The 144,179-nt window shown below is 40.2% G+C and overlaps 5 protein-coding genes and 3 long non-coding RNA genes across 11 annotated transcripts in view; 6 read left to right on the top strand and 2 right to left on the bottom strand.

Annotated features, from left to right (window-relative positions):
* Positions 1 to 1,605, bottom strand: part of LOC134859234 (uncharacterized) — a 5,622-nt gene extending 4,017 nt beyond the window's left edge. The window contains exons 1-2 of one of the 2 annotated variants that reach the window (XR_010165061.1): positions 814 to 1,605; positions 411 to 589 (exon numbers count right to left, since the gene is read on the bottom strand). This is a non-coding gene — a long non-coding RNA (uncharacterized LOC134859234). The remainder of the gene's footprint in view (positions 1 to 410; positions 590 to 813) is intronic. The other variant, XR_010165062.1, reaches the window with a different exon arrangement.
* ogfrl1 (opioid growth factor receptor-like 1) overlaps positions 1 to 1,835 on the top strand; it is a 4,459-nt gene extending 2,624 nt beyond the window's left edge. The window contains exons 5-7 of the mRNA XM_063875614.1: positions 215 to 281; positions 452 to 597; positions 836 to 1,835. Of these exons, the coding sequence (XP_063731684.1) occupies positions 215 to 281; positions 452 to 597; positions 836 to 1,376 (754 nt within the window). The 3' untranslated portion in view covers positions 1,377 to 1,835. The remainder of the gene's footprint in view (positions 1 to 214; positions 282 to 451; positions 598 to 835) is intronic.
* A 28,533-nt stretch (positions 1,836 to 30,368) lies between these two features.
* On the bottom strand, positions 30,369 to 40,883 carry asrgl1 (asparaginase and isoaspartyl peptidase 1). 2 transcript variants are annotated; one of them, XM_063874165.1, is made up of 7 exons: positions 40,845 to 40,883; positions 39,862 to 40,062; positions 38,991 to 39,133; positions 36,336 to 36,490; positions 34,825 to 34,946; positions 32,506 to 32,616; positions 30,369 to 31,485 (listed from the first exon to the last, which is right to left on the bottom strand). In XM_063874165.1, exons 2-7 carry the CDS (start codon positions 40,046 to 40,048, stop codon positions 31,271 to 31,273), a joined length of 933 nt encoding a protein of 310 aa, XP_063730235.1. In that variant the 5' UTR covers positions 40,049 to 40,062; positions 40,845 to 40,883; the 3' UTR covers positions 30,369 to 31,270. The 2 variants fall into 2 exon arrangements, with proteins under 2 accessions (XP_063730235.1, XP_063730236.1); XM_063874166.1 differs by lacking the exon at positions 40,845 to 40,883 and adding an exon at positions 40,802 to 40,816.
* Positions 40,884 to 43,042: 2,159 nt separating this feature from the next.
* Positions 43,043 to 70,619, top strand: LOC134859170 (regulating synaptic membrane exocytosis protein 1-like). The gene is made up of 4 exons (XM_063875511.1): positions 43,043 to 43,799; positions 47,027 to 47,101; positions 69,832 to 70,042; positions 70,599 to 70,619. Exons 1-4 carry the CDS (start codon positions 43,639 to 43,641, stop codon positions 70,617 to 70,619), a joined length of 468 nt encoding a protein of 155 aa, XP_063731581.1. The 5' UTR covers positions 43,043 to 43,638.
* Positions 70,620 to 82,333: 11,714 nt separating this feature from the next.
* On the top strand, positions 82,334 to 83,678 carry LOC134858665 (uncharacterized). Its single transcript, XR_010164989.1, has 3 exons — positions 82,334 to 82,604; positions 82,836 to 83,010; positions 83,265 to 83,678. It is a non-coding gene; the product is annotated as an uncharacterized LOC134858665 (long non-coding RNA).
* A 449-nt stretch (positions 83,679 to 84,127) lies between these two features.
* LOC134858666 (uncharacterized) lies at positions 84,128 to 86,356 on the top strand. The gene is made up of 2 exons (XR_010164990.1): positions 84,128 to 84,475; positions 85,604 to 86,356. It is a non-coding gene; the product is annotated as an uncharacterized LOC134858666 (long non-coding RNA).
* Positions 86,357 to 90,821: 4,465 nt separating this feature from the next.
* LOC134858664 (regulating synaptic membrane exocytosis protein 1-like) lies at positions 90,822 to 131,669 on the top strand. The gene is made up of 30 exons (XM_063874664.1): positions 90,822 to 90,932; positions 92,375 to 93,069; positions 98,836 to 98,876; positions 100,043 to 100,156; positions 100,598 to 100,697; positions 101,418 to 101,541; positions 102,744 to 102,761; positions 104,137 to 104,183; positions 104,811 to 104,926; positions 105,015 to 105,145; positions 105,317 to 105,488; positions 105,837 to 105,984; positions 107,379 to 107,435; positions 108,803 to 108,965; positions 110,226 to 110,330; positions 110,946 to 111,005; positions 114,382 to 114,471; positions 115,998 to 116,081; positions 117,813 to 117,869; positions 118,148 to 118,213; positions 120,321 to 120,430; positions 121,550 to 121,668; positions 122,985 to 123,145; positions 123,593 to 123,804; positions 125,147 to 125,179; positions 126,418 to 126,577; positions 127,090 to 127,202; positions 127,311 to 127,412; positions 127,693 to 127,832; positions 129,357 to 131,669. The coding sequence occupies exons 2-30, from the start codon at positions 92,451 to 92,453 to the stop codon at positions 129,573 to 129,575; spliced, it is 3,681 nt and encodes a 1,226-aa protein (XP_063730734.1). The 5' UTR covers positions 90,822 to 90,932; positions 92,375 to 92,450; the 3' UTR covers positions 129,576 to 131,669.
* A 12,101-nt stretch (positions 131,670 to 143,770) lies between these two features.
* The window catches only part of bcl11aa (BCL11 transcription factor A a), a 50,104-nt gene continuing 49,695 nt past the window's right edge, over positions 143,771 to 144,179 (top strand). For both annotated transcript variants that reach the window (XM_063875190.1, XM_063875189.1), the window contains exon 1: positions 143,771 to 144,107. In XM_063875190.1, the coding sequence (XP_063731260.1) occupies positions 144,053 to 144,107 (55 nt within the window). In that variant the 5' untranslated portion in view covers positions 143,771 to 144,052. The remainder of the gene's footprint in view (positions 144,108 to 144,179) is intronic.

The following is a 144,179-nucleotide window of genomic DNA, read 5'->3' as shown; positions in this document are numbered from 1 at the left end:
GATTTTTCTTTTGGAATTGAAATATTTGAGATACTAACATTTTTTATGATACTTACTCTCTTTGTTCAGGAGTAAATCCCGACTATTATTTTTTGCTGATTAGCAATATATTTTCCCTTTTAGCAGTTATTATTCAATATATAATGTAAATGTGTGTTTTTATCACTTCCAGAAATCTTTTTAGAATTTTTGTATTCCCTTTTGCTTGTGGCAGGCTGTTTCCATTGAGAGAACTAGGGCTGAACTTCTACGCACATGAACTGACTCAGGATGAGATCAAAGTAAGAGATGAAGAACAGTACTGTATAAAAACAGAGCTGTTATCCATATTAATGGAAGCAATATCTTCCATTCATCCAATACATTGTAAACATTTTAACAATAGGGATTGGACAGCTGTGATATTGTACCTGTGTGCTAGTCTCTGATCCGCTGTGTTTAATCCTGACAGGAGTTCCAAAGCACTCGGGAAGCCAAGCGGAGGTTCTTGGCAGCATATTCCCTCATGCTAGACTTCTACGGCATCAAACTGCTGGATAAGAGTGGGAATGTTGCTCGGGCTTCCAACTGGCAGGAGCGCTTCCAGCACCTTAATGAGTAAGGACACTAATATTAAAAACATACTGTGCATTTACACAGCTTTGCATTGCCATCAGAATGTGTGTGAACCTCCCATTGCTTCATGATGAGAGGGGAGACACGGTTTATATCTAATTTCCTCCTTCCTTGTAATATTATGTCTGATGTAAAATGTCATCTAATGCTTATAAAAGGTTACATTGTAATGGGAATTAAACCTAAGAGACACTTCACCTCCTCCTGCTTTGTTTTTCAGGTCCCAGCACAACTACCTTCGGATCACTCGCATCCTGAAGTCGCTGGGCGAGCTGGGCTACGAAGCGTTAAAGGCCCCCCTAGTCCACCTGTTCCTGGAGGAGTCGCTGAGCCACACCACTCTTCCCAACATGCAACACAGCGTCCTGGAGTACTTCGTCTACACCATCCGTCTGCCGGCCACCCGCAGGCGCCTGCTGCGCTATGCGCGCAAGCACTATCGGCCCGCCCACGCATTCCTGTGGGGGCCGCTGCCTAAAAAGCGAGGTGGGGGCGGGGGAGGGAGCACAGGTGCGGGGAGCAGCGGGATCAGAGCGCCCGCTCCGACGCCGGAGCAACAGAGGAGGGGGGAGGAGATGTCCCCATCAGCAGGGAGCAGGATTATTGTGTCTTCCCATGATGCCGTGCTGTACCAGGACGTGGCAGGAGGGGCTAAAGGCAGCACGGGACTCACCTCTAACATCTCCGGACTGGAGGGGGCGCTGATGATTGTGGGGGTCAGAGGGGAGAGGAACGAGTACAATGACATATTTCCTCTGTAGGTCTGATTGGTTTCCTGCAGAAAACATTAACAGCTGTCCTAAAAATGGACCGGCTAAGTTGTTAGGTAAGAGAATTTCATTTGTAATGCCAGAATGTTATTAGCAGTAGTTCTTACGCTTCGCGACTCAAAATGAAGACAGTAATTGTAAACACAGAGAGGTGTTATTGGAATAAATTCAGGTTAAGGGCTTACCATACACAATTGTCATGTCTTCACAGATGCATCTATTTAAGTGTTCTAAATATGGTGGGGGGGGGGGGGGGGACTGAGGTGTTAGTTGAGGGGAAAGTCATAAAACAATCCCAAAACCATCCAAACCATTAGAGCGGCACGATTTCAAAAAAAGGGCTAATTGTGATGATTTGAACTGAACGGTTTTTAATGGATCGGTATCTAACAATGATTTTGTAGAATACCGGTTCTGCAGCTCCATAATAAATTCAGATATTTTCACATATTTTACCTTAATTGTGTGTTTTGTTACAATTTTTTTTAATTGTACATCCTTGGTAGACACCAACATGACTGTCATGAGGCTTTTCCTAACCAGGGCTGGGATTACATTACAACCCAGAGAGAATATTGCCTTATTGCGATGGTTTTGGGTAGTCCTCAAACTCCTCCTCAAACACTGTAGCTAGAGCTCCATAGCAACAAATTGGATTGAGCTGACTGTACAGGTGCTGGGAAGGAACAATTATAATGTGAGATTTAAAGGAGATAGCAATACTTTAAAAAACATCAATTTTGGATTTGAAACCCACACTTTGTTGTTGATAATATCAGGCACAATTTTATATTTATCTAGCCCAACACTTTATTATACTCTCACCAATGAAAGGTAGCCCACTACTGAAAGTTGTACATAACTACAGATCAACAGACGACTTGTTAGAGGAAACAGATAAAAAGAGAGAGGCTTTTTATTGACATCACTGCTCTGTGACGAGCACCATGGAGGTTTCCTGCAAATAAAGGCTAATATATAGAGATAAAAATATGTCAAATTCAGCTGTTACAAATTAAAGGGAGCAGTGTTAATAGAAAGTCGATTTTTCTGTAATCCATATGAGGATAAACAATACAAATGTTTAATTTAACTGCTAGCAGAAATGTTTTCAAAAGGGAATCAGGAAGGAAAAGGCAGAAGTACTTTACAAAACTTTTACATGATAGCAGGAACCGTCCAAAATAGCTGCTGTCACTTTAAGAGCTCTTTATTTCAACTGCAGCAGATGCTCTGATCATACAGGTCATGTGATCTTACAGGTCATGTGATCTTACAGGTATTGGGTGGTGTGTTGCACTTTTTTGACAATCTGTGTCTTCCTATTGAAAGGGTTTCTGTAGACGGTTGATTTATGTGTAACGGTCAGGAACTTGCCACGTTATGAATATGACTGATTGTTCTCATATTGACTCACCTCACAATAATTAGGCAGTAATCCTTAGTTTTTTAATATATAAAGATATGATGTGGTTCTGCGGTTGACTTTATCCCTGTGAATTTGACTTTGATTAGTACATCTGCTACAAAATGTCCCACAAAATTAGTATTTCCTTTAAGTATATGAAGGTGCAGGAAAGGAAAGACACTACAAGTCAGTAGGTTTTAGACTTGAACTATTATAATAACTATTATGAAAATGACCCAGTTAATTACTTACATTAAGACAATTATTTTGTATTAAAATGTTCTTGTGATGATATGTTTAAATGTACAAACTAATCATTTTGATGCTAAATTTAGGAGAATTTAGGAAAAATCTACAAAAAACAAAAAACTAGTGATATTATCTAAATCTAAATTCACTATAGAAAATCCTAATAATTTAATATTTATTTTATAATTATTAACAGCTGTTCAAATAGTGATGCAGCAGAATTGACACCCCCCAAGATGTTGCTAAGATACATATCACCACCTCCATCATGTGAGGTGACAGCAGGTCTAATTTTAAACAGACTTCCTGATAACTCAGAAATGAAAAAGCCATGCGAGGTGTTAGATCGTGGTTCAAACGCTCCTCGTTCTTCCTGCAGGCTGAGCCTTCATCATCATCATCATCATCATCTGCTCAGAAGGTCTAACATTGCTCCAGCCAAGAGTATCTGATATAATTGTAAAAACAAATTCAGGTGTATTGTGGGAAAACATGGGCTCAAGTGTCTGGATTTTTAGTGTGTGTGTGTGTGTGTGTGTGTGTGTGTGTGTGTGTGTGTGTGTGTGTGTGTGTGTGTGTGTGTATGTGTGTGTGTGTGTGTGTGTGTGTGTGTGTGTGTGTGTGTGTTTGTGTGTGTGTGTGTGTGTGTGTGTGTGTGTGTGTGTGTGTGTGTGTGTGTGTGTGTGTGTGTGTGTGTGTGTGTGTGTGTGTGTGTGTGTGTGTGTGTGTGTGTGTGTGTGTCTGATATTCTTAAGTGCCTATTTTGTATTTTTTATGTTTTATGCAGTGTCTTTCCCAACTGATTTCCTGTACATCCTGTTTTTTGTACAGCATTTTGATATTTACATTATTGTTTGCATCATATACAGTATGAATATTGATGTACAGTAGCAGCAGGAACACATCTAAGAATTGGAATAGAGCAGAGGTTAATAGTATATGATACTTGAAATGATTTTGTAACTCGCCTATTGATGAAAATGTGATTGTTCTATACATGAATATTCTCTGCTTGCTGGACGTAACTGGACATTTGCCCGAAAATGTGAAATTGCCACACCTACTCAAATAAAAATGGGGATGTGAAATAAGAATTTTGTCAGCTGTAATTGTTTAAAGAAGGTGAGCACTATATGTATCACTGTACATTTTATTATAACGTTGAAAAGTGCACATCTGTCAGATGCAGAGTGGTTCTGAAAGCAGGAATAATCCCTATGGTATATTAAAACATGTTTATTAGACATGCACAATTACTTTCAAATAATTTACATAACTATGATTATTTATTATTGACTTATGAAGCTTCACCACTAGAACCTCTACTGAAAGTAATGCACTGTTAAAGAGGACATATTTTCAGGTTAACATCTGTATTTTGTGTCTGTACATGTCTCCAAAAAGCTCTTTATTTTTCTCATACTGTCTGTGCTGCAGCACCTCTTTTCACCCTCCGTCTGAAACCAGAGCCCAGTCTGCTCTGATTGGTTAGCTGCTCGGCTCTGTTGTGATTGGTCAACCGCTTAGAGATGTCCCGCCCATTAAGCACTTGCGTACTGGGTGTTGTGGGTGCTAGCTAATAGAAATGTGAGTATTACAAAAAAGCCTTCAAAACTCATCTTTTCACTCTTGCCTTCAACTCCTAAACTCCTCTAACCCCTCCCCCCTATTCCACCGAGCTTAGCACTTTTTACTTGTTGTTATTTTTCTTTACTTGCATGTAAAGCGATTTGAGCACCATGGAAAAGCACTATATAAATCACATGTATTATTGTTATTATTATTATTATTATTGTTGTTATTGTTATTATTATTATTATTGTTGTTGTTATTGTTATTATTTTTATATTATTATTATTATTCACTAACTTATGGAAGTAAACAAAAGAATCCAATGGAGGCGTTTCAGGCACAAAAACCTATATAACACACTACAGGAAAGAGAGAACCCCAGAGAGCATAATAAGGCCCCTCTAATATGCTTTTCAATTTCACACACTGTACAATATCACTACAAAACAGAGGAATAAAGGCTCTGTAAAAAAAAATAAAAGAAAACGTATAACAGATAAATGGTAGGTTTCTGAGATCTTGCATACAGTATCTATGTATTGCAAGATGTTGGCGTACTGTTTAATGAATGCTGATACACAAATAATTTGTTGCCTTTGGTTTAATATCTAAATTATAGTAAATCACGAAATGTACAATCGATAGGACAAAAATGCACGGTAAAGACAACATAAAGGGAAATGGTTCCAGTGTAAATTGTGTTTAACAATCGGTAAGAAGCAATGTTAGCTGGAGTGGCGTCTTCCGGAGGGAACTGAGTCAGAGGTGATTCCATGTACCTCACTCTGTGTTGTCCTTCAGTGACAAGTCTGTAAAGTACAGTATAACATAGCTGATAGTCCCACAAGCTTTTTTAATGCTGTGTACAATCAAAAGACAAGCTACACTCTTTATAGAAGTCTTTATAAACCAACTGAAATCAAACTTCTTTGCATAGGTAAAGAACTGCCTGTTATGGAAAGCAGCCGAAGAGCAGGTTGCTAACAAGTGTGTTCCTGTTATAACACGGAATATCTCAAGGTATGTGTAAAACATTTTTGACACCATAACAGATGCTCATAAGTGAAAGAGCGGTGCCTCTGAATTGCTCTAGGTTTTAAAGTGCATTAGCAATTTTGTGTTTCTTTGCAACTTTTAAATGCTGACATGTCTTTCAAACAATATTGGTGTTCAATAATATGCTCTGAAAACACATCAACTGTAAGCTTCAACAGGATTTAAAGGAAAACAGCATGATATTAAACCATGGCCTACACAGCTACACATGATGCAAGCATGGTATTGTGCATCATGTAAATCCAAAGTGCACGCTCACCTGATTCAGACTGACAGAATGAGGAGGCCTTCAGTGTTTGCTGGAGCAGAAGGAGTAAGAGAGTGTGTTGGGATGATGTAGGGATACTTGGTGTTGGCAGCTGACTATAAGAGAAAACCACCCTGCTCTTTAACAGTGGTGGAATGTACGGTAAGTATATGTATACTCTTGAGCTAAAACATTTAAATGTAATACTAATGGTTGACATGTTACCATTTTAAAGACATGGCAGCTCAAGTTCCCATCTTCAGAATGCATTGAGCCTGATTTTCCAACATTATGTTCTTCATACTCAACGTCCTGCTCCTGACACTAAATTATGGAAGCAGGTGGCAACAAATGGCTGTGTGTATGTGTGTGTGTGTGTGTGTGTGTGTGTGTGTGTGTGTGTGTGTGTGTGTGTGTGTGTGTGTGTGTGTGTGTGTGTGTCTGTGTGTGTGTGTGTGTGTGTGTGTGTGTGTCATACATCTTTAAACATCCTTAACAGTCTGCAGTAGCTCTGGAGCATTAGGGTCACCTTTGCCTGGAGCAAGATGCTAACTTTAGCATGCTAGCATGTCCACCATGGCAGTGGTAAAACTGATGTTCAGCGAAGAGCTAAAGTCCAGCTGAGACTGAAGCAAGTGTCAGAGCCTTCCAGGTGATAAATAAAAATGAAACATTATTCTGACGGGGCTGCCCAGTTTATGAGCAGGAATGAGTCCTTAAACCTGGAAATAAGTCAGCATTCTGGTTCCCTCGTCTCAAATCCAATATATTTTCAACCGTGTTTTTGGCTTGAGGCCTAAAATAAGGTATGTGGTTAACACAGGCTTCAGAGTTTTTTCCATATAAAGTTCCATGGTTGTTCTATTTAAAATAAAATGAGCTATAGATTCATTAAAAAAATAGAATAAAACTATTTATATAAAGATAAGAAGTAAGAATGTGCTATAAAAAGATAAAATAAAATGTTCAATCAAGGAGAAAATAAAATAAAGATATTTAAATAAAAATAAGTAATTAAAATAAAATGTCCAATAAAAGAGAAAATAAAATAAAGATATTTAATTGAAAATAAGTAGTTAAAGTAAAATGTCCAATAAATGATAAATGTTAAGTAAAAATGTGAAATGTACTACAGTATGTAACATGTTTATTCTGACATTTTTTAAATATATAATGTTGAACTTCATTGATATATGTCTGCCTGTTCTTATACAGCAGTTCTGCAGCTTCCTTTAGAATGTTGTAGAACCTTCATCCCACTGTTCATACTGTCTGTGTTGCACTCTGTTTTTGTTGCTGCATTATTGCCCAACAACAGATGGTGTCTCCATGTGCTTCCTGTCCTCTCGTCCTCCATTTCTTCCCAGCATGTTGAGCAGCACGCCGCTGAGCCTTTAAAGAAATATTACACAATATGATCCTCTCCCATCCCTGAGAGGAGATGATGAGACTTTCAGACCCTGCTGGAGCCTGGTAATCACCAACACTCACTTAGTTCTCATCAGTCTGAATGCCTGTGACACAGCAGGGAGCTCAGCACTGCTGCTTTCTGTTTTCAACTCTTATAAAAGAGGGAATAAATATCACTGAGATGTTTTTTACTTTAGTGTAAAATGTCACATTAGAAAAGAAGAAATTGAGATATTTAGGATGAAAAATGTGTCCTCTGCTCAGAGATTTTATTTATAGGAAAACCTGCCTTTCATTAAGCATATTGAGGTAGTACACCAACAATGAAGCTAGTTACCTGTACTTGAGTAAAAGTAGAAGTACCAGAGTGAAGGAATACTAGTTACAAGTAAAAGTCCTGCAATCAAAACATTACTCAAGTAAAAGTAGAAAAGTATTTGCATCAAAATCTACTTAAAGTACCGATAGTAAAAGTAATCATTATCCTCTTAAACAGTAGGCCTATTTTTCAGGCCTCAGGCACGAAAATCACATGCCTGGGTTTAAGAGATTGCCCGATTTCAGAGTAATATATCTGATATGTTTTATAATATTGATCATTAAAGTGTTATCAAAGCTTGTAAAGGTGCAGCTAGTTTTAATGACTATGTATACTGCAGGGTAGCTTGTGGATTTACTCCAGGTGGAACTAAAGTCTGATTTAACCTATTGATACATCAGCTATGCATACCCCTTCTTCAAAAATGACCCATGTGTGCCAAGTGCAATACAAATGAAAAAAATACCTACTTTAATAATCATTTTGTTAAAAATAATTGATTGAGCAGTGATTTGGACCAAGAACCTTAGATTTGTAAATGTTTACTGTTGACTGTTTTTCACAAGCATAGCTCAGAATGGGGATTCAGTGGCAACATGACCACGGTGAGCTATGTGGGAAGGGGAAGGCTGTTCCTGAGCACAATGCATGATTACAGAGCCGTGATGACAACAACAGTGTGAAGAAGAAACCAGAAGTGATCCAGTACTATCACAAAATGACCATCTCAGTGCACACATGCCTCACGAATGGCAATCATTTGCCCTCCATGTGTCTTTTCACATGTGGCATGGTAAGCTCTTTGCCCAGCTCCTTGATGAACACTCAATGCTTCATGGCTGCATTGCACATAATTTATCCCTCAGACTGGTTTGGAAAATCAGTTTAATAGCTAATCCAATTCTGCCTTTCTGAAAGGCTACCATAGTGGCAGATCTGCATCAGTGTAAGCATTATCCAGCTGTGTCAGTGGTTGTGTCTTCCACGGTGGGTAACATCCAGCACATTGGGCCACCTCTGTGGTCTCCGTTTACATGTGTAGGTGTGCGAACCATCTGATCCATTGTGTCTACTCCTGATTTTTTTCATCGATGAATTGTTTAAGTACTGGATCACTTCTGGTTTCTTCTTCACACTGTTGGCATCCACTGCTCAGGAGGACAGTAGCCTCCCCTTCTTTGACACATAGAGTAGGTCACGTTGCCACTGAATCCACATTCTGAGCTATACTTATCCCTCAATTTGGAGGGTCAAGAAAGATCAAGTAATCTTCAAATATTAAGTACAGTTATCTTTCATAAGATATTAAATAGTTTCTTAGGTAAAATAAGTGTACAATAAGACTTATATGAATCAGATGTGCAAAAGCATCCTGTTGAGTTGTGACATGGCATGAAACTCAAAGTAGTCCACAGTTAACATGTTCCTAACTGCAAACATTTACAAATCAAAAGTTATTGGTCTCTCACACGGACACGCTGTTATGTATGAGCATCCTGACTGCGGCGCTGCATCAGTCTCTATGACGGCTGAAACTCTGCTCAGGTTTAGTTTCGGGGCGTTTTGTCTTGTGGTAGAAACTTGAGCTGAGGCAGGCCCCACTTCTGCTTTCTGCTGTACACCAAACAGAACATCACTCTATTTTCATCAGCTATTACTGGCCCTGTTTCTGACTGAGGAATGAGAGTAGTCAGATATAGACATCTGTTGAGGTCTGGACTCCAGAAACTGTGTACGCAAAAATCAGTGCAGACACAATTTTTTTTTGTCATAATTCATTTTATTCAATCATCAGCCAATCATAATAACATCTTACAATTTAAAAAAAACACTTCAGACATGCTCAAAAACTCACATCATTATTTTTAAATAAATAAGAAAATAAAATAGGGGGAAATAATCGTCATACATATATATTATTATAGGGGAAAAAATGTATATCTAATTTAATTGAAAGACTTCATCATACAATTTGAGTTTTTGGGTTTGATAAATATTTAAAAGGTCCCCTATTATGCTTTTCCGGTTATAACCCGTCCTTTCGTGTGTTATGTAGCTTTTTCTGTATGTAAATGGTCTGCAAAGTCACAAACCCTCAAAGTACACCCTGTAGCGAGTAAAACTCTAAAGCAGAAAAGACGTGTCTATGCTGCCCTTCCACGCCTGTTGTAGATTTTTCTTTTTCCATTTTTTTCTTCCGTGGGCTATTGACGTCACTAAATCTAAACTAAATGGAGACCAATTGGCAAGTTGGCACGCCCATAGCTATAGACCAACAGGCATACCCTCTGCCAACCGACCAGGAGCTCCGACAAGGTGTTAGGACAGAGAGTGAATAGAGATACTATACAGAGGTGCTGTATGAGAAAACCAATGTGATTTTGGAACATTGAACAATGTAAAGCTATTCTAGTACACCTCAACAATGGAATTATGATCAGTAAAAAAAGGCCACAATATGGGACCTTTAAGTGTAGTAGCATCAATATATTATTTTAACTTGCATTATATTCTATTATATTTAACACATTTGGGTTGTTATTTGACATTTTTGTGTGTAAAAATGAACCATTTATATTCAGCACCTTAACAGTAATTTCATTTTTACATGTGTCATGATCAAAATGTGTACTTACACTGTTACATTCATCATAATGGTTTGTATTGCTTTGCAGTGCAGATGTGTATTACTGTAAACGGTGTTACAGTGGCGCTCTGGCTCAACCATGTGGCAGGAGGATGAACTGCAGCCGTTTTCTGCAAATTCAAAATAAAAAAATAAGAGTAAATCAAACCTGGTCATTTTCTATATAATAGATACTTTATGTGCAAAGGCCAAGTAAGCACAACACGTCATAGAATACAGAAGAAAACAATTAAAGAACACATTAATATAAACGTTTATGTATCTGCAACATGCAAATCATATTCATTTTTAGTACCAACATTTTTTCGGGTTAAAACATTAAAATAGTCCAAATCTTATCTTAAGGTTTATTTTTATACATGTTGTAGAACTTTCAACCACCTGTCATGGCTTGTCTTAGCAGAAAGAGTTGTTTTTATGGGTGCACTGGAAGACGAGTTGATTTGGAAAAAAATGTGTCTACACTCAAATATTCCAGGAAATACAAAGAACTTATTATTAAGCATAATTCATTAAAGTAAAAAAAAACAAAAAAAGTTTGATAAATCATTGCAATAAATAGAGAATAAACTGTAATTATGACCCAATTGTGACACAATGGGCCCCTGGACACACGATTACGCACACACACGATATAAAAGGCCCCCGTCTCTTCTAAAGGGTATCTTAATATGACTTAATAGGTATTAATATATAGCAGGGCGGGTATGACCTCTAGTGTTCACAAACGGAAATCACATCCTTTCAATTCCAAGCTAAAGCACTGGACAAACATTCCCCTTCAGCAGCCACATCCTCCCTTCCTATGTATGTGTTACACATTGTATATTTTTAGTTCTAGAAAAGCAGACTTGCAAGTGCACACGGACAACACCCACTGATTCTGCTTCCTCTGTACGTCTTTCCTCCTATCGCCACTTAACATGCCAAACCAAACGTACACATGCATAAACACATAACATATAATAGGACTATCAATTTCCTGTTTATTACTCTTATCCCTTGAAATAATTGATGTTAGTTTCTGTTTTTGCGATAAGGTACAACATGACCACGTTTAAATTCACATTTGCGTAGTTGTTAAGAGGTTTTAGAAATATTAAAACACTTAAAATTCCTTGTTTTTATGATCTCGGACTAATAAGTCACATACTCTGAAGTGTGTGTTTTTGTGTGTCCTTGCCCCGGTGGGACAGCCGTGACCGAGGTTGCTGGGTCAGGGAAACGGGCCAATCAGAGATCTGCCGCTCCCCATTTCCTGTCCCGAATGACAAGCATTCCCCAGCAGTCCGACCGAGGATGTCAGCGCAACTGCAAATCCTTCAGTTGATACTCTAATTAGCTCTATGTATTTATACAGGCTGCTGGACACTCACATCAAGTTGAATTGAACACTGTTGATCTCCCTTTTTATTGATGATACGTGCAAATGGAAACTGTGACAATGAACAGTAAATCTGTCTGATTTTATCTAAAGCTCCAAAACTAGCAACAGTTATACTGACGTTCCATAATAGCAAACATTTGAAAGGAGAAATCGAAGTGACTTCGGCGTTACGTTGTTCAGTTTGTGTATCAAAAGTCTTGAAGCAAATTTTTGAAATTCCAAAGTTTATTGCCTCAGTTGCGCAGGATCGTTGGGTTTATTACGTTTCCCACTGAATAGAGCATGGTCTTCAATGAGACACTCACTGAATCCTTACATCTGAAGGAGTTTTGTGTCTTTCACCGTGGATTTTACGGAGTAGTTTTGATGTTCTGCCCTTCTTTAACATTCTTCCACAGCGGGGAGTTGGGTTCCTGAGCCAGGCAGAATAAACATTCCCACTCACGGCCACCAGGGGGAGACGCCGAGAGTGTAGGATGTTTACACTTCCTTAAATCAGAGGTCAAACGGCAATTTTACACAGTGTATGAACTTAGTTGATACCTTTAGGAAAAGATCCTGGTTTGGGTTTAAATAAGTACGTGTGTCGTAGAACTCAATTGAAGTACGTTACATGGGTAAACGTACGTATTCAAGTAAAAAAAAACATGTTTTAGTTTCAAAGAGAGATGATTTATTTGTGTCGGTCGTCCTGAAGGATGGCATCACAGGAGATCCCTCAACAAAGAACCAATGGGCTTTTTCCATTAGCGTTTAGATAATAGCAGAAAATAACATCTGTGCCAAACAATCATTTATTTCAACACTACATTTTGGATGCATATATACATCGGCAAAAGTAAAAAGCTAGAGTTTAGCAAACAAAGGAACTACATTACGAGTGCAGCAAGCCCCCAGGAAGTTCTCCGGACTTTGAGAAAATATTCGTAGTGGCCAAACAGCGGGTACTGCAACTTCCGTATCAGTCCTTGACGTCACCCCGGCCAAGAAATACTTTTCCCCATTAACTTACATTGGGGAAGTACGACGGAGTATTAGGGCCACATACAGTGCCGCCGCTCCCATAACGCGCATTACGCGCTGTGCATAGGGCACCAAGTGTCGAGGGGGCACCACCAAAAATAGCCTAATGAAAAATCGTCATAATAATTATAAGGCCGAAATTATTTCAGTAGACTATAGAAATATGAGGCACTTTTTAGGCATACTACTCAAAGGTACCGATGGTGCCCCCCTCTCCCCTCCCCTCCCCACTCACTCATCACAACTCATAATGTTTTTTTATTGGGGGGGGGGGGGGGGGGGGGGAGGGCATCATGAAGGAATTATGCTTAGGGCACCAAAATGGCTAGCAGCGGCACTGGCCACATATGAAGAAAAAAAATATTTTTGCGACTTTAAAGTCGACACGGCGACTTTAAAGTCAACATGTCGACATTAAACTCGAAATGTCGAGAATAAAGTTGAAATGTCATGTCGACTTTAAAGTCGACGTGTCGAGATTAAACTCGAAATGTCGAGAATATAGTTGAAATTAGTTGGGAGACATAGCAACCGCTCCCACAGGTCCTGCACTGAATCCGAAATGGCTTGTGTAGATCATTTGGTGAAATTATACTTCCGAATTGGATTTAACAATAAAGAGATCCTCGCTGTTTTAGCGCAGAACCACAGTGTGGTGATTAGTGTAAGAACCATGCGTGACTCAAACTGCACCGGTGGAGCGGTTGCTTTCTCTCTGAATAGTTTTCAGTGTCAATTGACATAAAGTCGAGATTATTCTCGACATGTCGAGATTAAACTCGACATAATATTTCAACTTTATTCTCGACATTTCGAGTTTAATGTCGACATGTTGACTTTAAAGTCGCCGTGTCGACTTTAATCTCGTCACGGCAAAAATATTTTTTTTCTTCATATGTGGCCCTAATACTCCGTCGTAGGGAAGAGACGTCTGTAAATCGGTGGATATTTTTTTTAACTAAATAAACTACCCAGTATGGACCTTTTTATAGCCCTTTATGAAAACATTGGGTCCTTAAAGTTGTAAAATGCGCAAAAAGCTGAATCCAGATGTATTATCTCTCTCCATTCATTCTAGTGAGCCGAGATCAGGGGCGGGGCTAAAGGGGAAACTCAACTGCGCTTGTTCTATACTCTCGACAGCCAGGCATGATGGATAATTAGTTTTGCTCTCGAAAATCTCAGGCCATTTTCTAATTTCAACTATATTCTCGACATTTCGAGTTTTATCTCGACACGTCGAGATTAAAGTCGACATAATATTTCAACTTTATTCTCGATATTTCGAGTTTAATCTCGACATGTCGAGATTAAACTCGACATGACATTTCAACTTTATTCTCGACATTTCGAGTTTAATGTCGACATGTTGACTTTAAAGTCGCCGTGTCGACTTTAAAGTCGCCGTGTCGACTTTAATCTCGTCACGGCAAAAATATTTTTTTTTCTTCATATGTGGCCCTAATACTCCGTCGTACCATTTTGCCTTCATGCGCCAATGAGCAGCTCTCATAACGAGGTCCCGCCTCCAACGCTGTATCCAGTTCTTATTATACATCCCTAACCCCCACTCCCCTTTTCCCCTCCCTATTTGTAAAGCGACCTTGGGTACCATGAAAGGCGCTATATAAGTGTAAGTTATTATTATTATTATTATTATCCATGGGTTGCAGGACTTCACGTCCATACAGCTAAGCTAAAGGCGGCTAATGTTCGGCGTGATGACGTCTCAGTCACTACACAGCTATTTCTGAGACGTGAAAAAGCTTCAGACATTCACCAGTGGGGTATTTTACGTTGTAGAACAAACAAGAAAATCACACTCCCTATTTTAAGCATCTAACCAAAAACCTGTTCAAAAAACCATTGACTTTAAGAAAAAGGAGCCGCAGTGCCAAAATGCTAACTCATTTCCGGGTTTTAAGACCCATTCCTGCACCACTCTATATGACCCATCAATAAACCACAAACTCCTCCCTGTGCTGACCTTGTCCCTCTTTATACCATGTCACCTGACTTCTTAATTTGCCCCGCCTAACAATCTTGAACCTTACTGCATTCCATCCATGATCCAGCTTACCAAAAAGGCTTCCTGAGCCAATCAGAAGGAAGATGCTACCGATGAGAACTGTAAACGACCATTTGATGGGCGGATAACATTGAAGGAAGGGACATTCCTGCCCGGACTTGCATGAAAAATGACATTTAGATAAAGCGCTAAATGTTTTTTTTAATACTGACACAGATTTAACAGGAAATGCTGGATTATAACTTTTTTGAATAAACTGATAAGGGGATTGTTTTACTACCAAATACTGTAGCAGCAACAAAATACTGCTGCATTATTATCTGCCTCTTTCAGTGTCGAGGAGCTTTTGAAAGCTGAACCCTATTTCCGGGGTTTTTCCAGCACCACGGAAGGAAACGCTCAGGCTGTTTGGACAGAAACTGCAAGAGGCACAGCATGTTTTCATTCATGTTATGATGGATGGGGGGGCGGGGGAGTTTGTAATATTAGAATGCTTCCTTCCTTCCCTGTCTGTGGTCCTGTAGTGTATGTTACACCCACATCCCTTCAGCTCTAACTGATGAAGGGGGAGAAAATCCAGACCTAACCCATTCAAGAATGACCATTGTTGTCTTATCTCCCATCTCTTCTTCAAACTCGCTGCATCTCCCTCACTTATTCTCCTCGTTCCCATTCTGCTGCTCTTTCCGTTTATCCTTTGCCTTCCATTCCTTTCCACTCGTCCCCTGAGAGGATGAAGCCGCTCCCCTCCTCTGGGAACTGAATGGCCTGAATGGAGACAACTATCTCTGAATTACATTCCTTATCCTCTCTGCATCCTCATGGAGGTATGTATTTTAGGACTGATTGCGTAACTGAATGTCACTCTGAATTGTCAAAAGCTGAACAAAAGATTTCAATTATAATTAAGTCATAGCACTATACATGAAAAGCTATGTAAAGCTATTAGTGTTAAGAGCCAGTGTAAGCTATTGAGTTTAGCCTACTAAGAAACTTAACAGCCCCTTATGCTTGTACAAATATTTTGTGAATTATTTTATAATAATCTCAGAATTCCAAGAAAAAACTAATATTTTTGTAGAAAAGTAACTTTTACTTTGCTACAAAAATGTTTTTTTTTTTCAGTTTGGACCAATCGTATCAAATTATTACAGCAGCCGACTGATCATTGTTTTTATCATATTTAAACAACCCCAGGGTTTGTCTAAACCGGCTAACAGGGAGCCCCCTTACTGTCGGTGTGTGCCCGTTTGTCAAAAACTGTAAAGACACTCCAAAAATATGAAAATTGTGTAAAATAGACCGTCAGACGGCAGGGAGAGCTTTGTTTTTATGGAGAATAAATAGGGGATGGTTGTCCGGTTGGTCTGCCGGTGGACGAGAGACAGGCAGCAGGCTAACATTGAAACTGTGATTTCTGATATATTTCTTTTACTCTCCTTTTTTCTGGAGGAAGTAAAGACACAGCAACTCTGGATTTATTTGTGGTTTGAGGTGCAATATATGACTCAGCAGCTTTAAGACACGAACAAACTGTTATTTACCGCACGCCCTAATGCATTATTTTTGCGGGAAAGTGACATTAGCACCCTCATATTATAATATATAATTAATAAGTACTGTTTTAGTTGGTAACCAAAGTCTGGGTATACAACTTGAATATGTGTCCATGACCGTAACTATTCATACAGGCATATAAAATGTAGTATGGCTAAAATGTCCCCATCTCTTTCTCGAAGCACTGTTGTAGTCATTGTTTAATTAAGTACAGTAAGTCAACAACAACAAAAAAAGAGAGATTTTGGAACATAAGTATTTCTCAAACTAAATGTGAGTCCTATCTTCTATCGTTATAAATAAAGGCACAAATATGATTACCTTGTGTTTATCATTTTCCTTTAACCCATATACCCTTTACGTCTTACCGTGTTTTGATTTCTCCCGTAACAATCCTGTGAATCAGCTATACTCACAGTGGTGTTATTGACCACAGTGCTGGTCAGACACGTTACGGGACGTTTACAGCAGGTGGAGCGTGGTGATGGTACTAGCAGTTGGCTGCTGCAAACATCCGACTGAAAGCCCAAGAACCAAACACCAGCTTCCAGTCAAGGATGTTTACAGTAGCCCTGACTGCCAACTGGCCCGGAGAGGATTCAGCCCCTATTAACACACACATACACACGCATACACACACACGCCACGGAACTTTAAGAAGGAGTGAGATTAGATTTTGGAATTCTCTGGACTGTTTCTAGGGTCTCCCTGAAAGGAACTGCCTGAAGGAGCTCCCCGCGAACATCAGACTCAAGGACATTTTTTACTGTTTGCATTCGCATCGCCAATAATAAATTGCTAAAACCAGAGTTTGGTTGATGAGTAACTATTTGACCTTGTAGCACATATGCTAAGTAAAGTCTGGCTGCATTAGCTCGTGTGTTTGACCGGTCGAGGTTCCTTTTGATATAAATTAGAACTAACCCTGAACTTGGAGTTTAAAAAGACCCACAAAACAGCTTTCTAAGAACTGCCATTGTTTCTAGTTCTTACACCGTAGACACCATAACAATAAAAGGAGGGTTTTTAGATCTATGAAAAAAGTTGCTCTGTTGAAAACAATGCCCTATAAACCAAATCCCAGACTGGGAATTCCTTTCATCTTTATTAGGAAAAAAGTAGAACTGCAAATGCTCCAGACAATTCTGCTGATTTACTTAGCAGGGTTTGGCTTGTTTGAACCTTATGAACTTGTCTGTGTTTTCATTGTTCATTGCATACAGTATATTGGTTAAAAGTGGCAGCTTAATTAGATGTAATGTTATTCAAAACATCACAGCCATTTTGTGGCTTTTCCTCAGACAGACAACTTCTCATGGCTGTTTGAATTTGTTGTGAAGTCAGTGAATTACCCAAAGTTTTAATGTTGAAAAATACCTTTTTCCGGGAAAGTGATCAGAAGTCAACAAACCCCTCTGAACTTTGGGTTTTCATTTCCCATTGATAATAAATTGGCTTCACAGGAAGGAAATCCTGCAACAGCAGCAACTACTCACAGAGAGGAGAGGAGGTAAAGCGTTGCGCCATGAAATACTTTAACGTTTTGTTAGATTGCCTCTGTCTGTGTTCTAACCCTCGAAAGGACAATCTTGAGATTTTTCCAACATTATTAAATATGACATAGTATGCTCATTTTGTGTCTCTACTGGGACATGTCTCCATGCTTTAATGTTCAAAAAGCTCTTTATTTTTCTCATACTGTCTGTGCTGCAGCATCTCTTTTCACCCTCTGTCTGAAACCAGAGCCCAGTCTGCTCTGATTGGTTAGCTGGCCGGCTCTGAGATTCGTCAAACCCTTAGACATGTCCCTCCCCTTAGCCTATCATGTACAATGTGTTAACCCCCTAAAACATAATAGGGCCACTTAAAAGAATGAATCTGATCTGCCTACAGAACTAAGTCAGATAGCCTAAAAAAACAGTTGTTATGTTGTTGGATGATGGACCAATGACAGTCAATAGATCGGACATCTGACAATGTTCCATCTCGAAAAGAAAGGTATTCTGTCTGCTATATCATCTAATGGCAATACGCACACACACTAGCATAATATATATCACCAGCAGACTATCTGCAATGCAAGAATGGATACCCACACACTCACATGAGAGAACACAGTTACATAACTCTCTTGGAAAAATCCAGCTTTCTGTCCCACTGCCAACTTGGTGACTTTCCTCCACAGAGGACACTTCCTGTGTGTGTCACTTTCTGCTGTTCTTGTTCCAAAACTCGCAGCAATGAATCATTCATTATCATAAAAAAGTGCTTTAAATGAATGTCCTTTAGCATTTGTTTTACTTTCCTTCATAAACACAACACACTTGCACACACACACACACACACACACACACACACACACACACACACACACACACACACACACACACACACACACACACACACACACACACACACACACACACACACACACACACACACACACACACACACACACACACACACACACACACACACACAGTGGTGCAGACTGAGTGCTGAGTGACCAGCAGAGTTAATGGTTTCCATGTTTTCTTTCCCTGGCTTTGTTGTCCAGTAAGCATTCTATCAGCATGTGACATTCCTCAACCTTAGCTCCCGACCCACACACACACACACATACATATTTACCATGTAAACACAACTCGGCCTTTCTGTTTAGCCATCATACACACTCCCACGGCTCAGCACACACGCACACGCACACACACACACACACACACCTAATTACTTCTTCATGCGCAAATGAATATGGAGGACTCCTATCTGACCTTGCTCCCCTAACCCAAATGCTTACTTCCTGTTTCTTCCTCCCTCTGCCCTCATGCGCACACATGTACTAATGCACACACACACAAGTGATATAGTAACGCAGTATCCTTTTACAATACAGTCTTTTTTAAACATCTTTTGACTGCCATACCATGCTTAAAAGATGGAATGGACCCCACAAGATGCACATGATAACTTTGTGCGTGTGTGTGTGTGTGTGTGTGTGTGTGTGTGTGTGTGTGTGTGTGTGTGTGTGTGTGTGTGTGTGTGCATGTGTGTATGTGTGTATGTGTGTGTGTGTGTCACAGCACAGTGCATGTCTAAACCTTTGCTGGTAAGCATGAGCATGAATGTTCCTTTGTGTGTGTGTGTGTGTGTGTATTAAAGAGGACAACGAGTGTGTGTCCTGTATGTGTGTGACAGAGTGAAAGAGCAAGAGAGCATGTAATCACATGTGTGTCCTGTGCTGAGATAAAGACAGGAATGCCATTTCTCCCCCGTTCCCTCCCTCTCCTTCGCTAACAAAGGACTAAAGTGTCAGGCTAGTGTAAAGCAAGCAGCGCTTTATAACCATTGTGTGATAAACTGATTAAATGTGTGTCTCGCAAAGCAACTTGTAGCTCCTCACACTTGCTTCTACACAGGAATTGATGTAATTGTTTTATTTTAGCTGACTTATTTTCTAGCCTGTGTGTGTGATACGGTGGCCCTGAAGTGCAAGTCGAAAAAAAAAATCACGAAACACTACAACATTTGGTAAAACACAACGACATTTCAAAAAATGCTACAGCATTTCATAAAACACCATGACATTTCAAAAAACACCACGACATTTCAAAGATTACGGAAAGGGTATTCGTTTAGGGAGAACACTCCTTGTTTGTGATTGGACAGAGCTAGCCAGACAAACACTGCTGTGATTGGTTGTTTGACAGCGCCACGTCTTTCCTGTGAACAAATTACCAATCTCTTTTAACTATGCTTTCAGGGTTCTGAGGGACAGGTTGATGTCGTGAAGGGTTGACAGCATGTCGAGGAACTTCATATGCATATCCTTTGTTAAAATATTCCCTTAACATTTCCTTCTCTTCCTCTATTCTTTCCAACTCAGTTTAAAATGTGTGCAGACACAGCTGAGTAGTACCAAACAGGAAGACGTAGTGCTGTCAAACAACCAATCACAGCAGTGTTTCTCTGGCTAGCTCTGTCCAATCTCAAACAAGGAGTGTTCTCCCTAAAGGAATACCCTTTCCGTAATCTTTGAAATGTCGTACTGTTTTATGAAATGTTGTTTTGATTTGCACTTCAGGTCCACTGTAGGGTGAGCCTCTAGAGCAGACTGCTTAGTAGCAGTTAGCGGTTCTGTGAGACCGTAGTTATAGTTCTAAGTGAGGGCTACGCTTCAATCAGAATGTATCTCCGAAATCTGGACTAGTCAAGTTATCTGTGTTCTTATGTCCAGTGTTTGTGCTAAGCTAAGCTAAGGTAAGCCAACAGGCCTTTAAGCTCATCGTGCACACACACATAAACAGCAGTTTCACATAGCCAGCTCTTAGAGTAGTGCAGAAATGAGTCCTGAAACCTGGAAATGACTTAGCATTTTGTCATTTCCGGTTCCCTCAATACTTTTTTGCATGTGTTTGTGGTTAGCTTACTGAAATAAAGTCTGTGGTTGACACAAACTTAAGAGATATTTTCGTTTTGTTCTATCACATTAAAAAAAATCAGTAAATACCCCACTTGTATGTCCGAAGCTTAGATGTGTCTAAAGCTTCTACAATAAGTGACTAAAATGGGCTACTAAGCATCATCACGCCAAACATTAGCCGTCTTTAGCTTAGCGGTGCTGATATCATGTGACTCTGTAGTGTTTATAGTTTAGCATGAGCTTTTTACTTTTGACAATTGTATTTACGCTTAAAGAAATGACAAAGTGATGTTAATATGTGGAGATTATCCTGCTGGGCAAAACGTGGCAAGTATCATAAATGTGTTTTTGCCAGAGAGCTTATTTTCTACAATATACACAAATGTTGACGAAGGAGCCCACAAAACCCATCATCACTCCGGCAAGCTGCAAATACCATTGCTTGTGCCTTGGTTTGATCAAGCCTTAGCAAAAGGCAACTCTGTTGTATTCTAAGAATTACTTCACTTTTGTGAGACTCAAATTCAGAGTTGAAAGGCTACAATGACAAATCTCTATTATGTTTCTTGAAGCCTTGAGAGCTCTTGACTCGTGTTTCTGTATCGTATGAATTCTTTCACTCCAGGCAGTCTCGTGTAAATACGCTTAATGGATAGACTGACAATCCAAAGAAAAGATAAGTCTTGAGGAATTCCACTTATTCAACAGTACATGTTAGTAAGCTTTACAGTATATCTCAGTTACTGTCGGTGTGTACACACCGTTTGTAACGAGATGCTCATGTGAAAATATGGAATGTATGTGTGTGAGGACTTATGGGTACTCTCTCTCTCTCTCTCGCTCTCTCACTTGCTCTCTCACTCGCTCTCTCACTCAGGTCATTTGGGGAACAAAGCAAACTTTATCAGAACATTGCAATCCCGCATTCCCCAGATTCTTAGCACTTGGCAACCGGCTAACACACAGAGTGATCAGAGAGAGAGAGAAGGAAAAGAGAGGCATAGTAAGACAGAGAAAAGACGAGGAAGGTGGGAGAAATAAAACCAGGTCCACGCTGAGGTCGGAATCTATAGTATTGCTTAAAGAGGACATATTATGCTCATTTTCAGTTTCATATTTGTATTTTGTGCTTCTACTGTGCATCACTAAGAAGGACCTTTTCACTTCGGCTTTCATGCAATCCAGACAGAAGTTCCTATTTTATTAAAATCTCAACCCTTGACATCCCCCACTACCAATACCAACATGCCACCTGGGTTTGGACAAGGAGGGTTCTCTTAAAAAGCTGAGAGCAGGACTAACAAGGCTGTATTTGTGAACAAAGCTTAGCATGAAATTCAGCATGACAGCGTTTAAACTGATATTTTAGACGTGAAGAGTACAAGCAAGGGTAAACAGCTGGCTCATGTCTTTACAAAATGTAAGAATACACTGAATTACCACATTGCAGTTCACTAAGCATCTCCGGCTGTAGCATGATTCCTCAAAACACAAAATTGAGATTGAATATTTCAGTTTTATTCTGGATCGTTGAAAAACAAGACCCTCAGAGTTGCTGGGAAGCAACAGTGTTAAGGAAATTTAGATTTGGAAAAACACTAGCATAACTACTGGCAATGATGCAAGGTAAAGGCTATCATGGTCTGATCTGTGTACAGTAAATATGCCAAGGTGCCAATGGTGATTTATTGGTGTTTGAAACTGCTACAGAGGAAACCTTTAAAGTATGGCAGGCACCGTGTTTGTGTGTTCTTTCATCCACTCAAGAAGCACTTGTATACACTGCCACAATGAGAGCCACAGTGTGCCAGGTTAAGTACCATTAAAGCTGCAGTACATCAAGGACACTTCAGATGACCTCTGTCTGTGCCAAGGTGAGCCATTAGAGTCCCTTTCTTTCATCCCCTGAGAGTTTAAAGTACAATGTATTCCGTCAGCCATTATTCATTGCTGATTTTTGTATTACAAAAAGGTAAACCACTTCACTTTCTTTGCACTTTAGAACTTTTCCCTGAATACAAGAGTCTTTATAAACTATGTAACACTTTCTGTTCCATCACTTTTTTGGAGAAAAAAAACACTAAACTCTTCAAAGGTTCAAAACAGAGCTGATGTCTTTGTTACTTCATAGAAACATTTAGAAAATAAAGATACACCCAACTGCTCTCAGTGTTCTTTAAACTAGACAGGAAGTTAGTGATTATCTAACTCTTTCTTCTGCCGGAATGAATGACCATGTTTAAAACTTGAAACAATTTCATCAACTCATTCCCAAGCTGACTTTAAACTGAAGTGTAATTGGTGACTCAGTACCTGGGTTCCTTGGGTATCGAGCTAAACCTCAACTCGGCTAGTTACTGCTCATCGAAGTGGATTTTACATTTACACGTTCTCAAACAACAAAAGCACTTCCCTTCAACAACCAGCCTCCTTAAATCTCTTGACTTAAACTGGGTTCTTGATTTCTTAATTAGCTTACTTTTAATCTTTACTAACAGCAATCCAAAGAGAGTTCGACCTTTATGCGTTAACGTGTATGTGTGTGTGTGTGTGTGTGTGTGTGTGTGTGTGTGTGTGTGTGTGTGTGTGTGTGTGTGTGTAGATGAAGTTTTTCTACAAATTTCCATTCTTTATCTGATAGCCCAGATCCTGCCCCTTCCCTTCATCCTGCCTTCAGCTCCCTCTCCGACCTTGTATATCAGTCTCTGTCAGCAGTTTAACGGACCAGTGGATATTCCAATCAGGGTCCTGATCACTAACTGAGCTGGTGGCCCGTAAAACCAGAACTTTGATTATTAACACTGTTGACTGCTAAAGGACGAAAAAAAAACCTGCAGGTTGATGTCCCTCGACACCCTAAGGTGCAGAGTACCAGGGGGAAGCAGGAAACTATGTTTAGCAATGATGTTGGAGAAGTTGATAATAAACCCAGGGTCTTTGTCCATCAATGCCCACTAACATGTAGATTATCCTTTGCACACGGTTCACAGGCAACATGGGCTCATGCATTTCTGCTTAGTTCATATTACTTTGATGTCAGTTGTTTAAGGTTTAAAGAAGTTGTTCAACATTTGTAAAAATAGTTATTTTCAGTAGATGTAATAACATAATATACCACCCAGATGTCTGTAAATAAAGTAAAGAAGGAGCTGAGATAGCGTGGCTAGGAACTCCAGGCAGGGAAAGAGGCTAGCATTGCTAGCTTAGCAGGTAAGAACCCTGAAAACCACAACAAAACATATCTGTTTGTAAACAAATCAAACAATTGGTATATTGTTTGTTGAGCTTAATATGGGTCAGTAGTTAGTATGTTAGACTGTTTCTTTTTATTTTGGAGGGAAACAGATTACCCCCATTTTTAAGCTAAACTACGCAAACCATATCCAGTTATTCACTCATCAAATATATTATTTGATTAGTGTGCCTTGAAAGGATAACAAAGGAAACTCATGATTCAAATGAAGTTTTGACACTGAGCATTGCCTTCAATCCCTAAACTCACTGCTCTTTGTTGCGTTATTTTTTTATACTACTTTAAAATTCCACAAGAAATAGAATTGTTTTCGCCTTCCTGCCACAGACTGTATGCTTCTTCCCCAACCTACACTCCCGTTTTCAGTTTGATTTAAGATCCCTGCCCTGTAATGTCTTGCGGGATGGGCCGAGAATTAAGGAAGTCCAACAGGTTGTCTCCATGGAAACCCTGAGGTCAGCCATGCGAGGCCGGAGACCCCTCCTCAAACACAAAGAGCTCAGAGGCCTGTATCAACACAAACAACCCGGCACACACACACAATTCAAATAACTTGAGGACTTCCTGTGTAGCCCCTACAGCGCATTTTCATTATGCAACGTAAAACCTACAGTAAGTTACTGGTGAACTGGTGGAGCAATGGATTTCAAGAATGGCTTTTGTACATTCAGATTAAAAGTCTACATCAAGTGTTCAGAATCACACACCGATGGCACAACCATACACATTTTAGAAGATCATTGGCCTGCTGCTACATGCTATAACATAACACCAAGTACCACAGGATTAGTACCCTCTTAGCTTTTAAGGAAAATCAAGACAACACAAGTAGTTGCGATTTTTCTAAAATATGAAAGATATACTGCACTAATAAAAATTTTAAAAAGTGATTGTGAAGTGCAACCGAAGCATTTAACAGCAAACATGCACAGAGTTTAAGAGATTTCCTGAATGACTTTTGCAACCATATACTCCCCATTTAAGGTACAACACAAGGATGTTGTTTTTGAAGTTCTCTTCCTTGTACTGCTAGAGATTTACTTACAATTTTCCTACTGTTTTCCTAAGATGTTCCCTCAGTCTTCCACACACTCTTTCTGCCTGGGAACCAAACCGACCATCATCCCAAGGGAGGAAGGAGACGGATGAATAAACTGGGCCGAGAGGGTCACTGTGATATGCAACCCACTACTGATTACTGATTAGCTCCTTTAATTGAACTTTTAGATGTTGACTATTCAGTGACCTGGTGGCAAATAAAGACACGGTTGAAAAGGACTCCCAAGTTAAGAAAAATAAAGAAAATCATCAGTATTAAGCAGAAACTATCCCCTCCTATTGATCTACTGATTCCTTTATTCAAGGATAACTTATATCTTAGATTTAAAGACACGATTCATCAGTGTATGACCTGATTTCTTTACATCAGTGTGACTTTGTGCAATTGCTATGGTGCTGGATTTGCAAATGTCTGGGTAAATATGTAAATAATTAGAGTAAGTATTGGCGCAATTTGATTCCATCATTTCTTCACCTAAGCGTGGCAAGTAAAACATTTTAAATTGAAATGCTCTTTTCTGTTTAATTAGTCAGGAATCCGTTTATTTATATAAAAGCAGAATGTTTAGTGAAAGTAAAATGTAAGTTTAGACACTGGGCTGATGATATGCCTTTATTTGAATGTGATTGTGCCATTAATTACAGACTTGAATTAATGTTATCTGAAAGCACTTTGTATACTTTTTGCCAAAAAGGGCTGAGCACTATAGTTTCTTCTAATACCGTTATCTTTAAGATAAAAGATTGGCAAAACAAAACAGATCAACTTAAAGTTAGTTTTCATCAACATTACAAACTATTTTAATATTAAATTAATGCCAGATTGTGGATGTATATGTTTTAGTAGTTACATTCTCTTCGACTTTCCTATAATGTAAGTAATGTGCTTAAAGCCCTGCTAACTCCATCTTCACTGATGGGAGTTGGGCAAGAGAGCGGAAACAGTCCGGAGGTAAGTGAACTCACCATGAAAACGTGTAGACAGCGGGTCATCTCTGCAGCTTTATATACTTCAGGAGGGTTTTAAATAGCAGCCACCATCCCTCGCAAACTTACATAACTGAAAAATAAAATTAAAAGGAGTGTGTTAGCTCTTCTTTCGATGCTGGCCGTTCATTTGTCCTCAGCGACTCCACGAATAGGAGGCGAACTTGACGATGATGACTAACACTTAAAAGTTCTGGATAAAGAGTTCACACATTTATTGTTAATTTAACTTTATTAAGCCTATGGTTCCTCTGTCCCAGTTAACACTGTCCGTTTTAAACTCCGGAGGTTTTTGTAGGAAGAAAGCTTGAACAGAGTCCGGCCCCCTTTTCAGTGACCGGTGTAAAGAATCGGAACGCAACAAGATTCCATTTCCGGTCATTCTTTTCACAATAAAAGCAGAATTCATAAAATAATATAAACAATACATAGAAAGTTGATTATGACATGTTATAAAGATACACTGTTTCCCTATCCACTTCATGCCACTCTTTTAACATGAAATAGTGTCACTTTTGCAGAAGAAATAACGCTTTTATTACGTAATACTTCCGCTATTATGTCATCTTCTTATGTCTAACTTGACTCAGCCGGGAAGCTGTAGGACTGCGGGGCAAACTCTCACATTGCAGAATCACAGGTTAACAGCCACATATACAGATGTTGCCCAGCTAACCTTTTAAGAAATTTCTCTCACCTTGCAAACTGTGCATCAGCCTCCTCCCTGTTGAGTGTTGGGAGGTCAGCTGTGTGCTGATGTCCTTTTCATTCCGCACGGATCAGCTGGGAATGTTTCAATAGCACGTCTCCTTTTATGTGCAGACATTCTCTGGCTTGTAGCGTTGGTTATGTAAAAGGGCACACCTCTCCCTCTCAAGAGCCTCACTTGACCTCTACTCCTAACCAAAACTCTGACCTCCAATTAAAAGATGTTGAACTAATACACCTGCAATTAAACATTCCTACATAACATTTCATTTAGCTGCCGCTTTTATCCAAAGTGACTTACAATAAGTGCAATAGAAATAGAGAATCAAACTCCGAACAACAAGGAAAGTGCAAATATATTCACTTCAAGCAAGTGAACCGGCCTTTTATCTAGCACTACCATAATGCTTCGTCCATTTGAATTTGAAACATGGTTAAAACATTTGAATTAAAGCAGCTCGCACTGATTTACATTTATCACAGTTGGGGTCCAGCTTTGTGTAAATTCGTGTTAATTTGGCTTTTGTAAAGTGTATGATGCACAATTTCATTGTATGAGCACATTGACGTGTCCTAATTTGTGGACCTGAACTTACATGTGCTGTTTTGAGTGCACAAGTGGGTAGCCTACCAATGTATGGCGAAAAAGAAGTGTACTATGAGTACTCAAATTATGCACTCAGCTTTTTAAAAGTTATTTGGAACACTGGAAACTTGTGATAGTCATTGCCATCTTGGCTATATACAAGTTGTGCGGTTTCTGCGGTAGGCTAAGGACAACACTATACAGTAAAAAGTTAAACATGTGTTTTTCTTCTTCAATATTTAATAATCGTACCGCTATACCAGTGTTGGATTGAAGCTATTGTTAATTTTATTGGGATTTTGCACCCAGATTTGGTACTGTGAGATAACGTTGATAGAGCTAGCTAGCTAGCTAGCTAGCTGACTGGGCGTTTGTCTCACCGAAGGACTCAGAGTATTACATCTGGGATTATCCACTTTTATCTGTGTTGTCAGACTGCGGTAGTTAGAGGTGTGTGTGGAAAACAGTTATATTGTTTCTTTACACAATTAATGAATTGTAAATATCAAAGTAATTGAAAGTTTGTACTTGGTCTAAGACCTTGACCATAAACAACAACCCTGGTCCAAATCCAGCTGGACCTTTGATGAATTTCATTGCAAGTCCCTTTTTTCTCCTATATGCTAACATCTCTGTCTCATAACACAATCTAATAAAGAAATAAACTGGTCAAGAACAATTATTAAAATACACCAGCAAGCATTTAAATATCATAAAAGAAGTATTTACATACTTAAATGTAGCTACACAACACTATTGGTAAAATAACCTGGTGTAGATGTGAGGCATAATTAGGCCACACATGTTAGACACAATGAAGTAAGTAAATCCAGAATAAACTGTTGCTTCTGATCTAAGTTAACAAATGCCATGTTGTCAGCGGTCCACTTTGAGCCTTCAGGGTTGGAGAGCTTTTGTCCGCGCGCTGCGTGCTGTCTGGGTTACCCCGAGCAATCACAAACTAACCCTGAGCTGGCCCCTTGAAGGAGGCAGAGCCGACCCAAATGTCCTCACTTCACAAACATTTCCTCAGTCTCAGGGGTGTGAAAAGTCAAATGACTACTCTCACATATACACTCTTTCTATATTATTGACAAGAATGCACACACACTCATTCTTTCAAACTGAAAAGAGAGAACACTTTCATGCTGTTGGCTTTTTCCACAACCCTCATTATTGCTTTGTTTAGGGTACACAGAGGAAGAGAAACCTGCTGGTATAAGGATCTAGATGCAGATTAAATGTCTGTAAAAAAAGTGTTTATACTCAAAGCACCATAAGGATGTGGGGTTAGGTTAGGTTAAAACAGTTGACACTAAAACCAGCGGTGGGGGTGTGTGACCTACAGGGGATCTCCCTCTCACAGTTTATACTTTTACTGTTGGAGCACATCTGATCAAAAGTTGATGGCATCATGTCCAACTATTGGTCATGGCTGAGTAATGTATATGCAGTAATGTCATGAAACCTTTGTGTTTTAGGTATTTTATTGTTTTTTATTTACTAAAACATTGGATCAAGTTATTATTAACTGGCAAGGCAATACGCAGCATTTTACTGAAGACACCATGCGCAATAGAAAGGTAGTGTTTGTGTGTGTAAGCAAATGTGTGTTTCGTATACATGAGAATGCAAACACGGCAGCGGAGAGACAAAGGGAGGGAGGAGAGGAGAGGAGCGCTGTGGGTCAAATTTCACTGATCTGTCAGAAGTGTCAGAGAACAGATGAGAGCTCAGAATGTGTTGAGGTGTTACACTCCAGACGAGAAGAGGAAACTTCATGTTGGAAAACAGGAGCAGATTTTGATTATGATCTCAGGGGTCAACTGAGTGCAGCAAGTAAAGTAATTAGGTGTAAATCAAGTGAAAGTAGCTAATACAAAAATGTTATCAATCGTTTCCGTTGTTTTAAAAAATAAGCACTTGGCATGTCTCTTTGATCGATACTTATACTTAATACTTTGTAATTTATTGTATAAGTGTTTATTTGTGATTCATTTGTGAATGCCTTTAACATGACATTGTCATCACTATGTTATTCCCTCTTCTATTGGCTAGTGCTTCAACACATTGTATTGTATTGTAGGACACAGGGTGGGACATCTCTTAAGGGTTGACCTGTAGAGCTGGCCAGCTAACCAATCAGAGCAGACTGGGTTCTGGTTTCAGACAGAAGGTGGAAAAAGGTGCTTCAGCACAGGCAGTATGATAAAAATAAAGACCTTTCTGAACATTAAAGCATGGAGACATTTCACAGAAGGGGCAACAAATACAAATATGAGCAAATATGAGCACAATGTCCAGCAGTGGCTCAGTCAGTAGGGTATTGGACTGGGAATCGTAGGGTCGCCGGTTCAAGTCCCCAAACAGACTTGAAATATGGAAAGTGGACTGCTACTTGGAGAGGTCCCAGTTCACCTCCTAGGCCCTGCTGTGGTGTCCTTGAGCAAGGCACCGGACACCTCCAATCCCCCCTCCCCATTGCTCCCCGGGTGCTGCACAATAGCTCCCCACTGCTCCTAGTACTTGGATTGGTTGAATGCAGAGGACCAATTTCACTGTGTGTGCTCTGCTGTGTGCATGTATGTGACAATAAAGAGGGTTTCATCCTCCGATTCCATCTATCTACAATAGGGCCCCTTTCATTAACATTTTTTACAAACTGTAGGCATCAGTTTTGCATTTAAAAAAAAAAGTGTTTTATTGTTGAGGAACCGGTGAAACAGGTTTTTCATTGCTTCACAATTACACTGCAGTTCTGTACATGATTTCCATTTTCAACTATAGTCCCTCAACAATAGCTTTCTGAGGGTTCCAGCTCAAGGACATAATTTAAATAGCAACACGTTTATTTATACAATTGCTTGGCAAAGATGAACTGAAATGATCATGTGAAGCGTAAAATCAGTCAGAAATGCAAGTGTGAGTGTTTCAGAGTTGACTTGTATTTCAACAGCACCACCGAGTGGATCAAGGGGGGAAACACACACACAGACTAAGCTTAACACACGAGTGCATCCTAACACACAGACTCAATGGGTAAATGAAGCATGAAACTCACAATGGTCAGGGATTAAAGGCATTTATTCTCAAAACTGTGTTTTCCTAACACAAAGCTCCAGCATTGAATATCACAAACACTGGCTCTGGTTCAAACACTGGAGTGATAGCAGCGATTCACATTACAGTACTACAAAATCATCACATTGAATCTCTGTTGTTAAAAGACATGATATCCTTAGGCACAGTCATTTAGAAGTCTTTCGTTATACCATATAGAGACAAGGTAAGAAACACGTTCAATTACAAAAAGGCATATTTCCATCAAAAGCCCGTCTGGAAACAGATTTGTTATAAGACTCCAATAACACCACGATTGCATACCACTGTCATTAGCACCATGTGGTTGTATGCCAACCAGCCAAATGGCAGTTTACATTATTTGTCAAAAATGTCATCACTTGATAGTTTCCTAATATAAGTCATTTGTGTGACATTCTAATATTAAATGTATTAATTTGTGATTCTTGTTATCGCCAAAAATCCGTTTTGTCAGGCCACAGTTAGCTTGAGATTTGACCCCCACATTCTAATCAGTTAATCCTTGAGTCCAGTGGACATTTGTGTCAAGTTTGAAGAAATTCTCTCGAGGCAAAATGGGATATTTTGATGAGCAACTTTTCACAGTTAATGTTTGAGTGCAATTGGACGGTGTGCAAAAGTTATATGAAAACGATTCTCATCTCGCAGCCATTGGATGAACTGCTATTTTTGTCACTAGTGCATGGGCGAAGGATTCCATTTAAAGAGAAATTGATTTCGATGATCTACACCAAATTTAGCTTTCTATCTTCACTGAGTTGATCACAAAATAAAAGATTAACAATGTATATCAAAACTATTAGTCAATACTGAAATATACTATTATTTGTATCACGTAAAGTTAAAATACTGTTGTTTCAGTGAATTCAGAGTGGCTTCTCGAGGCTCTGGGTGAAGTGCTCCCCAGCGTACAGGCCGTAGTGCAGGGTCTCAGTCTGCGCTGCAGCCCAGGACATCTGCTGACTGGAGAAGCGAGCGGCCCAGCGGCCCTGAGGGTCCACCGACACCACGCCCCCCAGACCACTGACTCTGGACTTCATGTAGGCCAGGCCTAAATCACTGGCAGCCTCCACGGACTGACCTGAGAGCAGAGGAGAGAGGCAATAAGGTACTGAATCAGGAAGAAGTGTTCATGAAGAGGTCAGGGGTCAACTATTGTTCAAACATTGGTGAAGAACAAATCACTTTCTCTGTGAGTGGAGATCAAAACACCTAAGAGAGATATGATTTTGTTGTATTGCACTTTTGTAATGAAAGTGCAATACAAACATATGTTTCCTGTTGGAGTGACAACAATTGTGGACATCAGTCGACATTTTTAAACAACAGTTAAAAACACATCTTTTAAAATGAGCAACACCCCGCATTTAAATGGTCTTTTTGTCTTTATTATTTGGTTATTTTTATATTGTTTAATTTATTTTATAGGTTTCATAGGTTTTGACTTTTTATTAGCAACATTCCCTTTTAAGTTGGTGTTTTAATCATCATCCTTTATAACTCCTATTAATTATTTATTATTATTGTCTTATTTGGGTTTTATTTTAATTTTATTTATATAATAGGTATTTACATTTTATCCTATTCATTGATTTTGTCTTCCTTTATTTTGCAGAGGGATCGCCATGTCATTGTGTTTTATGTTTTATTTTAACATTTACTGCTGCGTCTTAAAGTGTTAGACGGTTATATCAGCTGCACCTGATGAATGAAAAGTGCTATACAAATACTACTTATTATTATAATTTATTTGTATTAATAATAACTGATAAAGAATGTCTTAGAGCCTAACCACATTATATTTATTTTTTTTAATTACATTTCAATTAAATTACATAAATAAAGCTGTTTCCGCCATGAATTGGTGCATAAAACTAATCAACAAACAGCAAATGAAGAGTTCAACCCTGAATATTTCCCAGTGAAGAAGCAGAATGTGTCCCTCTCAATGTTAAAACTAAACCAAATTCCCTTTTTTTAAACATACATTTTAAAATCACTGATGAGAGCAGTAATTCAAGCCATACACTTATTCAATTATTCGCAAAAATCGCCTGGTTTGAGGCACTTTATGTCACTGCAGAAATAACGACTGTGTTACCTTGCTCTATGTAAAAGAGGATGAGTCTGGCCAGAGTAACCTTCATGATGGTTTCTCCGTGGCCTGTGGTCGACACTGCCCCAAACAGGTTATCAGCGTAACCTCCACTCCCTGCAGGGACAAATCAAGCAAAAAAAAAAAAAGAAGAAAAATCAGTGACATTCTCTTTTTTAAATATTTTCTATATTTCGTCTCATTACCTTTTCTGATTCTGGCTGTGACGGTATTGTAAGCTATACATTGTAACAAGCTGCGGCAAAAGGGGGTCATAGGACTATAATTTAAAGTTTCATTTTGCAACATATTTCTTTTCTCCAGGAAATTAGACTTCTGCTGACGTTGTGAGAAAGTACAAACAACTTCTAGCAAAGGATTACAGAGCAGCAGTTTATATAGCAGGTATCAGGATGCAATTACACATCAATCTCACTAGGTGGCTGATGTTGAGCTGCTTTTATTTTGGAATGTACTAAAGTGGTGTTTAAAACTTTAGCAAACTTTGGCACTTTATTGACCATCTGGTAGTTGTTATTATTTAATCTTGCCCCTTTATTCTCCTTTGATGCAAGCTGTTTGGGAGAAGTACTCAGATCATGTACTTGAGTAAAAGTAGAAGTACCAGAGTGTAGGAATACTATGTTACAAGTAAAAGTCCTGCAATGACTCAAGTAAAAGTACAAAAGTATTAGCATCAAAATATACTTAAAGTACCAAAGGTAAAAGTACTTATTCTGCAGATTGGTCCATTTCAGAATAATATCTCTGATATGTTTTATAATGATTGATCATTAAAGTGTTCTTAAAGCTGGTAAAGGCGCAGCTAGTTTGAATGACTCTGTATACTGCAGGGTAGCTGCTGAATTTACTCCAGGTGAACTAAAGTCTGATTTAAGGGCTGATTATATTTCACATCATTAATCCAAATCTGCAAAGTAACCAAAGGTGTTAAATAAATGAAGCGGAATAAAAGTACACAATTTACCTCTGAATTGTAGTGGAGTAGAAGTTCAAGTACCACAAAACTGTACTTAAGTACAGTACCTGAGTCAAGGTACTTTTTTTACTTTACAACACTGCTTTTTATCTAACCTAGTTTGATGCCCCTTTTCGCAGATAGCTTTTGTTGGTATAGACGTGTTTTTCAGAGTGAGACTATAACTCGGACCCAAAACAGTCCGATCAATCATTTATTCAGAGTGACACATTAGATGTCCTGAAGGTTCCAAAGTCCCTGTGAAGCTGTTGATTAAACCTAAGAATCAAACACCTCTGAGAGTCCGTCTCCCTGATGTAATCTCATTTTGTTGCAAGAGGCCTTATTCAGCTTTTTGGAGTTTCTCTCCTGTAGTGTGTTCTATAGGTTTCTGTGCATGTAACTGGTCTGCAAAGGCTAAAAGCACAAAGTTACATAGAGGGAGTTTCTCTCCCACACACTCACCTCCTGCCTGAAACGCCTCCATCGGATTCCTTTGTTGACTTCACTTACATAGTGACGTCACTATGTAACACTTACACTTCTATTGGCTAGTGCTCTAACACATTATACGTGATAATATGTTTTGTAGATCTTTTTTAACTCTACTGCCATTGACTTGTGAAGCACCTTGAGATGACGTTGTTAAAGTGTGCTACACAAATGAAATGTATTATTATTATTATTATTATTATTATTATTATTATTATTATTATAAGCTAAGGGGACAGACATTTGCGATACATCTCTAAGCAGTTGAACAATCACAGCGGAGCCGGCCAGCTAACCAATCAAAGCAGACTGGGCTCTGGTTTCAAACAGAGGGTGAAAACAGGTGCTGCACAGCAGGCAGTATGAGAACAATAAAGAGCTTTTTGAACATTAAAGCATGGGGACATGTCCCAGTAGAGGCACAAAATACAAATATGAACCTGAACAATGTCCTCTTACAAAAAACCCACATAATTCAATCAATGCAGATATTTATACTTTTTTTGCCAAGAACATAATCTGAAACCATTCTTGATACTTTTGTGGCAATGTAAAGAAATAAAACCGTATCCTGACAGAAAATAATTGAGCAACTACAGAGTAATACCAATGCAACACCTATCTGTAGTATTGGACAATAAGTTGTTAGCAGACACAACACTCAGAGTCAATAGTTAACCAAGCAGACATTGTTCACTAACTAACAAACAACTTCTGCGGGTCAAAGGTCAGCTGCTGGAAAACGATGAGTCTTAAAAAACACCTTCCAATGTTTTGGTGTGATATTGACCTCAATAGACCTCCTGCTCACTCTTAAAGGCGCATAATTCAAAATGGTTGGTGTGAGGACTGACCTATGCAGGGTGTGTCGCCCACCCGGCCCTCCATCTTGTTTAACATCCCCCCAGTGGAGGTGGCGCAGGCGATGTTTCCCTCAGAATCCACCGCCACTGCTCCAACCGTGCCCATCTTCCCCCTGCACGGAACAGCGAAAAATCTCCTTTTTAAAACAATTATATTGATAAAACGTTTATAAATCAGGACACAGAAGAAACAAAAAATAGAATTGGGATAAACATACCACAATTATAACATCAATATACATGATAATGAATTCAATATAAGTTCCTGAGTTTGAGAGGCCTCATATATACTGATTCACATGAAAAAATCCAGTTAAAAATGAGGGAACATTTTTATTTCTAAATTCTTTTTACATTTAGGTATTTAAAATGAGCCATACATAATCAATAACTTTAAAAATAATTCAATGTAATATTGATCATGTTCAAAATGTACAACGGCATTTTCACTCTGATATTAACATTAGTTTAGTTAGACAATATATAACCATATATTCGAGTCCAAGAAGTAACTAAATGTATTCAATGGTATAAATGCATTACAGAAATGATAGGTTATCTTTGCAAAAATTACATTTATTTTTTAAATCTTAGAATTGTGTATGAGTATTAGATCCTCACTTTGCTCAGTGGGAAACGTTTGGAACTTGCTCTTTTGTTGAAATTGCAGTTAAAGCAATAACAATGAATTCCAACAGTGACCCTGTGTCATGATCCTGGTTTCGTGTCTGTCATGTCTTTGTGTTGTGTGTTTTATTTTGAAAGGTTTTCCCCTCTTGTGTCACGTTAAGTTTCACTTCCCCTTTTGTCTCTTGTTCGTTCGTCATAGTTTCCTACCTGATCCTGTAAATGTTACCTGCCTGTTCCTGTCCACCGTCTGTCTGCTCCTGTTCCCAGTGTCCCTGTATCCCCTGGTTAGTGTTGGTGTGGTTATTTTTTCTTTGAAAGTACAGATTTAATTTAAATACAGCTCGCCGTTTGTTTGGACCCATACCTGCCTCCCGTTCATTTTACTGCACTTGGGTCCTGTTTCCCCAAACCCTGAGTCTCAGTAAAAACACCTGAACAAACATCCAGAGGAGCTTCCCCAACTGCTCCTGCTGAATGTCCTAACATTGTTGATTCGTCTGCTCAGCAGGTTTAGGGAGTAACGGATTGCAAGTATACGCCTACTGCCTGAATCTGCTTCATGCTTTTCACTTTCTTTGGTTCATTTGTTCTGTTTTTAATTCAGCAGATGAACCTCTATGTTCATAAAATAGTGTATTGAACTCAACTGTGTGTATGAAACTAAAACAGAGCCTTTTCTGTTAGCTCAGATTTTATTTCTGCGTTTAACAGAGCATTTTCAAAATGTTATAACCATTTTTTAAACGACTACAGTACTTCTCCCCCAGTATGCAGTCTCAGCAGGATTCAGATCTTGTTCCTCTGTTACCTTCCTGATGGATCGGAGTATTTTTAGAACAAATGCTAATAAGCTTAAAGAAGTGGTGACTCACATTTGGCTCTCCACAGGGTTGGCATCAGGCGCCAGGTTCTTTACCCAGCGCATGCGGGAGTACTCAGTGATGAGGGACTCAGGAGACACCTCGGGGACCCCCATGGAACGGGCGAACTGATTGGCCCCCTCTGCTGTCAGAAAGGAGTGACTCGTCTGAAATCAATCAATCAAAGGTCACATCCTTAAAGACGCACTATTCAGCTTTTTGGGGTTTTGCCTTTCCCGTAGTGTGTTTTTGTGCATGTAAATGGTCTGCAAAGGCTAAAATCACAAAGTTCCCTACAGAAAGAGTTTCTCTCACACACACTCCCCCCTGCCTGAAACAACTCCATCGGACTCCTTTGTTTACTTACACCAACAAAGTGACATCACTATGTAACACTCAGGATTCTTTTGGCTAGTGCTCCAACACATTTAACGTGATATGCTAAGGGGGGGGTGGGAGCTCTAAGCAGTAGACCAATCACAACAGAGCCGGCCAGCTCACCAATCAGAGCAGAATGGGCTCTGGTTTCAGACATCGGGCGAAATAGGTCGCTGCAGCACAGCCAGTATGAGAAAAATAAAGAGCTTGTTGAACATTAAAGCATGGAAGCGTGAACCACACCTGAGAGAAGCTCTGAGAGTGGGCAAACATCACAAGGACACTCATAGACAATGATCTCCAGTTTATCACAGACATTGTAAAGCAACAGAGGAGCTTTGCCATGAGGTAAACAAAAACTTGATGGTTCAGTGACTGTCAGCCATTTTACCCCTCCTCCGGACAGTTTTATCACAGACATTGTAAAGCGACAGAGAAACTTTGCCATTATGTAAACACAGACTTGAGCCTTCAGTGACTGTCAGCAATTGTATCCCTTCCCCCAGACTTCCGGTTTGTGGGGGAAATTTCAAACAAAGGAATGCAAGCTGGATGCTGATATATGGTTAACTTCCAAAGGAACACAGATTTGAAGTTACTTTAACGTGTAATCTTTTATTCCATAAATCCTTGTTTTGCAGGTATTCACCTATGAATTTTGATGTATGAGAATTGCATGATTTCATGTTGGTGATTTAACTGTTATTTGGTTAAAATCGAGTTACTTTGTAACTACTGTAATTTTCATTCGATCTGTATTGTGTTTAGTCTTTCTTAACAGCTAAAACATTGCAGATGTCAGATGTGGGAGAGTTAGACATTTAAAACATGTCTTTCATATCAAGAAAGTTCATTCTTAAGGAAACTCACTTAGATCAGTTTGATGACTTGGGAAGAGTATGACGTAAAACCACCCCAGATTCAAACGTTCAAACGCTCTCGTTACGATCTCTTGTTACGCTCTTATTCTTGCTACTCCTATACCTCTTAATGATGGGAGCCACATCACCTCGGGTCACAGACCCTGTGACGCCCCAAGGACCCCCAGGGAGACTCCTTTTGTCTCACCTCCTTTATTCTTCTTAAGTTCTTAGTATAAGTTACATTCTTAATACTTTACCTCAACGGACTCTCGTCTTTGCAACTAAAGTTGACTACAGAAGATGCGCTTAAAGACTTTGAATGAACCCAGCTGTTCTATGCCATGTGCCATCTTGGAGGCCGAAGACAACAGCGCCGACGCATCGCCAGTTTCCAGACATGCCGACCCGCAATTGAGAATTGCTGCACTGTGGTCGCGAGATGCAAAGTCCACAGCCACACGACACAACCGGCCTCAAACTGTGCCGCCACGAGGGAGGAAGTCCAGGCCCAAACAGGGCTGCATCTGAACGCATGCCGCTGGCTAAACCCAGCCACCATCACCAGGCCCCCGTTCGCCCGCTGTCTACATCAACCTCCAGCACGGCAACCACACTGTCATCCATCAGTAAGGCAACACGGATTCCTTACACTTGGGTTGTGCTCATTTCTAGCTATTAAGTTCAGGTTAGATTAGGGTATAAACTCCCCAAATAGTTTCCTGCATATTTCAGCTGTTAAGAGTTTCAACTATACTTTCCGTATTTGCACAAACCATCTGATACACTGTCCATTTATATTGTCTAACCTTCCTTTCCTACATTAGCTATTTATATTATTCTATGATACTTATGTTTTCTTTAGTGTTGTATAATCTAAGTTAGTTAATAAATGTTTCATTTATAAAGAACCTGTTAAGTGTTTTTGTGTGAGAGGTAAACCAGCCGCTGTTCACAGAGTGAACTCCGACTTTCAGAATTTGAGACTGATATAAAGTAATAAAGCTATCTATTTTCACTCTTTTTAGAGAGAGGTGCCCCGACCTTATTAACACGTTATATAAACGTATTTTCTTAAAGGTATATTTCGAGTTAATAGCTTATGTAAAGTGCTTGTCACACTACGTAAATAATTACAGATAATTATTTAAACTACACGAGCCATAAAATTAGCACAATAGGCCCCTTTAAGGTAATATTGTTCTGTTGTATTTGTTTGTATATTTGTTTTTTCATTAATTTATTAGCGTTGAAATAATCCAAAAATAACGGAAAGTAATCTTCAGGTTACATAACTTTAATTTTGTGACACTTAGATTAGGTTACTAATTATATTTTTTCACAGCTAACAAGTAATTATAATGTGATACATTTTTAATGCAACCTTCGCAAACCCTGTTACTTCTTTCAGGTTTAAAATGGTACACACCTTGTCCATGACCAGTCTTGCTAGCTGGATGGGGTTGGCGATGTTGCGTACAGCAGACACAGCACCGCTACCCAGAGTTTTCCCGTCCATCACAATGGCATCCATCTCCACCTCTCCTTTGATGTTCAGCACTGACCCACACCCTGGAACATCATTTGAAAATGTTTGGATAGAGGTATGCCTTTGTGGAAAAATAATCTTTAATAATATTTTATGTAAATAATCCTGGGAGTATATACAGTATGTGATCAATATAATTAAGAGCATTTTGTCCATAGGAGTAACACATATTTCTACAAGTGCAAAGTGGTTGTGGTGCTAGTTAGGGGCAGTAATTACCATTGGCCCTTTAAAGTTTTACAGTTACACCCCGAATAAAAAATGTATTGCATTTTTATCAACACCACTTTTTAAAGTATTAAATAAGTCAAGTTAGCTTTAATTAAAAAAGCTGATCAACAATAAGAATTGCATTTATGGTCATTTCTTTGTGTAGATATGTACAGATGTGTACTGTAAGTATGAATACATGTGTTCATACAGTGTATTTCTACTTTGCTATTATGGTTATTATATACATTTAATGGAACAGTATTACATGTTCATGTACCAAAACAAATATGGACAAATAGATTTCACATTTAAGGTATAGAACATGTACAAAACCAACTTAACTCAAATAATAAATGCAGTGACAGTTGTGTTTTTTTTTTTACAGATTAGTATTTGTAAGGTATACAGATTAGGATATGTAGATTACTTGATGTAAACATCATCAATTAGAAAAACAATGCAGTATGTGTAAGAAGGAGGCCATTCTGCTGCATAAGCATAATAGCCTCTCGCTCCTCGAGTAGTGATTTAACATTACCTGCATTATAACATGGGTTATTCTCCAGGACACTCACAGCCTCCACTACAGCGTCCATGCTGCTGCCCCCTCCGCAGAGGATGGTGTACCCGGCTCGGGCGGCAGAGCACACCCCCGCAGTGGACATCTCTGTCCGATCCTTTGGGATTTGACCCGCCCCCCCATGTACCACCACTACTGGCAACATGTCCTTCACTTGGGCTGGAAGAGTGAAAAGATAACACAGATCATTAAATGCTGAAGGAGCTACATGTAACATAAAGGACAATAGTAATATGGTGTGAATTTAGTGACCTGCAAAACTGACTTGGTTTCACTCTAATAACTTGTGTTGCTTCACTAAATTGTAGTCTAGTAGATCAAATATATTGGAGAAAATAAAATCATAAAGGTCTTTTATCTGACCTTTGCTCTCAGATAAACCGCTTTGACAACACACAATTCGAGCTGCACCCAATTGTAAAACTATTTAATTTAACGGGTTTTTTAAAATAACAACCACCCAGTCAAAAAATAAATAAATAAAGACATGGTGAATTATTTTGAAAATGCATCATTTCGGACTCGAACTAACTTTGTTGTCGCGTGAAAATGTGTCTGCTGTTAAATTGGAGCACGTGTATTATGCATTTACATGATAAACAAACACATTTAAGGTAAACAAGCATACACTGTTTTTTTCAGGTATAATGGAGGTATATGCTAACTGTCATTAAATAACAAAGGCACATGGCTACTGTTTAAACTCCACTAGTAACTAGGTCGTCGCGTTGTTCAGTCAAGCCAGAGCCAAAGTAACCTCACGCACCTAAAGCATAGCCTGTTTGCTTGCAGTTTAACGGGTTGCTAACATGACGCTTTACACTTTTAGCTATCAAGCTATGAGAATAACATTTAAATGCAACACCAAAACCAGCATGCACAACATTTGAAATTACACCGTGAATACAAGTCGGAGAACAGGCAAGGTGCACCACTCTTACCAAAATATCGCTGAGGAGTCCTAAAGCTCAGGAAAAGCAATATCATTTCCGGGATATGGAAATCACACCTTCAAAATAAAATACCACCAACACGCAGCATTCAACTTTAAGTATTTTTAATGAAATTAATTAGACATTAAGGAAATGTTTTTGTTATATCTTTGTGATAATGCCTAGTTTCCTCTTTTAACCTGTTTTTTGTGAGTCAAAATAATGTCCTTTTTCTATTTGTCGATGTTTGCTTCAACGAATGTCAATCCAATACACATAATAAACCTCATTATAAACATAAAAAACATGACAAACAAGCAATACGTTGAATGTGAGTTGTAAAACATCTGGCAATATGTAACTGCTGTGTAATTCCAAATATGTTGTGGTGTAATACCAAGGGTACTCCTATCAAACAACCCTTTACTAAAGGCTTCGTTACATCTGGACATATCAAAACTTGTCTTGGCATGCACAAAAAGATAACTCCCTTCATCATTGCTATTTTTTCTAATGATTTATTTTTGCGATTACTGGACTGAAAAGGAACCGTCCTCTGGTTGAAAGCTGTTGAGCAATCCAATCAAGTAGTGCATGCCTTCTGTAATCGTTTGCATGGCGTCAAATGAAGATGATTATATGTTTGGTTGTCTTTTTAAAGTCTTTACTCTCATGGTCAGCTCAGGAGCTCAGGAGCTGACCATGGTGCTGAAATACAAATCCAGCTGATTTTACTATGCCCACAGTGTGTATGACCCTTCAGGTTTCAGAAAAATAAGGAATAATCCAATGTCTTTCAGTTAACTGTATGACATTTTCAATGTCGACTTTCTAGCTCTGGAGAGATATTTCAGATATCAGCTGTTTACCAAATGTGTTTCTAAAAATACTCCAATAAAGGAAATGTGTTACTAATTTTAGATGAGTGTGACACAATTAATTATTTTTGTCTCTACAGCTTATGTTGTCAATGCTTTGTCATATACACATTTTTAGGTAAACCTCTTCACACAGCCTATGATTCAAATGGTATTCACTGACATACTGTAAATGTCACCCTACAGCCATGCATGTATGTGGCAAACCTCGGGCTCCATTCTGATTGTTTTTCAGTGTGTGTGTGTGTGTGTGTGTGTGTGTGTGTGTGTGTGTGTGTGTGTGTGTGTGTGTGTGTGTGTGTGTGTGTGTGTGTGTCTGTGTGTTGTGGGAGCTGGGAAATGCTGGAAGGATGGATAAAAAGAAAGGACAGAAGGAAGAGGTGGGGGAAAGAGAGGGAGGGAGGGAGGGTGAGGAAGGAGAAAAAAAGGGGATGCGCGTCATTCTCACACGCAATGAGTGGTGGGAGGGGGGAGTAAGATGAAGAAGAGGGTGCAAACACTCTTGCTGTGAATGGTTTCATATACACTACTGGAAAATGGCTCTTTAGACTTTTACTTTTTACATTTTGTCTATTGCTCATTGACTTACTGAAATAATGGGTAAGCTAAACACTATTAAATTGATTGCATTATTTTCTTATATTACAATTCCATTCATATCCCTATGTAATTGTCGCTCCTAAATATTAGTGTAGAAATGTGTAATGAAAGTTAAAGGTGATGGCTCAATGTATGCCATTGCTTAATTGAGATTTAAGGGTGAGTCATTGTAAACTGGATCTCAATTTTTTTATTTTACTCTTTAAAAGCTAATAAAGGCATAAACCCACATTATCATATGTTATTCTGTTATAACATTTTCGAGTGAACGTATATAGTTCAAACTTAATTGAAAAAGCAAGGATTTAGATGAAGTTATTAAACATGAAAGATCCATTCCCATACAATATATCGAAGTGTAGGATTTTCAATTAAAGTAATCTCATTTAAATAAATGTCTGTTAAGTCATTTAATTAACATAAACTAGGTTTAAAATAAGATGTTAAGTCAGCAGACTTTGAAGTGTTATACCACATTAAGAGAGCAAACAATACTGTAGGCATAATATTACCTTTTAGTTATAACCTATTTGTTTAGCAAATATTTTCTAAATGAAAGATGCTTCATTCGAAGTGAGTATCATGGTCCTACAACACCCACAATGCACCCTTGATGAACCATTTATTTTCTAAGTGTGCTATAGGTTGGCGTGAGCGCGCATCTGAATGGTGAGTGGAGCCCCCCATTCTCAAATGAGAGCTGCGCGCTCCCGCCGCAGGAGAAGTGAACGCGCTTGAGGGGCTGCGGTCCCATTGACGGTTCCGTCTCCCTGACAGCAGCATCAGCATCAGCGGCGGCTGCACAACCAGAAGAGTCCGCCTCGCCCCGCAGCCAGCAGCAGACACAGCCGGGGTCCCCCCCTCTCTGCCCGGCTTGAAGGAAGGAAACGACATCCCACTCCCGTGTGCCATCATACCGACCGACCGCTGGAGATATGGACTCCCCGTGAAACGGAGGTGGTGGAGGCGAGAGGCGGGCGGGCGGGCGGCGGGAGGGGGGTGGGGGGCGAAGACAGCGGAGTAGCGAGAGGGAGAAGGAGAGGTTGAAAACCGGGAACTGAAGCGCTACAACCACCGTCACCGCTGCTACTACTACGACCGAAACTAGCACCGATACATTGCTGCTCCCGCCGCCGCCCTGGGTGCCCCCCGCCGCCGCCATGGGAACTCCGCATCAGTCGCTCCAACCGCCGCTTTGTCCGTGGGCCATGTCGTGATCCGTGGGCTCCGCAAGCGGGTTTTCTCTCCGTGATCCCGACCGAGGCGAGAAGGCGAAAGGGAGGAAGAGGAGGAGGAAAGAGGGGAGGAAGGTGCTGGTGGGAAAGATGTTCGCCTCGGTGGGGCCTCGGGGCGCCCCGCGCCCACCCGTCGCCCCGGCCATCCCGGAACCGGACCTGAGCCATTTGACGGAGGACGAGAGGAAGATCATCATGGCTGTGCTGGCTCGGCAACGGGAGGAGGAGGCGAAGGAGGATGCCATGTTAAAGTAAGATAGAGAAGGGGGGGGGGGCGGGGGGGGGGGGAGAGAGAGAGAGAGAGAGAGAGAGAGAGAGAGAGAAAGTGGGCCTGATGGGCTATATAGGCTCCGAAGAACTCCATCAACCTCCGTCCGCTCTCATGGATGAAACGCTTTAGCATCACTACTCTGTATCTGACCATGCCTGCATGCATGCCTGTGTGTGTGTGTGTGTGTGTGTGTGTGTGTGTGTGTGTGTGTGTGTGTGTCCACATCATGCAGGTCCCTCCACTCTCTCACTACAGGCACAGGTACAGCTTTGTGCAGAGGGACCATGCAGGGTCCAGATCCTCTCTGCTCCAGTGTGATGCTCACACTGACTGTGGTGCTGGGTCAGGTGTAACTTTGCTCAGGAGGGGGGAAGAAGAGGTTGGTGGGAGGATGAAGGGGTGTGTCACCACGTCATCATCATCAGCATCATGCTCCACTCAGATGAAAAAAAAAACAAGATCTTATTTCTCCTGAGAACTTGTCTCCTTTACATCAAGTGGCTGATTGACTTTTATTTCAATTATAGATGCAGCAGGAAATGGCAGAAGCCTCCCTGGCGTTGAGTGTAGTAAAAGTAAAAACCTCTCTCTGTTGGTTTTCTCTGTGAGCATCCATCTCAACAGCTGCTGTTCCCAGCTCTGGGGTGCGGTTGAGCCTTTCCCAGCCTTATGCACTGTATGTAGGCCAGTGCTCTTGCAACACACACATTGCGGCTGTTATAGAACCAGTAGGCCTATAACAGCGGGAGGAAAGGTGCCTGTGTAATGTCATTTTGAATCAGGAGTGACTTACTGTATATTCACTGTGTGCACCCACCTCCTCCCCCTCCTACTCCTCCTTCTCCTTATTCTATACCATCATACATACATGCAGGGTGAAAAGTCTCCTCTGTATTTATTCGTCACTGCATCTGTGTAGAAATCCACCCCCCTTTTCTTCCAGGAGCGGAATATGCATCAAGTTAAAATGTTTCTTTTTCTCACGTTTTCTGCATGGTCTGCATGAAGCTGCACGAGAAAGATAGACCGACCCACCTAAGCGAGGCGCTCCTCAAGCTTTACGTCCCTGTTCTATTTTAAGCCCTCTGTGCGGACTGATAGCCCAGCACTGGAACGGAAGATCGATTCATTGCATCTAAAGAAGGAAATGTCCAATACATGGCTCCGGCTATATATCCCGGCTAAGTGGCTATGCATCATTTTCAGTAGTGTATTAGCCGCTGTGAATTCACTCATATCAGCGGCTGCTCATAAGGCAGGCTGTCAGCACATACATGTCTTAACCTATATTTGCTTCAGCATCGTTTCCCCTCATCACTGCTTGGATTGAGATCGCTGTAGCAGAGCAGTGTGTGTGTGTGTGTGTGTGTGTGTGTGTGTGTGTGTGTGTGTGTGTGTGTGTGTGTGTGTGTGTGTGTGTGTGTGTGTGTGTGTGCGCCTTTACGATCTGCACTGAAAAGCTTTGCACTGGTTGACTAATACATTCATGGTGAGTGTACTAGCAGTAGGGCAGTGTGGGTTGTAATGCAGAGAGGCAGGGAATAAACTACTCTTATGAGAATTTTAAAATACACTTACCGTCAGATGCGTTGCTTTTAAAGCATAGGATTACAGCAGATAGCCATAGCCACAATGATGTAATGGTAAATAAATCTTAGGTAAACAATGATGTCCTGTCAGTAAGAGATAAATGACGGTTAGCCTTCTCTACAATCCTTCTTTAAAAGCATAAATTCAGGTTAAATGAAGGGAAAGCACTGGAATATAGTACAATAAAGGAACACCCTACAGTATTATATCAATGATCATCAAGAAACACAATTATTATTAGACCAATTTTCCTTTAAGTCTTGCTTTTTTACCAATACAATCAAGCAGACGTAATCCAACTTGACAGTGTAGAAGGTATGGCGGGCCTTCTTACTTTACTGATCAAGCCATTAGCTCGATGGAAGTGAATTCTGGCATTGCATTAAAATCACTTGATGTCAGCATTAGCCTTAATAACTCAAATGTATAATTTATTTTGATTTCACAGTGATAGTAAATGTCAGCACCCTCATCTTGAAGGTAATACCATGTGCTGAATGTGTCTCGGTCTGTGATAAATACACAGGAAACAAATTGATATCCATTGTTAAAGCTTAAGGGGATGTTAAATGTAATTGTGCAATTTCACTCCCTGTATTTACTATATTTAAGATCTTTTAGCTAGTCTACCAATGCATTACATGGATTCAACAATATTGTTTTGGAAAATGTAGAAAGAAGTAGTTAAATAACAGTATGCTGGAAAAACGCTCAGCTGGGCTATCTATACATCTTTGTCTGATTGGGTTATTTTTATATTTAAGGTAACAGCAGCCATGGCAGACCCTTACCCTAACCTGACGTGAATGACTGGGACTGATCATGGAAACACGATTTTAGTATTTTTAGCATAAAACATGCTTGGTTCATTGAGGCCAGTATTGGTGCTGTTTGCAATCTGCAGAATAAATGGTTCATCTATAGTCATTAGAATCACTGCTAATCGTTTGGTCAACCATGCTGTAGTATTTAAGAAATTTCAATGTATTTTTCCTCTATTGGCTTCCATTCATTTTTATTCAATATCAAATCTATGAATGCAATCATATTCTAAAAAGTGAATGAAAACCAATGGATCCTTAAAATGTTGGAATACGAAATATGCATTGGAAAATTCAGGCAGTGTACTTTCCCAGATTAATCCGAGGACGTCACATCTACCTCAATCACTACTTATTTTTAAATAGCATAACAATGAAGTGGGGGGGTTAGAATCCTTAAGGAGCGAAGAGATATCACCGGTCCTGTTGCGCATAAAGTGTCTCACAATCAGAGGGGCACCCACAGTGTTGACGATGAAAAGACATGTATGCTTTAGAAAGCGTGGGTGTTGGCGGGGATTTTTCTCTCGAGTTTCCTCTGTGATCTGACGGATCAGAGAACACTGTTCATGTTTATGGATGAGATGGTTTGGAATCACATCGTGAATGTGTGAGCGGACATATTGAAAGCGTGTCATTGTTGTCAAAGGCTGGTCATGGACGCCTTTAGGTATCTTTGACACTGCAATAGAGGGTTTGCTTTTTTTTATGTTTTCATTAGGAATGACAACATAATCAGAACGTCCGAAGTGGAATTGTGTATTTTATATTAATGTCCTCATTTCCTGTGTTTCAGAGAAGAGAAGCCTATCCAAGCAAGAACGGTGAACCTGGTTGGGCAGAAGAAACCTCCGCAACAAAATGATGTCCGGTGAGTGGCAACAAAAAATGTTCAACCAATTCTGTATGACCTTGTTTACTTGGAATTTGAAAAGAAATTTAAATAGGTGTCACAAGTTGCTTTTGCATCACTTTAACGTCATTCTGCCTTAGTGGTACAAAAACAACAACCTACAATCAGGAGCTGGCAGTCTGTTTCTTTTTTTGCCTCACATTCATATTTTGTTGTGAGAGCTATTTTACACCTTGGATGAGTCAACGGTATAAAAGACAAACTGTTGTTCTGAGGCTTTCTTATGCAATCGTGAGTTCAACCATTACGATGGAATTTGAAATGTCGTTGAATGGCATTATAAAGGCACCTCACTTAGCCTTCCGATTTATATTTGCTATCTTTTTTGCCCTAGTTTGTTCATACCTGAACACAAAAAAAGATCTTGTGTAGGTTTAAAATTGAGAATTGGGATTAAGGCAAATATATAGTTAATATACTAGTTTTAGATTAGTACAAAAAGTGGCAAGTGTGACTTTGTGACGCATCACATAAGGCTGCTCCCCAATGGGGAAAAAAACAAACCTTTTTGGAGCCCTAACCCTAACCCTAATCTTTCACAATTGCTCTTCAATGTAGTTAGCTGGCTGTTGGCTTAATTGGTCGCTTACTGGACAAAGAAGCTTGTTCAAGAGACGTTTCTGTTTATTTATTAGTCTATAATCTAGAATAGCACGGTTATAGAAATAGATGATGCTTGTTAAGCTTTAATTGCTCCCTCAGGTCAGCAAGGTAGGCAATTGGTCAATGGCATGAGTCCGGTTAAGCTGAACTGATAATGAGCGGAAAAGTTTAGCTGTTTGAGTGCTGTTGTGACAATGCCTATATTCTGTTTTAATCACTCCATAGATGAGCGACAGCACGAGAGCATCTCAAGCTAACTAATTGTTTTCATGGTATGATCAAAGAAAATATGCTTACTAGCAAAGTCCCATCCCTTTTTCTTCCCTTTCATCAAATTATAATCTATAACAACAGTTGTGAAAAGATAGTGTAAAGGGACAAGCTGTAGGAAAGTTTCGAGCATGAAGGGTCACAAGTTAAATCCAAACAGGATGGATAAAAAACCTAAGGTTAGCGCTAAGTTAGTGCAGTAATCTAGCTCTTATTACACAAGGTAACATGGGGTATTGTAAGCAGTTGTTACAACAAACCAATCTGAATCTGCTAATCCTCAAAATTTTAGCAATACTATTTTAACTATGGCTGCCAAGACTCATGAGTACTGTAGTACTGTGACTTCTCAGAAACCTTAATTAAACTATAGCCATAAGATCGATAAAGCATCATGGGGTTATAAAAGACCATCCCGTGATGTGGACTGACATTGAGGTTGTCATAAAAAAGTATGCTTTAATTTGCAAGTTCACATTTGGAGATATACTTTCAGCTTCAGTGATGCCAACCTCTTTACTCCTGTAAGCATTCAAATCGTGGAGCACTTCTTTTGAATCCTTCCAACTAGCATCATACTGAGAATGCAGGTGGTTGGTGGTTAGCTCACACTGAAATATTGCCTCCCACCTTGTCTCAAAATAGTGGGAGATTGGATGCTTGATGTGTTAATCTGGAGCCTTTTAATAGCTCAGCTTGGTGATTGTCTTTCCTTCATCGCTGTGTATAAAGCCTGGTTATTTGATTGGTGTTTTTTGAATTGGAATCCTTCTTTGAACAAGACGTCTCTTTTCCTCTTGGAGGTTATGGGAGCATCCCTGTCCCCACTGCTTTATTTGCACGTGAAAATGTGAGTTTCCGCGCGTTTATGCTCTAAGTGACCTCTGCAGCCAGTAATGTCTTTTTTTCTGCCGCACAATGATCAAAGGATGAAGCTTGTTTATGTCCGCACTTAATGTATGTTGGTGTGTGAGTGTGTGTGTGTGTGTGTGTGTGTGTGTGTGTGTGTGTGTGTGTGTGTGTGTGTGTGTGTGTGTGTGTGTGTGTGTGTGTGTGTGTGTGTGTGTGTGTGTGTGTGTGTTGTTGGATCAGAGTAGAGTGAGGTGGGATTACAGAGTAAGTCAGCTGGAGCACATCTGCTTCTCTGAGGAATCCCACAATATGGCTCTTGTTTATAACATTATGTGCCTTTCTGGTCAGTATTCCCCACATTATTCACAGTCAGTATTTCATTAGTGTTCCTTCTGCAGGGTCCATTCACAATATCGACAGATTTTTAAATGCAAACCACAACAAAACAGGAGAACTGTTTAAGCTATCTTGTGATTTCTAATGTTTTCGTTTTCGACCAAAAACTATGGTGTGGGAAAAACTGCTAGCTTGTGTTTTAACTGGAACCTTCTTCATTGGTTACCCCACATTGCTAAAGCTACGATCTGTTTTTAAAACATGACCATTCTTGTTTTGAACAAGTACCCTTGGTTTTGTCAGGACTCCAGACCAACCGGCTTCCCATCATCCAATAGAAAAGGGCCACAGTTAACTCACTATCAACTCTTCCACACCCTATTTGTTCCTGCTAATTTTACATTGGAACAACAATTCCGATTTGAAATCGGCAGGAGAGCTAATTAACGTTAGCTGTTGGCAGCCAATAAAAAGAGGTTATTTAGTGTTAGGGTTAGGGTTAGGGTCAAGGGGGTCAGATTTGAACTAAGGAATCATTTATTGTACATGACATCACATTATGTAGCTGGTGCTTTTATCCAAAGCGACCTACATACACTTCAATACCGTATACATGTGTACTGGAGCAATTTGGGGACACTCCAACATGTTGACTGCAAGGGGTTAGACCGGACCACTGACCCTCAAATCAATAGATCGGCGCATAAAGCCTCCGTTTTGGTAAAAATACAGAAATATTGCGTTATTGCAAAATGTTGTTTTGGGCAATAAAGATGAATAAATACAGGTTTAAAGAGGTGTTTTCACCCAAATGTAAAATAGAAAACAGAGAGGGAATTGTGACCTGTTTATTGCTCTAACAAGAACCAGAACGCAAACAATAATACAAGAGAGTGTGTTCAATTACATGGGAATTATTGATATTGATTTGTGAAATTTCATTGGAATTTGTGTTGATGTCTCAATTAATTTGACTTATTGTAAGGCAATTTGGATAAAAGTGTCAACTCAACCAAATGTAATGTATATTTCTGGTATTGTGACATCCTGACCCTGAATACGACTTCATAACGTTGGTTCAGAGTTCTCTTATAAAACTGTATCTTCCATTCTCTCAGTCTGTTTGTCACACATGAGCACACAGTATAATCAGTGAGTGAAAGGAACACAATTACCCTTTTTCATTATTTAAAAAGATAAACTTTTGAAATTTGTCAGGAAGTTGAAGCTGGAAGTAAGCTGGAAAGCTAACAGCCCGATAAATTCAAATGTGATTCAAGTGCAATTTCTTACTTTTAAACTACAGATCTAAGATAATTTGGCATCCGTGCATCCATTGTAACATATCTACGGGGTCATCTTATGCATGGTTATAATTCATAGCTGGGAATTAATCAACCCAATCCACATTTCTTAACCTCACTGTTCAATCCTAAATTAATTTTAGTAAGTAAAATAGAACAAAGCGAGGGAAACCATGGAAGGCAGACATGAGATGATCGTGTGTTTCTCAAGGCATAATATTTATTCACAGACGTCTGTAGGAAATAAAGTGGGCAGGGAGAGCTGGCAGGTGATGGTCACTTCCTGCTGAGTGTTTGCCAGGTTGTTCGGCAGAATGGACTTCTGGTGAGCTGTCAATGGAGCTGCTGGCAATGTAAAGGAGAGAAAACGTCTTGTTCTAAACTTGACCCTCTGTACTTTTGAGTTCATCACCCGAAGGTTTTAAATAAGCCCAATACTTGTAGATGTTTCTGAGCCTGTAGGGGAACATGTACTCCTTTAGCTGTAGTTAATCACTATATGCAAGGCTTTCAAATGACAATATCACTGTGTTATTCTCGACCTTGCGTACCTGAATGTACTCTTGTATGTTCTCTTGAAGGTCCGCCATTGAATATACCAGTGTGAAATGGAGTTTAATCAACTCATTTAGTCCCCAGTGATTCAACCGTTACTATTTTTTGGGGGGGAAACTAACCAATGACTTACTGGATGACATAAATGTAGCAGTAGCAGGGTTTTTTCTTTTTGGAACAAATTGGTGCAGGTCAATAACCCTAACCCTGACCCCTTGGACAAATCAAAGAAATATTCAGTGTTCAGGCTTAACATAATTGATAGGCAGGCTAGAGAATAACATCTTCAAGGCATGTAGATTTCGAAGCAGCTGCTACAAATCCAATCTACTTTACAGACCTACTTTTTTTTATTGAACACATTAATGGTTGTCTTCTGGGTGTCTTTTTAAAGATGTTTTAAAACAAGCTACCACAGTACAAGAAGTAACTGAATGACCTGCTAATGAGTGTATTTGCCACCAACTGTTGGATGAAAGTAATGCGGACCATTCGCTATTCGTGAATTGGAATAGTCTTCAAATAAGCTAAACGGGATGTTATGACTTCAGGGATTTAAATGTTTGAATGATTTTCCATTTAAAAAAATATTGTAAACTGTAGTCATCTGATAACAGAAACCAAGCAGAAACAGAATCCCTGAATCAATAATCGCTCTAGATTTGCTTGCCCTTTGCACCGCAACACCTGACTGGTAGGGTCTGGTCACATTTTGTGTCCTTACGTTATACATGCGCAAGTTTTGGTTCTGTCCCTCCCTCAAACCCCACCATGTCTGTACAGTGAACCCCATGCTCATGTACAGGCAGCAGAGATGTACAGCAGTGTAAAGGTGTTTACACTTCACTTCACTAAATGTGATCGGCCAGGTGTCTCCTGAGAGCAGGGTTCCATGGCGATGGCCCAGAAGCCCCGTAGTAACCTCAGTGACCCCTGGGATTGGCAAGTAGTCACTTCCTTATTTCCTTCAGGGATTGGCTGTTATCCTGGTCCTCCATTGAGTCGCTACTCCAGCGGGGATCAGGGGAGGGACTTGACACACTCTCGCTTACATTTCTGTATGCTTGAGAGAGTTATGTGTAACGTGTTTTATGATCACACTTCGGAGTGTACAGCATGGATGTATAAGGAAAACTGGATAAAGTGTTGGGGGCGGGGCTACTATCATTTCTTTTAAAGTTGTTGGCGGTGCATGAAGCCAAAAAAGGAGCGACTGTAGATTCATGAAGTTCCTGGATCTTTTGGGACCTGGGCCAAAAGAGCATGCGCTCTTGTGTTCCCTAAGCCCCGCCTCCGATCTGCTGGTCACCGCTCAGTCAAATTAATAGAAAGGGAAAATAACTCTGGATTCTGCTTTTCGTGAATCTTACAGTTTTAGACCCTAATGATTTAAATTAGGGCTATGAAAGTGTTAGTTTTGTGTAGTTGATTTAGCAAAAAATAAATTTTCAGATTTAAAGAAAAAGCCTTTTTGGACCCACTGATGTCATGGACGTAAACCTCCGTGGTATATACTGTATCTCCCCAAATGTACAAATCTGTAGTCAAGCAACACAACCGCTCCTCTTCCATTACCTGTTGGAAATACATTGAGTCACTGCAGCTTCTAAAGTTAGTCTCTGCTGCAACAACAACAACAACAACAACAACAAGCAAGCAACTGACATATATTTGGCCACACTCAACAATTTTTCCAGTAAATTTCACAATTCAAAAATAAAAAAGGGCGAAACCATTTTCACATTGGATATTTTTGGCGTGGCAGAATCACCAACTATTTTGAGAATCGATTTAATAGCTAAGGGGAATTTTTCATTCAAAACATTTTACATACCCAATGATTCATCCAGAAGACAGTCAGCAGATAAATGGATAATGAAAACAATTGTTCGAGGCAACCCCATCGGATCAAGCTTTGTGTATGTATATGTACATAGCAATGCTACATGTACTTATTTGTGTCGAGGAATATTCGGGTATCTGCATATACATGCTGTGTATGTCAGTGTATGTACATCCTGTGTATAGGTTTGTTGTGCTGCCTGGCTGTGTATGGCGTTGCCAGGCCATATGGAGCACTGTCTGGGGAGCACACTACCCACTTAGCTCTGCTGTTGGCTCTGGTGCTCTCTCCATCTGTCCCTCCTCTCTCTCTCATCCCGCCCTCCATCCCACCCTCTGTCTATCTCTTCCCCGGTTTTTCTTGTATATATTGTTCTAGTTATCTTTATTCTGTTATTTCTTAGGAGCTTGTTTTTTTGTGTTTTATTTCTGTACGTCTCTCCTTCAGTCTTCTGAACTGTGTGGTTAACCCTTCCTTATTAGTCCAAAAGAATGGTGTGTGTTTGTTTGTTAATGAGTGGGTTTGTGTGACAGTTCAGTGTCTATTTAAGCACTCTTCTTGTCACATTTTATTTCATTTGGAGGAAAATGCTATGGTCCTGCTCTGCTCTTGAACATTCCCTCGGGTAAGAATGGTGATGAGGTTCAGAGCTTATGATTGTCACTGGTCTATTTATCCAAATGCCAGGTTGGGACTTAATTAATCAATAAAATGACAGGTGGGTTGAGGGGGTCTGTTGTTGTCGGCTCATTGACAGCAAGTGGTAACACAGCTCATGTTACGAAATCCTCCCTAATATACCCCATTCTTACCACACATTGAAAAGTCCAGAGACCTCATTAAAAGTAAAACAATTATTGTATTTCTTGCTTCATTATTATTTTGTAATTAGTTGGAAGTAGTCTTTATAAGACATCAGGCATGCAGTAGCACATGGTGTGCCCATTACATTTACCTGAAGTGCATCGGGATCAATTATAAGCGAATTATAAGCACAGAGTTTGTGGTAAACTATGAGCTGGTGACCCCCATACTGTAGGGCCAACATGAATAAAACACTGGAGGTCTGATATTACCTATTAACCCTCTAGGACATTGTGAAGTACCTAAAGGCACTCTGAGAACTCACTTGTGATTCGCTGGCCCCTATTAATCGTGCTATTAGTATTTCCATAATCCTGCTAACAAACAGAACAAACAAACCGACAAACGGTACCGCCAACATTACTTTCTTGTTGGAGGTAAACACAGCACTTTAAGTTATACATGTGTTTTTTTCACTATTTAAGTACCATACCACTTGTGTTGAAGACAAGCCACCATTTATTTGTATGGTGTTAAATGAGCAGTCTGTATTGATTTAGAACTGTTTACGATCATTGCTAGCCAGATAGCTAGCTAGATAACCACCTAACATCGACAATCTAGGCTTGTGATTTCTGATCTGCTCCAAAATATTAAAAGTTCCTCTTTGGCCCATGCTTCACTTATTTAGTAATGTATCGTCGGTGTACTGGTGTACAGCATTTCTCTTCTCGGTGAGGGCACAGCAGATGTGTGCATTTTAAAACAATATTACACTCGATGTTTATGCACTGCATAAGGGCCCTTTCATAGTCTAGGCAAGCTACGCGGACGCAGTTGTAAACGCAAGGTTCACGCGCGTTCTGTATGTACTAAAAATACGCGCGTGAACCTTGCGTTTGCAACTACGTCATTTGCTGCGCTGTGCTTTGTCAGATGGGATACACCACTCATCCAATAGGGGGTAGCAGAGTCTCTGGTGACCTGTCTGTCTGGCAGAAAAAAGAAAAATGGCTACAGAAGAGGAGTGCCTCATTTTGCTTCTCCTGAATCACTGGCAGCTTGACGTACTCAGCAAAACAACCGAGACAAGAAAGTATTGCGGGGTAGCCAAAACTCAGCTGCCCCGCGTCACTTTTTGCTGCCTGCTTCCATTTTCTCTGGGCTCGCACGAACCGGTCCCTCATCTGCTTCCACTTTTTTTTAATGGTATCAACATCGATATATAAGTCCAGCGCTATTTCTCACCATGCATTTTCAACTGCGTTTCTATCTGAATGTGAAGTGCTCGCAGTGTCATAAAGATGCTGGTGCACACAAACTAATTCACAGAGATGCTCGTCGTTGTCAGCCATGGTTGCTATAGTACTTCTGTTAATAGCGATTTAGTACAGTACAGTAAAGTACAGTACAGTAATTCTCATCAGCACCCCTATCGGAAACGTATGAAATGGCAGTCGCGCTTGCGTCGCGTTACAAAAATCTGGACTACACATTTTGCTACGCAAGTAGGCCTACACGTCAAACCCTCCTTGCGTAGCTCAATGCATCCGCGTAGCTTGCGTAGACTATGAAAGGGCCCTAGTGTTCACAGTGCTGCACAACACAATGTGCTAAGAGAAGTATGCCCAACAAAATGACCAATTCAGACTTCTGTTTATTGGTTGAATCTGGATTACTTAAAAAAAAAAAAAAGAACAATCCTTTTTACCTAGTTCTGAGATTTTACAGGCACTTTTCTTGAGAACCATTTTGAAGGAATATGGGAGGCACGATGGAGAGTTGGACAGAAAAAGTGTTAAAATGAAAAAAACAAGCTAAGAGCGAGAATAAGGAGTGAAGTGTATCCAGAGAAAGAGGAGGAAGGGAGAGGTGAGAAGAGTAGTGGGAAGGAAGGAGGAGGAAGGAGAGAGAGTTGGTTTTGTGAGCCACCATCAGAAGCATCAAATATTCTCATACCTTATTATAACACAATTATGAAATGCATCACCACTTTTCTTGTCTTTTGGGATTTGGGAACATTTCTCTTTTGTCCTTTGGGGAATTTATAATCAACACTTTGAAAGAATACATACATTAACTAAATAAAATAAGTACAATCTAAATCAAAAAGATAGAGTTAGATACAGAATAAGAAAAAGATGGGCGGATAGATGGTGGGAAGGAGGGAGTGGGGGGGGGGGGGGGGGGGGGGGGGGGGAGCACATCCGAGCAGCTCAGCATGGTGAGTTCTCTGACGGAAGTGAGGGAGGGGAAGGGATGGAGGAGGAACAACAGAGCTTGGCATAGATGAAGAAAACTAGAGGGCGAGAGATTCTCCATGTCCCCGCTGCCATATGGTAAGCCGCCAGGACGCAGCACTCATCACATAGGCTATCATAGAAACATCATATCCATTATATTTCTCTCTCTGTTTTAAGCCGAATAAACATTTTGAGTAGAATCATTTTGTTTTTGAATTTGAAAACGAAATTATAAAAAAAATATATATATATATTCTCTAAAATGGACAAAATTACAACCTAAGCTAAATGTTGCCGCTAAAAATGAGCCTTGCCCTATTAGGAAGCTGTTGGTCACTGTAACAATAGTATTGTTATGTAGTGTTTGTTTCAACACGGACATGTTAGAGTGTGACACCTAGGAACGGTAGCTGTTCAGAGTTGCAAGTACTATGTTGTGAGCCAGAGATAGATTGAAATAAACAGTGTAAGCAAACTGGAATATGCTTTAATCGTCCATTCTGTGTCGGGTAGAGACAGGGCAGAATGAAACATGGTGGCAGCGGAAACTTAAAGAGGACGGAGCAGAAAAACGGACTTCTACGGTGCCGCTAACTACCTATCGTTAGCGGGCCGGCTAACAAGAAAATCGCGGGAGTTGAAGAGGACGCTCCAGTCAGTCGGCAGTGAAAAATGGAAGGTTTGAAACCTCCACCGACATTGTGTTTGGACACCGGCAACATAGCGAAGGCTTGGAAATCATGGAAGGAGGAGTTTACACTATACATGGATCTTTCCATGCCTGAGGCGGCAGAGGATGTAAGAGTGAAACTGTTCTACTACCTGATCGGAGAGACCGGTAGGGAACTTTGTGAAACTTTGATGAGCGATGTGACTTCTCCCAGGAGGAAACTCAGTGAACTGATTGGAAAATTTGATGAACATTGCAACCCTAAGGTAAATGAGACAGTAGAAAGGTATCGTTTTTTCATGAGAAATCAAGGACGGGATGAAAACATTGATACGTATGTAACTGATCTCAAGAGTGTTAGCCAGCACATGTAACTTTGGAGACATAAAGGACTCACTTATACGTGATAGAATAGTATGTGGCAACAACAACTCAGGACTGAGAGAGAGATTACTCAGAAAGGGAAAGCTGACATTGGACAAGTGTCTACAGTTGTGCAGAGCTACAGAGTTGTCACGTGAAAATAGCAAAACCATTGAAGGAAGCACAGTGGAAGAAGTACACATAGTGAAACAGATAGCAAGGCAAGATAAAAACATGGACACTGTGTCATGCATGTTCTGTGGGAAGACACATGAAAGGAACAAGGCCAAATGTCCAGCCTTTGGAAAGCGCTGCAAAAAATGTGGTAAAGAAAATCACTTTGCAGTCAGGTGCAAATCCAATACAGAGAAATGGAAAAGAGGAAAACAGGTACACTATGTGACTGAAGAGGACAGTGATGATTATGAGGACGTCATGACTGTCAATACTACAGAGATACTGACAAAGACTGGCAATGAGACCAGAGATGACAAAGCCAAGAACAGCCAGCTTTTTGCAGGGATGCTGGTAGGCAAAGAGCTTGTGAAGTTTCAAATAGATTGTGGAGCTACCTGTAATGTAATCCCCATAAATCTATTGAATCCAGACACTCAGATGGAACGCACAAAGAAAGTGCTGATTATGTACAACAAAACCAAGCTGCATCCACTTGGAAAATGCAAGGTGAAGGTGAGGAACCCGAGAAACCACAAACTATACCGGCTGGAGTTTGTGGTAGTGAATGAGGACTGCAAACTGCCACTGCTTGGCAGGAAGACAAGTGAAGCTATGAAACTGATCAAAGTACAATATGAGAACATTCTAGCTATAGACAGCATCGTAACTGAAGAGGAACCATCTCAGTGTGAACTAACTATCAAACAAATAAAGAAGGAGTTCGGAGATGTGTTCACAGGTGATGGCTGCCTGGAAGGAGAGTACAGGATTGAGATCGATGAGAGGGTGGAGCCAGTGAAACTTCCTAAACGACGAGTCCCTGTTGCCATGATGACTCCACTGAAGGAAGAACTAAAGGATCTTCAAAGGAGAGAGATCATCACACCGGTGGAGAAAAGCACGGAGTGGATCAGCAGTCTGGTCACTGTGCAGAAACCTAATGGGAAGCCTAGGATATGCATCGACCCCAGACCACTCAACAAGGCACTGAAGCGCAGCCATTTTCCCCTTCCTACCATCGATGACATCCTCCCAGACCTCTCTAGAGCAAAGGTGTTTACAGTATGTGATGTAAAACATGGGTTTTGGCACGTCAAACTGGAGGAGGAGTCGAGCTATCTGACTACATTCTCGACACCGTTTGGCAGATTTCGGTGGCTCAGGATGCCTATGGGAATCAGCCCAGCACCTGAGATTTTCCAGCTGAAGCTGACACAAGCGCTGGAGGGGCTGCCGGGCATATACATCATAGCCGATGATGTATTGATCACAGGTGAAGGTCATACACAAGAGATGGCCAACAAAGACCACGATGCGAAAGTGAGACAGTTTCTAAACAGATGCAGAGAAAAGAACATAAAACTGAACGCAGACAAGTTCAGGCTGAGAAAACAGGAAGTACCATACATCGGACACCTGCTGACAGCCGATGGACTGAAAATTGACCCCGATAAGGTTCAAGCAGTGAGGGACATGCCGAGACCAACAGACGTGAAAGGCGTACAGAGACTTGTTGGCATGGTGAATTATCTCTCTAAATTCTATCAACACCTATCGGACGACTGCGAGATACTGAGACAGCTCACACACAGAGACAATATGTGGGATTGGACAGAGATGCATGACGAAGCGTTCTGCAGGCTAAAGGACAAGATAGCCAAAGCACCTGTACTTAAATACTACAACCCAAATGAGGAACTGACATTGCAGTGTGACGCATCAGAAACGGGGCTAGGAGCAGCACTGACACAAAAAGGGGAGCCTGTAGCCTTCGGGAGCAGAGCACTGACACAGACGGAAAGGGGCTATGCCCAAATCGAAAAGGAATGTTTGGCTATTGTCTTTGGGATGGAAAAATTCCATCAATATACTTATGGCCGAAAAGTGACAGTACAGAGTGACCATAAGCCGTTGGAGAACATTGTCAAGAAGCCGCTGTTGAGCGCACCAAAGAGACTCCAAAGAATGTTGCTCAGGCTTCAGAGATATGACATAGATGTGAACTATGTCCCTGGACGTGACATGTTGCTTGCAGATACCTTGAGCAGAGCATACTTGATGGAGAGCTCCACTACAGGTTCAGTGGAAGCGGAGATTGAGACGATCAACATGGTAGACTACCTACCAATCTCAGAAGAGAGATTAAGCACAATCCGCTCTGCTACCCGAGAAGACAAAACACTACAGACACTAAATAAGACCATTCAAAAGGGATGGCCACCAAATAAGAAAGACACACCAATGGACATCATGCACTACTACTCATTCCAAGAGGAACTGAGCGTTCAGGATGAAATCATTTTCAGAGGAGAGAGAGCTGTCATCCCGGACACACTCCGCAATGAGATCATCCGCCGTATTCACTCCGCTCACCTGGGGGTGGAAGGATGCCTCAGGCGCGCGAGAGAATGTGTCTACTGGCCGGGAATGAACGAACATATTAAGACATTCATAGCAAAATGTGACATTTGCAGATCAGTTGATGTAAAACAACAAAAAGAGACATTACATCCACATGAGGTACCAAGTAGACCGTGGGCCAGGGTTGGTACAGATTTGTTCACTTATGACAACAAAGACTACCTAATTACAGTGGATTACTATTCCAACTTTTGGGAAATCGACTACTTACCAGATACAAAATCAAGTACTGTGATAAGGAAGCTGAAGGCTCACTTTGCCCGTCAGGGTATTCCAGATGTAGTTGTTTCGGATAACGGGCCACAGTACAATTCCCAAGAGTTCCAGCGTTTCTGTCAGCTGTGGGAGTTTCAGCACAGAACTTCATCTCCTGGATACCCACAAAGCAACGGGAAGGCAGAGTCTGCTGTGAAAACAGCAAAACGACTGATGAGGAAAGCCAAAGCTGCAGGAGAGGACCCATACCTGTCAATGTTGGATCACCGCAACACACCAACTGAAGGACTAAAGACAAGCCCAGCTCAGAGACTGCTGTGTAGGAGAACCAGAACCCTACTACCAACAAGGGATAGTCTTCTGCAGCCAGAGGTAAAACAAACAACACGAGAACTGATTGACAGGCAAAGGAGACAAGCCAAATACTTCAACAGGACAGCCAAGGACATGGATATACTGAAACGGGGAGACCGTGTTAGAATACAGCCGTTTGATCCCCACACAGTCTGGAGAAAGGCTACGGTGGTGAATCCTGTGGACCACAGGTCCTATGCAGTACAGCTGGACACTGGAGGTGTTCTTCGGAGGAATCGACGTCACCTAAGACGGGACCAGGGCACAGCACCCAGTGTGGCGAACCACACAGTGACTGAAGAAACTCACACAACACCAGAGACTGTTGCAACCCCTGACAGAGTCGTGGGTGACACACAACAGACTGTAACTACCAAATCTGGTCGAGCAGTTGTTAGGCCAGGGTACCTGAAGGACTATGCAGGCTGAACTGTGGTATAAGGACTCTGAAAATAATAAAAAAAAAAAAAAAAAGGAGGACATGTTGGAAAGCATTGTTAAATGTTGTTTGTACAATATTGCTTGTGATGTCACAGAGAGAAGAGTTATTTTCAACATTGATAAGGAACACATTTTTAGTTGGTAATGTGTTTATTGTTAGCAGAAGATACAAATAAAGTGACATGGTTTAGGTTTACAGTTAGGTGGTGTTAGTGAGGTAAGACTGTTGAATAATATATCACACTACAAAAGGAAAAGAAAAAGGATGTAACAATAGTATTGTTATGTAGTGTTTGTTTCAACACGGACATGTTAGAGTGTGACACCTAGGAACGGTAGCTGTTCAGAGTTGCAAGTACTATGTTGTGAGCCAGAGATAGATTGAAATAAACAGTGTAAGCAAACTGGAATATGCTTTAATCGTCCATTCTGTGTCGGGTAGAGACAGGGCAGAATGAAACAGTCACCAGGTTATTCTTCAGCCTCTGTTTTTTTCTTTTACATTTTTTTAAGAAGGCTTTCCAAATGTGAAAATAAACAGTAGTCAGAATTAGCCACACGAGTGTTGTGTGGGGCTGGATTGAGTCCTTAAACTCGGATATGAGTTAGCCTTTACCACTTCCTGTTTCCTGTTCCTGTTCCGATAGTCAGCATTCTTTTCAACATACTTTTCGTTGGTTACCGAAATAAGATCTTTAGTTAACACAAGCTTGAGACTGAAGCTTCTATACATCATAAAATCGGCAGTTGCTAACAAGTGGCTAAATGACACTACTAAACTTCATCACACTGAACATCAGCCGCCTTTAGCTTAGCGATGGGGACGCGCAGCCATGCAACCATAATGTAGTTTGTTTGTAGGCTAACTTTAGCTTTAAAACTTCTGGCGATTGCGTTATTACTATACTAGCGGTATTTTGACCCATCTTTTATCTTTACCAAATATTGTGCTTCCTGTAATTTGAATATTACCCTTGTTCATCGCTACATGTTTTAATATATTCACCACTAAAAGTTTCATATCATTTATAACTTCTATTTCAAAATAAAACTGTTTTACTCAAAAGACTGTCTTTTTATATGAGTTTCTTGTCAGTTTGGTTCAGCCCAACATAATGTTTGTCTATGACCAGTTTCATAAGTCTCATATTTATATTACATCTTCTGGTAAATAATAAGGTGTTAAAGTGAGTGTAGGTGGATCTCTTTAGCATGCAAACAAATCCATTTTCTGTATGCGTGCACACGCACACACAATTGATGCGAACCGGAAACCCATTTCCAATTCTGGCATGCATTCTACTTTCCATTCAATTTCACAAATAGCATGAGGGAGGAAACTTTTTTAATACTCGTCTATTATAGGACACAGAATGAGTTCCAATCAATCTTGTAGATGGCTCCTCTACAGTAAGCGCATAGGTATGTGTGTGTGTGTGTGTGTGTGTGTGTGTGTGTGTGTGTGTGTGTGTGTGTGTGTGTGTGTGTGTGTGTGTGTGTGTGTGTGTGTGTGTGTGTGTGTGTGTGTGTGTGTGTGTGTGAGTGTATGGGGACTAGAGTAGATTAAAGACAGGAGTGGAGAGGTAAAGAGATGCAGGAGACAGTTTGAGAAAGAATTCAACTCTTGAAGAGCTTTACTTTAACACCACACAACAAAACTGGGAAACAAGAAACTAAAGTTACTTAAAAAATATAAGTTTTGGAGAGCAAATGAGAATGAGACAGAGCGCTTCACTTCCAAATGGCTGCGAGCCGTTTGAGGTGATTTTCTCCGACACTGACTCATTGTTATTTGATTCATGTCTGCCTGCTTTTTGAATATCGATCCAGGAACTGTAGGAATGACTCATACTCGGCCATAGAGGCACTGAGTCACTACAGAGAGACAGGACAGACTGGAAGCTGGCTACCAATCCCATCCTGATGCCACCCTGCTTTATGAAAGCCCAGGGGCAGGGAGGCCGAGCCAACGTTTGGCTTAGCAGCAGTAATGACGCTCAAGAACTCAGCTACTTCATCTACCTTATTTTTGGACACATCCACTTTATGCCAAGCCAGGGGTTTTTAACTTTTTGGAATGGTTTGATGGGAACTTCAAGCTTTGATTTAGGATTCAGGCTCCGGGAGAGAGTGGTCCAAAACCATTTTGAGAAGCAATTGTGAAAATTGAATGGAAACTTTGCCCAAAATAACTGGGAGGACATAAAAAGTGATAATGACTGGAGATTATGTTTGGTTCTAGCTTGAGAATATCTTCATTAAAACCAAATATTTGCTGTATATTGGTCAGTTAAAATTGTGTAGAGAGGATCATCCTCACCAATTGGGACGCTGACTTATGAAATGTGTTTAAAGGCTGGTGCTATTCCATAATCCGTAAGAACGTAAGAAAGGTATGGTCTTCTATACCAGTTGCGTGTTCCCCCATGTCCATGAGGGTCTGCATAGACTGTCCACATGTAGCCCATAATTCGAGACTGCCAAACTATAGGCTTATCATGCCTAGTAATGAAGCATACTCCTTCTTCGTTCACTTATCCAGTTTAATTGGTGATTTTGCATCTCTAAGTGGTTTGCCAAGAAAAAGAAGAAAGCAGTGAGGAGATCTGCTGTTACAACTTTTCCTGTATTGACTGCAGTTAGTGCACTTACCACAATTAATATAATCCATCCTTAAAGGGACAGAAAAGATATCCAATTGAGTGGATCATCAATACAAATGGATCCCCCAAGGCTTCAGGAAGTGAGCCTGGCATTCAAGCTCACTTTTTGCCAAACGTTGGTATTACAACTTCCATGTCAGTTGTCATTGGGCCCAAAAAGATTTTTTCATTTTGACTAACATTGGGAAAGAGACCTCTGTAAATCACCCAGGTACCAACGCTTGAATATCTAACATCTCCATGTTTTTGTACTCGAGAATCAGACCAATCCGGCTTTATGCGCTTCTTGGCAACGTCCTTATGAATGAACAGGAATGTGTGTGTCCAGTTCTCTTTATACATCCATCCGAAGGCCACACGGATGCAGAGCCTCAATTATAGCCTAAATGGAACGCATGGAAATCCATGCTGCAGCAGAATGTGCAAAGACTGTAGGGGTCGCAGCCTGTTGTATCCCTGTGGCACAATAGTTTGATCTAACCCTGGATAATATATATGGCAGCAGATAGTACATAAAGACATAGAGCACAAGTGGCTTACAGTGTTTTTTTTGGTAGTTTAATGTCTGTGTGTTTGTGTATGTGTGTGTGTTTGTGTGGGGGTTTTTTTATTTACAGAATGTGTTTGTATGTCAGTCTCAGCATGGTGGCTTGATTAGTGGGTCTGGGGAGACAGCTTAATTGAGTGGCTAACTTTAGTCTGTACAACACACACACACACACACACACACACACACACACACACACACACACACACACACACACACACACACACACACACACACACACACACACACACACACACACACACACACACACACACACACACACACACACACACACAGGCAATTGGGTATAAAGGTCAGCGACCTATATGAACACGTCCTAAAAGCCACCATCAAACTGTAATTACCTGTGTTATAGAACAGGGATTTTATATACTAAAAATACAAGGACTGCTCTTGCCTTTACTTATATCTTTAATTAGATGCATTTTTCAAAATGTAGACTGTATTTTCAGCTGTTAAATACTTAAACGGTAAATGCGAAAAAGGGATGTCCCCACAATAAAGATGATTGGGTGTCTATATGCCTGTGTCTTCTCCGTTTGTCCTTGCCAGGTAAAGGTCCCTGCGCTCTCCATCTTTGAGTTATGGTGCAACGTAATCTCTGTCACAGTGCTATAAAGCTACTCCAGGAGCAACTCCACCCCCTCTATTCCTCTAACCTGAATCCTTACTTTCCCTTTTCAACCGCGTCTTTGCCCCTCAAACCTTACCGTGTGATTACTGATTTTAAGTATCATTTTCCTCTGAGTGCAACATTGTTGTCCAAAAACTATTAAAAACTTACTGGGTGACATGTGTCTTTGTGGTGCAGTGATGACGTGTTTTTGTAGGACCAACTTGAAGTTAGCCTTGCAAAGATTTCCTTGTCACAAAGCCAATGGGATTTTTCCAAAGGCATTTTGGAATAATCTAGAAAAATAAGCTCTGCCAACACATGTTTATGTTGTTCAGCAGAATCATCTCCACATATTATCACCACCTCTACAACTGCTGAAGCATAACATGCCAGAGTTAAATGGCTAATGATTTAAACTAAATCAAGACTGTTGCATGACTTCTAGCTAGCTAACTAGCTCATTTTAAGCATACTAAACTCTTAAACTAAAATAGATGTTTACAAAAGACAGTTTTGAAATGGATAAAACATTTGTATAGTTCTAAGTAAATAGCTACAATGGGTTATAAAAAAACGACACGCTGTTAGCGTGACTTCAAGTCACCGCCGCTAAGCTAAAGGGAGCTAATGTTCGCCTTGATTAACATTAGCCTCATTTAGCCAGTTGTTAGCGAGCGTTGTTTTTATGACACGTAGAGATTTCAGACATTTATCATTCGGGTATATACTGACGTTAAATAATTTCAGGTTTAAGACTCATTCCTGCATAATTTGTTCTCAGCAACGTTTACTAAAATCTACAGTACCCAGATGCTTTCTCACTAAATATCATACACACTTCTTAACCATTATTTTAAAAATGTACGTGTTCAGTTTGAATAAAAGTTGGACAAAAACACAGTTTATTAAATCAACTCCTAATAACAGTTATATTTATTTGGTAATGTTTCCTCTTTTAGTAAGAAAACTATGATTTCGACATCTCAGTACCTGGCCTCATTAGGGAATATTGTTTTCAGCGTTTACTTTGTAAACAATACAATTCATTCATTTACATTTTCATATAGACAAAGCTTCTCTCTTTATGTGGAGTCAATGCAGTGTTTAGTTCAAACATTTTTTATGTTAATGATGTTTTTGCATGTGGGTCATTTGTTTACAATCTGATGTATTCATCCACATAGACACACAAAGGGTTTATTTTTATCTTAAGCACTAACTGCATCGAATGTTTTGATGGAAACTTCAGTGAAGCTTGTGTGCTCACTTTGCTTTAACCTTGTTTCTCACTGCATTTGAATATGGATATTTCCCAGCTTTTTCTTAATGAGCTCGCTCTCTGTTCCATTTCTCTGTGATTTCTCTCCCACAGTCTTTCTGCATCTCCTCCCTTTCCCTATCGCTTTCACCTCCTCCCTGTCTCCTTCTCGTAATGATCTCTCAAAACCTTCTTCCCGGTACTTGATGTGATAAAGATACATTTTTTTCTTACCTGCAGAATTTCATTTGATGGCTTGTTGTGGTTTACTAATTAGCGGAGATGCACTTGATTTATTTCCTGTATATTCTAACAGTTAAGCATCTAAAAGATCATTAATAGGCAACCATATACTGTAGTGAGGACTTTTAGACTCCAGGGCTAACTGTTTAGCATGTGTTGAAAGAATAATTTCCTTCTCTAAGGGGGATATCATAAACTTACTTGGCCGGTTTTTATGAAACTTCGTTGACAGGTGTAGCAGGGGCCAAGGGAGAACCCTTTATACAAATAATGTCTTACTTTCAATAGCCTGCGAGATATAGCATATGAACTGCTTTAATGTGATGTCGGAATAATCAGGGAAAATAAGTTCCTGACGGGAAAAATTCCTGTGATCGCTCCCTCAATTTGGAACTCAAACAGAGACCTATATATTGTTTGAGGGTCTGAGCAAAAAATACATTATTATAAAAAATTGTTAGCTCTGTCCATGTTCAACCAATCAACTACTATCATTTGAATAGTGACCCATTCGTTTTTGTAATGTGTCAAAGGCACTAACTTTCGCCGTCTAGCTGTTTCTGTCAGCGAGAGAAACCCCGCTGGTGTCTGTATCTCCTGTTTCACGGAGTTGTTTGTATGGTGCATTTTCCATGGCACCCCAAGTATCCTCCTGCAGCACTGCATTTCAAAAGCTCTCTTTTCCATGGTTGTGTTGTACATCCAGATTTTGCATGTAATCAGTGGGTTTGTCCGTTTTATCTTTTTGGTAGGGCGGGAAATGCTCTTGGCTACTTGGTATTTTTTTAATCTGAGCAAGCTGAGCTGTAGAAATGGCCAATCTATCTCCAAGTCCGAGTTGCACTGCTTGTTTAACATAGTACCAAAATCATAACTTCACCTATAATATGCCTGTGGAATCTGCCCAAAATAACCACATTCAACTCAGTTTAAAGCAGGCGTGTCCAAACTTTTTCCTCTGAGGGCCACATACAGACAAACATAAGAAGTTCTGTGCCACTCACTCAAGATGAGATATGTTGCCTTATTAAGTTATAAGTTAGCAAAATCAATCAAATGTAGGTAATTCAGTGTTAATACCTGAATATGCTTTAAGAAACAAACAGCCTATGTCACAGTTCTCCATAGGGTTTCATTTGTTTTAAGTGTTGGCAGCTCATCCCTTAAAACAGAAGCCTCAGATACTTATGATAAGGGGAAATATGAATGGTATATTTCAAGCCGGTTATGCAAATATGTGTTTTTTTATCAACTAATAAAAAACAATGGTTAGAAAATGTTTTCAACTTTAATTGACTGAATTTATTTGTAATGTGGGCTTATTAACACATGAATACTACAGTGTAATATCTGTTTACATATACTTAAGCAGTACAATATCAGACAAGCACAAGTTTCATGTAAGGGACATATTTCATCATACTTTTAGAATTTGCTGAGGGCTGATTCAAAATGGTCAACGGGCCGCATTTGGCCCCATTTCTGGGCCGTAGTTCGGACACCCCTGGTTTAAAGGCTTCTATAAACAGTCAGTGTAGTATCGATCAATAACATTTAGTCAATGACACCAGCTCCAGTCATCAGCCCATGCTGTATACTAGTGTTACTCACGGGTTGGGACAAACACAGTGAGAGCCAGGATCAGGAAGTTACCCCTGCGGTGCTTCAGCAGCAGGTGACCTCACCGTGACCTTTGGCTAATGCTCACCCGGAAGTCCGTGTGTGTGCACTTAACATACCAGCGGTGGGTTAGCATGATTGTTATTGTGATTACAAGAGAGTAAATGTGTGTCTGTGTGTGTGCTAGTGGTGTGTTTGTGGGCAGGTGTTAACATTTCCAGGGCCGGTAGTGTTTCACCCACCGAGTCCTCAGAGTCTTTAAAGGATCTTCTTCAGGCTGTTTTTAGATAAACAGTTGGTCCCGTTACACACACCGGAGCAATGTCGGTTTGTCTATCAAACGACTGGATGTTGGACTTCCTTTTCTTGTGTCTCTACTGCTGGGATTTGTAGTTCTTCAAAATCTGGGCTGATGGGGGAGGAAGCTGCGCCTCTGACTCCCTGTCTGTGAGTACCGTGTGCAGCCAGAGCAGATAATGTGAAAGACTTTTAATATCGCGTCCTGTTAAACGGCTTTATTGTTCGGAGCAGGTTGGCTGACCGGGCAGTGGTTTAATGTGAAAGTGTCGTCCAGTATTTTCTTCAATCTTCTGAATTTGGTTTGTTAAGGTCAACAGTATTTTTTATTTGTATTACTTGATTTTTTTCGACTTTGTTCCTTTAGACTGATTTCCAATAGACTGTTGGGAGTTATATTCGGAATCTAAACTCACTCATAAGAGTAATTTCATCACTTATTTCATATTTAAAGACGAAACTCTTTCTCTTCTAAACATCTCATACTTTATTATTTCCTATCTATCCTATCTACCTCTTCTTTCCTTTACTCCTTTCCTCTGCCCTTCATGAGCTCCTCTCTCCTTAGTCCTGGAATGCTGGGTAGTGTTACTGTAAGATCATTTTAAAGCTTGTAAAGTGAGTTTATTCTTTTCTTTCTTTTTTTCTCCCACCAATTGTTTCCTTTTCTCCTTTACTGCTCTGTTCTTATTCCCTCCTCTTCTTTATTCTTTACCTTTTCTGTCCATTTAGCTCCTCTTTTGTTATTTCTTCTCCTCTTCTCTCCACATCTCCGCTCCATATCCGAATCATTCTCCCCACCTCTCCATGTCTCTCTTCCTTTCTTAACATTTTCCCCCTCCCTCTTCTCCTCCTTCTTCTTTACTCAGTATTGTCTCTTTCGTCTGTCTCCCCTCTATTTGCTCTCTCCTCAATCTCAACAGTGTGAAATCCAATAAATCAACATACTGTAGTGACTCAGATAAAACCAATACCCAACCAACCCCTCTCTTTTCTCATATTGATTTGAAGAGTTCTTCAAAGCAGCCTGAAACAATAGCGGACACAGAAAACAAAACACACACAAACAGAACAGAGAACACTTTATCCACTGGACTCCTCTAATTTCACTTATTATTTATCCAATCAACATTCCTTCATAGTTTTTATGGTATGTGATCATTCTTTAGCTTTTGGGATTCATAGTTTATAGAAATCCCATTGAATGCTGATGCTATTGGATCAAAACAGCAGTTTGGAGTCATGATTTCAATCCATTTCTTTAGAGATGAACTCTTGCAGACTTGTATTTATTTTTTATTTTTGTTTGTCCATTGTTTCGTCCACATCTTAAGGTTCAACAAAATGTCTTAAAAACTTTTGGGTGGATTCCCATAACATTTTTATATACACTAATAATTGGCATACATTTTGTGATCCACTGTCTATGATGTAGATAGTTTGGGTTATGGCTAAAATGCCTGCTACTTGCTATAGATGAATTGCCATTAAATGTGGTACATATATACAGGTCCCCAGAGGATAAACCATAATGACATACCTAACCTTAACAATATATTTATTGGTCATTTTTACTTCTTAGGGCTGCTTTATTGTGGTCAAAATACAAATCACCGTCAATGTTGCACAATTATGTTATATATCAATGTCATAGTGTACTGCAATTGCAAATTACGATGCAATATTCATATTTACTTAGAACAATATTTAGAGCATAATGGTGTAACTAAATGCAAGTCAATAATAATTTATCTCCATTATCTAGTATACATTTCAGAATTGTAACTTTAATTGTTAATCAAATGTAATTAATTGCTCAGCCATAGTTGAATCTACATAATTTAATCTAATCTAATGTAGTCTGTAGTCTGTTTAATGCTTATGGATGAACTGATTGTACAAAGTAGGGTTAGGGTTTCTATGAGTCTTGTTTCTCTATTTCCTCATTGGCTTTACTTCTATGTCTTCTAGAGGTATCCAGCAGCAGTTGTCCAGCTACAGGGAGACAGTGATCCGGCAGGCCACTGTGGCGGCGGGCTCCACCGTTCACCGGGACGACGCCCCCACCTGCGGCATCTGCCACAAGACCAAGTTTGCAGACGGCTGCGGGAACTTGTGCTCGTACTGCCAGACCAAGTTCTGCGCTCGCTGCGGGGGGAGAGTGTCGCTGCGGTCCAAAACGGTAAGAGAGGCGAGAGCTGGGGTGACGTTGGACCACAGTGTGTCAACGTAATGGCTTTTTACCAAGGCAGTTCCGGTGAAATCACAAATTATAATATTGTATTATCATCTGTTTGGCGACATTTGGAGGGCTCATATTTCCTCTTTTAATTTTAGCCTCTTTTTTCTTTTTTTCTTTGCCTTTGACGTACAATTTGTTTGAGCGCTAGCCATTAGAAGCACGAGAGTACATAGGGATGTCATTATGTTACATAAGTAAACAAAGGAGTCCAATGGAGGCATTTCAGGCAGGGGAGTGTGTGGGAAAGGAACTGCATCTGGAGTGAACTTCGGGATTTTAGCCTTTGCAGACCATTTACATGTACTAAAACATATATAACACACTACAGGAAAGGGAGGGAAGGGAAGAAGCATAATTGGGATAAAAACAAATACTTCTAGTTATCTCCATCCTGTAAGGGAAAACAGTAACTTTATTTTTGTATCCTGATTACTTAACCCAATTACATGTAATCCGTTATTCTCAAACTCTGTTAATAAACTTGTCGCACATGCAGCTGTGTCTGATTCCACTATAGAGCGGTCTCAGGTGTAGGAACTCAGGTGGAGGTGATGAGCCATGACACATACTCTAAGTGTGCCCTTATGTGTGAAAGAGCAAGTGTACAGTTTGCTCTTCCTGTGTGTTGATATGTACTGTGTCAACACCGTGTGTGTTGCTCTGTATATGTGTGCCTCAACCCATGTGTATGAATGCGTGTACGTGTGTATGTGACCCAGGCAGGAGCTGGTAAAGGTTAATTGGGCATTATACTGAGTTGTGGATGGAGGGGGTGATCTCCCACTCTGCCTCTTTCTCCCAGGGGTCCGGAGGTGCCCTATACACACACAGCAGGGGGAGGTGTGTGTGTTGGCAAAAGGAGGCAAGTCTTCATCTAAAAATAAGTGACGTACCCCCTCTCCTACCCATTCCCCAACCCTACATCAGCAGTGTGGCATTTAATGACCTCACACACACACACACACACACACACACACACACACACACACACACACACACACACACACACACACACACACACACACACACACACACACACACACACACACACACACACACACACACACACACACACACACACTCACACACAAACCTGGAGAGCACATCCTAATTACTGACATGGGGAGGGTTCAGCTGTGGGGTCCTGGGTGGTGTGTTGGGTTGGGTGGGAGCTGTATTAGGTGGGAAAAGGTCTTTGATTTTGCACATGTATACACACACACACACACACACACACACACACACACACACACACACACACACACACACACACACCCTGCTTTAGCCTCTGTTCTACACTCTAATTTCTCATGCTTGTCATTTTTACATTTTTATGTGTTTATTTGTTTTACGACAAAATAAATATATTTTTAATTACCTTAGATTTGGAGTTCTCCTGCTCACAGTGACTGTGATCCGTTAGAAATGAAGACGACAGCAACGTTTTGTTAAATTCTAATGTAGTAATGAGTCCAAACGCGGAAAAGACTTCAGGTTCCCGCGTCTCGTATGTCAATGGTGTTTGTGATTGTTCTTTCTAGTTTATTACTACTTTGTTCTATTGTCGAGTAAAACTTGAATACATAGTAGCGCTGACATTGATTGCAGCAGAATGGTTTTGTTTCTGTTGGCACTGGAGCACACTCTGAGCAGTCACCTCCTGTCAGGGTTTGCTCTCGCAGCTCAGGTTCTTGGGGTTCTTCAGCCAAAACATTGTACAGTGTTTCCTTGTCCATAACATCCCCATCTTTCATATTTCAGTATGCCATTTTCTCCTGGTTCAAAGGCAACGAGTTTGCAATACATAACATAATTCAGTTTTCGAGTCATTATATAGCACACACTGAGGAATGTATTGCTTCTATCTATTATATTTACCATAGCATTAATTGGACATCCACATAAAGTGTGTCAAATGTCTCTAATAAAAGCTTATTAATGTTTAAATGATGTATTATTAAATATATTGGAAACTGAGATATCTTTATATCTAAAAAACAAAATGTACCTTCGTATATAAACATTAATATTTCATATTATTTTATCTTTTATTAAACACTTTAATTTATTATGTTTATATATATCTTTATTTTTTTTTTTTATTGTAAATTCTCGCTTCCTCAATTTATAAGGGTGATATAAGGGTATCTAGTTTTACATTTGTATAGATTTTTTTTCCATTCAAAAATAAAGCATAAAACCCAATTTCTCCCAGGATACATTTCGTTTTCTGATTCTGCTTATTACATTGTTCATTGTACGGCTGTCGTATCATTGCCATGCTTTCCGATATCATCTTTGCTCACCTTCTCTCTGTCTTTCTTTTCATTTCACATGGATGGCTGACTGGCTGCAGGAGGACAAAGTGGTGAGTTTTTTTTTCAGTTTCTGGACTACATAACTCTGCCTGCAACCTTTAAGACAATCCTTTTTAATGTGTCCAGAGAGTGTGTATGTGTGTATCGTCTGTCCATGTGCCTATTATTTTCTCAAGCAGAACAAGTAGGATCAGAAGAGGCAGTAGTGGTAGTAGGTAGCAAAAGCCCTAACAGTTCAAAACATCATTCCTTTAATAAAGGGACCTAAAAGTTACAAGACTTTTTTCTGTAGATAGATATGACCGCATATAGTCCCTTGTTTCTTCTGAGCAATGATCTGTTCTCCTTAGCAGCGGTCTGTTAGTGAAAAATGAACAACCAATAACACGTTCAAATTGAAGATTCAGAAACAAGTCTTCAACTACACCATGTAATAAGATGCTTTAATCACTTCCAAATGAATCCATTCTCTAAGACTAAAGCCATTAGATGTAGGGAAAAAATCTGGACCTCAGATATAGACTTACACATTCAACTAACATTTATTCTGGGGTTTGACTGTAGCTTGCATTTCAGCCATTTTATATACAGTCTATGAGTTTAGCAAAAGTCTTGTTGTAATGGATCTGCCTCCTGAAGTCTATTCCATGTTGTTTCCATTCCTTTTCTTCAACATTTGCCACAGCTGCTCTGCAGACAATAATAATAACATTTACTGATTGGGTAAAGCCAATTTTTCATTCATTGATGACAATCACACTCACAATCTTGGACGGTTAGCTTTGTTTCTAAAAGTGTAACCTTACTCAACATCTGCAGTGGTAATGAGTTATCTAATGCTGAGTTGAGCCTCAACTGTACAGAAAATATTTGAATAAAAGTGAATATCTGGTTCTCAAAGATTTACATGTGAAATACCATGTGCCTGCTACTGATGTACAGTAATAAGTCAAACTTTATGTTTAATATTTTTAACAAGTTCAGTTTTGGAAAGCAGAAGTTTATTATCAAACACATATTTGTTCACTTTTTTGCAGAGTTAGATCAGAATATTAATACCGTTCCTGGTTAGCTTAGCTTAGCACAATGACTGAAAACTGGGAGAAACCGCTAATCTAAGTCACTAACATCTTTGGTAAAATAACCAGAATCAAAACGTAACATCTTGTTTGTGTCATATGTTAAAAAAAACAAGTGTAAAAACACATACTGTGTATTGTGCTGTTGTATACAACAATGAGAGATATTGATGTGCCTGCTGGTTGTAGGCATTAAAACAAGCAGACCCCAGCAGCAAAACAAACCCCAGCTTATGTAACCTACTGTATGTCACAGTAGCACATACAGTTACGGGTCAGATATCCTGATAGAGGAAGCATGTTAAATTAGCCCTATCTATCCTGTTTCTTTGGGTTTTGTCTTTGACCTGCTTCATTGCTATGGAAAAGATTGTCTCTGTCCTGTGGCCTGGTTAAACGAGCGTTAAGCAGAATCGTCCGATATGATACTGCTGGAGAACCGCTCCCAGCGGAGATGCCTTTAACACCTTCCTCTGCTTGTGTAGTTGTGTCAGGTTTAGAACCTTACTTGGCCTTGGCGGCCCTCCCTCAGGGCAGCTGCCAAACCAGCACTTTGATGATACTTGGCTGGGCTGGAACGCCATGGCTGTCCAAGAGTGCTTTGGTGTGCTGAACATAGCAGCCTCACTCCCTTGCTACAGCTTGGTACAACAATCACTGGCTCTAAAGAGGAAGGCTTTGGCAGAATGGATGCCCTATGTAGCACTGGCTGTATAGCTGGACATGGATTAATTTAATTAGTTGAGGATTGATTAATGTTTTCTGGCACAGCGGTGCAAAAGTGCAAAGTTATTCTTCCCACTTTTTCCACTCAAGCTAAACACTTAAGTTAAAGTGAAGTGTTCGGCCCTGCGTGATGCGGCCTCAGTGTGTTTCCTCTTGTGCAGTTTTTTGAGGACACTAACTGGGAAGATGTAGCACACAATGGCATAGTGTAAGTCTGATCTCACTCACCGTGAGACGCTTCCCATTGTGATCTATAATCAAAAGTAAAACATTTAGTGGTCGTACAAATTCCTCAAAAATGATGCTTTTCCTTCTGTCACTCAGTGAAAAAAAAAAAACATGAACAGAACCTACGCACATTAGGTCTGAATACACACACGTACAGACACATGCAATTTTATTATGGAGTGATGCCATGAGGTAATAGGCTGCCAGGTTTTCTGGTAAAAAAGATTGTACCAAAGAAAGCTGAAGTCTTGATATCACCTTTTTGCTAAATGTTAGCATGTGAGTAAGATATGTTAGAGGTGGAAAACTTAATTAAAAAGAGAATGAAAAAAAGCTGCCCCTATTATTACTAGTTCAGCAGTGTGTAAAACACTCAATGGTTACATCCACCCATACACTGTTCTGATGTCACATCATCTAATGTAATTTACTTTTCCTAAATACGTTTGTGTAGCTTGACGCTTCCTGTCCTCCTATACAGCCATGTCTGGACTAGCTGTGGCTAATTCCCATGGCAGAACTCACCATTATAATAAACTAATAATAAATATAATTGTTTTTTATTCACTCCTTATTAAGACAAACAGAGCTTACCACACAATGCTGTCCAAGATTATGTTCCTAGATTTTATTTATTTATTACAAAAGTTCTGGCACATACTGTAAAAGAAAAGAAAAGTGAAGTGAATTGTCTACTTCATTTTCCGCGACTAAAATCATCTTGTCTGAATGAAGTCTAAACAGTGAGATGTCTTGCTCTTCAAAGAACATTTTGAACGTCGTTGACAGAGAGTTAGATGAATACAGTTATAATAAGCATAATAAACAGTGTGGAGCATGCAGCCTGTAGTGTGTTCTGCTAATGATATTCAGGGCTCATTATCCGCAGTGTGTTTCTTCCCCACTGTACCTCAATGTGAAGCCAAGTGTTTCTCACAGAAAGGGTTTGAAGTCATGATTCCTTCTCTCATAGGAGACTATAAGAAAGTGTTGTGTGTTAATTTCACCGCCACGCACGCGTACACCTTTACTCTCTAATTGGAATGTCCAGGGCTGTATTTCTGTGAGGGGTTCTGCTTTTTATGTGACTATAAGCTGCTCAGCACGGGCAGATAGCTGTTTTCAGACCAGGTTTGATTCTGAATTACTGGCCTGACTCTCCTTATCACTGTTTTCTCAAGACAATCCATTGTTTTTTACAAATGTCCTTTCTTAGAAGAGAGCTTTTCCTTTGAGAGGATATAATGGAGTGGATCACAGTAGCTGTTTGGTGGAAATGTTGTCTGAAGTATTGTTCATTTAGTTGACTGAATGACTGTGACAATATCAACATAACATTTGAGTAAAAAAGTCTAAAATGTAGTCTCAAAGACAAAAAAAACGTACCAAAAGATGAGAGATGAGACAAAACATGCCCTGACTTTTAATCAACTAAAACATTTACTTAAAAAACAGGACCTCCACATGATTATGATTATTCCATATGACATTGCATCACAACATAAATAATAAATAAACCTAAATGACCAAAGACGTCTAGAGAAAACCAAGCTGATATATTTAAAACCACCAGTGTGGGATTATTTTATGATTGTAATATATTCTTCAATTTACAGAATAAAGCTACAACCATTGTTATCCATTTCAACTGTGTTTTTTTCTGCTAAAACAAGTCATATATAGACAAGCGAAGTTAGCTTAGCTTAGAATGATGACTTCAAACAGAGGTAAACAGCTAGCCTGGCCCTGTCCAAAGTAAAACAACAATTCTATGTTGTATCTTTTGGGTTAAATCAACAGAATGTGATGCTTTAGGGCAAAGTGAATATTGTTTTCTTTCATACAGAGTCAGGCTAACTGTTTCCAGCTGCTTCCCATCCTTATGCTAGGCTAGCAAGTCCTGACTAAAGCTTTGTCAACCCTCTCCATTCTTTCACCCAGATTGGTTTTCCCCAAATATTTGCAGTACGTAACTTGTGCTGTATCATTGTTAAGTCTGCCCATTATTTAAAAAAACCAGTAAAAAGCTCATTTAGCATTACGCATGCTAATTCGCCATACGTGCTAGTATTTGTTAGCATGTGTTGTTTTTTGAGCAACAAACAAATTGTGTTGAAGCCATTTTGCCTTTCTACCGGATTTATATTTTTAATTAAATATTATGAAGGTTTGCGTATGATGCTCTATTATTCATATCTATTACTGTTTTTGATTGATGCCGCATTCCAATGTTATGACGTCACATAGGCGTGGCTTTGGCCCTTTAACAGGGGACAGGTGGCAGGTGCGGAAAAGACTGGAAGGCAAACAATTTATTAACTGCATGACAGACCGCAGGGGAAATAGGGAAGAGTACCCAAGCTACGCCGTATTATTTTGAATCTTCTGTTTAAAAGTGTTTCGTTTTGTTAAGCATTTTGGTAAGATTTTCTTTAAATAAAGGCGATAACGGATCTTCAATGTGGATGTGCGTTAATTCTTCTGACCACTCACAACAACACCTAGTATGTTCCACACACCCACCAGTTATATTTATATATATTATATTCACTGTTAATCAACTATTTAATCAGATTAATCATACTGTTTAAGGGTACACCTCTTTCTCAGGACACTCTTTCTAGCGTCAGTTCTCCCTCACAGCATCTTCTTTAGGTCTTTTTTTATAGAACACTCATCACTCATTGCATTTGTTTCATTTTCTTGCCGTTATTTGAATGTAATATTCCTGTATCACAGCTTTCCCTGGGGGAGGTGTTTATGAGCTCAGAGACAATTCTGTGTCATGGTTGCGTAGGTTTATATAGCATGCCACACTCACTTACTTTTGTCTTGCTCAAAAGGCCACTAACACAGTTTTGTTGGGTGAAGGAACAACCATCATGTACGTCGACTCAACTCCCTTTGCTAGCCAAAAAAGTTATTCCTGCACCCTGAGACAAATGACCTATCAAATAAAGGCAAAAATACCCCCAAAAACAATCTTACTATGCGTCTGATACTTGTGGAAGTGTATATCTATTGATCTAAGCCCGCAAGGAATTATGGCTTTGTGCTGCTTTGTGTCGGAGTGCAGCGCACTAGAAAAGCCTGAGCGATGTGTCATCTGCTGTTAACGCCACAGCGCCTCATGATTACTATTGATCGCCAGTCTCGCTAGCTGCGTCCGTTTCCACGTCCATCTCTCATTGACTGGTCTTAAGGGGGCCATCTTTCTCCTAGGTTGTTGCTGTACTCCCGTGTGAAAGCAGGCTCTCACACACACACACACACACACACACACACACACACACACACACACACACACACACACACACACACACACACACACACACACACACACACACACACACACACACACACACTACACTGTATCATGTTCACCTGCACACAAGAACACACTGTAGGGCACCCTTTGGATGTGGAGCTTTGTTACACACACATGACAAAGACACCTTTACATGTTTCACTATGAGTAAATACTTATACAGTTATCCACTGTTTTTCCTGAGACAGCTTGATTAAGTGTCTGTAGCTTTTAACAGTGGAAGGTTTTGGGTGATTCGGAAAAAAAGTTACAAAAATCAGAATCAGGTTTATTGCATGAAATTTGCTCTGATCTGTAATTGCGCATACATAAACATAGTAAATGTTAAAAATAAGTCAAAAATGTTTACTGGAAATACAAATTTACAAAAAGTAAGTAAGAAAATGGCAATTTAATCCGCTACCAATGGGCCACTTAAATCAAGCATGTCAATCAAATCAGCGTCACGCAAATGGATTATTTAAACGTGACTCCCAGTATTGCTATGATATTTTCAAAAACAACAAAATAATCGCATCAGCTATACGATTGGTGCAAACAGCAATCAAAAGCTGTCTAACCCCCTTTGTTTTTAAACAAAGTGTATCAAACACACACCATTTCCTCCATTGATTTATTTTTCTCTCACACACATCCACACTTGAAACACTCACAGACACCAGGTGCTGTGTTTGCTAACTAGAGACATTTGGTGGCGAAAAGGGGAAGCGCAGCATTATGACCTGCTATATGCAAGTGTATGTGTCGGTGAGGGAGGTGGGAATCTGACACATGCAATATAAACACATTGTGTAAATACCTGTAATAATCCTCACACACACTCACTACATCCATGGATGTACAAAAATTCCTTATCTAGAGAAAAGGCAGTGTGTGTGTGTGTGTGTGTGTGTGTGTGTGTGTGTGTGTGTGTGTGTGTGTGTGTGTGTGTGTGTGTGTGTGTGTGTGTGTGTGTGTGTGTGTGTGTCAGGGAAACATTGGTTACATATGGTTTGATGACACTTTTGTAACATCTGTAGGGAGCCAAAGCAATATTGATCAACTAATAAGTTGCTGATATTGCCTTTGTGCATGTATTTTACTGTGTGTGTGTGTGTGTGTGTGTGTGTGTGTGTGTGTGTGTGTGTGTGTGTGTGTGTGTGTGTGCGTGTGTGTGTGTGTGTAGCCAATGTGTGTGAAAGAGAAAGTGTGTGTAGCCCATCATGAATTGTGCTTGCTTGTAGGGCTCAGTTCCATGTGTTATTTTACAAATAAAATGCATTCAGGTGTCTTATTTGTGTATTTTGGGTTTTGTGGGTATGCATGTGTGTACTGTACTTGTGTGTGTGGGTGTGTGTATTTTACTGCGGGTGCCGAGCGGTGCTGATATAGTACCTCATTAGATGATGTGGACACTAATCTCCTTTGTGGCAGTCTTTCATCCTTAGCGCAGGATTTATAGACACCCTTGGTTACGGCGCTCGCCTCGCACGATGCCATACGTCAAGCTGTAATTGGCTGGTGCTACTTCCTGCTTCCTCCTCCCTCCCAATCCTCCTCAACCCCTTTTGGGTACACGTGGCCTTACCTGTTATATGGCAGGTGTTCTGTTTGGTTTCTGGCTAAGGCAGGAAGTGTTAGGTGGCAGTGTGTCAAGTTTAGTATTCTCTGGAGATATTGGTGGCTGACAGTGTATAACTAAAAGAAACAGCATGGAAAATCTTGGACCGTTGCGTTTCTTTAAGGAATAATTCAATATTTACACATTGTAAACTTCTTAATCTTGAAACGTGGCAGTAATACAGCTGAAAATATGAAGAAAGAATTAAAAAAAGAAGCATGTTTCTCAATAAATTGTTCGTATATCGTCTACATTTTCTTGCAAAACGAAAATATTGGTCAAACATGAATTTAGTGATTTACATTTCTACTTTTCAGATGAACATATATTTCCAAGGGGGGGCATTATTAAAAGAAGTTTGACAAACACTGATCCTATTTGTTTGCTGGCCAAAGAGACAGGGCGATGTGGTTACAGTTACTTCTGTATATTTACATACAGATATACTGTTTATATTCTACCTTTATTTATTTTTAATTCATGTGCAATGCTTTTTTTACTTTCTGCTGCAACAAAAAAAAATCCCACATTGGGATCAATAAATTATGTCTAATCAAATCAAATGTTTAAGCAATAGACAAATTGTTCTTTACTCTTCCATTAGAATCCTTTGTTAAATGTTTTAATTGTCTTAAAATACTTCTGATCATATTTACTTTCCGACCGGTGAGACAGGGAGATTTGTTTAATTTTCAAGCAATAGACAAATTGTTCTAAGTGCATGTATCTGAAACGTACACACGTAGATGTTAACGGTTAATATATTTTCTTTTTAATTTGTGTATACCAGGGTTTTTTCTAAACCGAGTAGCAGGTGTCAGCATGCGCTCCTTTACAAAAATGCAGATTTTCCCTGTAAAATGTTAAAGTGATGCCAGAAAACAATATATTTCTCTACAAAAAACCTTGTATACTATATAATCATTTGATCCTCATCTAAATATTACATCAGATGGCGGAAGTGTTGAAGAGCTTGGATTGGGAATTGAACCTCTCACTGCCTAACATGAAGTTCACCCACATAATGTTCAGTCTGTTGTTGCACAAATGGCCGACTCTCTCCAGGAAACAAACACCTACATGTATCTCCTCAAACTCCGAGATATCAACCACACGCACACATGCACCCAAACACACCATATACATGTACACATGAGCAATGATTCACACGATTCAGCTCCTCGACAGACACAAATAGACACATGCACAGATGGACACTCACACACACGCAGATGCAGCAGGGTGCAAAACAAACACACACACACACACACACACACACACACACACACACACACACACACACACACACACACACACACACACACACACACACACACACACACACACACACACACACACACACACACACACACACACGGGTTTGGTGTCCTAGTTTCCATCTGTGGAGAAGCTATTCTCTCTCGCTGGCTCTCTCCTTCTCTCACAAACTCCTCTCAGGGGGGGTCTTACTGTGGTCATGTGACACGTTGCTGCTATTGCTGCAGATTGTGTACGTGTGAGTGTGGATAATAACAGGCGTTTGTATCTGCATTGTGCATCGCTGCTCATGTGCATAGTTTTGATTGAATGTACAGTTTTGTGTGAATGTCTGTCCATCTTCTGCCTACAGTTCCTCCTCTCCTATGCTTGTTTCACCTTCAAAGTGTGATCTAATACAGGGATTACTATGGGATTAAGTGAGTCTCTTTATAAAAAAAACAGCTCACCGCTCCATATCTCCACAACACTGGCCATTTGTTCTGCGGTATCAACACACTCTAACAACGTCTCACAACAACTGCTCCAGCAAGGAAGGAAATTAGAGGAGTACAACAACAGGAACACTGACTGCTCAGAAAATCTACCCAAAACACAATGTAATCCTTTAAAATCATCCAGGAAATTCCACTGGTCAATATACCCATCACCTGAACACAAGTTATTATTTTAGGAATGTTAATTATAACTAGCTGATTTATTAGGGTGACCTTTTGGTAAGTGGCTTTACAGTACAGACGTACAGCAGATATACAGTTGAGGTAATGCCAAGACATGAAGGCAAAAAAAGTGTTACAGTTTATTTATGCTTCAACCTTTCCAACACAAATATAAAGCAAAATCAAGCAGAAACATTTAAAAAACTTAAAAATAATGTTCAGATATCTCATGGAATTGGTTGTATTGTACAACGAACTAGTTAAAAAGTGAGTTGCCATTGTGTCCACACACTTTTTTTTATCTATCTTTTTATCAATATTTAAATGGATAAAATGACTATGTGTTACACGAGAAGTGTTGCTCTTTTAGTGGTGAACTAACAGGAATGATAACCTGCAGTTTACAGTTTCTCTCAGCTCTATGGAGCTCTTTAACTAATAATAATCAGAACCTAAATCAGGATCAGAATACTTTTATTCTTCCCCATAATTATGGGGGGAAGCTTTCCAAATACAGGTATATTTGTGTACAAAGAGTGTACTGTGTTGCGTAAGTCAAATCAGTTAAAACAACTTATAATTTATACTTGAATAAGACAATAACAACATTTAAAAGTTATTTACTGGATTTCTGCAAATAGTAGTGATACTTTGTGATGCATTCAAATACAGTCTGAAGTGTAACCTTTTAAAACAAAAGCAATTAAAGATATTGGCAAAACAACCAATAGTTAAACACATTTATAATAAATGATTTTAGGAAAAGGCTTACTTTAGAAATCCTTAGAAAAAAAAACAACAACTTATAAACAATTTCAAATAAAAGTAGCTAATGATTAAATTATCATGAAACTATTTCTAAAAATAAAGACCAACAATAAGTGTTATATTTGTTGGGATCATATAAATACATTAAAAAAAAAGAGATGTCATCAGGTCAGAGGTCAAGCCTCGATTCATTCGAATGAGAGCTCCTGCAGATGATGTCATATATGCTGGTCACGTGACGAGATACGACAGGGGCAGCCATTTTGGCAGTCATCGCGGCAGTAAATTGACAGGCACTGGCAGACTGTCAAGGATGGTGGATAACTGCTGTGCACCAGGTTGCACAAATAGGCGTGGGAAAAAGAAAGGTGTATCGTATTATCGCATTCCTAAAGACGCGGAGAGGAGGGAGAAGTGGATTGGAGCGATTAAAAGAGCCAGGAGCCTTCAGAAAAAGACTGAAAGATGGGACCCCCCGGCCGTTGGCTTTCGCTTATGCAGTGATCACTTCATATCAGGTGGGTGAAGGAATACAGTACAATGCTACAAAAAGTTTCTGGTCAGTTTAATTAAATTTAATTAGTTTAATTTAAGAAGTAGCACCCAGTTATTATAGCTAACGGACACTGTGATGTCCCTTTTTAACTCAACAAGTGTGGCTCTGGCGCAGCCTAGCCAGTTAGCAAGTTAGCTTGTAGCAAGCTAGTGGTAAACAAACCCGTGTTGAAATATTCCTTCTTATTTTGTAGGGAGAAAGAGTGATAATCCGTTGAGTCCGGATTTTATCCCCTCAATTTTCGATTACCTTCCATCTCCAGAGAAGAGGAGACATAAAACGAGACTGGAGGTTTTTAACAGAAGGCAGAAGGCTAAACTGCACAAAGTAGAGCAGGCAAAGATATCTGCAGAAGCCATCCGTCAAAGGTGGGTAGATCAAACTCCTGTCTGATTACATGTTGGGTCTACTTGTGATCGGTGTGTTATTCAGATTATTTTATTTCAAATAGTTAACTGCCGTGATATGGTTATAAACAATAACGTCACACCAGTCATTTAATGAAGGCTAATATCATATGATTTCCATTAAACATGTCAAACTGTAAACATGTAAACATGTCAAACTGCCATCAGTATTGTATGCATGAAAGCTTATTTTGCTGCTTCTGTGTTTTCATCAGGACATCAACTGATGCAGCCCCAGAAGACCATATCACAGAGCCTTTGAAGGAGCCCCCCATCACAGATCCGTTGGAAGACTCAGCCGATGATCCTGTCCAGCCTGAACCAGTAACACCACCATGCACCTCTGAAACCTGCTGTACCCGCATCCAGAGTCTTGAGCAAGAATGCCAAGCTCTAAGGGCTGAAAATGTGTTGTTAAGGGAAAAGATTAATAGGAAGACCCTGACAGAGATTAGTTTAAATAACAATGATAAAAAGGTGAATGTCCTCACTGGGCTGGCAACCTATGCATGTCTCATGACCATTTTTCAATATCTGGCTCCATTTCTCAAAGTTAAATCATCAATAACATGTTTTCAACAATACATGTTGACTTTGATGAAGCTTCGAATGAACTTAACATTTGACTTTTTGGGTTTTTGTTGTTTTTGGAAGTTTTTGGATGTAAGACTCCACAGTTGAATGTTGTTTACGAAGCCGGACTGACACCATTTGTAAGCCTCCAAGCTTTTGTACGCTCTGAGGGAGTCTCCTGAGTACACTGATGGAAAGCTTACAAGATAGCTGTGGATGTCTGCGTAGCGCAAGTCGGGTACATCGTCTTCAGAGCAGGAGGTTATGCTCTTGAAAAGCACACCGGGTGAATTATATGGGTCGCTTATATTTAATCTCTCTAATTTTGTACTATAAAGCCGAATTTCACTTGAATTAAAATGAGAAGTATACTCGCTCGGTAAGAAAACACTGGCACCGGTGGTCATGTTGACTGCCAAAATGGTGGCTCCCAACCAAAAGTCACGTGACCGCAGGAGCTCTATAGGGCTCAATTTGTGGCATTTGCAAGCGGTGGCAAGTACTTCCGGTGGTAGCGGCTGCAGATGCCACTAGATGCCACTAGCTACCACAGATGCCTCGGAAAGTAGTGGCATCTGCAGCTGCCACCGGAAGTACCTGCCACTGCTTCCAAATGCCACAAAATGCGCTTGCTCTCTCTGCAAGTCAAAGCACTGCACTCGATTGCTTTATCCAAAATGTCCTCAACTTTGAACAACCTTCAAATTATTGTGCAGAATATATCTGAAAACCGTTCATGGGGTAAATGTTACGCCGTCAAGCTCACGGACAGGAAGTGTGGAGACAATTCTGACATGCGGGTATCTCCATGGGTATCACGGAGGGAGTCACCGAGGAAGGCCAAGCGGGACGAGTAAGTGCGGACACACCTTCTCAATCTTCCCCGTTGCTTAACCACCAATAGAGAGCAGTTGAACAGCTGATGAAATATAATTAATACAAGAGTTTATTGAGCATTCAGAGCCATCTTTATTAACTGGTATTTTGGCCACTCGCATTTCGAGTGTGTTACATTTACCGACAACAGGTGGAATTAACGTGTTTGTAATTTAGTTAAATGACTGCAAGCTAGTTAGCTGGCTAGCTAGCAGCACCTTCACTTAAAGGCAGTTATATTATTAGCGTTTCATGGCTGACTACATTGAGTTTTTATTCTGAAAAACTCAATGTGCAGAATGAGTACTAATACTTTTGGTACTTTAAGTATGTTTTGATGCCAATACCTTTGTACTTTACATTTTGAATGCAGGAGTATTTTACACTCTGATACTTCTACTTATACATAAGTGCATGATCTGAGTACTTTTCCAACCTTTGCCAGGAAGCTAGCTAACTGAAGCGTTACTCTTATTTTCAAGCGGTGTTAGCTAGAGAAGTGCTACCACGGGTTCTACATTCACTCCATCACCTGCAGAATATACAGTATGTAATGTGTCTCTAATGTGCAAAATTGTATTCAGTGGTGGAGGAAGTACTCCGGTCCTTTAATTTAAAGGTGTGGTTCTGAATTTTGGACATAGGACCTCATTTCCAAGTGAGCCAGTGTGCTATTTATCGAACTCTGCAACTAGAAGGACTGGATTAAATTAGTTGAAAACGCTCTCCACTGATAAATAGCACACTGACTAACTTGGAAATTAGGTCCTATGTCCAACATTCTGAAAATTAGTAATAATTCTAGAGTATAATTACTCTGCTACAAGTTAAATCCCTGCATTAAAACTTGTACAAACAAGTGTACAACAAAAGTGCCTAAATAGTTTTATCTTATGCATCTAGCAAAGGTGGAGCTAATGTGTTTTATAGTTCCAAACAGTTGCATCAAATGGAATACTCAAATAGAAGATCCTCAAAATTGTACTGTACTTGAGTACATGTACTTAGTTATATAGTATATATATTTTTACAGTAGTATATTTAGAAGTTACCTTTTGCAATGCCAATTACAGAAATTAAATTCCTGCCTTTCTTCCTGTTTCAGTCCAGATGAGAAGTATCGTGGAGATGCAAAGGAATAACTATTGTGGTTTCCTGCTTGTTCGCCCCCTGCAACATATCTGTCACCACCCGAAAGAAGACAATGGGCCAACCGTGATTTCAGACGACCTGATTCCAAGAGACACAGGTGTGACTGCAGCCATTACAGCCATTGTGACCAAAGCAGATACAGACCAAGGAGATGCAAACCAAAGATATACAGGCCAAGTGGAACATCATTGGAGCACCTTTCTGTGGCCATGCAGTCCACCAAGTGGTACCAGGTTGTTGGGAGCATGCAGGGCAGCCTCGGCAAAGCCCGGGGGAGGCACCAGAAGACGTCTTGGATGTGCCAGAGATGCGAGGTTCCGCTGTGTCTGATGCCATACAGGAATTGCTACACCGAATGGCATGGGCTCAGAGGAAAGGCAGGAAACTTATGTTAAGTCTATGTTAACTTCTAAGTTATTTTCTTACTTTCACATTTCCAAGTGAGTTGCTGACATTTAATGCAGAATATGGATATGATGTTTACGAGACACCTTTTTTCTTTGCTTACTCCAAGTGGTTCTTCAAAGTTCTCTTGTTTTTTTTTAAGAAAAATATCTTCAAAAGTTGCTGTGGAGAAAAGCCTTTTGTTGGGGGTGGTCTCCTCGTCTGCATTCTGTTACCATGCGTATTCCCAATGTGTTTATATATTTTAGGGAGAAAAATATTTATTGCTTTATTTGTTTCTAATTAAATTGCAATTAAGTCATTTGTGGTTTATGGCTTTATTTCTATATGAGACCACTGTCATTTTGGAAGGTTAACTTTTTGTAGGGAAGAGTCAGTAACTTAAACAAATACATTTGTATTATTCATTTATCTGCCGTATATATTCTAGAATCATCTTTTTAATTACTGACTGTTCCATTTCCAAACATATTCACTTCAATATGTTATAAAACAGAAAATATGTCTATAATTCAGAGTCTGAAATCAAAGTTTTTTGGCATTTTTGTGTGAAACATCAATTATGATTAATTGATTATTGAAACATGTGCAGCTTATTTTTCTAACTACTTGATCTCATCTCATAGTTGCAACTCTACTTAACATCCAAAACCCTTTGGACATGACATGTCCGATTTTGATTGGCCACTTAATTTCAGGTGGGCTAGGTTTTTTCGGTCAATACTTTAAACCCTTTTGTATCAACAAATGACCCTTGAGATTCTGCTTCTCAGTGTTATGCTGCTTATTTTCTGTGGTTATTTGTTGAATCCCCTTGGTCATTCAGCGACCTTAACCCATTTGGCCTGAAACGCCTGCTAAAAAAGGCCTTTTTATGCGTAAGTACTTTTCTGTAAACCCCCTCTCAAAGCCTGAGGGTTTTCAGAAAAATACTCAAAATTTGTCAACGCCTCAAATTTGGCTCAGCTCTATAGCAGATAAAAACATGAGATAAAAAGCATTTGAGAGCTTACTTCTTTGGCTTTCAACTTGACTGACTTGCTTGGCCATAATCTATATAAAATTAGTGTTAGCCAACAGTTAGCCACGTTAGCTTGGGATAGTTTGTGTTACTGTTAGCTCCTGGGCTGCATTGCGTTAGCTCCTGTTAACTCTGACGCTAACCAACGGCTGTGGGTCTGAACCGGGCGGATCAATATGATGAAGGGCAAAGCATTTTTGTTAGTCACATGAGTTAGAAAAAATACCTAATCTCTGTCACTCACTCCAAGAGTATTTCAGCAAATCACAGTGCATATAATTGGCCACGTGCCTCGAAAAAGATGACACCGCTCACAATGACACAGGCGTTTGCCGGCCTTAATGGGAACAACGCATAGATGCGTGATCCGGTCTGAATGGGTTTTAACTGGCTCCTAAGCCAAGTCTCTACGGACTCAGCTACTGCCTCCACATGGTCGCTTTCAAGGGTTGGATTTGAACCCCAGACCCCAGCCTCCAGAAGTCCCCTCAATCAGGTAGGATTCAACCGACTTGGCAACCAATGTGAAAGGAGACAGTTAGGGAAATTGCAGAAAATAATATCTCTAAAGGATCCAATGATAAAGCTTTATGACAAGTAATCAGTGCCTTGATGCAAATGTTTGGACCGGTTCTGCAGGTCCATCTGGCAGCCTCCACCTCCTCGGTCTGGCTGCAGGAAATCACAGATTGGTGGATGTTTTCACCAGAGCTATACTGTCCCACAGTGTTTGCTTTCCTTGCTGTGTGTGTGTGTGTTTGAGCACACGTTTTCCCTCTCTCCCTGGTGGTGCTGGGGTGTTTGGCAGGATAAATATAGCTGCGTTGGTGTAAAGCGGTTTTCTCCTCAGCTTTTGTAGCTTTAATCAAAAGCAATCTGGAGGAGGGAGGAATGGAAGATGGAAAGGGGGTTGAAAGAGAAGGAGAGCAGGATGAAGGGGGGTGGGTGGGAGAGAGGAAGAGAGTGTGTGGAGGGTGGCCGATGCCAGAGTGTTTTATTTTAGCTCGCTTTAAAGAGTCATTGGGGAGTGTTCAGGGAGTAATGAGAACCCTGGTGGCTGGAGGAGAGGGACTGCCTCTAACCTCCCCTCCTTGCTTTCCCCCCATCATACCCTCTTCCTCATCCTGGCTCCAACGGCTTCATTCACACTGAAGGCCTTCACACTCTGCTCTGTCTTTCCGGATGAATCTTCATATCTATTCTGGGATGTTAACTCACATCCCTCATCGATATGAACTGACAGCGATGTTGACAAGACGTGTGCAGAGGAACAGTCAGCGAAGACGTCACACTTGGTTCTTTTTGTGTATGACATTCAACTAGTTGGCTATAGGCTTCCCTTCCAGTGTTGTATTGGTTAAAGAAAGTGCTGGTGACAAGAAAACAACAAAAACATGAAAATCAATAAGAACTCCAGGCAGTTTCGTACACTTTTTCAATTATTGATTTTGGGAAGTTTGTGCATTTTAAGCTACGCTAATTTTGTTCACTCGATTGGTGTGAAATGTGTTCTTAACATCCAAGAAACTCTTTCCAGGAATGTATAATCATTTAGGAGGCTTTTCAACTGTAAGAGGTTTAGGTTATTTCTTGATTATGAGTTTTAAAGGATACTCTTCTTAGCAATATTTAAGGTTTTGAGGTAAATACGAGAAGTAGCGCTTTGACCAGGTGCCAACAAGCCACATATGGGACAAATGCTTTGTTTGTGTGGTACAATGCGGGTAATATTACTTCGATGATAGAGGTTAATTTAGATTTAAATACAAATTCCATTAAACCCTAAAAAATATTATATGAATACCAACACTTTACTATAGGGTAATTGTTTGTAGAAACTATGCAAGTAAATATCTAAATATATTCGGTTTGAATGGATTTGTTTTCAACAAACGAGGACATACTTTTTTGTCACTGTCTGGAGAAATGACAGTATTTAGTTTACTACCACAGATTGCTGACCTGTGTGATCGCACAGTGTGGTAAATGTTGGTTATATCAGCCGCTGTTACTTTATAGTTTTGTTCATCCTTTTTGGTTTCAGGAGGATGTATCCATAGATTGACGTTTTGCTTTTTGAGTTTCATGTAGTGTCACTTTAAATCATTTTCACCTCCATGCATGATTAAAAAAAGACTCCGCCGTCTACACCCATAAGTAAATACATTTGTTGATTAATTGATTGACATCTGACATAGCTAATGGTGATAGACCTTTCTTTGATGCGGGATGTAGCAGTGCAGTCCTTCAAACTACAGTATTTGACTTGTAATTGGAGACAAAAGTGGATGAATGGTTTTTGTGTTTTTAATGTATGGGAATTAGTTGTGACATTTACATATGTGTGTGTAAAATCTTTCAAAATGTGTTGGTATTGTATGTATCCTAAAATAAACACATTGTGTTTGCATCGTGAATGGAGTAGAATTTGTGTAAGCACTGATCTGAAAGCTCAGAAAATTTGGACACTCATCTGTAGTGAGTGAACGCAGCCAATGTATAGTCGATGTGCATATGTGTGATGGGATAAATAGAAAGAAAGACGACGACAGATATTATTTTGGCAGCGCAAATATCCTTTCATTATTCAGTTGGCTCTGTGCGCTTCATTTGGAGGCCAGAAGCAGCCCACAGTGAAAGCCAAGCTGCTCCCTGGTAACTGCCATGATGTTGATCTTAAAACGCTTCCACTAAAGCCGCTCCTGGACCACACATTGGCAGAAGTGCGGCTCTTTAGGAAGTAAATTGTTCCATTTCCTGTTTCAAAGTCATTGCGATGAAGCCGGGCGCCTGATTAGCGGTTGGCAGAGTGTGTGCTGAGATGGTTTTTTACTGGCTGTTGCAAAGAGTAGTTCCTTCCTGTTGGAAGCATTGTAGAGATATTAATGACAGCTGGTTTAATTAATTTAGACAAGTTAACGCTAATTTGTAATACACTGGTTTGAAGCCTGAAATAGGATCAATGAATAACACAGAAGCTAGAAGCAAACAAGAAGTAGACTACGCCCTTACTAGAGAAAATGCGGGAGTTCAACAGCAGGAAATAGAAATAATAAGGATGTTTATTTTATTATCTTTGCTTTTTAATGACTGTTTTGAAATGCCATTGTATAATGTGTTTCTGCTGCACTATTTCTTAATGCTCTTAATGTCTTTCATTTTTGTAAAGCACTTTGAACTGCCTTGTGTTGAAAGGTGCTATGTAAATAAACTTGCATTTCCTTGCCGTACGACAAAATATACATCAATAAATATCCCACTATTGAATGTCCGAGGCTCCTATGTAACTTAAAAACAGCGGTTGCTAACAAGTGGCTAAATGAGGCTACTAAACATCATCAATCCAAACATTAGCTGCCTTTAGGTTAGCCCTGGTGACGTACAGCAACGCCTTTCTACTTTTGGTGATTGCTTTTTACACTTAAAAATCCCTGGAAATGCTAACTTCTGGGTCCGTACTACAAAAATACTCTCTACTCCACTCTCCGACATGTTATGTTTACATAAACGTGTTATTATCCTATTTGTTTGTAGAAAAGTCTATTGAGGAAAACTAGTGTCCCAATACATAGTTGTAAATGTAATCTCTACCCATGTTCCTCCTCAACCAGGTGATTTGGGTGTGTAATAACTGCCGGAAGCAGCAGGAGATCCTGACCAAGCCGGGCGAGTGGTTCACGGGTCCGGATGGGAAACCTGCTGGCCTCGGGTCAGCCATCAGCGAGCCGTCTGTGTGCCAAAAGCTTCGGTCTCGCTCCCAAGCGCCCACCACAATCCAAGACCCCAACCGACCCCACGCACCTGGGACTGAACCTGGCATCGACCCCCGGTCCCGCAGCGAACCACCGCGAGACACGTAAGCTGAACCAAGACAGAAACCTTTACCATCAATCAATATAACTTTATTTGTACCTCATACTATCCCTTAAACACTGTAACAAAAGTAGGCATTCCAGGCATATATTTATTTAGTACGAGACAAAAATCACCAGCATGCCCTTTTATGAATTTTGGCCCCTGACCCTCTAACATCCTCTTCATCTGGCTCTTCATGTATAAGTCAAGCCGCAAACACACTGGACCCTAAAAATCCTGTATGAAGAGCGTCATTCTAATAGTCTACCTTGCCGCTTCAAAACCTAGCTCAGAAAGAAGAAGTCTCCAAACCACAGTGACATCAATATGTCATCAATCGGGTCTCACAGAAGACATGATTATACAAGGCAGAATAGGATTTGATGTGTGATACATTGGAGGAGTGGCCCTTTAAATTGCAGCCTCTCAGCCATCAAGAGAACTGTATCCTTGATGAATATGTAAATATTTGTATTACAAGCAATATCTCCTGCGTTCCTCATCTGCTTCTTTTATACAGAAGTGCATTATATGTCTTAAGCAAGCAGACTTTGAGTGTAATGGAAGAATGCAGCCAGTTCCAAAACAGTGGATTGAAGAATGTGTGACTCTCTATTAGTGAAAATATAAAACCACAACATTGGTGTTTGTAAAGTAAAATATGTTTTTGATGATGCAACTTGATTTGATGGTACAAACAAGTGGATCTTGGCATTAAATGTCAACTTGCTGGGAATTAACAACATTACTGTTAGTTTATTTACATACATGCTGACTAGAATGGTGTAGGGATGATTCCTAAAAAAACATAAATCACTTAGGATTAGCGCACTGATCCGTAGATCACTGCGCCACAGCCTCCCTGCTTTGCATAAGTAAAAGTATTAACACTGCAACGTCAAAATACTCCATTACAATTATAAGTCCTGCATTGAGAATTGCAAATAAGTAAAAGTGTTTAAGTATGAATAGAGAAATGTACTTAAAGTAAAAGTACTCCAGAAAAATATTGCAGAAAAAAAGCCCTACAAAATATTAAAAACGAATTAAAATATTGAAAGAGAAAAGCAGCAAATATTCACATTGGAGAAGCTTGAACTTTGAAATGTTTTTTCATAAACAGTTTACCAAAACCACCATTTGTTTTAGGTACTGAAATATAACGTATAGTTAAATCTGCATCTAAACATCACATTTTAAATGTTCTACTTGTTTCTGTGTTTAGAAATCAGGATCTATAAAGTCACTATATCTGCAAAATGACATTTAGAAGTATTACAGTATTTGTTTTTGATTTGTAGCAGGAGAGCAGTGTAAAGTGGCACAGAAAGAAAATACTCAAGCATATTACAACACATTTGTACTCAAGAACGGAACGGTAAGTCATCTTTTTTGATCTATTATTTTCTCTTCCTCTCCATTTTTGTATTGATTGTTCTCCAGGAGAAATGGCCGGGGAGGCGGAGTTGGTCGGGGGGAGCGGCGGCCGGTTCAGCCAAGGCTGCAGACCCAGGTCTCCATGGACCGGGACCTCCGGGGCGAGTCCAGGGTGCGAAGGGAGAGCCGGCGGCTGACCAAGGGACGCTCTCTGGAGCACGATCCTGTGGGAGAAGGTGGCGGTTTAAGACGGACAGAAGAAGGGGGCTACCACCACATGGACCACAGCGGTGTCCCCCTTCGCCAAGCAGGGCCGGTCCTTCCTGGAGGCCGGGGCCACCCTGTGCCCATGCAGGGCCGTGGCATGGGCGTAGCAGGGGAGGTGGGGGATGGTGTACGGCCTGGTCAGAGGACAGCGGGTGGGGTTGGAGGGCCACATGAACACATCCTTGCTAAGCAGCCCCCTCCCCCCGAACTCAGAGAGCCTCCTGGTTTAGGACCTGGCTCGATCCCAGGCCAGGGGCCCGTAGGGAGACGGACCAAACGGGAGAAGGCCGAGAGCATGCTGCGAAATGATTCGCTAAGTTCTGACCAATCGGAATCACTGCGTCCGCCTCCACCAAGACCTTACAAGTCAAAACGAGGGCTTGGGGCGGGGGGGAAGAGGCAGACCAGTGTCAGCAGTTCAGAGGAGGAGGGGGGCACCACGCCGGAGTACAGCAGCTGTGAGGACGCTGAGATTGAAAGTGTCAGTGAGAGAGGTGAGAGACAAAACCTATCATCACTTTGTGTTGATTTCAACCAGGGGGGGTTATAAAAATATTGACTTCTGTCAGTTCAATCATTTATTTATCCATCAAAAACACTAGATATCTGAGGCAATTAGATTCATATCAAATGTTGGAGAATAACCGCACCACTGCTTTATGGATGTTTCTTTTGTACACAGCAGCCAAGGAGGTACTTTTGATCTGAAGTATAGGTCCACATTACAAACAAACATGGTTTGTTCAGCAGAATAACCTCAACATATCAACACCACTTTCATAATAGTTGAAGGAAGTAAATAGCTAACATAATGTTATAAACAAACTACATGATGGTGGCATTGCTTTACGACGACAATTCTAAGCTAAAGGCGACTAATGTTAGGCGTGGTGACATTTAGTAGTCTCATTTAGCTTCTTGTTAGCAACGGTTGTTTCTAAGACACATAAAAGCACCAACAGTGGGATATTTATTGAAGTATTTTATGTCTTAAAAAAACGTGAAAATCTCTTCACTTTGTCAAAAACAAAACAAAAAACCCAAATGATCTTGAGACAAGGTAACCATAAGTGTTATGATGCTAACTCATTCCGGGTTTAGGACTCATTACACAGACAAGCTAGAGAAGAACACAGGGGCGCTATCTTCAGTATCTACCAACTGACATGTAAAAATGCCAAGCAGGAAGGTGAAAAAGGACATAAAGAAAGAACTGGAACTTAAAGTTAGGCAAACAAACACTGAATCTCCAGGACATTAGCTAATACTTTAAATACGATGCTAAAAGATAGGCCTACTGCTACAGAAATAATGATAAAATGCTATTTATTTTACACTCACACTAAATGTTGGTAAATTTATTGCGACTGTGTGTGTGTGTGTGTGTGTGTGTGTGTGTGTGTGTGTGATAGAACACTCCCACTTTAAAACCATCCTGGGAGGTGAATGTAAGAAGCTGCAGAGAGCTGCTTATTCTCAGTGTGCTGTCTTGATTCAGACTTGGATTTTGCCTCTCTACTCTAACTCTGAGTTTACAAATAGAACAGGTAAGACTGTTCAGATATAATGTTCTAATTTGTGGAACACTTTTTTGTAATTCTGTCCTATGAATAGTTTCTTAACATTTCTAGCATTACACACCAAACTCGTTGAAAACATTAGACTCCTAGAGGATTACTTGTAGTTGTGTTTGCAGGAACAATGCACTTCGTGCCACATTCTCTAACTTCTGTGTACAGTGCATGCAGCAGACTGTAGCCAGCAGTCTGAAAGTCCAAGTGAGCATCTACTCTGTAGTGTGTGTGTGAGACTGTGTGTGTCATGTTGCATTGTTTTCAGCTTGGCCCTGAGGGGGGACCATCCCACACTGAGCATACATGTGTGTGCATGTTAGTGTGTCAGTGATGGGGCAGTTTGACCCCAGTTGATCACAGGGTTAGCCATATCCCAAAGGCTGAGAACACACCACTGTCATGTTCAAGCTGGGTTATGTCACGTCACTACTAACCATGCCAGGGCATTCTGGCTCACTGCTTTATAGCCAACTGTGCTAGTAGCAAAAAAAAGCTAAATTAGCCTAGCTATGGGCGTGCGTCAACATCTTTTTCTGGCAGAAGGTACTGGGGAGCGGTTCATCCTGTGTTTCACCACCACAACATTTCGCCTTCACTTTTTATTATCTATTTGTGCTACTTTCCATTTGTTTGACATGGTTTTTTTCACATTAAGCAAGAAACAATTGAGGTTTGCCCTCATACTTTGTGTGAATAACCTTGAGAAGGACGATTCCTAGGAAACACTCGAATAGCAATAAAGCACAACGCTAACCACCAGCAACATTTAGCTTTTAGGCCATTGTCATGATATTTTCTGTCTGACATGAAGCCCAGGGTAAAAACATTTTTTCTGTGAAGTCACACCAAATTTCAGCTGTTCCATTTAAGTATAACCCTATGGGCATAGTATTCAAGTAACCAAAATAAATAGTTAATAAACTAGTTTCTCCAAAAGTAAAAGTGGTTGTATAAGTGATTATGTACAGCGTCATTAATTAAAGAAGAAAACCAACAGGCTTTGCGTCTGTATCTGAACAATGGCTGTATAATAAATTAACGATCAACTTTCTGCTAAACTGTTCCACTCCGTACGAACGACTAGAACTGCGGCTACAAAAACATTACTTTAGATGATGGCAGCGATGATTATTAGAGTTTCTTTTGTGAGACTATTCTTATTATTCTTTGAACACTATTAGAGCCCACACCCTTTAGTTTTTACTTCCTGTCTTTCTTCTTCTGCTGATTTTTTTGCTGTCCAGATTTGTCTTAAAAGCTTTTTCCTTCTCTTGCGCTGTCTTCTTCTTCTGTTCTGTTTTTTTTTCTTTACTGGGGACAGTTTAGCCATCAAAATCCAAAGTTTTGTGCTCTCCCCAGATATTTATATACGTATTAAAATAGTATTTCATTGTGTGGAGGAGGAAAGATACATATTTCTTTTAAGCTACAGCACACTTAGTTAAATTGACTGGACTTCTTTCTGCAAATGATATTAATGCACAAAGTCCCTTGGTCCTCCTTAAAACTGTCTGCTATCCTTAGCAGCAGTCCACTAGTGAAAAAGAGCATCATCATCGAGTATTCCGACCCCTACATTAGGGTATTTACCTACCACACTGTGTCTGATTGTAGCCATGATTGTGCTACATTAAAGCTACACTTTGATTGACGTAGTGTGTTTCGTTCTGATGGGAAAAATGGAGACAGAGCACCAGGCTGGACCCAGACCAGGCGCTGAGACATCGATCAAGTAGAGCTTTAGGATGAGAGTGTTCTGTCAGGCCAGGTTTCAAACACACCGGCGTGGCAGCGAGAGGCTGCTTCCTTTTTTAGCTCGAGACTGAGACCAGGTCAGCTTTGAGATGTGCTTGCTGGCAGCCGAGATGCGTCCAGGCATGTAAATCATTGTTAGATCACTGCGGGGAGACATAAACACACTCAAATATGCAGCTATTCACAGTACAGTAGATCCTATTATGATCTGTGAATGCATCTGCCTCATCCTCCTAGGAAAGAACAAAAAAACATAGTTCGAAAAATGTGTTACAGTAAATGTGCATTTTGATCCACAACTTTTGACCTCCTTAAACTATACTTTGTCAACCTTTTCTGCCCATGAACCTTTTTAAAGGCTAACACATTCGCTAGCAATTACAAAATAGGAGAAAGATCTACTACTCACAATAAGTGTTAACTTTTGGGGATAATTGGTGATTTAGAGCTAACCAAAGCAGTCTTTTCATTTCTCGCTGTTGATTTCGACGTTTGAAATGTCATGCTAACTCCAGCAAAGTTGCTACAAAACAAGATGCTAGCAAAAAATGTCTTTAAAGTGGACAAATTAACCTCATTTTCAGGTTCATGTTTGTATTGTGTTCCTCTACTGGGACATGTCACCATGCTTTTAATGTTCAAAAAGCTCTTAATTTTTCTCATACTGCCTGTGCTGCAGCACCTCTTTTCACCCTCTGTCTGAAACCAGAGCCCAGTCTGCTCCGATTGGTTAGCTGGCCGGCTCTGTTGTGATTGGTCAACCGCTTAGAGATGCGTTGGAAATGTTCTGACCCTAAGCCTATCACGTGAAATGTGATGGAGTGCTAGCCAGTAGAATAGCCACTATTGTTAGATAGTGATGTCATTATGTTATGAAAGGATTGTAGCATATGCAGACCTATAACATGCACAAAAAGATATTACAGGAAAGGGTAAAAAGCATAATAGGGCCCCTTTAATATTAACGTCATGTTTACATTCATGATACAATGCTGAAAGTATGAGAAGAAAGCTGTCAAAAAAATCTTAATCTTCACCAGCTGATGAATGATGTAAAACACTGGATACCATGGATAAGACCTCGATATGGCATTTCCATTCAGCCTTTACTTCTAATTTCTCCTAGTGGTCACATGCTCTATTTCAGTAAAAATCCTCTTGCAGCCTTAAAAAGCATTTCCCCTTAGGCCACCATTATAAGAGAGATGACTTTTAAACTGCTAGTGTGTAGGAAATAAAACCATAGAATTGGTATTGCAGTGTAAAAGTTAGAATTATGAAACTCAGTTGTCCGTCGTCAGAGTGTTTGCTTTAAGATTACATAATGTCACTATAAGTTGTCACTGCTCATTAACCTCACAGCTTCCTGGCTCCTAGGAACGCTTGGCTCTGTTTTACTCTGTCATAACAATGTCGTCGGGGTCCGGCACAAATCTCAACACCGCCCCTCGGCCCATGTGCACAGAAGAGGCTGTGTTTTTTTTTTTTACTATAGCAGGAGATGGGCCTGTACCATTAAACATAATATAAGGAATTGTCCAAAATATCACACTGTGCATCCACTGGGAAAATCCACCAGTAAAGACCTCCTTTAAAGATAGCTGATACTCAAGAAATCAATGAAGGAAATGATCATGTAATTGTGTTTACATGTACTGTTTACTTCTCAAAAAGTATTAGTTAATATTGAGCAAAACGGTCCCTATTTAAATTAACTTTCCAGCTGTAGAACACTATACTCAGTCACCAATGCTTATTTGTCACAGAGAGGAATCTGTTGACCCTGAGTAGCACCTTTAGGTTCCATTCAGTAAAGACTGTATAAAATAGTTGAAAGCCTCAGGATACTCTGGTAAGTAAGTGGTTATTGACTTGGTATTGTATTTTGTTAAATTATTCAAAAGATCGACAACAAACATGCCATTTTTAAAGTTAGTTTACCATGACACAAACCTGTGTTTTAATACAGTGGTGCAGGAGTGAGTCCTGAACCCGAAAATGAGTTAGCGTTTTAACACTTTGTCACAAAGTCAGGGTTTAGTTTTATTTTTATTAATGTTTTGTTAGATGTGCAAATAAAGTTCAGTGGTTTTCACATTTTGTTTAACAATGTCTGAAGTTGTCCAAAAAAAGGTTGTAATGAACAAGTGGCTGAATCCTAAACATCATCACACCGAACATTAGCCACCTTTAGCTTAGCGTGGTGACGTGAAATCATGCGACCCTTGTGTAGTTTGTTTACTGCCGAATGTTAGCTTTTTAAATCCAGCAATTGCATTTACACTTCAACAATAATAAAATGGCTGTTGACGTGTAGATTATCCTGGTGAACAAAACTTGTTAATGTCATAAACATGTTTACAGCAGATTTAAAACAGCTTTTTCTAGCAAGTGGCTAAATTAGACAACACATATTAGCCGCCTTTAGCTTAGCAGTCATGATGCAAAGCCAAGCCTTTTTAATTCTGGCTATTGCATTTACATTTCAACGTTTATAAAAAAAACATTGCATTACCCATGGACTCAGTCCACAAAATCTGATCTGTACAATATCTGGAAGGGATTTTGAATGTTTTAAAAAGCTTTGTTATCTTTGGGTATTTTGAAAATACCCAAAGATAACAAAGCTTTTTAAAACATGCAAATGTGAAAATACTATTTTCACATCCTCAGGCTGCTCTCAGTTCTGCCACTGAGGTGATACATTTCTAATTGTAGCCCAGGTCTGAATATTCAATAAACTTAACCCTCTCCACTGTAAACAAATACCTTCCACATTTGGCTGGTCTGTGTATGAGAGGACTCAGGCTGGTATGTGCTGTTTATACAGTTTCTGCTGTGTGTGTGTGTGTGTGTGTGTGTGTGTGTGTGTGTGTCTTAGTGTATGATAGGGATCCACAGTATCTGAGCCCTCTGTCTTATTTCTTGCAGGCGACTGGGAGTGCTACCCACATGACCCCACTGTATGGCATGTAAGTCATTGTTTTTCAGATTGATCCTAATGTATGTAAAGTATGTATCTATGACAGACCTGCAAAATTCCTCACCACATTGCATCCGCACTGCTATCCATTACATTGGATAGAGAGAGATAGACTTTATAGTTCTATCGCTTTTTTTGATTGATGCTTTTCTTTCTTGTTATAGTCGTTCTGCGTCTCTCTGTGTTTGTGTGTCTATTTGTGATTGTTTTAGTCTTTTGCAGTTGCTTCCTCCTGGTTGGCCTGTTTAGTAATCCATGAATGATGAACGACTTGAGTTTTTTTCACAGGTTTCCCCTGTCTATGCTTACCAAATAGAGTTTTTTCTATTTATTTTAAATGATCTATTTAATTGTATGTTTTATTTGTATTAATTTGTTTATTTAATAGGGACAGGACACATACATAGACATTTCTGTAAAGCGCCAAAGTTAGCCAAGCGGCAATTTTTCATCTGGACAGATTTTGTAAATATATAATAAATTACAAACAAAAAAAAGCTGCAAACAAAGAAGTTGACAATACAGAAAATACTAATAAAATAAAAGAACAACATACATTTCACGTAGCAAGTATTACCACAGGTTAAAGCGGTACAGAAAGACAGAGAAAAGTACAGCACAAGATTTAATTTTTGTGTTGACAGAGCTGATCAGTAACCGTGTTTTTAATTAATGTAAAGACATATTTTCCGACAAATTATTTACTATATCTGAGATGTTTAAACAAGCAAATGTTATTGCTTTTAGAAAACTACGGCCAGGGTTCAGTCCTACTGTATCTCGGTTATGCAATTATGTAACATGTAATCCGTTACTCCCCAAGCCTGCTTAATGTTTTGACATCTTTATTGTTTGGAGTGGTTAGAAGACTTTAACTGTATTCCTAGGAAACGCTGCAAACTCTGCCAACATTCATAGGGAATATGCTTCTTTTCACATGTAAATAAACTCACCATGAATTAAGTTGCCACTCTTTTCTAACCGACTCTTAAAGAAACAAGACATGCATTTAGCCACATTATTAGCAGTGCATCTTTCATCCATGTACATATTAAACAACTATTTAAAAGGGAAACTCTTCCATGCTGATCCAACAAGGAAGCAGCATGTCCCAGTGTGTGCATCTGTGAGCATCTCCTGTTTTCTCCTTTGAAGCATCCTGTAACCTGGCAGCCGTCTAAGGAAGGAGACCATCTGATTGGACGAATCACCCTCAGCAAAAGGAGCGCCACCATGCCTAAAGAAGCCGGAGCTCTGCTGGGGTTAAAGGTCAGAGTGGGCACAAACCTTTTAAAATGACGGCAGCACTGATCAAGGTTTTTTCTGTAGCTGTCCATACCGTGTTGCTGTTGGTGTTTACTTCCTGTCCATCTTCTGTTGCTGTTCCCTTTAGTGTTTACTTCCTGTCAGTCTTTTGTGTTGATTTCTCTGACGTTCAGCGCTCTGTCCTTTAACCTCTTTCCTTCTCTTGCGCTGTTTTTTTTAAATCGTACTTGGGACATTTCAGCCATAATTAATCCAAAATGTTGTGCGTGCTGCAACTGTTAAGCAGCGGTCTGTTATCAAAAATAACAGACCGCTGGAATGGCCAAATTGAACAATCAGAATCTAGTATCCAACCAAGCTATGTAACAATATTGTAAAGGTATTCAGTGAGCATATATGACAGACATGACACTAATCTCTTTCTCTCTCCCTCTCTGTCTGTAGGTGGTGGGAGGCAGAATAACAGAGTCAGGGAGATTAGGTGCCTTCATCACTAAAGTCAAAAAGGGAAGCCTGGCTGATGTGGTGGGACATCTCAGAGCAGGTACACACTTACATGTGTTACATTATTTGCTGTACAAGTCTTATCATCCAAACATAAGGTCTTTAAAACAGTTTAAGAGGTCTTATTTTCACACATTTAATTTTTATTTGATATAGTTTCCTGTCTCTAATTAGCTGTATTGGACTTAAACAAGTTGCCATATAGCTAAAAATAAGGCCTGATCCTGGTATTTTCTGAAAAAAATTCTGCGTGACTTAAGAAGGAAGCCCGAAATAGATAGACAAAGCTACAATGAAAAATAAAAATAAGGTGCACATTTGGACTAGGCCTGAGTCGGGCAAAATTCTATGTAATTGTAAAGAATCCCATAAAATTGCCAAAGTAAGGAATTAAACTTACTATAAAGTATCTTTGGTGTTCAATCCTAACCCTACTGTTTAAGTTACGTTTACTAAACACTTCAGGGCTCAGCTTTTGATAAAATTACTTTTATTAAAGCCTTCTCAAGAGAGTATTGAAAAGAGTGAATTAAAAAAAGTATATATCTTTGATTTTAGCAAATGGGCTTCAGGTTGCGTAAGGGAAGATGTAAGTGCACTCACACATGACAGTGCTTTTCTTCTAGTAGGATTAGTTGGCAATATTAAATGAATTATTCCTAAATGTGTTTGATACCCTGACTTACAACAAGGTACTATTTCCAACTTTAAATCACAATGTTACATTTTTATTTTTCATGACATGCGCGTCTGCTTCCAGGGGATGAAGTTTTGCAGTGGAACGGGAAGCTGTTACCGGGGGCGACCATGAAGGAAGTTTACAATATCATCCTGGAGTCTCAAGCAGAGCCTCAAGTTGAGCTAGTGGTATCCAGGCCTATTGGGTAAGTCAGGGATTAAACACCCTTCACATCTGTCAATGCCTTATTGGATATTTGAGAAAAATGCGATCCTTTAGTCACAAGTCAGTTTCTATTCTAAATGACTAACGAGAGTGTTGACTCAACAGTTTCTAAGTTGCCATTTTGTCTCCACTGTCCCCTTTAAAAAAGCACTTGTGTTTATTTACAGGACAGTATAAGGTGAATTTTCACTGACCAAATGTAAGCTGTAAGTTCCATGAAAAAATTGAAATGGCTGCAACACATAATATTTTGTTGGTCGTAAAAACAAAGCCGGTAATGAACATATTTGTAGGTGCATTAGAGTAGTGGAGTGATGATGAATTTTTGCAGTTTAACCCGGAGGTTAGCATCTCTTAATTGGATTTTCCATTAGATTTTGGAGTATTGTGAAAATAAGATGTGTGGCAGCAGGATAATCTCCATACTTTATGATTTTTGAAGCTAAAATGTAATTGGTAGAACTAATAACATTAGGCTGTAAACAAATTACATCACATTACTTTCTGTCACCACCGCTAGGCTACAGGCTGCTAATGTTACATATTTTATGTCGTAGAACAAAACATGAACATCTCTTCAGCTTGTGTTAAGGACTTTAACCACAAACAGTGTTGAACAACTGTTGACTCCGGGGAAAAAACATATAGTGATTTATTTTACTGGTCTTTAACTCATCGTCATCATTGTTGTCGTTTGTCATTAATGTCCTTCCATACATTTTTTTATTTAAACGTAATTCTCTACAGACGTCTAAATGTGTTATCCTGTGTTTTGCTAGCAATTCCTTTAAATTGTTGAAGTGTACCAATTGTCTCTTTTGCTGAATTTGCCTATAATTAGTAACACATTATTAATTGAAAATGTCAGGTTTTTAGGTTTGCTTGATGTCTTTATAAAATAATATTTTCAGACAAATGCTGATACTTTGGTATCCTCCCCTACAGGAACAAAGTGTAACAAATGTACAGTACAAGTTGTGATCAATATTTTTGCTAAGCTATTGTTGTGAGTAAGTTTGGCCTATTATTGTAATGGTTTTATAGTGGATTCATTTTATATAAAAAAAACTCAATGTTTCTTCAACTTTTTGCAACCTTGCTTTAGATTCAGATTTGACCTCGTATGCTCTTTGATGGGAAAAATAGTTGAATGTATTAATTTCTCTCCAAATACTCGCGAAGGGTTTATAGAAAATATCAGTAAGTAATCTGCCCCTTTTATTAGGACCCCTTAATCTTCTCATGCTTATGGAAACTATTTTGGTTTTGCTGGTGCCATTATGCATCCCTTATTGAACTCAATTGATTCTTATTTAGCAGTTATGCTAATTGATTTTAAAGAGAATTCCTACAGTTTGTTAAGTCCATCTAAAAAAACTGAGAGTTCCCTTGAAGGGATGCAAAATGGCCAATGGGAAATGTCCGTCAATGTAGCATTCCTTTTGCAAGTTTTTAAACTGTTTGTGCAGCGTCTGGATTTTCTCTTTTTCATTCCTGGTCCAAGTCTTAGGATCCCAAAGTGAAATCCAGCACTTGCAGTGTCAAATACTTATTTATTTTTTCCTCTATCCCATTGTTTGAAAGCGGGGTCATTGGGTTTCATAAAGCAATATTGATTTGAATTTCCTTTCCTTGTTTTACATTTTTTGATTTTGGAATGGGCTCAAAGGCAACATAGGCTCCGTGAAACACTTATCAGTATAATGTTTGTATGTAAAATCCAAAGTTGAAATTAAAAATGTTTTTTTGCTTTTGTTTTTGAGTTAAATGAAAAGATGGATATCTATTGTTTTAAAGTACTGAAGCTGGGAGACCAGCTGGGAGACCTATCAGCTTGCTGTTAGGTGTTATGCTAAGCTAGGCTAACATGTTCAGTACTTAATGCACAGACAAGCAAGTGGTATCCATCTTTTCCATCCAACCCTCAGAAAGAAAGTGAATAAAGTACCAAAGGTTGATCTGTTTCTTTAAATTAAATATTAAAATATCAGTTTGTGGCCACATGGACGACTCAACAATGTTGAATACACCTCCCCATGTGCTACCAAAACGTCCTGCATTTACCAATGTTGGATCGGACAAATTAAAATACTAAACTCTTCCACTTTTCAGATTTAAAATGACAAATTACACTGATAAGTGTTCCACAGATAACCATTCTTTATATATGATACATGAATCTGGTGCAATGGCTTCTGGCGTTTCCCATGGGATCCTTAACTGTAGTTGTGGTGGTGGTGGATGATTAGTAAAGATGTGGACAGAATTGAGCTGCTGGTTCCCATCCATTTTTATTATTATTTCAGTCAAAATGTCTGAATGAGTCCGGGAAAAATTGAATTTATGAGAAGAAATTGGCTCTCCTCACATTTTCTTTTGTTTCTCCATGTTTTGTTTAACCACATAACATTTTAATCTTTAAAGAACTTTGAATTGCAGTGTTACTTTCTTCCACTTAACTACTTCTACATTTATGTGCATGTATGCCTGTGCATCGAGAACTACTAACTTTGTTTGTTCTGGTTATATGCCAGTTTGTGAGTCGCTGACAAGATGTTTTATACTTCTTTTACAGTGATATCCCAAGAATCCCCGACACGTCCCACCCTCCATTAGAATCTAGTAAGTATCTCCTGTGGGACATTCAGACATCTCTTTAAATGTGTTTGTATCTTGGTCTGGCTAATTGTCTTTTTAAGAATGCAAATATGTATACGAATCAACCATGATGCTGGAGTTGGTTAGCCTGGTTTAGAATCGAGATAGGAAATGTTAAAGGGGCCCTATTTTTTTGGGGGGGGGTTTTCCTTTTCCTGTAGTGTTTTTTTGGTTTTAGTGCATGTGAATGGTCTGCCAAGGCTAAAATACCCAATTTCAGAGCAGACTGGCCTCTGGTTTCAGACAGAGGGTGAAAAAAGCAGACAGTAAGAGAAAAATAAAACACTTTGGAACATAAAACAATGAAAACCTGTCACTGTAGAGGCACAAATATAAACCTGCAAATGAGTTTAATACGGTTATAATAAAAAAGGTCATAATATCCTTTTAATATAAGGCACAAGAGGCCCGGATACTAAACAAATGTTTCCAAGCAACAATATGTATGCTGGATATTATGGAGTTTTCTGATCAGACTATATTTTTTTGCTCTTTCCAAACTATTTACTAAGTTTTGTTCTCTTGTCTAGGATTCACTTTCTTGTTAGAGCTGACTTTCTTTGAATGAATTCTCCCCTTTTTTATCCATAGCAGGTTCCAGTTCTTTTGAGTCCCAGAAGATGGAAAGACCATCTTTAAATGTCCTGTCTCCCTCCAGCCCTGGGATGCTCCAAGATGCTCCACAGTTATTGCCAGGGCAGCTCTCAGTGAGTCTGTGCACTTTGAGAGCATTAGGCTGTTGATGTGTAGAAATGAAGTCCAAGCAAAAGATTTCTTTGTGTTTTTCCCACCAAGGTGAAACTTTGGTACGACAAAGGCGGTCATCAGCTAATAGTCAACGTGATGCAGGCTGCAGAGCTTCCTCTTCGGCCTGACGGGCGACCCAGGAGCCCCTACGTCAAAATGTACTTTCTTCCTGATCGCAGGTATGCCCCTCCTTCACAGAGAAAAGCTTGAAAATGCATTCCAACAGGTATTAACAGAGTACATTTTGATGAATAAGGCTTGTGATCTAAGCGTAGGAAATTCCCACAAACAACATGTACGTCCACTGAAAAGATAACTTGGTTGTCTTTCTCTCCTATTGTTGACCACAGTGACAAGAGCAAACGAAGGACGAAAACTATGAAGAGGACCTGTGAGCCCAAGTGGAACCAGATGTTTGTCTACTCTCATGTCCATCGCAGGGACTTCAGGAACCACATGCTCGAGCTGACAATATGGGACCAACCCAGGTCACAGGACGAGGACAGCACCTTCATGGGAGAGGTACCACACACACAAACACACACACACACACACACACACACACACACACACACACACACACACACACACACACACACACACACACACACAGCATAACTTGTCGGACCTAAGAAAGGGGACATAGACAATGCAAGTCAATAACGTCAGCCAATTAACTTCTGAATTGGACCGTAAATACAGTAAATGCCATACAGCTGATGTTTCAAGCACATGCTAAAGATTCCCTAATGTATGTAATGTAAGAAGCTTTCGTGTATGTATTTTTACCAGCTTCTACTGTCTGTGTTGTGTTAATTAGCAGATGAAAAGCAGCAAAACATTTCACTATCTGCATTATGACTTGAGCAGGTCCTGATAGAGCTAGAGACGGCCTTACTGGATGAAAAGCCTCACTGGTATCCACTCCAAACCCATGATGTCTCATCCATTCCACTGCCCCAACCCTCCCCGTACCTGCCCCGACGACACACAGACGTCCCTGGAAAGAAACTGCAGCGTAAGTCTTTCTCTAATTCTTTTGATTATATATTCACTATCAAGGACCATGCCCCAACAATATGGAAAAGGGATGTCGTCAAGAGGACAGGTGGGGGTTCTGTCTTAGGCATGTTTCTGACTATTCTGATTTGGAGCCTCCAGGAGCTACCTAGAATGAGACAAAAGGTATTCACCAGATTAAATACAAACAGATAAGGGGGAGACAGGAAGAAGAGAAGGGAATATATAAAACGGAAAAAGGGATGTAGACTGGAAGGGATGAGGTTCGAAGGGACGTAGGGAGGGAGGTTTGAATGGACCAAGGCAGGTAGGGATAAAAAGTTGAAGGGATGAGGGTCGAAGTGATGGGAAGGATGGAGGGATCTAGGGAGGGAGGGATAGCAGACAAAGGGACCAAGGGATGGTTGAATAGATGAAGGGATGGTTGAATAGATGAAGGAAGGTAGGGATGAAAGGTGAAAAGGATCAGGGTCGTAAGTATGTTGGGAGGGAAGGATGAAGGGATCTAGCGAGGGAGGGATGAATGAATAAAGGGAAGTAGGGATAAAAAGTCAAAGGGATAAAGGAATGAGGTCCGAAGTGATGTAGGGATGTAAGGATGAAGGGATCTAGGTAGGGATCATTGACGAAGGGATGAATGGAGGAAGGGATATACGGAGTGAAAGCTGAAGCGTGGAAGGGATGAAGGAAGGTATGGATGAAGGGATCTAGGAAGGGAGGGATAAATAGACAATGGTTAGTAGGGAGGGAGTGTTGGAAGGGATGTAAAAGGGAAGGATGAAGGCATCTAGGCAGGGATAATTGGACACAGGGTGGGATGAAGGATCGAAGGAATGTAGTGAATGGATGGAAGGTGGAAGGGATCAAGGAAGGTACGGATAACCAGTCAAAGGGATGAGGGTTGAAGGGATGTCGGTAGGAAAGGATAAAGGGATCTAGGGAGGGAGGGATAAATAGACAAAGGGTTGTAAGGAGGGAGTGTGGAATGGATAAGGTACGACATGGACGAAGGGAAGGGATGAAGGATAGGAGGGACAAAGGGAAAGAGGATGGAAGGAAGACATTTGGTAGAAGGTGGATATTTGAAGGGGAAAGTGAGATTGGGTCATGAAATTGGGGACAAACGGAGCTGGATGTGTTGACAAAGAGAGGAGCGGAAGGGATTGTGTCTGGTTTACTATCAGGGAACAAAGTATAACATGCACAGTATATCAATGTCAATGTATGTATTCCATACCCTTCCCTAATACTGCATTTGTGCCTGGAAACATGCATGCATATATGTGTGTGGTTTATACCCATATCTATGTGTGTCTGTGTGTGGTGTTTATCCATATCTATGTGTGTCTGTGTGTGTATGTTTGTCTATGTGTGTGTGTCTCTGATGTTCAGGTTCTCAGCGTGTAACAGAGCCTGAATTTGATGAAGGTACAGCAGTAATGTCTAAAGGTGGGTGGGGATTGTTTTCTAGTATTACTTTCAGTGTTTCCCACAAGCTCTTTTTATTTGTGGTTGCTACGCTAAAAATGGTTTTCTTCCAAACTTTTTTACTGATACATTTGCCTCTCAGGGTTTCCAAGCGTAGGTCTTCATTGATATATTTTTCAATTTAGCTGTCATTTTACAGTCTGACAGTAGTAGTAATTTAACAAATGCTCAGCAAATTACATGAAATACAACTTCAAATTATTCTAATCAAAATTGGATAAAACGGGTATAGTTTATTAACAGTATGACTGGCCACCACAAACAAATAATGATGTGTGTGAAAAACACTATCATTTCATACACCGGGGGGAAACACTCCCCAGTGTATTTGAATTGGTCTGACTCTAAAAAATGAAATATACATTTGTAACATGTATGTCGAAACACTGCCTTTGTTTGTGTGGGTATTGGGGTACAACTACACACCTTAAATGTCTGTGTTTGTCTCAGTTTGTTAGGGTTGGACTGAAATATGGATTTGTTGATATTGGCTCTTATAGGAATCAGGTTGATGGATTACATATTTCACTGAAGATATCCCTTAAGAATACAAGACATTTCCTTTTTGAGTTTTGAGTATTTACTTGGATGATATTGTACCTTTGACCCAGAGAAGTCAAATCTGAATACCTACTGTATATATTGAACCAAATTCCATATTAAATTTTTAAAAAAACCGCATAATGATCCTGGAGTTTTTAGTAAAAGACAGTTCTGTTCTAGTGGAATTACTATATATATATAAAAGTATGGAATTTTATTCAACGATATTGAGTGTTAACTTCGTATCACCCCTTGATATCAGTCAAACCATACTTATTCGCTCATTAATGAGTTCCCAAAGAGAGTCGAAAGGGATGAAATAATACACCACACTAATTCGACCAACTTTTTCTTTTAATTTATGCATGGTAGGAATAAATGAAAAACCTTGGTAGAACTCTCCAAAGCAAAATAAAGCACCCGCTGTGAGCTTTGAGGTGCTTTTTTTTGGGAAATGAATCAAGTGACCTCGGGAGCAAAACCAAGCCTGACACAGTCCCAAAGATCCCTTCAAGGCTGATCAGTCCCACTGTTTGAATGTTTTCATCTTCAGAGATAATTGTGCTGCTACACCACCAAAGAAACTGTGTTGAAAAACAGCCAGTTACAGTTCTATTAATAGACTCATCTTTAAATAGACTGTATCGTTAAGACAGACTGTCCTGTTACAGTACAACATGTTTAGTGTACCACATGTTAAGAGTAATCCAGACACCTTCTTTAACATATACCTACTCGGACATTTACATTTACTTATGCGTGTGTGTGCCATTTCCATCCAGCAGCTGAGGGGCGTGGCAGGGAGAGGCAGCGGGAGTCAGCGTCTACCCTGGAGGTGCCGGACCAGCAGAGGATGCCCCCCCATCACATACGATCCCGCTCAGTGTCCCCACACCGCGAGGAGCAGGGACGCATCAGATCACGCCCCCCCAACGTTCCCGCCCAGAGGTGAGGAGGAAGGGATAACGGGAGATACAGAATTTAATTATCTAACGAGACATACATTTGTTTGAGTAAAATCAGAGCTTGTTAAGGGGTAGTGTGCAACAAGCTGTTTATGAATGCAGTTTTACCCTGACCGTACAGTAACTTCAATGACGGTATCACTGATTGCCAATAAGCGCCAATTCTGTTTAAATTTTCTTTTTCTTTAACCTGTCATTAAACTCTGCTAGAGCACATCCCGTGTTCCAATTGGTCCAACATTTTCTGTTTTCCACAAATATATAAATGAATATTCAAAAAGTATTGTTTTTCTGGACAGAAACTTACTGTTTGGCCACAGCTCACGTTAGATAGACGGGACTTCTTTCTGCGGATGGATATGACTGCAAAAAGTCCCTTGAGTAGAGCGTCCATAGCAAGATAGATAGATATAAACTTTATCATCCCAAGTTGGGAAATGTTTTGTCACCCCAGCATTTTTAAAGTAATTGCACATTAATTAAAACAAATATTAATAAAATTGAATAAAATACACATATCATAATATATACACATTCGAAAATACAAATCTCACTTGAGTATCTAATTCCTACACAATATTACATATACAGAATAAGATTTGAATATATAGGGCACCTCATACATAATTTGTTTTGCAAAGTAGCAGTTTTTTAAATTATAATTTCATTCATCTGAATTAAACTGCTAACCCTAGCAGCGCGCTGCCATCTAAAAAGAGCACACTGCTGAATGTCCATTTGACCAATCAGAATCTAGTATTCAACACAAAAAATACTGCACTGGTTGATTTATTAAAATATTTTAAGCTATAAACTTGAAAATGTACATTTAGTTTATCCAGTTCTCTTCTGCTGATTTATATCATGCAAATTGTCATATTTTAGCCAAATATAAAACATATTTTACACAAGTTGTAATCCATTTAAACAGTCAGTCTTAAGAGGTGGGTGCCATGGCCTGTTGACTAATTATGGTTACAAAAAATGAGCCTGATGAGAAGACATTGGTTACTCGTAAGAGGTAAAAGCAACATGGAAGGGAGAAGGGAGGAATGACAGAGTTTGTTGGAAGCCGTTAAACAGAGTCCATCTGCTAATGAAATGTCTGACGCAGAACACACAGTGCTGCCAGCTCTGCTTTTACTAGCCCGCCCAAATGAGCCCCGCCAAGAGTCTGCTGCAAACCTTCTGACCACTAACCTTCCTTTCTTCCTTCCTGGCTTCCTTTCCTCCTGTCTTCCAGGAGTCTGGATGATGAACTTCCTTACACTCGTCGTTCTCGCTCTCCGACACGCCACCACGACGCTGCCAGAGGTCGCCACCAGCAGGAGGAGTACCTGGATGACAGGTGAGCACTGCTTGTGGTTCATTCAAATACATCGAATGTCATCAGAGATGCTTGGTTGGCCTTAAAACATGTATATATGATCAACTTCTGTGATGTTGACTGCTTTTTCTGTGCAGTTTGAATGAGATAGCAGAGTTTTGTGCAAAACTGTGACCGCTGAGTCTGTTTTTTACCTAAGTTTGAACAGCTGTAATGAGATTTGCTACAACTTTATTTAAAAAAACAGGTCAAGTTTATGTTGGCCATTGTCTTTTTGAAGATCATTCACAATTATTATTTTTCTTTCGCCTATTGTTTTTGTAGAATAGAATAGTGCCACTCAATTCGCTTTGGTGCATTTGATTGTTATTTTGTACATATTGACTTAAGAGTGTTTAGAGACAAACTGCTTTGTTGGGAAAAATCTGCAGCCTTTCGCAGTGTGTGTGTGCGTGTTTGTGTGTGTGTGTGTGTGTGTGTGTGTGTGTGTGTGTGTGTGTGTGTGTGTGTGTCTGTGTGTCGGGTGTAAAGCAATCTGGGCCAGCTTCTTTCCTATTCACCCTCTTCTCATTCTGCTCTTCTTGGTTTTTTTGACTGTTGTTGATTTTGTTTCATCCATCCCCATGGTAACCACAGTGAGGTCATCATGATCCACCAGTCAATGCGAGGCAAAAGTGCTGAGTGCCTCCACACCAGGTAAACTGGCCAATCACGACATGTTGTTTACATTCAGGGTTCTGGATCACATCGATGTTGTAGTGCGTGGTGTCAGACTGTCTCTCTGTGTAATTTACTTTTTTTAAAAGGAGGCAAATCCATCCCTTACAATCCTATTTATAAAGGGATGAAAGAGTGTGAACATATCCATTAAACACGCATTAAGTAAAACCGTGGCTTGTAACTTTAAAAAATAAGGCTGGCAATAGTCTATATTTTTATTATAGTGAACAAATACCATTAATGAAACGAATTACTTAATTCTATCCCACACTTTTGTTACACTTCACTTCCCTGTCTGTGGCTCTTAAATCCAAGTCATTTCACATGACCCTGAAAAGGATTTTGACTTATAATCAAAGTGCCTCGGAAAGCTTTTCAGACTGCAAACCAATTCCATTGCATTATTTTTTTAAGTGTGCTGGACTTTCAATGTTTTTTACTAACTTAACATGCATCATAGTATGCATGCACTCACAACACCTGTCAGTCAGAAAAATATAGATCATGATCATCATTTTCCCCATCATATTGGGCAATGTGGAGAGTCAGGCAAGAAGCATGTGTGGAATAAGGAAGCACAGGTTTTTACTGTCACTTTAACTAAGTGGTATTTGGGGCAATGAAATACAGTTAGATCACATTGAGTAAGAGCTTCTTGTTTAGTTGTATTGCTGCCTCAGATCCACAAGGGGACACTACAGGACCATGCTTTTGCATTCCAACTGTGTCTCATCCTTAGCATGAGGCTATTCCCTCTGAAGGTCTCTGCAATCTGTTCCCATAGCGTAATACAGTCTGTGACATAAAGACTTGTCATTTAATATTTGCGTTTATCATATCCTGTACATGGGTTTGACGTGTGTTTTGAGAACACAGTGAAAGAGGTAAGTTACACGCTTAACAGCACATCCTTATGTCTCATAAGAGGCGTCCACTTATAAAACCGTACCTCTCAGATTGGATGGAAGAGTTACTCAGATAATTTACTTAATAAAGTAGCAATACTGTTACAAGTAACATTCCCACATTTGAAATGTAAGTAAAAGTATAAGTATCAATATACTATGAAAGTAATGTCATACAGGATGGCTCATTTAAGCATCATATATTTAAAATGATTGTATTATGATTACTGATACATGTGTGTGTTCCTCACTTCAATGTTGCACTTGGTAAAGTGGGGTTCATTGGAATTACCTGATAGAGTACTGGGTAGCTTAAGTTATAATAATATATGAACAGATACCTAAATGTTTTACTTACTATAGTAATTGAGTAAATGTACATAGTTACATTCCACCGCTGTTCTACAGACAGTGGTGTGGGAGGTGTGTGTTTTTAAGCGTGTCGGATGAGTCGGCTTTTGATTCTATGTTGTCATGTAGTGCTGTAGCTGTGTGCGCTTACACTGCAAAAACCTACAAGCTTAGCCAGTGATTTTGCAGGAAATGTACTCTTAAGAAACATATCAGACGACTGTGAAAAAACAATCAACATATATTTTCAAATAAGCTTTACTTCCTACAACATAATACATAAAATCACTGGATAAGCTGGCACCCTTTGACCTACAAAACTTTCTGTCTGTGCAAACAGTTCCACAGACATGTTTTCTTTCTCCCCTTCCATCCATTCCTTCCATTTTCCCACTTCTTCTGCTGCTTGCATGCTAACAGCAGAAGATCTACTAGGCACAATAACACACTGCCACCTAGGATGCCTCTTTTGTTCAACGGTATCCACAAACGCACCAACAGGTAAGTCCATAGGCGTGGGTTCAGTATGCTTCAAACAAACAAAGTGCCAACAACTTAAAGTGTTTAACTCTGTGTTTCTGTCTTTCAACAATCTCAATGTTACTTAACAAAGGAGCAAGGATAAGCCTATATAGCCTTAGATATTTCAATTTCTTTTTGAGAAAGCATGTTTTCTTCATCAGTTCGGCAAGGCAGACAAGTGCTACAAATACTAGTAATAGCCATGCATCGTTGCAAACACACTGATACAACAAACAATGTATTTCATCTAAAGCTGAGCCTGAATCCAATCCTGGGAGGCCTTAACCTCAAGCAACAGCAGTGCTCCAACTTCTTAGGAAAAAATAAACGAGACTTTTACTTCCTGAACCAGAGGTGCCAGATGGTTTGGAGCCAGTCATGGAAAACTGTTGTAAAATGGGCATGATGCTTCAAAAAAATACTTAGCAGGGATAGGATTGACCAAAACAACATTGGCAGCAGCCTTGGAGATGTTCTTTTCCGCCTAAACCATGTCCTGAGCTGCGAGTAACTCATTACAGTATTCTGATTGGTTTAAACCATTGTTGGTTTGAACACTAGTATAGTACGTGATCTTGTGATAGTACCATATATGGCAACCCAAAAATTATTCCATCCAAAAGATCTACCATCATTGCCTTTTGTCCTTCCCAATCACTCTATTAGAATTTTGGGGGTTTTCCATTCCTGTAGATTTGATCCAGGGAACTGGGCACACTTTTGGACTGTTGCTTCTCAAAGGAACAATAAAGGATCTCAAAGAACACACACAATAGTGACAGATGTACATTAGTTGTGAAAAGAAGATCAAACCCTGCCAATGTCCTGTTTTCAAGAACACTATCATTTCGGCAAGCACATTGTCTGAAGCATACTGAGTCCTTTATACATTTTGTGGTGCCAGTGTGATTCTGTTCTATACCTGTGGAGAAGCACGTAATCATTTTGTTGTAGTAAATGTAAATCATCTCCAACATTAGAGTTAGCGTATCTGCTTACCTCTGCGGACTTCCTTTTATGTGAGTATTTTCTGCAACAGCAGGGGCTTCACAGATTATATTAGAATCCAAGCTTCTTTGCTTTATTTTGTTTCATTTGGAAAATGCATGCTGTTATTTAAATTTTCGTTTTGTGACTAGTTCCACGCTGCCTGCATGTCAAAAGATAAGCTCTGTTGTGGGATCGCAAATGGTCATGGCAACACGCCGCTCCATTACACAGCGCGTTGTAATGTTCACAGATGAGGTGACCATTAGGTAAGACACACACACACATGCGTACAGATTATAATTTAATGTGTAAAAGTTTAAGTGTTAGCTAGGCCAGGCTGGAGAAAAGTGGAGAGTTATTTGCAATCAAAATACAAGTTTGCACTTTACCTCTTCATCACAACTTCCTGACATCCTTACGTCGGTTTAGTTTTTATGCAAGCATTATGATTTTGGGACCCTAACAGGATTTATTTTAAAACATTTATTTCTGTTTGTCCATTGTTTTTCTCTTTGTGTTTGTTTCTGTCCTCTCCTCCTGTCTCCTCCTCCATTGGATGGCATGTTGTGCTTTCGTGCCTCTAGTGATCTGCAGCCTTCTTTGGACAGGGTTAGGAGCGCTAGCGCCAACTGTCTGACTCCAGACTATCATGCCCCCTCACCAGAGACTGAAAGGTACCAGCCTCTGTCCCCAATCCCCCCCCCCCTCCCCTTCTCCTGTAGTGCTCTAGTCGATCTTCTACCTTTCCTGGTCTTTGTAGTTCTTTTCCCTCTGAGTTGTCCTACAATAGCTGAAGATTAAGCTTCCCCCTTCCTTGAGACTACCAAGACCCAATGGCTATACACCAATCCAGCCTAGTCCACACTTACATAGGTATTATTTTTACATCTTCCTCAGAAGCGGCACTATTTTTGTCATGTCCATCAACACGTTAAATATTGGCTTATTTGGACACCAAAGAAGATCTCATTTTATGTTACAGGCCAAGAACTCCCGATTCCTGTGTCTACACATCAACAATAAAAATAGTTTCTGAAAAAAGTTACAAAAGCTCAATTTTCAGTAACCTAAAAGGCCATTTGTAAGTGTATGTGTGGACTACGCCTCCTACGCTTTCCAACTGCTGTTTCATCCAGCAGTTTCCATGTTTGCCACAATCCTCGTGTTGTGTATGAAGGTGCAACGATTTTCTAAAACTGACTTAAGTAGATCATAAATTAGCAGGTTTAAAAGAACATTTGGATTTAGAGTTACTCTTCTCTAGAAAGATTTTCAAATCCCTTATCATTGAAGATACAACATTTGGATACTTTGGTCCATTAAAGATTGGCATGCTGACAACAGTCGGTGCACCTCCTCTTGTACACTTTAACTAATTACTGTATGTAAAGACGAATCACTTCACCCACCAGCCTATTACACGCTGCTCATGTATCTTCTTTGTGAGCTTCACCTCTTAATAACAACCTGCATAACTATTTCCTGTGTCTTTTTAAAACCACTGCTCAATCATTATCCACAATGTCATTATAACACCTTGGAGAAAATGCTTAAATTTATCAAAGTTTATTATATGACAATCATAACATGCTTTATGTATGAAAGAGTTGTTCATCCCTGCAATTATCCATCCTGTCCACAATTGCCATGAAGTGATAACTTCGTAGTGTGACTACAGTGTCGAAGACGTCGTTCTTTCCTCCGTTCATCTTCATACTGGACGTTGCTTGTAGGTTTTTTGTTGGGTTTTTTCTGGCAACAAATCTACATGCCAGGACAGTTTTTAATTGTTTCTGGATCAACAAGAAAACACATAGGACTAAGATTGAACTTTGTAGATTCCCAGATATTTCCTGGGAATATCCCCGAAGAGTTGGTAGATACCAACACAGAGCTGAAAGGAAATGTAATGTTGGACTTTTATTGATTGCGTGGACAAAAATACAACTCTAAAATGAAAACAAATATTACTCCATGTCTGCTGGATGTATAATAGGCAAATGTTCGCTAACAAGTTCATCTTATTAACTCGTGATTGTAAGTCAGTATTTTGCTGCCCCCTTTTTGCCAGGAAATTAGGTTTCCCATGTCAGACACAAAAATACTTTTCTGCATACCCAATAATGACATGGATTTCTGATTTTCTAATGGCTTTCTGATTTGGTCATATGGTTGATATATTTTGTATGTGTACACATAGAAAATCTTTCTCCCATTCCCTGCCCCGGAGACGTCCAGCAAGTCCCAGGATTCTTATCCAACATGCTTCCCCTGAAGATGACAGGTACCCTGGACCGCAGCCGCTTCCTCTTAGAGCTTGACTAATGCCTTAAAAACCGATGCCATTTCTGAACCAAACCCTAGTTTTTTTTATTACGATAAAGGAGAATTACCTTTTTTTACTTGGCATAACCATCTAGTTTGTCACCAAATCCCAAGGTTGTTTTTCAGTAGGGTTAGGGTTAAGGTTAGGGTTAACCCTATACTCTAGGTTTAGCATTATTGGGTTTAGGCAGATGTCAAGCTCTACCTCGTATTTGCAGCTAGCGCTAATCTCTTTGCTGCATTTTCACGTTTTTAATTAGCTGGTTGTGAATTGGCCACCTTACCTTTTCCAATCGTTCTACTCTTATAAAAATGTAGCGAGTGACATTATCTTGTATGACATCTCATAGAGCTACTAAATGAATCCCTGATTTTGGTTGTATTTAGTACCTAGGAAACACATTTTCGAATGATTTAGGCGTAAGGATTAATAAAAACCCCATTATGTGTTACTTGGTGATCTTTGGAGAAACCTTTGGGTAGATATTGTCACCTGGAACATGACTATTTCAAGTATTAACGCTAGGCTAAGCTAATATCGCTTAACTTTAGTATTATATTTTAAAAAATATACCGGTGTGGTATCAATCTTCTCATCTAATTATTGCCAAAAAGCCCCAAAACTGTCAAACTATTGCATTGAACTTTCTTAGAGGCCATACACATGCAGCACTCTAGGCGGGCTCCTTTTCATTGTTTTCAATGGAAGGCACTGATGTCGCAGTGTGCCAGCACTCCCAAGCTTAGAAAGTTAGGGTTGATGGTTATGGTTGCTCTGCAAAGTAAGACGCAATCTGCCTCAGTGCTCTCGAAATCTTGCAAAAAGAAATGCCCGACGTACGTGCCACGCCTCTTTGTGGTGGTAAAAAACGCTGCATGTGTATGTCCCCATATACCTAAATTATTATTTTCTTAAAACCAATAATTATTGCAGTTACACCTCTTCCAAATACAAGATAAATTCACAAGCTATTCTTAACCTTTTTGCAATTTAGCTTCCTGTTGCTACGCCTAAACTTCTGGTTTGTGGTTCATTAGCAGGACACAGTGAAAGTGACCATGATATGCAATGTAGAACAAGACCAGTTCTGCTTTGTTTCATACTTTGTCACTCACATTGTGCAATGGTTGCTTGTATTTCTTGGTTTTTCCGCTTGGGTGTTGTTTTTCTAGTTTGTGATTTGTTGCAGAGTTCTAGCAATGGTTTTCATCCCTGGTTGTGGTTGTTGTTGCCGAAGCTTTGTCCTGTTGTTTTTCTATGCTGCCTTTGAGGTTTTTGGTTTCTGGTTCTTCTCTTCTGAACTGAAGTGGATTTTACTGGTTATGGTGTTAAATCCCACCTTGTTAAGTTTGCGTCCTCTTTACGGGTGTACTCTTTGTCAAAGGAATTGCATCTGCAGCTTCTGTGTGCTTGTTTTTTCTCTCAGCCTTTAAGTCGCACTTTTTCAAGGCTTAGTGCTCAGCAATGAACTCATGATGTCCATAATTCATATTGGAAATGTGTGTGTGTGTGTGTGTGTGTGTGTGTGTGTGTGTGTGTGTGTGTGTGTGTGTGTGTGTGTGTGTGTGTGTGTGTGTGTGTGTGTGTGTGTGTGTGTGTCTGTGTGTGTGTGTGTCTGTGTGTCTGTGTGTCTGTGTGTCTGTGATGGTGCATGTATCATCCTTGTCATCTTCATGTCCATGACTGGAGAATATGGATGCTACTTCCAACTCAAGAGACTTTAATTCACCTCAGTACAAAGAAGAGGTACACACTCACTGACACACACACAGTTACAGATGAAGCATGAGTGTGTGACACCTCTTATTCATATCACAATCACACCATCCATCACAGCATGCCCCTATTTCCTGTTTTCCAGATCATAAACTTGTAAGGCCAATGACAGCCCCCTGACAGAGCCTGACTCCTCTAAATCTAAATGATGTATCCTCCATCATGCTCTCTTCCATCCTCTCATCCATTCATCCATATTTTTTTTTTCTTTTGTGTATTGTTCCCTTTCCTCATCCACCATTCTCCAGGCAGCCTCGGACCCTGGAGACACCTGAGTGTAACACTCTTGGCAGGAATCTTCCTACCAGTGGCAGGTAAGACATGTACTGTAGGCTCAGCACATGTCAAACATAAGTGTAGGATGGAATTGAAGTGAGCATGAAGTTACACAACCAAGATAGTTATTTTAAAAAAGTATATTGCTGGTAACCTACAAAACAGCTCACTACCTTGGGAAAAAAAATATTTTACACAGTCTAGGTTGTTTGGGTGTTTGAGATGTCAGCTTATCTTCAATATAGGAAAACTAGATGCCTCTCGGCTTATGGTGCTCGAGGAGCCTAACATTTGACACATGTGAAGAACTCACCAGCAATGTCGCTTCCTCTGCATCCGCCAACAAAATGCAGAAGTAAGTGTGCACCTGCTCAGCTATTACAGCTTAGCCAAGAAAGATGCCATTAATGTTACATTTGGTACTGTAACAAGCCTCTCCTCTATTAACAGTTGCTTCTATCTTCCGAGTGCATTTGTAGATGTAGATTTTTTTGGGCAAACAGGAAATGGTTTCTGGAAAGACAACTTTTTAGAGAAGACAAACGCTGTCTGAGATTGCGTACTTATGTACTTACAATGTAAGGTAGGGCCAAATGCAATGCATTATTACTACTGGGATGATTTCAACGTGTGGAACGCTGGACAATTCTCCCTCTCAACAGCTGCAAGCTTGGCTACCAGCTGCGATTGGTTGCTTCAGTAAACACAACACTATACAAAGAGAAGTTATACTATGTGAGTTTATTTCACTATTGACACTAACCTCTAGCGCTCATGTACCTCTATACTGGTATTGAAAAGAAGCTGTCGTAAATTTATAGGTTAACGATCGTAGCTAGCTAGCCAGCTAGCTAACAGCGGTGATAGTCACTGACGTTTGGGGCAAAGCAGCCATGTGCGAAATGTATTGGCAATCCATCCTTAAGTCATCAAGACATTTCACTTGAATGTCACATTATTCAGATTACTGTTTTTATTTATGTGTTCTGTCGCTTTCTTGTCTCCTCGACCTCATCTTTCTTCTCGTTTGATCCTGCATGCTGCTGCTTCTACGCTGTTTTGTGGGGCTTTGGGTTTGTATGGTGTGTGTGTGTGTGTGTGTCCGCATTTACAAGAATACAGCCCACATCCATCTTAAGGGGCTCCAGAGGAAAGAAGGCCCCACTGCGGCCCCTGGGTAAGGGGTTTCCCTTGAACTGTTGCCCCCAGTCTAACCCACTGACACAGAGGCAGTTGCGTTGAATTACTGTAGACAGTGGTGGAGAGGAACCAGACATGGCTGCTCTCATTCCTTCATAAGATTACCTGTTTGTGTTCCTTGTCTTTGCCACATCACAGCCTCAGGCTCTGCTGTTGTTGTGTGTTTGTTTATTATTGTGTATGTGTGTTGTGTGGGCTCTCAAAGTCATTGTCTAGTCATTTCTGAGCTGTTAGGTAAGTGTTGTGTTTTTCGCTAAAACCCTGTTTTAAATATTTTGGTTGGTTTCAATATTCCATTCTCTATCCGGCAAATTTTGAAAGTATGTTTGTTAAAACAGAACAGTTGGTGTATCCAAATAAGTAACAAGTAACACACTAATGAAATATTTATTAACAACATGTAGTTGATATGATTGGAGCAATGTGTTACAGCTTTTCTTTTGAAACTGTTGTGCTGACATAAGACAGGTTTTCTGAATTACCCTTGTTCTTGAGTGTGTAGTGAGAGCAGTACACAGTGAATGGATGTGTGCAGAGATGGTGGGATAATATGTTCTTGAAGGCTTTCACCTTTGCTCTGTGTTCTTCCACTGTGTCAAACTTTATTTGCTGCTCTTTCTGCAACTGGATCCCTCACTGTCAACCCCTGAGCAAGCTTCACTTGAATATGTTGTTGCTAGTGAAACTATTTTTACAGCTGAGCTTTGGTTCAACCAATTGTAATGTCAAAAATGATGCTGTTAATATAGAACTTGAGAAATGTGAATTCCGACCTGCCTTGTGTCGCAGTGTTCACCCTTTATATTGACATTAAGTTGAATTTATCTCTCCCTTTTTCATTATTTTTGTCCTTGATTTGGTTTATTTTCCATGTCTCCCCTATCTCCATCTCTCTCCATCTCCCCCACCTTCTGTATGCTTTGCCTTCATGTTATTTTGTGTTAGGGGGCATCTCCAAGGTGGTGCGTCTCTCTCCTCCTCAGTGACGTCCTCCTCAGCCCGCAGAGTACGGCAGCTCCCACAGCTCCCCCCTAAGAGCAGCAGCGTAGAACAAGGTATTGTGATTTAATGTGTGTAAACCTGTATAAGTCTAGGTGCGGGATAATTTGTACATCCTCTTGTACAGCATTGACGATGACACACGATGTGCAGGTACGTATTTGCTATCACAGCCTGGAGGCAGTTATGCAACTTGGGGGAACAGTGATTTAACATTAGATTACAGTCATATTTAAAATAACTGTACTACGAAAGAGGATAACCCTGCAAAATGTGAAATTAAAATCAAATTAAGAATGGTCACAATTCCGAATTTAAATTTACAATTCAACTCAGAATTCTGACTTTGCTGTCAGCATTCCGACTTTAAACTCAGAATTCAGAGCAAAAATAATTTTGACTTTTACTGTCCTTTTTCTCAGAATTCTGACTTTTTTCAGAACTCTGACTTTAACTCAGAATTCTCACTATTTTCTCTGAATCCTAATTTGTCAGAAACTCAGAATTCTTAAAAATAATTCACTTTTGGTCAGATCTCAAAAGAAGTTGTGCATGGGGCCATAATCCTCTTCCGTATGGTACATTCCGTAAGGTTGCATTTAATTGGGTCCATTTGCTCGATGCTACTAACTTGCTAGCTAGCCATCTGCAAATTACTTTATTACTTACCATAACTTCATGAGCTGATGTTATGAAGCAGCCCCAACAGAACCAGGCTGTCTAACCAATTTACTGGGGAATCTAATTTTGGTTTAGTTTGCAGTAAGCTAATTTGCCGCTACTGCCTAGCATCGCTCTTTGCTAGTTGAAACCAGTCCTATGTTATACACTTTTGTTTGGTATGTTTACTGTTTGTGTTACACATGCTTGTATCATGGATCAAGTTAGCTGCTTAATCAATTTAGCAAGCTAGCCTGTTAACGTGTCCTCTCAAACAGTATTTTGCTTCGTTAGCTACACGCTTTTGGTGCTGTAGAGGAGCTGGAGACCATTTAGGTATTAACATCAAATCCTTTGGAGATTCCAGGCTTAAAAGTCCCAAATCATACACAGAAATCAGTCTTCAAACCGATATAGGAAACCAAGCTTTTTCATGATACTGTAAGTTTTGCTTACAGGGTTATTTTACACTGCAGTGACTGATTGAGTTCATTGAGTTGTTTCTTATATCATAGCCCTGGTAGCAGAGGAGTGTGTTCGCCAGCTCCAGATGAGGGTTCATTCCAACCGGGTGTCAGCTGCCTCCACCTCCAGCCAACAGGACTTGGACCGATCCCTCAAGAACAAACGGGAGGTGGGCCACAATTTTTTTGGCTTCCTTTATCACTCTAAAAGCAACTCATCAGGGAAATGGATGGGGACAATAAGGGTTCCAGGCAGCGAGCTTCAGCTGTAATGTTGCTGAAGTGCATCGCAGTGAATTGCATTTACTGTCTAAGTCATAAATTATCTCACAGTTATGGGGAAGACCACTCAACGAAACACATTGGTTCCAAGTGGCTAGTCCCTGAAGAATGCAGAAGTGTATAATCCATACTTGCTGGTTTCCTTTCTGTAATTTACTGTATAGAGAACTAACTAACTGATGGCTATATAGCGACTTTCAAACATTTGTATGCTAGTGGTTTCACTTTGTTGTATGCGTCGTGTCAGTGCTGTCTTAGTGTTGCAGTACTACAGTAGGCTATTTCAACTGTCAGCACAAACTGACTGAACATGATATAGAGGAAACCTGTATGGCTGATAAAGATTTACAATAGCTTTCTGTTATTAAATCCAAATGTTTGCGTTACAGATTTTGTCTCAGATACATCTCACATAAGCAGAAAACTGTTTTGTATTTGGAACCAACAATCTACTGGGCTGGATCCAAGAGCCGCAAACTTTATTTGCAAGAGTTATGAAACTGAGGCAAGATTAACTTGAGCAATAACAGTTTATGGCAAGTATGGTGAAGAGACATTACCCAGGTGTACAAAGACATACCATATATGTTTCCTCCATACCTTTAATGGCCACCTGTCGTTATTGCTGACCTTTCAGAACAGCAGCACAAGCTGTTGTTCTGTTGTTGTTATTTTGATACTGGTTATCAGGTGTTATCAATATATAAGCTAAACATGTTGTCATATCAGAAAATCACCAGTGAAATCATAGTGAAACATATAAAGGTAAAATATGCCACTACAAAACTCTAAATGAAACAATGGTAGCAACAAGGCTGGAAGTCTTGTTATCGATTTGTCAGACTGCCTTTGGTGGCTTTGCTAACATCATCCATAAAATATGAGAGAAACTTTTTGCTATAATCTCAAACATTGTACATTAACTGAACCACAATATACAATTTTGGGGAAACATCTTGGGACTTTGGTTCTACGACGACAGGCAGTGAATTACCACTTTCAGCTGCCATTAGTAAACGGTAGGCTAAACGCCGCTGGATCGCAAGCAGCGTCCCACTCCAGCTGAACCTTACTAGCACCAGAACTAGAACATAATTCATTTCAGTGGAAAAAGAGGTATGAGTGCCCTGACAGTTTGTGGCTGATTCTTTGCATTTGAGTATCTAGTGGTAGCAGCGTTTAGCATGATTTGTGTTTCCTGCAGCTTTACAAGGATCAGCGGAGGAGCAGTGAGAACGTTTCCCATAAATCCTCAGACAGTGATGTCAGCGACGTGTCAGCCATTTCTCGAACCAGCAGTGCCTCTCGCATCAGTAGCACCAGCTACATGTCCATCCAGTCAGAGAGACCGCGGGGACGCTTCAGGTGTGCTAACACTCTCACTCCCCGAGGCCCTGTGTCCACATAGCGACTTTTTCAGGGAGAAAAGACGCTGGCAAGCTAATGGGAATTCTATTTTGATTTGACAATAATATCTTGACAACGTATTACTGCTGGCTGCTAAAACAAACAAGCTTTCTGGTCTTCTTCAATACTTTCTGTCTGAAAGACACGACCAAACACAAGCTACTACAAGCTCAGTAAAGACGGTAGCGCTTTTCTGAAAAGTTAAGATATTTTCAACTCAGAGCAGTCGCTGTAAAAAGGCAAAGCGTTCAGAAAAAAAAGAAGCCGTTGATGCTCAGATAATTACGCTATTTGGACACAGGCCCTTAGATTCTAACTTTTCTTTTTGGGTAGTCTTGCTTATGTTAACTTTAATTAATTTACATTAATTGAACTTCGTCTTGGGTAACATGTGATGATCAGCAGGGCCATGCGGGCAACGGGTCGCCACATGATGAAGAGCACCAGCGTGAGCGGAGAGATCTATGGCATGGATCACGCCGACGGCAGCCAATCAGACACGGCGCTCGGGAGCCTGGGGAGCGGGATCAGGAAGCGGCGCTCGAGCCTCAGCCAACGTGTTGTCGCCATCCTGCCATCGAGACGCAGCCGCAGCACCTCGCAACTCAGCCAGACAGGTGGGAGAACTTATTGAGGAAGCATAAGACCGATGCTTTTAGAAACACACAGTAATAGGTCAACTTTATCCTGCCTAGCATAAACTACATGGCACCACCAACCTTAGACCCTCACTGAATAGTTGTTGCGTATATCATTTCATAAGAATCATATGCAGTATAATTTGAAGACATTACTGTATTTAACGTAAATGAATAATAGAATTGCCACCAATCTCTAATGGCAATAAGACTCTTTTATTTTGACTGTCAAGTCTCCTTGCCGTTATACCAGATGAACAAAATGGGTAATTTAATAAGACAGTCTCAAATTATTTGCCTTTATGTCAAATTCTTTATGCAATTTCAAATCATCATGATGGCGACTATGCTATGTGTCTTTTTTGATATTATCTTCTGGGGAGTCCAAGACTTGTTTTGTATACTTATGAGTAACAAAAGCCGGCTGAAATCAGGGTACTACCTGCTGTTTCTACAGTGTTAGTGTGTAAGGTCTGTACAGTATTCGGTTTCAGGATCGAAGTTGGGATGTGCTCATCATTGTCAAAATACTGTTAAAAGTCTTAAAACACAGATCCTATAGCAGCAACTTTTTTTGTTTTAGTGGATCTGCTCAGTGACCAGAAGATCAGACTTTGATTATGCTGGGGAGCTTCCTCATGTGTTACTGTGTAAACGTGTTTCTGAAAAAGAGAGCATTACTCCCCCTGACTCAATAAAATGAAATAGCCATAAGATCCCTCTTGAATCTTATATGACATACAGTATGTTGCACACTTGGACACAAAGGGGACTTCAAGGCGTGCATATCTTTAAAATAAATTCTATTTACTTTGTTTGTTCTGAAAACACACTAACACAATCACAGCACTGCAACGTGGCTGCATACTGTCAGCTAGGTCTTACAAATGAGGCCTTTACCTATATAACTCCTGAGCTGCCCCCTGTCCCTGTGTGAGCTTTACTTGTAACCATAACTTGACCTACTAAATATAAAAGTTGGCACTATAGATCAGTTATTTATCAGAAAATGACAGGTTAATGAAATACAATTAAATGTAGGAAAAATAAACGTTGTTGCAATATAATACAGTTACATGTTCAGTAAAGAGCAGCTTCATAACTTGTATAGTAACTGGTTGCCTCAATAGTTGGTTTTGATAAACAAATGCATCAATGAATGCATGTCTAACATCAAAACACACATTTACGTTCTGTGAATAGAAATACATGTAAACAAGTTACTAACTCTACCACAGACTTACATCTTTTAACCAGTGTTGCTGTTTGTTTCTGATGATGTTGTTTATTGTCTTTGTTGTTGTTGTGTGTGTTATTTCAGAGGCGGCGGGTAAGGCAGCGGAAAGACAGAAAGGTAAAGCAATAGTCAGACAGACAGACAGACAGACAGACAGACATTGTTTGTTCATGATAAATCGAGCATGGCAATGTATTATGTAGCAGGATTAGATACATTACGTAACAGCTGTTAAATGTGACTTCCCTGATTTGTATTTATGAATTGTGGATTAGGGCCAAACTGACTTTTGTTTTGGGTCTTTGAGATTAAAGTCAAAATACTGAGAAAAAAAGTCAGAATTGTCAGATTTAATCAGAATTCTGGCAGGAAAAAAAATCTGAATTCTGAGATTATAGTCAAAATAAAAAAATCCTAACTCTCAAATTTAAAACCAGAATTTTGAGAGAGAAAATCAGAATTCTCAGATTTCATTCTGAAACAGAAGTCAGATGTAGCAGCTGTTAAGTGTGACCTTCTAGATGTGTATTTATAAATCAGTTAAGAAAGCATCACAATGCACTTCTAAATGTTTTAGGGGACCCAGATGCAGACGGAATAGCCCAGACAAAGAGCCGTAGAGAGAATGATAGAAATAGAGAGTTGCAGAATAGCTCTGATAGACCTCCTTCCTGAACTCTGTCTCCGGCACGCTTCCTTACTCCACCCTCTCCTGTCACCATGGTGTTCAGATCTTCAAAAAGCCTGATATTAAGATCCTTTTATCAAAAATCTAATTTGTTGCCATGTCATGTCTGCCTTTATATGTGTACCGGCTAACAAACCAAAAGTAAGTAACTCTGAAACTCTGATTTTCTTTTTGACATGGTTAATGTATTCATGATTTAAAAAGCAAGCTTCTAAAAAGATCTGAGCTCCTTCTCTGAATACCAATTTCACTGTATGATTTCTGTAGTTTTACCTTTCCATCCCTGCCAAACACTAAGATTTGGTTAGTGACTAAGCCATGTTATCTTCCTGCAGTGACCTCATCACCTAAAAAGATTCCCTCCTATTTTAATATCATGTTTTTTTTAACACAACAAAGTGTTTTAGCATTCGTCTAACAGCTATTTATCTGTCATGTTGAAATGTTGGTGAGGTCAGCATGGGATATTTATTTGCATGGGATGCATATTGATGGATCTAGTTAGCAGGCATGTCAGACGCTACTTAGAATTGATGCTAAAAGAATGATGGAGTTGAAAAAAGTATTCTTTTCCAGATCTTTTTTCTTTGTATGCAGTCTTATAACAGCCTTTAGTAAAATGTCACATGCAAAGTCTCTGTTTAACACCTCTTTCTGCCTCAAAAAGCTTCAGCAGGTAAAAAGGTGGGTAAGGGCGCCAGCAGCATCCAGAGGAGTGTGGAGACAGGCATGGCGGTGGAGTTTCCACGAGGGGGGTCGACTATGAACCGGCAGGCCAGCAGAGAGTCCACTGACGGCAGCATGAACAGCTACAGCTCCGAGGGGAAGTACGTACACAGAGTGCATGTTTCTGATGACTGTATTTAAGCACACTGTGAGAATTTCACACAGAAAATTGTTGGACGTGGGGTATTTTCTAAGGGGACAGCTATGATAACATCTTAGAAAAGTTATTGTAAAAGCACAAGAAAGAGGAACTTGACAAACCAAGAAAAGTTAAGGGTGAGGGCTACATGTGACCTTTTATTGAGTTGTACTTTTTTCTTAAAATTCTGACTTTAATCTAAGCATTCTGACTTTTTTTGTAGACGTTGGCATGTTTCTCTGAATTCTGACCGTTATGATAATTCAAAGAGGTTATTCTAACGCCTTAGAGAGTTTTCACATATAGCTCGTTTGAAGCACACTCCTGTGGTTTACAAGTTGAACCACTGCACACCGAAGTAGCCTGAAACAGAACTTAAACAGAACTACATTCAGTGGGAATTGGGTATTGTGGTGTGGGTTCTGAGTGACCAAGTCGGAATTGTTAATTCACTTGTGTCTGTGTGTGTGTCAGTCTGATATTCTCAGGTATGCGGTTGGGGGCCGACAGTCAGTTCAGTGACTTCCTGGACGGTTTAGGCCCCGGTCAGCTGGTCGGCCGGCAAACACTGGCCACGCCTGCCATGGGTGAGTGACAGCTTAAATCTGCTGCTAATCCATAGCCTGCATTTCTATACCTGCAATACTACAAACATTAGGTTCTGTTTTACATGTCAAATATGTGCATGCGAACAGGTGATGTTCAGATCGGTTTGATGGATAAGAAAGGTCAGCTGGAAGTCGAGGTGATCAGGGCACGAGGCCTTACCCCCAAACCAGGCTCCAAATCCCTCCCAGGTAACACACACACACACACACACACATACACACCCACACACACACAAACATACACACACACACACACACACACACACACACACACACACACACACACACACACACACACACACACACACACACACATAAATACAGTACATCTGCCTCATGTCTGATATCACAACCCAACAAATACTTTTCTTCTCTTATTCTTCCTCATCACATCACACTTTTTTTACCTCCATAATCCAATCTATTCCTCTCTTTTTGCTTCCTTTGAACCATACTCCCCTGTCCACAGCTCCCTATGTCAAGGTTTACCTGCTGGATAATGGAACTTGTAAAGCCAAAAAGAAAACTAAGATTGCACGAAAGACCCTGGAGCCGCTCTACCAGCAGCACTTGCTCTTTGAGGAGAGTCCCCAGGGCAGGGTGCTTCAGGTAATCTACTCTCTCTGTGTGTGTGTGTGTGTGTGTGTGTGTGTGTGTGTGTGTGTGTGTGTGTGTGTGTGTGTGTGTGTGTGTGTGTGTGTGTGTGTGTGTGTGTGTGTGTGTGTGTGTGTGTGTGTGTGTGTGTGTGTGTGTGTGTGTGTGTGTGTGTGTGTGTGTGTGTGTGTGTGTGTGTGTGTGTGTGTGTGTGTGTGTGTGTGTGTGTGTGTGTGTGTGTGTGTGTGTGTGTGTGTGTGTGTGTGTGTGTGTGTGTGTGTGTGTGTGTGTGTGTGTGGCCCCTTTTCTACCAAAGCAGTTACAGGGCCAGTTAGGAGGTAGTGCCAGATTAAGCACCGGTTCTTTCTCTTCCTATCGCAGCTCATGGCCCAGAAAACCACTTCTTATCTGGCCCCACTCAGCTGTCCATCAATAACCAAGAACAAAATACGTCACGCTTCTGTCCGAGGGCACTGAGGAAAGTGCCCTTGCACAAGCACAGGGTCTAAACAGGAACTGATTTGGTGGGAAAGGGGTAAATGTGTTTGTGGTTTTATTTCCATCTCAAATAGACTGAACGTTCAAACATCGCTCACTATGCACAGAGAGAATGTCCATAAAATTCTGCTTAACAAATGCATTTTAGGTTAACAGAAATGAGCACATAATGCTGGTGTTATTGTCTTGACAATGAAAGTTGGATAACTTGACATCAGATTTGACTTTTTCTTTTTTTTTTACAATACAAATCGACCTGGTGTTTGACTTACTTCACAAGGACTTGTCTTAAAATAAGTTAAACTTGTTGCATCAGTTAAGTAAGACTCACCTCATATGACCTCAGATTCGTGTTGAGCTACCAATGTTGTTGTTGCTACACGGACATGTTTTTGTGTAACACAAGCAGAGCGTACAGACATGAGGTGTACCATGTTCATGTTTGCCGAAGTTTAATAAAGTTAACTACCCACTGATGTAGAAAATAAATTAGTATTTGGTAGTCTTGGTGTAATATAGAGAGCAGAATACAACAACTTGGACTTGTTTTGAGGACTTTTGATTTGACTATAAATAGAAAATAAACACTAGCAAAACGTGTTATCTTTATATGAGACTTGCCTTGAAATTGTCTCAGATGACACAAAAAAGAGAGTGAGAAATAGGGGGCAGCATTTTGCCTCTTCTAGCATACAAATACAATCTCAATTTTAAAACTTAATCCAGCATTCTTACTTAATCCAAAGAAACAAACCATGTCTTGTCTTGTCTCAAAACCTTTCCGATTTTGACTCATTTGGACTTCAGAAATATTTCAACTTGACTTGGTCTCAACCCAAAGTATTATAAAACAGCTTTGAATCTCACTTTGAAACTGTAGTCCATTGCCGGGTCCGAACGTATTTTAAGAGTATTTTTTAGGCAATACGATTTGCCTTCCTTGAGTTGGGTCGCTTAGCCATCATAGCTAACAGTGGCAAAATATTCATAATGTGTATGTCTTTTGCTAATTGATCTTATCTCTACCATTCTCTGTTCCAGGTGATAGTATGGGGAGACTATGGACGATTGGACCACAAATGTTTTATGGGTGTAGCACAGATCCTGTTGAAGGAGCTGGACCTCTCCAGCACGGTGATCAGCTGGTACAAACTGTTTCCGCCGTCCTCATTGGTGGACCCTACATTAGCTCCGCTCAACCGGCTGGCATCTCAGACGTCATTGGACAGCTCAGGACCACCACCGGGCGTTCGGTCCTAGTGACTGAGTGGTGACCCCCTTAACACCCCCAAATATCCCTTAAATGACAAAAATAATGGACCAGAGCTAACTGGACCAGAACTGAGCAGAGGGGCAAGAACATGCCCCGCCGATCCCCTCGGTCCTCCAATGAAAGGCCAGACGGAGCAACAGGGAATGAGAGCGAGAAAGAGTGAGAGGGAGAGACCGAACTAGCCAATCAAAGCTTAGCTGGAGTCTGACAATCACGTCTCACACCTTCCCTCTTCCTCCTCCGTTTTTGTTTTCAAAGCTTTCTTCGTTTTCGTCCTCTGAGCTGCAGCAGTGGAAGTTTTTGTTCAACATTCACTTTTCTTTTCCTCCTTACTTTCTTGTGCAGAGCAGACAAATTGTCAACCTAATAGCCCCCATAGCCAATCAGAGTAGAGATTGCAGCTAGGCCCCAGGAATGAGGGATGTAAACAATGTTTCGGTGTTAATGAGTAGCAAATGTTGGCGGTTTCATTCGGCTGTTCCGTCCGGCTGTCTCCGACGGTGTTTTCGTGGTGGAGCATGGTTTGGTAACCTGTTTAGATCAAGGGAGCCTGCACATATAGAACAGATATGAAAGCAAGCACAAGACAAGCTTGACTTCTTTATTCGGACAGAATAAAATGGTTTCGCTTTTCGTCTGAACGGTAAATAAAATAGAGGCCAAATTCGTATTCTTTAATTTTTCAGTCTGTGTTTCAGAACGGTACCATGAGGTGCAGACTCCCTGTGTGTGTGTGTGTGTGTGTGTGTGTGTGTGTGTGTGTGTGTGTGTGTGTGTTTGGTTTTGCGAGCGATGGTGCGACAGTAAACGTCAGGTCACATTCGCTCCAACAACCTTTTTTGCCCGTCCTTTACCTCCGACCCCCACCCTCGGGCGTCCTCCCTTTTCCTTACCTCTCAACCCCCCCCCCCCCCCCCCCCCCCTAGGAGGGAGCAGCATGACTCGGGGACGCCCCGCCCCGGCCCCAAGCTGCATGCATGTTTCTTATTTTCGTTCCCCGTTTGTTTCGTTCTATTCGTTTTGTTTCTCTACTTTTTTGTAAAATAGGAGACGAGACAAATTAATGAGACGATGCTCCAAAAAACAAAAAGAGAAAAAAAGAAGACTAGACTATGTGTGTTAGTTCCACATACTTTTAGGCCAGCTTGTATGTTGCATGTTCTTGTACAGTTTGCTCGTACTGAATATGAATACAAACCAAGAAAAAGCCAAGCCATCCCCGCCCCTTTAACAGGAGCGGACCAATAGTAAGGGGGGGATCAAACTCCGCCCTGGCCATGCCTTCCACTCTGGGTCTTTAAATATCCACGTGAGGAAGTGTTCGGAAAAAAAACAAATATCTCTTTGTTTCGGTTTTTCTTTGGACCCTTTTGAACAACAGTGCTGTTCTGTAGTACTGAGCATACTCAAGCCCCCGGCGTATCTGAGGGTGTAGGTGTTCAAACTGTAGTTTAACACAGTCGGGGCTAGAGACAGAGATAGAGAATGTGTGTATAACAGCTAAATGTATATGAAGTACAATTATGACAGAAATTATAATTATAGATATATGAATATAAAAAGAGTGTATACCCGTCACATGCACACCTTGTACATAACAAACCAGGATGAGCGGCTTTAACTTGAGTTACGAATAAAAAAACATGGCTGACACACAAACATTCCTGGTCTTGTTGGAAGGGAATTTGCGTCCTGTGGATGTGCTCGAGCTGCTGAGCGGCACTGAGCCACAAAGAGGCGCTAATAGGCCTTTATTTTTGTCCCAGTTGCAGAAAAAAAAGCAGAGCCAATTGGAACAATTTCTTCTCCTCAAAGTCCCCTTCCCCCCCTGTTTATCATTCTTGGTTTGGACTGGACTTCTAAAGCCATTGAAAATCTGATTTTGCAGACATATTTTGCGGATGTTGCTGTTGAAACCCTTGGTGGTGTGGCCGACTGCCCTTTCCTTTGTCAGTATTACTCCAGGAATACTGATTGTTTACAGCCCATGGCTCCCCCCCCCCCTCTCTCCCAAAACCACGATTTTAGACGAAAGACTAAGTATTCACTGCAACAGTTCTTGTTTGTATAACAGATGTGGCTCTACTGATGTGTATGTTTTATATTCAAGAGTTCATTTTTATTATTTACAAATAAAAGACTGTGTGGAAGAAGATCATGGCTTTCTGAGGGAGTGGTCCTAAGTTATTTTGAGATGTGTAATATTCAAATGTGAATGGGACAGGGGTGCTCGTACACATAGAAAGACGGGAGGTTTTATTGCTATATAAAAATGCACTTGCCATATTCCAGATTTTTCTAGGATCCAACTTCTTCAGGACTCAAGGTAAGAGAGGAGCAGCTGCGGAAGATTCCTGCCTAAACTGAACCCTCTTATATTATATTGTACTGTTATAATTTAAATGATGATGTATTTTTTTATAGGGCGACCTAGAAGTTAGCATCGCAAGTGCTCCCTTGAGCAATCGGATTTTTCCATTACATTTTGGAAAATTGCTGAATAAACATATATTTAATTATATCTTTATTGAATAAGGACCATGCAAAACAATACATTAATCTCAAGAGAGAAAAAGGCTTAAAGCCAGATTATAGCTGAAAGCTAATTCCGTTCCATAGGTAAAGCATGTATAAAGGATACACATCTTTATAATAATAATACACTTTATTTATATGGCATCTTTCAAAACATAATTTACAAAGTCCTTTAACATACAAATCCAGGGACAGCAAAATAGAAATTAAACATGATAATTCATATACAAAATCATAGCAAATGAAAAACTGAAATACATACAAATAAAATAAGTAGAATAACGAAAAAGCAATTATAAAAAAGTGAGTTTTTAAAAGAGCAGACTGACAATTGTTCCGATGGGTATGTTGTAGTACACATAAGGGTAAGTCATATTTCAATGATTGAAGTTACGTGATAAAATAAACAATATGATGGTCATGGTGGACTTCCATGACTTTAACATTTGCTACCTCTCTGTGTGTGAGCGCTTGACAATGTACAGTATACTTCATTTTCACTTAGTGCTCCCACCCTGTGGGATGACTGGGAATTACAATCAGTTTGAGTTCAACGCCATCCTGACACAGTGTTTATAACACTATATATGTATCTGTCGTAGAAACTCTATCAACATGTCAACACGTTTTAGGCAAAACAATTTCAGTAAAACCTTCTGACTTAATCATCATAAATATTTGTTTTTAATAGTAACAAGAAAGTTCACATTTTAAACAAAAGACACACTTTTTTATTTTTTTAGCCATCAAGGGAATATTAGTTTGTTTTAAGAGATAAAAGGGTTAAACAGTTTAAAGATGAGATGTGTAATTCTTTGAGAAACTTTCTTAAAACTATACCGAAGTAATAATTCACATTAAAATGGGAAAACACTAAAAATGTTATTTATTTTCTTGTGCACATTGACGTTTTAATATTGTTGTGCCTAAAGGGAAAATGACTGTGACATGAACATAGATTGGATTAGATTAGATTCAATGAAATATAATAATATAATCCTAAATTAGGAACTTGTTTTGTTACAACTGCATGTTTACAAGACATTGCACGTGAGTTAATAAAATAGAAACCTTATAAACATTAACAGAAAATGTATTCATACTTTAGAGTATTTATAAAATATATAATATAATGTACAGATTACGCTAGAGTACACTGTAATATACCAATTTGATAATAAAATCCAACCACACAAACTCTCCATGAAAAAGAAAGAGGCGTTCTTTGGCGCCCCCTTATGGCGACGTTGATTAATTACATGTTGAAACATTCCCCCTCTCTGTTTCAGTTTAACTGAGAGGTAAATACATCCGGTTTACAAACCATTTAACCCTTGTATTATGTTGAAAAAAAATTACATTGATTATGTTGCGGGTCATTTTGACCCATACTGTGTAAATGCACTCAAAACAGTCAAGAAAACAGGTTAAACCAATAACAACTTTATTTTAGATTACATAAACATTAGAAAAGTGACATACAATACATTTTTAATTCCAACACTATATTTAAGAACTATTTAGTCTAATCCTCTTGTCCTCCTCCCGGGTCAAAATGATAATTCTTCCCTCCTTCTTTCCTCCTGCCATGCTTTCTCCTTCCTTCTTTTCATCCTGTTTTCCTTCCCTCTGTTCATCCTCCTCTATTCCCTTCTTTTCTCCCTTCCTTCCTTCCTTCATTCTTTCCTCCTTCCTTCCTTCTTCTCTTCCGTCCTTCCTTTCTCCCTTCTTTCCTTCCTACCTTCCTCCTTCCTTGACCAAAGAAAGCACAAGGGCTACGTTTTTCCCTCTTCATGAACACATTTCTTTTTAACTTTGACTTCAACTTTAACTTCATCCCAGCGAACTTCAACTTTTCAATGTTCTCCACATTTTTCTTCAACATTTTCAATGTTCTCCACATGATGGACAGAATGTTACTGTGTGCTTTCTGCAGATGTAATTCTTGCATTTCACACAAGAGGTACTTGTTTTACTGTCCTCTCGGGAGGGACAGACCTGGCATCTTTTCCTTTTCTTTCCACCTGTGTCCACTGGATGTTGGTTGGGTGAGGTTGGGTTGGGTGAGGCTGCAGGTTGGTCGGGTGACCTGAGCTTGACCTTTTCAATGACAGCTGCAGCTGCTGGGGATCGAGCTGGCCTGGCTCGCGTCTGGATCTTGGGAGTGATAAGTGCTTTGCCGAGTTCTTCCAGGAAAAGCCGACGTCTGTACAATTTGCCGGCATTCCATTTCTGGTTGATTGCAGTCCACAGGACATAGGCATTGTAAGCAGACACGTCCACAATGTTGTAGAAAATCACCAAAGGCCAACGGGCTGTCTTGCGCTGGCAGCTGTATGTTGCTGTGACTTTGTCCAGATTGTCAACTCCTCCTTTGGTGGAGTTATAATCCAGGATCATTTGTGGCTTCATACCGTCCTTAGATGCCCATGTCCCCTCTGTGGATGATGATTGCTGCATTCCTTGGTTTTCATCTGTTGGAGGAACAATGGCAGACTCGTCCTCTGAATCCTCCTCATCGTAGGAAAATTGACAATCTGGATCAGCAATAACATTGTCCTCTGTCTCTGAAAGATCCTCTGGTTCTGAAATATCTTCCTCTACATCACTATCCCAGTTCAAAATCTGTGATAAAGCCTCCTCAGCTGCCGTCCTTCTGGAGCTCATTTTTGGTGAGTTTGTCAAAGAGATGACATGAGAACAGTGACAAGGACAAGTGTGAGAAAGTTCCCTCTCTTCACACACCTGGCTCTGGGTCTCAGAGGCAATCAAAATACAAACAATTGTACATCAAAGTAAAAAGTACATCAAAGAGACATGTTTATTTTGGATCTGAACAGCTATTTACCCACATTAAAGGGTCTGGGTCAAAATGACCCGCAACATCATCTTTGTATACAAACTCTGCACAGACATTCCACTACACATCAAAGTGTCCAGATTTTACACACCAGTTCATGACCCTAGATGATGAAAAGTCACCAAATTTCATCAAGAAAAAGAAAGGATAACCAGTACTTTGGTCAACACAAAAACTGAAATGGGTCAAATTGACCCTTAACATAATACAAGGGTTAAAGAAAACAATTACGTATATACAAATAAAGGCAATGTCCATCAGAACATTAAAAAAAGGCTCAGGATGACTTTCCTTAACTGGAGAGTCTTTGTACTCCACCTGACCAACCATCTTCAGTCTCCTCTAACTTTATTTTGAAAAGTGCAATTTGTACTTGGAAAGTGTTGTGAAGGTGTGATGCTAAACCATGACACATATGTTAACCAAACAGTTATTAATTATTGATTATTTATAAGATGATGATGATAAAATGTTGTCAGTTGTTTCACATCACTCCACTTTAAATATGCTCAATGAACACACAATTCGTAATTTTTAAAGAACTTTATTTTGAAAAGTACAAATGTTTAGTAGAAATAGCTTTTTCATGGCTTAAACATTTTGTTTAGCTTTGTTTATGTTTTAAACAAGTACAACATTCTAAAAATATGACACACATTTTGCTACAAAAATGTTAAAATGCAAAGTACAGTTGCCTCCCTTAATGTATTGCAGCATGAATGATACCAAGATTGGGCAAAAAGAAAGAAACAGGTTTCAAGGAATGTTAAGAATGATGAGAACATGCATGATTTTGGGACATTGTATAATGTGTAAACTAGAGGGAGATTTTTTGAGTCGATAACCATTTAATCAAAATTTCCATTGCATTTTATGTCTTCTTATTGTGAAAATGAACTTTTATGATATATGTTTCACTTGTTGGTTATCATTTTTTTCCAAACATATTTTTAACAAATTATACTTTAAAGGTCTGTGTGAGGGACACTTGGTGACAGAAATGAAACTTGGCTGACTCATCTTGAGTGGTTGGCAATTTATCCCCACAAATATTGACTTAAGATTGGTCTATATTATAGTAAGGGGATCAGACCTGGTGTGTAATGGATCACATGTAACACGTTTACATACAGAATACAAAAAAAGGAACTGTATTCCCACATTTACACAACAAAAACACACATGAGATTACTGTTACATCTGGAAAAAGTGTGGGATTACAGGCAGAATTTCAATGTTACTAAAAAACAAGACATTTTTGATCCTAAATATCTTGGTTTCTTCTTTTAGGGTCACATGTTTCAGTTATTTTACATAGCACACTTAAGTGAATAAAAACTCTTGCTTTGCATTAATGTAATCCAAAAGTAAGGAGGTTACATTTCATAAAGCAACCCTCCTTACCCTTAATGCATATGATAATGTGTTTGCCATCGCTCCACATTGTCCCATGGTCCATGAACACACCAGTTTGAGATGATGTTAGACTTGGTGCTGAAACAGAAGGGTGTCATGTCACCCCCCTTCCTCAGTGTTAATGGTTTGAAAGCCCCCCCCCCCCCCCCCCGGTTTGGCTTCAGAGCCCATTAGAAGTCGCTTCAGTGATAGCAGTCATTACCGCAGTATTCCCCGTCCGTTCCCCCCCCCCCCCCCCCCCCCCCCCCCCCCCCTTCACCGCCGCTTAATCTAATTAGACGGCCGGGCTCCTGGTTTATGAAAGGGGGTGGGGGTCCCTTCTATTGATATTCATTAAAAATACATGATTTATCACTAAGCTCTCTGAGGTGCGGGCCGCTCTCGTGCACTGCGGCCGGCAGAACAGTTACCGGATCCAGCTTCATTTAGAGCCGCTGATCGGTGCGCGCTCTTTTTGCAAGGGATTAATAATCCCCAATCAACCGGACGATTTTTAATATTAAACCAATTATATAAATGACAGTGACATTGTTACTGCCCCTATTGTCACTATTAGGGCTTTTATAAGACGTATAAAACGTTAGATATAATGGGGAATCTAAGGAGAATTAGGTCACCATATTTTTACAAATTGATTTCTAGGATGTGAATAAAATACTCAAATTATAGTATTATAAGTATTCAAACCCCAGAAAATAACCATTTAGCATAAACTCAATCTTTTTTTAGCCTTATAGTGACTTTTTAGGAAGAATAAAAGCATTGTAAACTAACATTTCCTTTTTCTATTATCGTTTTGGTTACATGAAAAAACAATACACGTGTTACATTTGAGAATTACTCTTGAATTGAGCTCCAATCCGAATCAAAAACCAAACACAATTTCTCATGTTTTCTGATGTGTCTTTTATTTTGCACCTCTATTGGTCTTCATCTCCTCCTTCATCTCCAACACAACTCTCCACGTAGATGTTAATTTACTTGATTTTATTTTTATTTTTTCAAAGTTATCCATTCTAATCAATTCCATTATTACATCTTTACAAATTCAGTTTTATGCTGCGGGCCCTTCGCTGCGTACTCTGCCTGCAGGGGCCCCTTCACGTGTCCCTGCGCTCTCACACTGCCAGCATGTGGTCACTAGAGGGAGCTAGAGTCCGTGTTTAAAGAAGAGTCAGAGTCTCTTCGAAGCGGTGGAGCTTCTGGATTCAGACCGGGGTCTTAAGGTTTTTATTATAAATATTATTATAGATGACAGGGCTGCTGGATGAGATCATTAACTGCAGAATACAACAGCTGGTGTTGTTCCCTTAAAGCAAGAAAGGAAAGTCACTGTCATTTGGAGTAGGTTAAGATAACAGTCTGTTTACAGGAGTTAACTTTATTTTATTATATTTTTTTCATTTATTGACGAATTGATGTGGTCTTCATCATGTCCTTCAAAATAAAAATCCAGATTTTAATTTATTTATTAAAGACAAAACTGTTTGAGATGATTTGAAAACACTGATATTCAACTCAAATTGTTCCAGTATGAAATCTCCCTTCACCTTGGTGCGTTTGAGTACCATCAGCAGAACAGACAGAAAGCCCCCTTCAGACCTGCACTCACATCCGGTCTTTATAGATCCTATAGGCTCCTCTCAGGGAGAAAAACGCTCCCTCTGTCCCAAGCGGGCCATTTCCCCCCGTCATTCATCTTCATAACAACCCATTTAGTGTAAAATTAACAACGACTTAACTACGGTGGCCATAAACACGTCCGTGCATTACCGGCAGAGGGAGGATGATGGATGGATGGATGGATGGATGGATGGATGGATGGATGGATGGATGTGGAGTGTGTGGTGGAGCAGAGGAGTGCGTAAAGACCCCGGACCCTGAGCAGACTGAAGTGGTCTGGGGCCCTTCAGGGTTCTTTTGAATGTTTTACAATAAGCCCAAAGAAATACATAAAGTAAAATAATTATAAATTATCATGTAAAAAGTTTGAATGCATTCAATTCTTACTTAATTTCACTGACTTTAATCAGTCACATATATTTGACATGTAGTATACTGGCTTTTTACGCATTTACTTGCACGTGTCACTATTTTATTTCTATTCTGTTTCTTTTTGCACCCCTTTTCATTGTTTCATGATTTATATTACGTTGCATTGTTGTAGGAGCCTGGGAGTTAACTTTTCCATTGCCATAACTGTAGTTACTGTGCATAAAGCCTTTGAATCTTTGGATCAGTGCCGCACATGATATACAAGGAGGGCACGGACTGTGGAAGGATGTGAGATGGGGGGTGCGAAGGGGGGTCTGATAATTTGTTCTATAGCCGTGTAATCCCGCCTGATTTCATCTAATACCACCGGCCCGACGCACCGGCGTGCGCACACATCCCCCGATGTGATAATAGCGCGATGTGAAATCCATCCCCGCTCCCTTTATTGTAAAGCTTTTTGGAATGGGAGTGTGTGTGCGCGCGTGTGCGTGTGCGTGAGGGGGGTTACAAAAGCCTGAAATTCCTCCGCAAAAAAAGCCAGAGACTAGATTTAACAGGGATTGGAGCTAATTCCCCCCGGAAATAAAAACATGAATACCTAGTAGCCTACGTGTCATTTTATCACAGAGGAACTGATCACAAATATCTTCTTTTTTGTGATTTTAATCAAGAATTATTAACTACTACTTTAGAAATAACTTGTAAACAGGTATCAGAATAAGCAGGTGCAGTATAAAGGCCTATTACATTCTGTGGCAAAGCTGGACCCCATTAAAGATTTACAGAAATTGCATAAAGATAATATAAACGCCGGTTCAATTACGTTCAGTGGTATAAAAAGCACTTAAAACCATTTAAAGCGTGTTGTGCCTATGAATATTACACAGTGATGCGAGATGACTGTAAATGCCCGGATTTTGGAGTCGATTTCCGTCGGTTCATGTTCACTTTGACTGCAGATAAAAGCCTTTAAATATTAAAAAGCATCACTGTTAGGCCAATGCACCACAGCATTGATTCATTTGATGTAGCCCTTTAATTCTGTACACATTCTACATACACTTCTGTGTATAGGACACCGGTAATGTCACTTTACAGTACGCTCCTTTTACGCGCGGCTTGGGAAATTATGACAAAAGCTAAACCAAGCATCGGCAGGAGAAGTGTAAAGGTATAAGAGGAGAACGCAGGAGGGGTGAGTTGGGGGTGTATGTGGAGGGATCTGATTTATCTCAGGAGCCCCCCCGGTAATTTCCATATATTGAAATGCTCCCCCAGTCACTCAATTTCCCCGGAGCCCTGGTGCGTGTAGGGAAGGCGCGCATGTGTCCACCTTTTCGGTCTGATGACATGTCCTCTCTTTTTTGCGCTCCTTACAAAGCCGACCCCCCCTCATCCCTACCGAATTGTATCATCAAAGAACTGCCCGTTCACTCCGTGTGGATGTATAGGCTGGTGAAAGTTGCAGCCGCATTAACAAGAGCATAAAAAAGTGCTGAATCGTACGAATAAAGTTGGGGACGGCAGAGCTTGGCCTGCATCTGGCGCAGACAATATATTTCACCTTTTTCAATCTTTACACACACCTGAATTTGGGCTATGGTGGTGATCTGCTTAGAACTCTTTACAAATTAAGAAATTATTATTATTTTTGGTGCAAATATATGTTAGTAAACAATATAACATTCTACTTCCTCGCATGACTGATGCATGACGGAATCTGCAACACGCTGCCAGAGACTCCAGCTCTACGGGCTTTGATCGATGACTTGGAGTGTGTGTGTGTGTGTGTGTGTGTGTGTGTGTGTGTGTGTGTGTGTGTGTGTGTGTGTGTGTGTGTGTGTGTGTGTGTGTGTGTGTGTGTGTGTGTGTGTGTGTGTCCGTCCGTAGGGTGAGAGGAAGAGAGAAGGAGATGGGAGGGAGAGAGAAAAAGAAACGCTCTTTGTTTCCAACAGATGGAGATGGAGCGAGGTGTAGGAAGAGGTCAAGGTTAGTGCTCTCGGAAGTGTGTGTGTTGGAGGGGTTTAAGGGCCCCTATAAGTGTGGGTACTAATTGAAGATGGCATAGTCCCTATTAAACACAGGAGAACACGTTTTACGTGAGTTTCAAGGCTCGCTTTAACACCTTATTTTTAGAAAGCCATCAAGTTGTTTGTTCGTAAAGGCTGTAATGGACGTAAAGGTGCACCCAAGGGACGCAGGGACTTGAATAAGTCACACCAAGCCAGTTTTGCATACTGCCAAAACCTCGTCAGTCTTAAAGGCTGACCAGAAATATCAATATAGTGATAAAACCTCGGGTATTTTCTAACTCTTGCTGCGACTCCGAACACCTTGCCGTGTGCCTCCGCCTGTTAAGGCTTCTAGAGTTACTGGATCAGGTTCAGTGGGCGCCGTGGCTGCCTGTCGCCATTCTCACATCAACAGGCCACCCAGGACACCCGATGCCCGGGAAAGAAAGCTCAAAATCTTTCCGTTTATCTCACATTAGGGTCCTTAAAAATACTTTTCATCTTTTCAAAAGCAACAACCAGGAACTGTAGCTGTTGTCGAGACACGGTTCTAGACACATTATGGGTTATTTAGTTATCCTTAAACCGTTTTTAATCCTTATGACCAGAGGTTATTTTGAAAGGAGTGAAACCTGTTCATAACTGACTGATCACTTAGTTTGTTTAAGGTATTTGGGGAATTCAAGGATAACCCAAGATGAAAAACACCGATTTAAAACTGTGCATTTTGATATCAGAATAAACACAATCCTGATATTCAAATATATAATCACTCAATATGGAAAGTGCCCAAATTACGCACATACAGAAAGAGAGAGAGAGAAAAACGATTTTTCAGGCAACGGTGAGCCTTTTCCTTCACTTTGAACATATTTATCACGTTTAAAATAATTGTCCTCGAAGTGCCTCGGATATATTACAACAATTCTGATTTTAGAAAGTTTTCCTGTCTTACATCCAATAGAGAAAAAATAAAAATAAAAATAGATCTATGTAAAAAAAAAACTATAAAGAGAATTAACCCAATATTGTATTTGCAATACAATATTAACTCGGTTTGATAATAGAGTCAAGTATTAAGAGCACTCGTTTAACTTCCTACTTTACTGTTTTTTTAAGATTAAATGATTATTATCATAAAATGTAAGACACACACACACACACACACACACACACACACACACACACACACACACACACACACACACACACACACACACACACACACACACACACACACACACACACACACAGGTCCGTCTAATAAGCCACGCAGCGAGTTCCAACCTGTAAAATATTTCACTCACTGGTCATGCATTTTTTCCATTTGACGTTGAACCTCCTCCTCCACTCCTCCGGCTTCTCTCTCTCTCTCCATTTTTTCTATATGTCTCACTCCCATCACCTCCCTCCTCCTCCTCCTCCTCCTCCTCCTCCTCCTGTCTTGACTCCCTCCACCGCCATCCCTCCACCCCCTCGGTATTAAGTGCGCGTCCTCTTCGGTCAGTGCGCGTAGCTCCAGGTCTCGGAAGCACCGCTGGAGTCCCCGCCGCTGCAGAAGCTCATTTTCCGGGCTTCTTTCTTCGGGAGCCGCGGCTGCTGCCGGTCCCACTGTCAGGGTGAATCTCTTTCCCGTCTTCTCCTTCCTCTACCATCCTCTTCAGATATATCTTCGTCCCCGTGTGTCCTCACTTCTTCTCCGCTCTAAAAACACGGATCGCGTGGATTGCGCTTTCGCTGTTTAAAGCCTCTCGTTTTATATTACCAAACCCCCTTTATTACAAGAGTATACAATCTCTTCCCCCTCCTCTTCTTCTTTTTTTTCTTCTTCTTCTACCTCCTCCGTCTCCTCCTCTCTCCCCCCCACCCCCCAACCTCCACCACCAAAACACCCTCCCCTGTACCGTATGCAGCTCGAACCTGAGGCACATCTGAAACTTATTATACGGGGCGCTTATGTGCCCGCGCACACTCCCACGGTCTTGCACGGGGCTGCAGTGTGGATTTCAACAGACAGATAGAGACAGACAGACGGAGGGGCTTCGGACCCTATAGTGCCCCCTCTAACTTCACCCCCTCCCCGAAATACAGAAACATCAAACACACATATGATGGTATAAGATATTAGCCAATAAACTCCTTCATTAGAATACAGAAATACACTTTCCTTTAGCTTGTAAAAAACCCTCAATGTTGCGAATCTTTTAGTGCCAAGATAAATCCATTTATAGAATTTTTGTAGAGTTGAGTTATCATGAATGCAAGAAATGAATCACTATTCTAGGATATAGTATAGCTCCTGTAAACCCCTAATAAATCTGCACTTTAAGAAACTGTATTAGATGTAGGAAAAGGACTGCAGATCCAGATGAATACTGATATTAATACTACTTATATTCAATATAAGATGTGCTCTTTGTTTTACTGGGATATGATTATTATCCGTGTATATGCATATGAATCCAGGTTATAGCCTGTGTCTTCTCCTGTTCAACCTGTTCGTCCTGTTCTCCGCAGCCGGATACTTTGCCGCGCTCCTTGTCATCTCAGCACCTCTTTCCCTCTATCATACCCTTCGTGTGCACGCAGTAACACACACACGCACGAGAGGGGTATTGGGGGGGGGGGGGGGGCTGCATGTTTCTTTGCTTCCATGCAATGCAGGTGAGCTCTTTGGCCATCATTGCGCGTTTTCTTTTTTTTTGTTTGCACAGCCACTAAAAATGCGACAGACTTTGTTTCACACGCGCTCCTCCGCCGCGCGGCAGCAGTAGCATCTCCGCCCCCTGCGCGAGCTCCTGTCCGCGGCTTCCCCTGCCCTGTTTTGCGTCCACCTCTCTCTCTCTCTCTCTCTCTCTCTCTCTCTCTCTCTCTCTCTCTGCATATTGCTTTCATTAGACATCTCTGCCTCTCTCTCACACACACTCTCACACACTCCTCCCTCCCCTCCAAGAGACTCTTGTCCGGCCCCCCTGATCTCTGTGTCCATTGGCTTCCACTGGGTCTATTTCTCATGTCCAGCCCCCCTCCCTCCCCCTCTCTCTCTCACTCTCTCTCTCTCTCTCTCTCTCTCTCTCTCTCTCTCTCTCTCCCCCTCTCCCCCTTGCGCGCTCTCTAATGACCGTCCATTGGTGTTGTTATTGCGCGTCCCTCCTCCCACTCCCACTCCCACCCGGGTGCTTCGGCCCTGCCCATGTTTTTGTATGTCGGGTGTCCGTCCATCGCCTGACGTTCAAGTTCGCCGGGGACGTCACGTCCGTGCACTTGAACTTGCACGGCTCAGAGGGGGAGGGGGGGAGGGGGGGGGTTGAGGGGAGGGGTGGAGGGGGGGGGGGGGGGGCTTTTGCCATTTTTTCCATCTCTCTCCCCTTCTCTCTCTCTCTTCATCTACCTCTCTCTCACTCTCTTTTTTTCCTCCTGCTCTCCTTTCTCAAAAAAGCCATGACGGCGATCCCGCGATCCATCTTCGCCTCCGTGCCATCTTTGTGTTATTTCTAATTTATTTCTAATTGTTTCCCCCCCCCCCCTACCTTCCTTTGTGGATGTCAAAGGCGTTGGATGAAGACATTCTCTGCCCCGCTGGAGTCTCCTCTCGCACCCCGGCTCTCCCTGATGTGATCCGCGCTGAACGCCGCCGTCAGCCACCATGTCTCGCCGCAAGCAAGGCAAACCACAGCACTTAAGCAAACGGGATTTTTCGCGTAAGTAGAGATGAAAACGAAAGAAAAAATGTCACTTTTGACTACCCCTTTCATTTCATTCAGCAAAGAAGA

Source organism: Eleginops maclovinus, chromosome 22 (assembly GCF_036324505.1).
Source record: "Eleginops maclovinus isolate JMC-PN-2008 ecotype Puerto Natales chromosome 22, JC_Emac_rtc_rv5, whole genome shotgun sequence".
NCBI lineage: Eukaryota > Metazoa > Chordata > Actinopteri > Perciformes > Eleginopidae > Eleginops > Eleginops maclovinus.
This window is presented reverse-complemented; position numbering and strand designations above follow the sequence as displayed.

Bases quoted from the DNA above. Each gene is read 5' to 3' on its own strand.
- asrgl1 (XM_063874165.1), bottom strand. From the start codon at position 40,048: ATGTTGCCAGTAGTGGTGGTACATGGGGGGGCGGGTCAAATCCCAAAG. The intron at 39,134-39,861 runs GTAATGTTAAAT...ATGATGTTCCAG, and splicing joins TAACCCATGTTATAATGCAG to GGTGTGGGTCAGTGCTGAAC. The intron at 36,491-38,990 runs GTGTGTACCATT...GATTGATTTCAG, and splicing joins CAAGACTGGTCATGGACAAG to ACGAGTCACTCCTTTCTGAC.
- LOC134859170 (XM_063875511.1), top strand. From the start codon at position 43,639: ATGTTCGCCTCGGTGGGGCCTCGGGGCGCCCCGCGCCCACCCGTCGCC. The intron at 43,800-47,026 runs GTAAGATAGAGA...CCTGTGTTTCAG, and splicing joins AAGGAGGATGCCATGTTAAA to AGAAGAGAAGCCTATCCAAG. The intron at 70,043-70,598 runs GTAAGAGAGGCG...TCGCACATGCAG, and splicing joins TGTCGCTGCGGTCCAAAACG to CTGTGTCTGATTCCACTATA.
- LOC134858664 (XM_063874664.1), top strand. From the start codon at position 92,451: ATGGACCGGGACCTCCGGGGCGAGTCCAGGGTGCGAAGGGAGAGCCGG. The intron at 93,070-98,835 runs GTGAGAGACAAA...TATTTCTTGCAG, and splicing joins TGAAAGTGTCAGTGAGAGAG to GCGACTGGGAGTGCTACCCA. The intron at 114,472-115,997 runs GTACCAGCCTCT...GTGTACACATAG, and splicing joins CCCTCACCAGAGACTGAAAG to AAAATCTTTCTCCCATTCCC.